General features: G+C 48.2%; 1 protein-coding gene across 2 annotated transcripts; it reads right to left on the reverse strand.

Moving 5' to 3' along the window:
* Positions 1-3,119: 3,119 nt before the first annotated feature.
* Positions 3,120-120,698, reverse strand: LOC144176736 (protein zer-1 homolog). 2 transcript variants are annotated; one of them, XM_077705227.1, is made up of 19 exons: positions 120,480-120,698; positions 109,467-109,700; positions 104,769-105,048; positions 88,575-88,844; positions 77,683-77,832; positions 76,334-76,448; positions 67,300-67,502; positions 65,130-65,192; positions 63,800-63,854; positions 63,258-63,311; positions 53,210-53,371; positions 43,277-43,367; positions 37,023-37,093; positions 35,679-35,726; positions 28,641-28,708; positions 24,248-24,439; positions 16,287-16,384; positions 15,773-15,899; positions 3,120-3,240 (listed from the first exon to the last, which is right to left on the reverse strand). In XM_077705227.1, the coding sequence occupies exons 2-19, from the start codon at positions 109,645-109,647 to the stop codon at positions 3,186-3,188; spliced, it is 2,283 nt and encodes a 760-aa protein (XP_077561353.1). In that variant the 5' UTR covers positions 109,648-109,700; positions 120,480-120,698; the 3' UTR covers positions 3,120-3,185. The 2 variants fall into 2 exon arrangements, with proteins under 2 accessions (XP_077561353.1, XP_077561354.1); XM_077705228.1 differs by lacking the exon at positions 120,480-120,698 and adding an exon at positions 119,796-119,814.
* Positions 120,699-144,179: the final 23,481 nt, after the last annotated feature.

The raw sequence follows: 144,179 nt of genomic DNA on the forward strand, positions 1-144,179 counted from the left end.
TCCTTTAGTTTCGTACCCCATTGGATGTATCAATTTTTTTCCAATTCCCATTATATCCACCTCCCTTAGACACTAAAATTTGCTAAAGCGTAACATGGCGTCTTTGTATCCCTTGTAAATAGAATAAATGAGTGTTACTACCACCACCACCACCACAGCACCTGCTTGCCAGCAGTCGTTTTCGCTTCTCCACTGCTGTGCAGTGGGCGAGAACATGGTCCTCTGCGTTGCAAAGATGTTAATTAGCAGTCCCGCAGGTAGAGATTGGGCGCCGAGAGTCGTCGCCATTGCTGGACTGATGAGTAGAAGTGAGGACTGCGTCTCTCCTGGACACAGCATGTGAATGGCGCAGGACGATCTGATCAATTCGTGTCTGTAATTTCAACCTGGGTGCACAGGAAGTCAAGGATCGCTTTGATTTCCTGGGACCTGGTGGAAGGAGACCTGGAGACCACAAATGTGTCCTGTTGAGACCCTTTCAGCTTTTGCCGGTACAGGAGGCCCAGATGGTGTGGCAAGGTCCACAGTAGGACGCAATGGAGCACAATGGAGTATTGGTCTGGGGATATCCCCAGGCCCTCCAACGTGTTGATGTGAAACATGACTGTCTCATAGAGAACCCACTCTTTGTCGGCATTGGCTGAACTTTGTATTGGCTCCAGGGCAAGCATTTGTCCAGGTGGTTATCCACAACATCTTTATGCCCAAATCAGTTGGTGATTGCGTTGACGGTGAAGTCATCAGCCAGTCCGATGCCATTGATGGCGTCCTTTGTGGGACCGGTAGGGTACGTGAGCAAATACTGAAACTTCTCAAGGTGTGGCAAGGTTGGGTTCAAGTGCATGCTCGCGTCGCACTGGGCACAGAACCCTTGTCAGTGGCATTGGTCACCCGAGGATGTCGGTATTTGGAGCTTCGGAAGTGCGGCAAAGGGGGTTCCTTGCGTTGCCCGAGAGATGCCCGGTTGAGGCTATGAAAATGCGCTCTTGGAAGGCCTACCGTAGTCAGTTGCAATGGCGCCGGCATAACAGGCCGGGTTCGTGATGGAGCGCACGTGCGTTTGAAGGGCGCAGATACGCTCGTATGGTGGCCAGAACGTTGGTGTCGAATTTGTCTGTGAGACATCTAAAGCGCCGCGAGACATATGCATGACTACAGCATGCGATTGGCAAGCGACTGATCGTTATGACTGTCGCCACGACTAGTTGTACGCGTGAATTTGAGACACATGGTTTGATGCGCGCGTGCGATGCATCGTCGGCGCCGCCCCACACGCTGTTTTTGCTCCATCGTTGCCTCCCTGTTTAGGCGCACTCTGGCTGATTTGGATATGTGCACAAGAAAACCGAGGAGGAAAAGAAAACATTTATAAACTTGAAGTGAAAAGGAATAGTGCTATTACGTTATACTTTGCATTTTCATACGTTCAGTACAGCGGTGTGGAAACATTTAGCACCCATGATTCCGCTCGTCCGCTCATAGGTACCGCTGGCAACGTGTCTACCAGGCAGGGAGCGCACATTGCCGGCGGCAGGGGCGGAAAGCTGCTCCCCACAAAATACTCAATTGACACTGGCGCCTCCTCGGGGCTTTGATAGAAACTTCCTCAGCAATGACACCTTCAGGCTCTCATTGGCTGTGGCCGCACGACAGTCGCAACGATGGCACGACTGCATCTGGCTTGCCCGTTGCACATCATGAGCCTCCACCGACCAGCGAACGACGCCAAAACCGGTCCTAACAATCCATCGTAATGATCAGTCGCATGCGAATCGCATGCACCAGTCGTCCATGTGTCTCGCGCTTAAATCTGGCTGTCCAGCCCATGCAAGGCTTGCTGTTTGTCAAGGACGACTTCGAGATGTGTCTGCATATAAAGGGCCAATGCTGCCAGGTTCTGCAACAGAGCATCGAGTGCCGTCATCTGCTTCATGATGGTAGTACACAGGACACTTCGGCGGCGACGTATGAAATGAATCCATGGCGCGAGTCGGCGAAATCGGACGGCTGAGGGCTTCGGCCCCAGAAATTGTGTCGCGAAAGGAATGATATGGCCAGGCACCCGGCTACTGTGATGTTTTTATTGGGCCATTTTTCCACAGGGCATAAGACACACAAAGAGACTATATCGTGGCAAGTCGCCACTGCCTGTATCGTCATTCCATTGCAAGAGTTATTCCAAATGTTGCTGATCTCCCTTTGTGATATTCCCTTCCAAGATAGGTACAAGCCAGGTAATCCCGGTGTGATGCAGAAATTGAAAATGTCGCACCCCATCTCTAAACCAACCTAAAAGATACCAAACCACCATTGTTTATCAAAATACACAGAACTTTCCCAAAAGAACATTTTACAGTGAAAAATATCACCGGTCTTGAACCCATGTTGTTTGCAGCAGCACCCACGAATTCTATTCCTCAGCTATACTGAGGCCTAACAGCGGGGCTCTCTTAGCAGTTGCTCGGAACAAGAGGAGTGTTTGAAGCTAAGCAGCTGATGGCACTGGGTGCGTACAGGAAGTGGTGGCCCTGTACTCACTACAGAGGAACGGAACCTCGCCTCCCTCCTTGCTACAGGCCGGTGCAACATCGCATTCACGCCCTTCTTCACAGGTGTCGCAACTACAGGAATTTTCCGTGCGGCTGCACTGCCGCCACTTGGAAGGTGAGGGTGCATATTAAGACTTGTAGAAGGAATAAGCGAGCTCAATAAAAGTTGGTAAAAACAGCGTCGCTGCTCCCCTATTGCCAGCTCGTGCAGAGAAGGATTCTTAACATTGCTGTGATTTTTTCTTGTTTGCAGCTGCTGTGGCATCACTTCCACGCCCTTCTTGACTGGTATTCTAATCGACTGAATTCCTTTATTCGTGGGCCACACTGGCGAAACTTGTAAGACTAGACCGCATACCAAGCTTCATAGAACTGCAGCAGAGAATAAAAGTTTTAGGCAGTGTGAGCGCTGAAACTATCTGCGCCAAGAATGACCCCGAAAATTGCGGCACTCTTTCGGGACTCAGTGCAACCACAGCACTCACTGAAGGGAGTAGCGGGACCATGTTCGCTTGAACTAAAATGTGCTTTCATTTTCTGCCAGTGGAAAAACCCAGACAGGCATCCAAGAACAGAGCAGTGTACGGCAAGGCCGCAGTGTTTTATTGCAAACCGTTGTCAAACCAGGCAGCGCTGTCACGCTGTCTCTTCCTCCAGGCACGTGAGGGCATCACCTTGCTCAGTCCCGTGCCTGCACATAAACACACACACATCTCAGTGCTGCTGGAGACACTCTTGTCACTCCCAGCTTGTGCAGTTACGTTCACCTGTCCTGTTTCGCCGCTGGCAACAAGCAGAGCTAGCTCTTACCCTGGAGACAATTCCCGTATGCACCCAAACGTTTTTTATTAATTCTTCACAGCGGTGGCCCTTTCCCATTTCTAAGAGAATGAATCAATCAATGGCTTGAGCTTGAGAACTCATCCAAGACTCATCTAGTTAAAATAAGCACAGGGTTACCATGATGAGACACCCTGCAATGTGTCTTATCATGTACGTATCTGGAAAGTGCGCATTCTTTCTGGTTCATTAGCTGAGCACTCAGTCAAGACATGCACGACCACAAGGTGTTCTGCACATCTGGTGCAGAACACACCACTGAGGAGGAGGTAAGAAAGCATGCCCAGTGTAAGGCCAATTTTTAGGGCCCTTTTACAGTTCCTCCTACTAGCCTTCTGATTCTGGGTTGTTGATAACCTCCATGTTGCTTTTGAATGTGATCAAGGGAGTCAGCCGACAACAGCTTGCCATCCTAGAAGCTAGATCGATTCACGAACCTGCAGCGCTCCACAAGGCCCACTGCTGGCACTAAATAACGCTATACCAAAATGCCGACAAATGGATTCCTTTCCATTTCTGCCATAAGATGAAACTTCACATTTGGTGCTGCTATACTGAGAAAGTTATCGAACAGTGTGGACCCTAACAATAGTGACCTGCGACTTTAGGGTGGCTGCTACTGATTTCAGTGATAAGGGCCATAGTCACATGTTAAAGGATCAGATTGCATCAATGAGTACAAGATTAAAAACCGACGGTGTCTTCTATTGACGTGGAATGCCATAGGCTGTTCGCTGGCCAGTTGGTTTATCTTGAACAGCCCTGCTAGGACACTAGGACAAAGGGCGGCCAAAAGATTGTAACTGACATACGGAGTCATGATGCATAACCAGATGTGTGTAGCTTCTCCCAGATAAACTTCCGTTGATAGTCCTGCTCTCCTTCCTGTGCCCCTGTCTTGTTAGCGCTGTTCGAAGTGAAACCTTAGGAACTAGCTTACCTTTCCATACTTCTGTGGTTTGTTTTTGATGGCGAGGGATCAATTAACTGTGTGAGTAATTTTAGAGGTCTAGGGATGTTTAGTAGCAAAAACACACAGCACTACCGCACAGCTACGGAGATGTCTTTGTTGAGTAAAGGCTACATCACAAAAGCTTGCCCATCTTAATTCTTGGATGTCTGCACGTGACTAGTAATCAGGTGTGAACACATTAGAATGTAACCACCACAAGCGAGAAGGCAGCACTGCACCGTTAGATAATATCTAACAGCACACAACTCGCAAGGCGACCCCACAGAGTAACCCTGACATCAAGAGTGAAGCCCAAAGCAACATCGCAACTACTACTACTATGTATGTTTCATTGACACAAGGGTGTCTGAGGCCAAAGAGTGCCAAGACAATGTTTGTTTTGTCACATTTGTTGTTAAAATGACATGCGATGATTGTGATGTACTGGATAAAAAAAAAATTCCCATGCCTTCCCGCGAGGGAAACACGAGTAAATGCAGAGCATTGGGGGGTCGTTAACGCCGCGTAAAGTCGCATTAGGGTGGGTAGTTGGGTCGTAGTTGCGTTGGTGTTGGTTTGGGATAGAGAGAGGAGAGTAAAGTCGCGTTAGGGTGGAGCGAGCGTCAACCCAACCAAGGAAGGAAGGAGTAACGCAGTGACTGAAGCACGAGCGACCGCTAGCCGCTTTATATTTGCAGCGCGCGCAGTAGAGGGAGAGCAGTACGGGGAGGGGGGGGGAGAAAGCGCGCATGCGCAAGCAGCACGCGTCCTTCCACGCCCCACCGTGCTGCTATCACGCACCTGTTACGCCGAGACCGCGACGGAGCGAACGGGCTGACTATGACGCATGTGCGCGCCAGCTGCTGTTGAGAGAGAGGAGGGAAGGAGGAGAGGCGCACCTGCTGCGGACGCGGAGCTGTGGACGCCGTCCGACGCAGGAAGAGGCGAGGCTAACAAATGCTCTGCATTTAATAGTGTAAAGGGCCCTTACTCTAAAAAGCGAAGATGAATAAGATGAGAGGTAACAATGATGATGTTTAGGCGTGTGCTGGGAGCGCCATAACATAACAGGGATGGCAGTGACGTCCCTGGCATGTTAAGAAAATGCTCAGAACCACCCTCACTATTTGCATTGGGTGGCTCTGATGTCACACATGGTATGAGATGAGTGCTAAAAATACAATGTCAGCGAGGTAGGCTAAAAGGCGTTCACTTCTGATGGGGGGTTGATCAGATAAAAACAGTGACGGGTGTAAGGGTATCGTGTAGGTGTATAGTTCGGGGAAGTGTCGTTTCCTTGTGTCATAGTATGCCAAGCATTCAATAAATACGCGGAGGACTAAGTCTTCGTCCGCACTTCTCACAAGCTGGTGGTGGGGTTCCGTTTAAAAGATATGAGTGTGTAGCGTGTGTGTGACACATTCTTAATCTGCATATTGATGTTTCTGTGAACCTGTTCCGTTTCTGTGTTGTATTTCCCTATATGTGGTTTTATAATGTGCAGTTTGTTTTCGATTTCTGTGTCCCACTGTACCTGCCAGTGCCTCCAAAGCATGCTCTGAACTAGTGGCTTCATGTCAATGTAGGAACATGTGGGATATCTACAACACTGCGGAGAGCAGCCACAGCGGCATTCTGGTCAGCGATTTCATTGCCCAAAATTCCGCTGTGCCCAGGTATCCAGCACACTACTACAGTCAATTTTAGAGCATAGGCAGACCTTATGGATTTTATAAGACGGTTTAAAATGAAGTTTCGCATTGGTTTTCCTGAATGAAGAGCTAGTACTACACCCACGGAGTCCGTAAAAATAATGAAACTGTGTATTCTGGTTTCTGTAATGTGTTCCACAGTGGTTAAAATGCGGTGTACCTCTGCTGTAAAAATACTGGTACTTTTGTTCATTGTCTTTGTGGCAGCAAAGTTTGGGCCATGTGCAGCGCATGACACAGAATGGGCGGACTTGGAGGCATCTGTGTAAAACGTTGTGTAAGGATACCGTACTTACCCGATTCTAACGTGCAGCTTTTTTCCGGAAAAATAGGCTGAAAAATCGCATGCGCGTTAGAATCGGATATGAAACCGAAACTGGCAAAACAGCTGAAGTTTCGTTCCACCCATCGCCATCTCAAGATGGCGCCAAAGCTTTTAGCAACAATTTTTTAAATCTAGGCGCCTAGGCTTTTCTATCGGCGTTCACACAAATCGTCAAATTATTCCACTTGCGCACTTGATAACAGCAATGGCAGCAGTGGCAACGAAGGTGCGCCGCTTCCACGGCTTACGAGCGGTTCTCACGCGTTCACAACGAGCGGTTGGCTGAAGCGTACGCCTCTGGAGAAGCTCGCTGGATGGGCGTGCGAGGCGTGGGCCACGATCCCATCGAACATGGTTGAACGTTTGTTCAGAAGTGTGGCATCGCAAACGCGCTTGACGGCACCGATGACGAGATGTTGCGGTCAGCGGAAGGCGACAAGGAGCTCTCGGAGAGGGACGAGGAGTGAGATGAGTGAGATTACTTCGGGAAATAAATTGCCCGTTTCTCTTGCACTCATTTTTCTTGCTCGCAAAGTTTTTTGCGCGTTACAATCGGAGGTGCAAGTTTTTTCGGTTTTTGTCTGAAAAATCGGGTGCGCGTTAGAATCGGGGGCGCGTTAGAATCGGGTAATTACGGTATTTGTGTCGTAGATGTAGGAAGTGCTGCAAGATGAGTTCTCTTGGTGCAGTGCTTTTGTTACTGGTTCTAAAAGATAAATCACAAGAAATTGGGGACATTTCCCAAGGAGCAACAAGGTCTGCGATACAAGTTTTGTAAATCTCGCTAAAAGAAATCCCAAGCTCCCCAGCTTGCACTTTTCACTCTCAACGAAAAAGGCGCAAGTATAGAGGGCCAACTGAGAAACGAGTGCATGGCAGCGGTGTCGTTGACAATAAACGAAGAAGGGTGATTTTTTATGGATGTTGCCTTCATGGCATACAATAGATCTGTGTATAAGCGCTGGTCTTCCAGGCACCACTGGTCACATTCCACATATAGGCTTTGTGCAGGACTCATTTGGAAGGCTCCTGACGAAAGGTGAAACCCAAGGGGCAGAACAGGGTCAAGCATTTTTAAAGCGGTTTTTGAAGCTGACCCATATACTACGCTCCCATAGTCCAACCGCGACTTCACTAAGCTGTTGTAGAGACGCAGCAGGCACATCTTATCTGCGCTGTAGGAGAAAGCTGTTTTACAGCTTTCTTGATAGGACTTTTAGGATATTCAATGCCTCTATACATTTCATTTTGAGTAGCTTTATGTGTGGAATAAATGAGAGGTTTTCATATAGCACAATGCCTAAAAACTTGTGCTCCTTCTGCACAGGCACAGCTATTCCACTGAGCTGGACGGTGGGCTCAGAATGAATGCCACGCCTCTTGGAAAATAAGACACATGAGCACTTTTGAGGATTTTGCTTAAAGCCATTTTTGTGCGCCCATTTTACGAGCCTGTTTGTGGCAAGTTGTATCTGCCATTCACAGATAGACAGGTTACATGGAGGGAAACTGATATGAACATCATCCACATAAATGGAGTAAAAAATGGTGCCGGGCAGAGCTTTTCCAAGTGTGTCCATCTTAGCTATAAAAAGTGTGCAATTAAGCACTCCACCCTGAGGAACATCATTGTCTTGCACATACAGTGCGGATACTGCATGTTCGCTCTGAATGTTCGTTAAGACAGATAGCTTTCAAGAGTGTTAAGGGGGGAGGTGGGTCTTTAGACAATTTTTTTTACTATTAGTGCCAGCTAGATGAAAATTGGCAGTCTTGAGCAGTTGTTTATGCTGATTTCAAATATGTAATTGGTTTTAACATAGCTGTATTTGTTCCAGAAATGCAAAACTTTGATATTTATTTTTGAGGCATTTCTTATGGGGGTTGAGCAATTTCGCTTTAGCAAACTCAATAATGATTTATACGGACATAATGCCAAAGGTCTACTCTGGGGGGCTATGCTATTTTTATTCATTTCGAAGACTTTTGCAAAACATGAAAAAGGTGAACATTTATTATCAACAATTTGTATAAAATTGCCTCATTTTTATTAATTTTTGCAATTGGGTAAACAATGACAGAGCAATAAAAATAGCATCACCCCCTAGATCAATTCAATACGAATACAATGGTACCAGTCTTGTCATCCTAGCTTAAGAGCAACATTACAAAACCCCCTGTAAGGCAGAGCATGGTCTTGCAAAAATAGAAACTGAGAAAAATGCATCTGAAATTTCAGATCATGGTAGCTTTTGCTACAGCATAGCCAAAACAATATACAGTCGAACCCCGCTACAACGAACTCCACTTCAACGAAATATTTCCAATTTCTCGTCAGCTAGCCATTGAAGTCAATGCAACAAAATCCTCGCCACAACAAACCATTTATAAGGCTTGCTTTCGCTTCAACGAAATTTTCGATGATTTGGGCAGTGTTTGAACAATTATTTTACAATGAAATAAGCATAGCGCCAGCTATCTGTAACGTTTTATACATTCAGGACGCTTAGTTTCACCGAAGACATGCGTGGTGCGCCCACACCGCCACCCCCCCCCCCCCCCCCCAAAAAAAAAAAAAAAAACTCATAGGCGGACGCCATTGTTTGATGGTGATAATGATGTGGCTGGCCATCTTTACGTGAGGCAGCGGGCCGGTTCGCCAAGCCAGAGCTACATCCAATCCGCAAGGTCAATCCATATCCAGTTGAAATCGCACAAATGTGCTCCGCTGCTGGTGCGGCGCCGTCATGCATGCGTTGTGAGCAGCTGTCCTTGCCGTTTTCCTTCTACCATTCTTCATAGCCAAGAGCAAAAATCATGTTTGCGCGTTTGGTCTTGAAGCCTAGTCATCCTATCTTAGTCGCGAGCGCGCGGTCCTGTTAAATGCAAGCACGCGCGTCTTGCCTGCCAAGGTCAGTAGCTGCCGTGCCCTGTCAGAGGATAAGATAACGGCACTGCTCCTGCCACAAGCGAGAGGGGGGCTTCCGACAGTCTAGCAGCTATCTGCAAGTAATCAGCTCGGTGGACACGCCTTGTTGTACAGCAATATGTTTTGTGCTTGCATTTCTTCACCCCCTCCATAACGCATTCTTTGTGTGCAGTGAAAAACATAACCATTGCTATGTTTGTTATCTGAATAAACATGACATTATTGCGTGTCACTCCTTTATCTAAACATTTTATTATGCTGCCAATGATGTGGAAACATACAGCGCTATTAAATGCAGAGCATTTCAGTAACTCACGATGTCACCCGCGTTGGCGTCCGTAGTCCGCACCGTCGTCGTCCCTACTATATATAAAAAAAAAAAAAAACACCATCCGGCGCCAGGTTTCGATCCCTCGACCCTGCGGGTGGAACGCAATGAACCCGGTGCCGTACCGACTGCGCCACAAAGCCGACACAGAATTGGACGTTACGGACGCGCCTTATATCGTTGACTCATTCACATTACTGCTGACGAGCGCTCTCTCGTCAGCAGTTGCCACAAGTGCAACTACATTAACGTAACGCAAACTACTTAACGTCGTGCGCCCCCGGAAATGCTCTGCATTTGATCGTGCCCCTCGCGAGGGGGATGTTTAAAGTTATGTCGAATGCGTTCATTGCTGCAACTGAAGGAAAATTGGCCATTAGCCTGTAATGGGGTAATTCCAGCGGACGAAGAACGTCAAGACCGAGAAGAGGGAAAAATCCTTTGATTGATTGATTGATTGATTGATTGATTGTAGGGTTTAACGCGCCGATGTAACGCAGGCGATGAGGCGCGCCGCAGTGGAGGGATCCGGATTAATTTTTATAAATTATTTGCACAATGTGCCTAAATAAATGTGACTGAGAAATAACTGTCGTTCGTAAATATAAATATTGTTTTATTGTTGAATAATACTTGGTTTTTTTGTTATTAGTGTTTGTTCCCTCCTCACCTAGTCGCGCTTCAATCGCCGCTCCCATAATTCTTCATGTTGATGTCGCTGGCAATAGGTTCTGAACCGCTTTTCGTCCGAAGCTTCGCTAGCATTTGTCTGTTTGGGCATATTTCGCCTCAACGAATTTTTCGCACGTCCCGTCAATTTTGTTGTAGCGGGATTCGACTGTAAACAGCATCATTTTGTAGCTGTGTTCTTCACGAAGAAAAGCACACCAAGTATGTGACTGTAATATAACAATAACTCTGCAAAGATTGACGTAAATTCACACGAATACCATAAAAATTGGCAAGGAAACTTAAATTTTCTACTGTTACATTTCAGAAACTGTATATCCTCATTCACCTTTTCTCTCTGTCTTTTCAGAATACAGAAAGGCACAAATACCATGTGCTGCTGTTATTTTTGTGCTACTAATGAGACTAAAGCACAGCAGCCACCCAGTACTAGAGATTGTCCTGCAACGCATCTCAAACCTACAGCAAGGCTGTAGGTGAAATGCACTTTGGTTGTCAATGCTTCAGTGGTACAAATAACACCACCTGCTAGACCCATTAAATACAAATGAAATTATACCAGTCTTGTTATCCTGGCTCAAGAGTAAGACAAGGAAACACTCCGCAAGGAAGAGCATGACCTCACAAAATAAACTCTAGAGCTGCAGGTGGACTCCAATTTGGCAATTGATACCAGTGATACAAACAGCATCACCTGCTAGATATATTTATTGCAAATTAAATGATATCAGTCTTATTATCCTAGGTCAAAAGCCTGGTAGTGAGACACTCCGCAACGCAGAGCATGACGTCGCAAACAAGAGAAAAATGCATGTTTAGTTTCTAACTCTTGCTACAGCTTAGCCACAATATAAAAAGCATCGTGTCACTCTGCTCCTCAAGAAAAAAAACCAAGTATGCGACCGTACCACAAGAATAACCCGGAAAGCTCTATGCAAGTAATGAACTTTTGTAAACAGCGCTAGAAAACTGCACTTTTTGCTGAACTTGACGTACGGTAGTTCCTACTTTGCATTTCCTTCAACGCCGATGCAAACTAAAAAAAGCACAAACATATTGTGCTGTAGACTTTTTTTTTTTCACAAATAAAACCAAAGCACAACAGCGAACTAAATCTGGACGTTTCCACGCGGCGCTTCTCGGACCTGGTTCGTACATGACTGGCGATCTCGGCACCGTCGCCTACGGCGTCTTCCATTATGCTTTCGTACGCTTGCAGTGCGTAGTTCCTTGAGGTAAAGGTCTCCAGGCATTGCGGCATGAGACATAAAGACGTTGACAGAATTGCAGAACGGCAGAGAAAACGCACCCAAATTGAAAATACTGCGGCGGCGAATGCGCGCCTGCAAAAACAAAACGAAAAAAAAAAAAAAAAAGGCGGCTCAACCGCGCCGGCCAGTCAGAGACGTGGAACGGGGGGGCTCGACTCGAGCGCGCATGCTCCTGCCAATCAGCGGCTCGCAAACGACCTTCGGTAAATCGGCGGTAACGCTCGTTCTCCTCATGCGACGCCATTTTAAGATAGCGCAAAATACGCACAAAGAAATCAGCTACAAAACGAGCCCAAGATGGCCGCCGCTGGCAGTCTGCTTCGAGTGTGGCGTGCACGCGAAGTTCAAGCTTTTTTAGCCCGGTTTTCGGTGTTTTGCGGCTTTCGCTGCATTTTCAAATTCGTTTTTGAGATGCTTCCTGATCAAATTCAGTGGTGAAACTTTTAGAGTAGGTGCTTGAAGGTGTAAAGATTTCAAAAATCTGTTTTTCGCAAAATGCGTATTTTCGCGATTTTGGACCATTCTAAGACCCGCATTCCCCCTTAAGGGGGGACGTGGCTTTCAAAATCAACTTTTTTATTTCTTTGTGGATTTTGATGAAAATTGGCACAGCAACTGGAAATGCTTCTGTGATAACACCATAAAAATTTGAAGTTAATATTTTGATAACTTTTTTATGTATGAAATTTTCTTTCTGTTCCGCTTGTACCGAGCTTGAGCGGCTTATAACACACGATAGAAAACTTGTTCGAAGTGCTTTGCATTCTCAAATGAATGGACGAGGTCGTGACAGTTTTAGAATTTTTTTTTTACAACACAATGTTTTTTAGTTTTCATTTTTTTAGAGGTTAATGTGCAACAGGCATGTCAACTGTGAACGATTATTTGAATAAAAAAATCACAAAAAACAAATCTGGAAAACTAAAAGTGTCACGACCTGAACAGTTCATCAAGGAATGTAATGCAAGAAACGGAATCAAAATAGACCCAGCAGTCACGAAGAAATCCCTGGGACAAGCGACACAGGTGGCAAAAAAAAATGTTTTGAGAAAACGGCTTCCGAAGTTGCAACATAGGTTTCACATATCAAAAGTCGTCACGGTTGTAGCCTTTCATGTCCTTTTGAACATGGGGCTTCTGGAAGGCCTTGCCTTGAAATTAAAGTGCCTTTTCAGCCTTTCTCTTTCCAGAAAACATCATTTTCAGCTCCTCCGTGAAGAGTACATACCCCCCTTTGCAAACCAAACGGAGGGGAGATGGGTTTCAATGGGCTTTCAATGCAAAGTAGGTTAGTTGGTTGGCTGTATCGCACTGGACAACCTCCTTTTGCAGTGTTGTCACCATGGCAACAAGTTAAGCATTTTTTTAACTTAAATTTGAACATTTTTGGCTTTTTTTTCATGTTTTATCTTGCCTGGCACAGCAACTTAGTACTCATAGTGCAGGTGTTCATTGCCAAAAGTTTGCATACCACAAGGTTGAAAATGAGCTACTTTGAAGCTTGGTAGAGTATTCTGCATAACTCCCAACTTCAATGCAAGAGCATATTTTTTTTTTACCACTTTTGACATTCAAGGCATCCAATATTCCTCGCAGCACAGCCAGTATGCCCTGAGCAATGGTATCAATAATTTCCCTAAAAAAATCACTGTTAAATGCTGCCACAGTAACGTACATTTTTAACGCAGAGAGCATATTTTATTCCTATATTACTAACTCAAACCTGTTTGCATGAAAATTACAAGTGCACGGGAAACATTGCGCAAGAAAGGCGATATGGCTCGCGCGCATCGCAGCGCACGCTTACCGCGACATATCGAGCTTTGATTATACCTGATATGGCTGGTCAGGTCGCTTTTAAGATTAAAACTAACGTCGCAGGCATTAATTACAACTACTGGCGTTCAATCGTAACCGGTTGCCCAGTCATGTGATGCTCCAATGCGCGTCGGCTATGCCGTGCGCGCCGCAGCGTTTGACGCGTCGACCGTTTCTTTCTCAAGGCTAGCGAGCCCACAGTCAAAACACAGCACTAACTAAGCGTGTAAACATCGCAAATCCGACTAAAAGTTCACTTCACGAACCGCTATCGCAAGCGCGCACACCGCGTCACCCTCCGGGGTCTGGCGACGGTAGAGTCACGCGCACCACGAAGCGTTCGATGACCTCCGCCTTTCGAGCCACACAACTTCCCGTAATCTGGCTCGTTATCTCTGGCATTCCCATCGCGATAACGTCCGTGTTGAATACCACAGATTGAACAGAAACTCGGCCGAGCGAAGCGGCGAAAATGAACTCAATCCGCTCGCTACGCAGCTCAGGCGGCCGCCATCTTGCGTTGCGCCCGCGACATCCAATCAGGAGGGTCGACGTTCTGCGCCCCGACCGGAGGACCAATAGCGCTTCAGCATTTATTTCTAGCTTCGTTTGTGCGTCGTTTCTTTTCTGCCGTTTGTGCGTTTGTGAATGAACGAAGATAAAAGAGACGAGCGGAACCGGAAAAACGATCGCTCGGCCGATCTAACCATATCAAAATGGCCGCGCCCGGTGGCACCGTTGCGGAGATAGAGCGCTCCGAAAATTGCCGTTTTTTCGCCCTTTTGCGCTGATAGTTTGTCACCGCGCCTGACAAAAGTATTTTTTTATGCCACTTTGCGACGCTTTTCAGCGTAAAAACTTTGCAGACGCACAGAATAGGAAACATAGAAGCCGAATATGCGGGTTTCAAAAAAACGATGTTTTGGTCATTTTTCCGAAGTTGAAAGCCGCGTCCCCCCTTAAGCATGTTCCCACAAATACCTAAAGATTTTAGGTCCCGCAGGGTACCGTAGCGCCAGGCAGTGTCATATGCTTTTTCTAGATAAAAAAATATGGACATACGATACTGCTTGTTAACAAAGGCACTTTTTGCATAGGATTCAAAAGGGACAAGTTGGTCCGTTAGGGATCTGCCCAACTGAAAACCTGCCTGGCAGCTGTCAAGAATACCTTTGTATTCCAGGAAACACAGTAACCTTCTGTTGATAATTTTTTCGAACAGCCTGCACAAGCAGCTGGTCAGAGCAATCGGACGATAGCTTGAAACTCAGGAGGCATCCTTTCCCTGTTTCAGCAGTGGCACAACAATAGCCTGTTTCTATGCCTTAAGAAAGTGCCCAGCACACCATATTCTGTTAATTACGCAAAAGGAGGAAAGTATGGACTGTGCCTGTATGAAGGTGTTTGATCATGCTGTACGTAATGTTATCTGCACCTGGCGCCTAAGGCTTGCAAGCAGCCAACGCAGTCATGAGCTCGTGAAGAGAGAATGGAGTGTTATAGAAGTCATTTGATTGCTTTTGGTCACGTATGGACTTTCGCTCAGCTGACTTTTTGTAGTGTAGAAATGTGCTTGTGTAATGTGAAGAGCTTGAGACGGGTTCGAATTGTTGTGCCAACGCATTTGCCTGGTCCTCTGGGGTGCCACCAGTGGTGTTAAGAAGGGGTAAGCCATATGTCCCTTGTCCATTAAGTTTTCTTATCCTTTTCCAAACCTTTTGTATATTGGTGAAAGATTTTATTGAAGTTAAGAAGGACCTCCAGCTGATGTTTTTGGCCTGACGCCGAATGTGCCTTCTTATGGCTTTGGTGCGCTTGCACACTACAAGGTTAGGTTACTTGTGTTACCAGAAGACTGAGGAATGAAGTTCTCTGCAGCGTCAAAGATATGTGCTGTGAAAAAGCTACAAGCTTCATCAATACCCAAGTGTTCAATGGAAGTGTGCGAGTTGAGATTTCTGCTTAAATTTCTCAGTCTGCAGCGGTTTCTTTAAACCTTCTAATTATAAAAACCCACTTGCAATTTGAATTATTGCTTTGAAGCAGAAATTTCATTGAAGCAGACTGTTGTAGCAGGGTTCGACGGTATTAACTTAAAATTCAAGTTGAAATTTCTTTATCAGAACCACATGGGAAGCACCTTCATATGCAGACCAGCCAGAAACGTGTGATAACATTTTTTTGTACACAACAAAAATTTTTAAGGAAGAATTACAGAACTTTTTTTGTTATCATTTCCAACAAAAATTAATTCTGGCCCGTTCTTTGTGTGTACTGCAGCATGTTGTAGAGAATTGTTTTGCAGCTTTCTTGGGGTCCTAGGAGCAGGGCAGCAGCCCCAGTCGTCGTGGCACTTGCCTGTTGCAGCGCTGAGTGATGAGCTGGGCGAGCTCGTGGATGCGTGGATAAGGCCCAGGGTTCTGCACCAACTCTTCCAGCATCTCCAGGCCGCCTTCTTCCCGCACCAGCGGGCAGTACTTGTCCGCTGCATGCAAAAATCCACTCCATTGGAACGGCACTCGCTGCCCCATTCCGTTGGCACTCATGTTTAGAACACAGAACACGACAATAAAAGTTGGCTCTGCCACGGAGCACGCCTACTTTTAAGCTTTATCGCACAGCATGCCAGCTCGGCTCAGCTTTCCCGTGCAACACCGAAGCTGTGCAAGAGAGCCTGACGTGCACAGGTGTTGTGCGAAACAATAGCACAATGCTAACTCTGGTGGGTGTTAGGTGAAGACAAGTTTCACTCAGTTTACTTGAAAAATGAAAGAAATTCTGCCACCCCAACGAATGCATACCCACACTGCCGACTCCAAGAATCGCTGATGGCATGAATAGATGGCTGTAAAAAGCCTTTGGCCAAACTTACGGTAGACGTGAGTGAGATTGGCCAGGGCCCAGACGGCCCAATGTTGAGCCTCTGGCGTGTGTTCACATCGCAGTAGCCTCAGGATGGGCTCAAAGGACCTGCACACAAGTGGCCGCCCAGGCAACTGTCACTGGGGGGTGTGTGGGATACTGGGGTGTACGCTCTGCGATAAATCTCAGGGGAATTTCTTATTTCGGTACTGTGGGTCAAGCAATCATCTTTAAAGGGGCACCGACACAAAAATTTTGCATCTTGTTTTTTTTTGTTGCGATAAGTTGCTAGTGACCTACTTATCACCTGTAGAAACCTCATTTGCTTCAGCGTGCGATGGTTGTTTAATCAGAGGCATTTTCAATGCGGCCAGTCGCAGTTTCGGTTTCAGTGGGTGCCGCGAACCGATGGCTTTTATGTGAACAAAGCTTACCACGTGACCGTCGGAGGGATATCACAGAGCAGAGCTGCCGTAGCACTGTCGAATCCGCATCACCGGCAGTTTCTGCGAATGCCCCCACGTACTGATCTCGTGAGCCGCTTAATTAAAAAGCGAGTGCAAATGCTACCGCGGTTAAAGAACGACGCGCGATGCTCGAGACCGTGGGTGGCAAGACGCGCACTGGAAGCCGCCGGCCGGTCTGCCTACAGGTCCGCCTACAGATGTATTCGGCTTAGCACTGCGGCGGATATTCGATTGCCGCTCTCGTAAGCGGTGAAGATGACAATTTTTAATGCAACCCGCCATCGCATCATAAACTCCTTTCTCATAAGCTGCCACTTGGGTACAATTTCGTGCAGCGGTAGCAAGCTAACACTCGAGCTACCTGCGCCGGCCTGGGCCAATTCGCGGCCATGGCCGCCACCTGCACAGCAACCGTGCGGCTCACTCAGTGAGCTTTTCGTGTCTCCGGCGCATTTTCGCGTCCAATGTAAATAACAAGTAATAGAAACAGAGTGCCTGGAATCGCTGTAGAACTTTGGTCGCGGCCAGCTGCCCGATGAGCTGACGAAATCACAGCGCCTCCGCCGCCAACGATCGGGTCGTTTGTTCTCGAGAGCAGAAGCTCCGCCGTCCGGCCCTCTGATTGGAGCGGCGAGCCGGGCGAGCCGGCGAAAAACGCCGGCAGTGCAGAAGCGGCAAACACAAATTCGCGACGTGTTTGGATGTTTTTTTATTTACAAAATATCCGCGGGATGTAGATTGTGCGTGGTCCTCTGCTGGCTTCTCGGTTGCGTTTCGCGCACTTTAAAATTGACTTTAAATATGTTCTAGGCTGTATTCGCCGTTGATACTTTGCAGGTGATGTATATGTGTTCGCACCAATCTACCTCCGAAGTTATCTTGCCTTCAAAATTTTGTGTCAGTGCTACTTTAACAATACAGCACAACAGAACTTGACAGAACGCAACAGAAGTGCGAGGGGGGTAGTAATCAATTTGGATTTTGTTTTCAACCTCGTGTCTTTTGGTACAGTTGCTATCAATTAATTATTGGGTACACTGTTTTTATTGTAAGCGTGTGTATGCGTGTTTATAAATATGTTTCGGTAATAAAGGTTTAGTTGGAAGTCTGCGATCGTCCTGTGTGCCTCTGGGTAGGTGTGCCTCTGTGTGCCTCTGTAGCGTTTTATTGTTAAGATGAATCCCCAACTCACCCAAACAACAGGGTGTCTAGCAAATTGCCTAATTCAATTTCCCTGACTTTTCCAGGTTTTCCATGACCATTTTAGTTGAAATTCCCTGACCAATACAACACGCGCCATTTTGTGGAAACGGTCCGTGAAGCATATAAAAAGCGTAGAGAAAACACATTCTATCATACGGAAAAACACATTTGTTGCAAGTGCCCTAATTCTCAAAATGCACTTTGATAATTTCAGTTTGTTCAGTTTGAGGTTTGCTTGCCTTCAGTTACGGCTTCAGAGAGTTTATTTCATCTTGCGGGATAGAAGCCTCAAGTTGCGCTTCAGCAAGCACCTTTTGCTTTTTTTCTTGATTGTCCTGGCTTGACATGCAACGTGAACCGCATGGTGCGTTGCGCGTGCGCGTTGCGCGTGCGATTTTTTGACGCCCGCGTCGACGATTCGCGAGCGCGGCAGCTACTGCCTCGCTCAGAAAATAATGCGCGTCGCGCGCGGCAGTGGGAGGAGCCTGATGACTTGCGCCAATGGGGAGCCGTGCGCCTCATGGAGGCAGTTTCGAAGCTCTCGAAGCAGCCGGTTGGCTCCGCCAGACATGTTAAGGCTTACCACCCCGGCAGGTATTGCATGGACCCTTTCAGTAGCGGCGCGGATGATGTTTTATTGTACCGTTTTCGCTCACATTATAAGCTCCTTTACCTCACAAGCAACTTCGTGCGCGCCATGTGCGGCATTTTAGAAAGCGCTTAGAAGCGGTCGCTCGGGCTCCCGTCACCACTTCGTGGTCGAAGCCGCCGCCATGTTGCCGCCGCCGGCAGCACCACGCGCAGCGTGCGGGTAGTTCCACGGCAGCGTCAGCGCGCCTGTGACGTGCGTGGCGCGTTTTCGCGAGAGAAAACACCCCATGCGGTTCACTGGGTTCGCGCTAAACCATGTTCCTTTTTGGTTATGTAATTCTGGCTCCTGATGTCAAAAGGAAGTTCTTTCAAGATTAGCTTTCAAGTTTTTCAAGATTAACCGCACGGCGAGTTTCTGCACGCGATTCACGCGCGGTATTTTCACGGCCGCGTTGACAATTTCGTGCCTGCGGTGGCTCCTTTCGTGTACAAGCAAGTGCGTTTGTGCCTTGAGTAGCATTTTAAAGCGCGGTTAGAAGCGGCCGTTGGAGCTACCGCACTACTCCGCGGCCGGTGCTGCCGCCATGTTGCCACCACCTACCGCTAGGCATGCACCGTACGGGTGGTTTCCGCGACGGCGTCAGTGCGCCTCGGGCGTACGTGCCGCGTTTTCCCTTGCAGAAAAAGCAGAAAACGTTTCATGCGGTTCACGCTTTCGGTTGCGTTCGGTAACTTCTTGGGGGCCTCCAACACTGGTTTCCCCTATTCTAAAACTGTGTGGGCAGGCCCCAAAGTGGTTTTCCCTGACTGGTACTACTTGATTAAAAAATTCCCTGATAATTTCCTGACTTTTCCCGGTTTTCCCGGTCGCTAGACACCCTGAAACAAACCTGCCAAACAAACAATCTGACACACTGTGCGCCTGAAAGGCACGAGCGGAAAAATTGTTGAAAGGTGATTCATATGTCAGCAAAGTTTCATTATTCGTTACCGCTCTTGTGTTTATATGCCCTTCTGCGATCAGTCTAGCATTCATCCTGCCTGCCTCCCTCTTCCATCTTGTCTACCCCACAGTGTTTCATACTCATACGACCATTTATAACGTAACCGCTTATAGTGCGGGACCGGATATAACGCGGGTTTTTGTGACCACCGGTTCACCTCCCATAGAACTCAATGCATAAGCATACCGCTTAGAATGCGGTTGGCCGAAGCACAATACCATTTATAGTGCGGTTTTCTGGCGGGGCTGCTGATCGACCGGCGCAGCTGGGACATCGTTTTAGGGTAGCAAAAAAAAAAAAAAGAAGGGATGAAATTGGTTATCTGACACAGTGCGCACCCCTTGCTCGCACCCTTTAGTTCACGCGTACGTGATAACCACAACTGACCTTGCTTGACGCACCTCGGAAGACAGCAACCCCTGTCCCCGTCCGCGCGCGGCAAGTTGTTTCTATTAAACGTTAACCGCATGGCCTGTTTTCGCACACGATTCGTGCACGTCGGCGTTGCGCGTGCGTTTTTTTCACACTCGTGTAGACGATTTTGCGCTCGCGGTGGCTTCTTCGCATGGCAGTGCATGGCAGTGGGAGGAGCCTGACGACTTGCACCAATGGGGAGACCAACGGCGGGAGATCCAAAACGGTCCGACCAGTTGGCTGGCCGCGCCAGAGACGTTTAGGCCTACCACCGCGGTGTTTTTTGATGGGCGCTTTCACAAGCAACGTGGATGGCAGTTTATATTCCTCTTTTCACCCGTATTACCAGCTCTTTTCTTGCGTGAGCATCCTCGCTTGCGGCTCGTGCGGCATTTCAGCGAGCAGTTAGAAGCGGCCGCTGGAGCTGCCCGGCGTCGCCGCGCCTGCGGTGTGCACTGCATGTTTTCGCGAGAAGAAATCGCTCCATGCGGTTCACGCTTTAGAACGTTGTGCAGATAAGCCACCGCTCTTTCCCTTTCCGAACAAGCAATCCGCGCGAAGCCGAAGATTTCCACCACCAGTACGTTGCGCTGATAAGCAGTCGCCTTCGGCATCGTGAACACAAGGTGGGGTAATAATAATAATATTAATAAAAACCTTCTGTTGGCGTTGTTATCACGTTCCGCGGCATCTGTTCATAGACGCTAAAAACGCGGCCACGATCCTCCAAAACACAAACAACGGAAGTTGGAGCCAACGTTTTAGCCGTGCTCGCTGTTTGTAAAACCACGCTTGCAATGTGTAAGCTGATGTGATAAAAAAATACGATATAAACACCAGGCCTTCGCTTTTAAGTGCCGCGCGTATGAGTGATGATAAAGAAAGGTCGACTTCAGAGGTAGGTTGCGATGTGGTTGGATTCGAGCATGTTCTGGTTATAGTGCGGTACCGCTTATAGTGCGGATTTTTGAGGCTCCCGCCACATACGTTATAAGCGGTCTACACTGTATAACACATACATGAGAGGAAAAACTGTTGTTGCAGATGTGTACCATCATGGGAACCACCTTCAAATGGCCACCGAGACAAAGTACACCTTCATTCAATTTCAAAAAATTACCCTTTAGTAAATCACTCAGCTCCATTTCAAAACAGGTTTTTAACCGAAAAACCTTCAAATTTCATGCTACAGTGGGCAGAAGCAATGTGGTATGGGTCAGCAATAAAAACGGTAATCAGTGAGTCAACGGTAATCATGGTAGCCATTCAAGTGATCCAATCAAATGAAACCAGAGGTCCCACTACAAGCGCCCAGCCATTTTTCTTGGCAGCGGTTTAGGTCGGTGGCCGCACAAACAAGATTCTGTGACAACCCCGAGAGACCTCCCTAAAGTGTCTGAGGAGTCGCCACTACTTTATCTGTTTCCCTTTTCCCTTTGCGACACGGCGTGTAAAATCAGGGTGTCTAGAAAATTGCCTAATTCAATTTCCCTGACTTTTCCAGGTTTTCCATGACCATTTTAGTTGAAATTCCCCGACCTATACCATTTTGTGGAAATGGTCCGTGAAGCATATAAAAAGCGCAGAGAAAACACAATCTATCGTAGGGAAAAACACATTTGTTGCAACTGCCCTCATTCTCAAAATGCACATTGATTAACTTCAGTTTGTTTGTTCTGTTTGAGGTTTGCTTGCTTTCAGTTATGGCTTGAGGGAGTTTATTTCATCTAACAGAACAGAAACTTCAAGTTGCACTTCAGAGAGCACCTTTTGCTTTTTTTCTTGCTATCTTTCTTGATTGTCCTGGCTCGACTTGCAATGTGACCCTGAGGCATGTCCAAGACATGGCAATGCCTCAACCATGTCATGTTCCTTTTTGATTATGTAATGCTGGCTCCTGATGTCATAAGAAAGAAGTGCTTTCAAGATTAGCTCCCAAAAAGCACTGCCTTTTAAAATTTACTGAAAAAAAAAAAAAAAAGGCCGCATTGTGCGTGCGATTTGGGCGCCATCTACATCGCCCCTCTGCGCAAGTGCAACCAGCAACCTAAGCCAGCTGCGATCTGCGTGAACCGCACGGCGAGTTTTTGCACGTGATCCGTGCGCGATATTTTCATGGCCGCGTCGACGATTTCGTGCCTGCGGTGCCCTCTGCTGCACAAGCAAATACGTCTGCACAAGCAAATGCCTTGAGTAGCATTTTAAAGAGCAGTTAGAAGCGGTCGTTGCAGCTACCACTACTCCGTGGCTGGTGCCACCGCCATGTTGATGGCACCTGCCGCTCGGCACGCACTGTGCGGGTGGTTTCGTCGGCGGCGCCAGCACACCTCTGGCATGCACGGCGCGTTTTCGCTTGCAAAAAAAAAAAAAAAAAGAAACACCACAACGTTTTATCCGGTTCATGCTTACGTCGCGCGCAAACATGTTACGTTCGGTAACTTCTTCTGGGCTTCCAACACTGGTTTCCCCTATTTCAAAACTGTGTGGGCAGGCCCCAAGGTGGTTTTTCTTGACTGGTACTAGTACTTGATTGAAAAATTCCCTGACAATTTCCTGTTTTTCCCGGTCGCTAGACACCCTGACAATTGTGCACGCGACTTTTAAGACCATTTTTGTAAGTTACAATCGTCGTCATCCCCACTTGAACCGTTCAGCCAGCATTCGAATTTCCCGCTCTACAGCAGGAAATGTGAATGCTGGCTGAGCAGTTCAAGTAAGGTTCAAGAACACCTACTGAGCGGTTCAAGAAACCTTACTTGACACTGCAAATGGTCAGTGCATCAAGTAGGTGTTTTGGTTTGCCGTTTTCTATCTAGTTAAAACGTTTATTAAAGCAAAACAAACTGTTACCTTATATATAAGGTCTACAGATCACAATAATGCATATGGGTTTTCCATTGTAGCAATGGTTAGGAAACGGTGGTCCCATTTACGATGGCGTGTTTACGATTAGGACACGACCTAATTTATTAAGTACTTATGTGGTCGAGTTATGGTTTTTAAGTGAAATTTTTGTTATCAACATACACAGGCAGTTTCAATTTTTTGTGATGGCTACATCCTAAGCCCCGTTTACATTGACCAGATGAGGGCGTGTTGAGTCGAAATAAACAGGTTTTTTGGACTCAACCCCCTCCATGTATAAGCGAACGGGTTGGGTCGGAGAGCCGGCGCAGAGAGTCCAGTCGACCCGGAGGCAGGGGGGTGGGTTGGCTCATTCGTCAGGCTGAGTCGGCGGGCCGCGGGGAGAAGAATACTGTATTTGCGCGGTTCTAACGCGCCCCCAATCGTCACGCGCAGTTAAGTTCATGCAGGAAAATTCGAAAAAAAAGTAATAATTTGACACTGACGGTACTGCGCAGATAGAAAAGACATGACACCACGTACCTGGAAGAGGGAGATTTTATTTGGCATATGCAGCTGTGGAAGCCAAAAATGATTGTGCTTCATAAGATTGCTTATCCAGCTCTTGCTGGAAATAAAGTTATAGCGGGAAACCTGGAAGCTGTTCACGATATCAAGTGCCTTGATTTTCATAATTCTATAGCGCTACGGGCCAATTGCAGCAGCACAAAAAAAGATGTGCAACAGCTGACCAAGGTATGTGGCATGCCGTTGAAGAATCAGTGCGCTGAAATCCACTCACGTGGTGTTGACGGATTGCTTTTATTGGATTGAGTTGGATTTTGCAGGGACTTCGTGTCCGTTTCACATGGCAATGCTGCTGGCCGCTTTAAGGCCTATTTCAGTTTTGAGCCCGATTGTAACGGGCACACAAATATTAAGGCTACCTTTTAGCAAAGGAGGGTGTGCGTTAGAATCGTGAAAATACGGTGAATCCCTTTCCGGGAACCCCGCCGCTCCCCTCACCTCGATTCTTTTTAAACAGGGTTCATATAAATGCAGAAGGGGTCGAGGTAGCTGAACCCGCCAGTCAACTAGACCCTTTCTCGTCGAGTCCATGTATCCGGGGCTTTAATGCGTGTCGCAAAGGCTTATATCGCAATTATTTGTTCGAAGTTTGAGTAAAAAATGGCGTCAGTCTTATTCTGACAAGGCAATATTTCGAACGAACCAAACTTGTATTTTGTCTTCATGGCGCCTGACAGTGTCCCATTTTTGCTTTGCCTGGATAGCAATGCGACAACAAATGCAACAATGAGGGCAACACTTTTTTTTTGCTCGTGTTGCATGCTCCCACAAAATGAAGCCTTTCATCAGCTATACTTGTTAGCCCTTTTGCCGCCCCAGGAGAACCTGGAGTGGGCGACCCACGGAGGAGCCACACTGACCGGTAGTTGATGTTGCGCTTGGTGGCCAGGGGCCAGCGGTCGATGGCGCGGCGCATGCGCACCAGCGTGCCCTCGCGGCAAATCGCCCGGATGCCATCCCAGCAGGCCTCCCCGTCCGACAGGATGTGCGCCAGGATGCCCGCCGCATTGTAGCTCACCTCGATGCCGTCACTCTCGCTGTCCAGCAGCTCGCTACAGGAGGGCAGACAAAACAAATATACTACCCTCCTCTTCACAGAGCACTTTGGCAGAGAGCCCCGGCCCGAGCTCAGGGCATCCTGCAATGAAGCCTTTCCTCGTCATTAAAGCCTCCCAACTTGGTTTGCATGCCCAATCTATCCAAACATGAACTGAAATCGGACACTTGAAGTAAAAGTAACATGAAGGCTGGTGTGTTAGCCCAAGTTAGGATTGTGCACAATATAGTAAAAGCTCGTTCATTTGAACTGCAAGGGGACGCCATCTCTGAATTAATGAAAGTTCGAACTAATGAACGTGAACAATAACAACACTACACTGTAAATGGGAAGCCGTGAGGCGTATCAACACTTTGATGCTTGAAAAAGGCAGTGATTGTGGCCTGAATTTTGACCATAAAGGTGACAGTCCGCACTTTTTGTTCTAACAAATGAATGCAGTGAAAAACCTCATCGGTGGCTTCTTGAAAATTGAAGAAAAAAACGGGTGGCATTTGACCTTCTGAGTCGACAACCACACTGCGCTTAGTCCTTATCGTCATTGGCAGCATCATGTTCTGTGCTTCTGACCTGTGATGATGCTCTCATGCGTCCGTGCACCACATACAACATTGTACTCATGTCCTCACCAACCAAATCTGGAAAGAATGCGTCTTCCATAACAGATTGGTTTTACCCTATTTTGCCTTCTCCGTTTTATAAAACCCTGTGTGCAGGCCAAGATGCATCTCTATTGCAGTGTGCCAAGGCGGCTAAGGGCCAAGGCGCCAGTGCGGTGGAGCGTAGTTCGAAATATCCGTGGCAGAGTCTACTCGGGTTCGTAATAACGGGCTTTTTTATACATAGACTTCTATGCAGATTGGCTGGACCCAACTCAAACAATTCGAATTATCCATAAATTCGATTTATTGAAGTTTGAATTAATGTGCTTTTATTGTGTTAAACTAATGAGCTGTAAAAACTAACCTTTGATATATAGCACTTTAAACATGCTAAAGATGAATCTTCAGCTAAGAAGAAGAATGGGTGCAATGGAATATATTGTCTACAGAGCTCTGTGAAGTGTCTGTATCGTTTTTTGTCGAATGCCTTACCTTTGATGACTACTGGTTTTTGTGGCAAAAGGCCAACGAGGGCACAGAGCGCCAGGAAAAGTTGTTGAAAGGCAAATACCAAAGTATGTCAGCAAGAGTACAAGTTCAATGTATGAAGACACAATGAAGATGGTTGGTGTAGAGGGCCAGTTTTTGATTATGTACAAAATCCGCTGTAAAAAGTGATTCTCTGTCAAGTACTCGAAAACATGCTTACTAGATAGTCAAACTCAGTTATATTGAACTCGCAAAAAAACACCATCAGTTTGATATACGCAAGCTAAGGAATTGGACGTCGTAAAAACCCTTTATTAGTGAAACTGCCTTCATCATCATCATTAGCCTATCTATGCCCACTGCAGGGCAAAGGCCTCTCCCATAGAACTCATTGTCATTCCAGGAGGAATGACATCCCAGCTGCAACCCCTAGACGTCTGCATCAACAACCCTTTCAAAGACTGCGTCGGGTCCTGCTACCAAGAATGGATGAGGTCAGGAGACCCGTAAGTGACAGCTACCGAATGGCTGACACGGGCTTCTCCAGCGGTGCTTTGTGGCTGGATCGCGGATGCATGGACCAGCAATCCAGAGAAGCTCGTCAGTTGCTCTTTTAAGAAATGCGGCATCTCGAACGCCCTTGATGGCACTGAGGACCACTTTCTGTGGGAAGACATTTCCAACAAGGCGACTTCAGGAGACAGCGGCAGCGAACCTGACGATGACTGAACAGACGTCGGAAGACAGTGCCAGCGAAAACTGACAATAACTGAAGGGTAACCGCAGTGCAAATAAATGTTCTCTGTGCTCTTTACCTCGCATTATATGCGGATGAAAACTTTTTTTCTGATTTTGCTGTCCCCGAATTACACCTCGTATTATACGCAGGTCCGTATTATAAGCGGGTTTTTACGGTACTCTCCACCAACATTTGTATTTTGCAATCAGGGCGTGAATCGTGAACCAGCAAACGATTTTCAATCGTCAGGTTCGCACCCTGACAGTAATAATCCCAGAAATCGGCTGAAAATGTCAAGCAGTGCCTGTTTGCAAAGCTACTTTATGATTTTAGGCAGTTTTATTGCCTCTGCGCACGTTCTAAGTGGTGTGGTAGTTCTATTTACCCCAGGACCATTCGCGAACAGTTTACATCAGTTTCGGTTTTGTTTCTGCATTGCGAAATTCATATTTAGTGCTACAACGCAGTTACCCAACTTCAAGGCTACCTGCCATGGCACCTTGAGCGTCCGCGACAGATCCTCAAACAAAACACGCCGCTCCTGATCCCCCCCCCCTAACCCGATTTCTGCGATAAGAACTTCAGATGCAAGTCAAAAGTTACACCCTGTCGCCAGATATCTGCTCCTCCGAGGACAGCGCTTCAAACCAGCCTTACACTGCCAGCTGTTCGCCTTCCAGTTTCGTTTCCATATGAGGGTATCTCCGGGTGTCTAGTGTTGCTGCTTAGTTGAACTGTCTATTCGGACGGAGACTCTGATAAGTTTCTGTACTGTTTCATTTGAAAAATGTTAGGTGGCGCTGCAATGAAGGAGGCTCGTTGCGCTGATCTTTTTCATCGCGCAACTGATACTTGGTCAAAGATCGCAGGGCACGATTCTAGCGCATCGTACCTCATTTTTGCAAGCAAGGCTACAATTGCAAGTAAGAAGATGATAATAAAGCTCAGCTTTATGTTTTGAGAGATAACTGACCGTGGACATCAACAAGCATCAACCACAGCGTTATGTTTTCAACTTCATGCATGTTTTTTTTTCCGCATTGCGTGCTTGTCCCAAATATTGTGCTCGCTGTAAATGCAAAGTCAGTCATTGGTAAGATGTTTTTACATTATGTGGGGGCAAATTGGTGCCTCTGATAATGTCAAATCGCCAGATTTATTCCAGGGAACCACCTGAAATTGCACGTTTTGAATTGGAGGTTGGGCTTTACCGCATGACACGAGCACCGTGCGTGCTAGCATTTATCTCACAAACTGTTCTGCGCAAGTTGACATTTTTTCTAGGGCGTGTTTTTGAAATGTTTCCCTACAAAATGTATATTCTAATTTTTTTCTACTACCGGTGGTTTGATATACACAACTCCTTTTTTATCATTTTTTTCTACAACTTGACAAAAAATTTTGATTGATATTTTTTTTCACAACTATGATATATAAAAACCTTTAAAAAATGGTGTTATTGGAAAGACCGTTAAATAATCTGCATTTTGTGTTCCTGTAATTAGTGCCTAACCGATTTTTTTTAGCAGGAAAATGTTTTCTTGGACCCCTTGAAATCGGTCAATTTTCCAGCGATAGCGAAAGAGTTAACAGACTGTACGAAGAAAGGGCTAGCATCAAGGCAACTAAATGTACTATGCATCACACGTACAAATCTTTGGAATGCAGCAAAAATGTTGAATACAAGATTCCGTTCACATGTGGGCAGCAGTATGTCGGTCAAACGAGTAAATGCGTAAATGTAAGGCTTGGAGAACACATGTCCAGCCTTAAAGGTCGGCCTTGCATGCATTTGGCTGCGCATAGTGCGCAGTGCACAACAACAAGCTGGGAGCCGTTGTTTGACCTAACGACGACGGAGTTCCACCACCAAGACAGGACTACAAGAGAGATAGTGGAATCCTGGCAGATGTCGAAATTAAAGCGAACGTGCATAGGTAAGCCGTCAGTAGCCCTGTCCGATAAGGAAAGTAAATTGTTAGACGACGTGAGCTAATGCAAAGGTTACAGTGTTTTTTCTTGTGTTTGTGGGTATGAAGTGATACGTACACATTTGATCATGCGCAAGTGTTGTCAAAGAGGGTATATATGTGCTGTGTGATGAATAAAAATTCAGTTGCTAGTCTGCGCTGGTCTTCGTGTCTTTCGTTCAGTCCTCGTTTTTTGTGCGCTCAAGTTGCAGTCACGAATTGTCACCAACTAGCCGCGTTTCAGTGTTATTGGTGCAAACACCCACTGTCTCTGGTAGGGACAGGAAAGAGAGATAGCACATGATCCCAGAGCGTACTCAGTGCCCAGGCGACGAGTGCCTTCCATTGGACGCGTGTTCTGCCCCGCACTGCCGACCGACTGCCCCTGGGACTCACCTGAACACCTTCAGGTACTCGTCTCGCATCAGGCGTGGCCGAAGGTCCCGCACCTCAGCCACGTTGCCCTGCACAACAGGGACGCAGGGAGCGATGCACAAGAGAAAACCCATTTTCAGCCATGATGAGCTCCCATTTGCTATTCCAGAGAAGCAGAGCAAAACACACTCCACAAGCAGTGATGGGCATATGTTGAAACGGCCATGCTGCTGCCGTTAGTGGAACCTCAATTATACGTCCCCTGGTTTTAACCCTTTCACTGCCAAGTTTTTTTTTGTCTGGTCCTCACTCCCTGCCGGGTATTTTTTCATGTTCGTTCTATGCAAGTTCATGTTTGTTTTGTGCGAACATGCGTTCCAGCTGTTGTCTAAAATTTATCCAACACAGTCTGTGCATTTATGTGATTTTTCACACAAGTTGACTCGGGAGTGGCAGGGAGTTAGGTAAAGAGGCAACACGAGTATACTCGGGTGTGGCAGGGGGTGGACGCGTGTGCATGCACGAGTTATCTGGGGCGGTGAAAGCGTTAAACGGACCCAGAAAAGCCTTTTGTAAAAGTTACAAAAGGCCTGTATTGTCGTGCAGCACCGATATAGCGATGCAGTGGAATTATTGATCTACATTCAGTATTAGCTGCGCCAGAAGCAATTAAGTGCCCCTCTCCCCCCTTGCCGATCGATTCCTCCTCCCTTTCTGCTTCTTTCAAAGCAGCTGGAAACACTGGGAATAGCCATGTGACATCGCGACGCTCGACTTCCGTTCTGCACTAGCTACATTCCTGCGCCTAGGCACGCTGCAGACCCACCTTTCCCTTGCACTGTCTGCAATCATCCGTATCTTGCCTAATTTTGACGCTCGCATCGAAACGTCGCTGCACAAATCCGGTACTCTACGCCTACTCGGGATCGCGCAGGAAGCAGGAAGAGCAGCCGGAAGCCAATGGCAGTGACGTCGCCGGCGGCCGACCTCGCCGGCGATTTGGCGAATCAGGGGGCGCCTTGCCGTTGCGTCAGCAGCGATCGCCTCGCTGCGGCGTCGCGCTAATTGGCTGAGAAAGGCTATCTTCAAAAATTGTTTACAAATTATCCATACAACGTATGGGGCTCACACTTGGCTCCAAAATCCCCCGTTATGTGTTTGATTGCCACTTTCTGAATGCATTTGAATGACTGAATGCATTGATTTTGATGATTGCCTGAATGACTGAATGACTGAATTTGATTGCCACATTCTGAATGACTGAATGCATTTGATTGCCACTGTCACAAAGCTTTTCTGGGTCCCTTTAAGACGGATTACAGCAGTCCCGGAAAACTCCCCATACAAACAATGCATTAACTCTTTCGTTATGGCGGAAAAACGGCCGATTTTGAGTGCTTCCACAAAACGTTTTTTTCTCTTGAGCTACTGGACACACTTGGCCTTGCTATGCATGAAATTATAGCTTATAGATTGCTCTTCGAAACACAAAGCAACAGTTTTGTTAAAGGTACAATTGCTTACAGTTTATTCGTCAAGTAATCAGAAAAAAGCCTCCAAGCAAAGTATACGAAAAACACAAATCGGCAATTTTACTGAGACTAAAAATAATTTCAGGAATTTTAAGATATACAAATTGTTCCTACGTTCCTTGGCTATGATTCAATATATAAATCAACAGTGTACACCATGTTTTCGATTTTTGAGGGCCCGTCAACCTAGCGGAACTGACGGCTGTACCACGCCGCGAAGGCACTCAAGGGTGAGTGAGCCTCTGTAAAATGCGCATCCAAGTATATACTCATTTGTGTTCTCGCAAAAAATCCTTATCAGTTCGGTGGTAAAAAACAAGAAAAAAAATCCAGTGCTCTCGAGAAGCATCGCACCTGAACCCTGCAGCGCTAATCTGACACGAGCGCCAGGTTATCTTGAAGGTAATACAGTCGAATCCCGCTACAACGAAATTAACGGGACGTGCAAAAAATTTCGTTCAAGCGAAAATTCGTTGAGGCGAAATCTGCCCCAACACACCACGGAAAGGCCAGAAAAATAGCCCCGTGCGTTTCCGCAACATTGGCAGCATAATACAATGTTTAGAAAAAGGAGTGACGCGCAATAACTCATGTTTATTCGGATAACAAACATACCAATGGTTATCTGCTTTTTCACCACCCAAAGAACGCGTTACTGAGGGGGGTGAAGATATGCAGGCCCAAAACGTATCGCTGTACAACAAGGCGTGTCCACCGAGCTGATTACTTGCAGATAGCTGGTAGGCCGTGGGAAGCCCCCCTCTCGCTTGTGGCAGGAGCAGTGCCGTTATCTTATCCTCTGACAGGGCACGGCAGCTACTGACCTTGGCAGGCAAGACGCGCGTGCTTGCATTTAACAGGACCGCGCGCTCGCGACTAAGATAGGATGACTAGGCTTCAAGACCAAACGCGCAAACATGATTTTCGCTCTTGGCTATGAAGAATGGTAGAAGGAAAACGGCAAGGACAGCTGCTCACAACGCATACATGACGGCACCGCGCCAGCAGCGGAGCACATTCATGCAATTTCAACTGGATACGGATTGGCTGTAGCTCTGGGGCTCCGCCTTGACGAAGCGGGCCTGCGCCTCGTGTAAAGACGGCCAGCCACATCGTTATCACCATCAAGCAATGGCGTGCGCCTATGAGTTATTTTTTGTTTTGTTTTGGGTGGCGGTGTGGTCGCAACGCGCATTTTCGGTGAAACTAAGCGTCCTGAATGTATGAAAAGTTACAGATAGCTGGCGCTATGCTTATTTTATTGTAAAATAATTGTTCGAACCCAGCCCAAATCATCGAAAATTTCGTTGAAGCGAAAGCAAGCCTGACAAATGGTTCGTTGTGGTGAGGACTTTGTTGCATTGACTTCTATGGCTAGCTGACGGGGAATTGGAAATATTTCGTTGAAGCGGCGTTCGTTGTAGCGGGGTTCGACTGTAGCGCGATATGGCGCGGTGCATTTGGCAAAATATCCTGGCTGTACGTTGTCGAGACCCTAAACACAAAATCAAAACCGCAGTCGTCAGATAAGAAGCACGTTTTGTTTATAAATACAGCGCGGAGTTACAACGAAATTACCTGCCAGCGCTTGTTGAAGTGCGAGGCACCTGAACCGGAGCTTCGTCGTCCGAACTGAAATCTGAAGATCCCACATCATTGCTTGGCCCCTCACTGCTGCTAAAATCAGAAAAATCGACAGCAGGAGCTGCCGAAGTGCTTGCTACAGCAGTCCGATTGTGCGGAGCACGGCGCGAACCCGACGCTATTTTTTCTCCTGCTCCCCTCTACCTTCGGTTCAAACTTCTCTTGCTGCACCGCCACCACACGAGACACATAAACAAACGAAACCGAAACTGAAAGAGAAGTTGCAAATGAACACACCAGGTGGCGATAGTTTGCTGTGGAGCACGGGTTTCAGATTTTGCGGGAGATTTGAAATCATCGGACGCCGGCTTCCGATTGCCTATGGTGCCGTTGTGAAAGAGTTAAGGGGGGACGCGGCTTTCAACTTCGGAAAAATGACCAAAACATCGTTTTTTTGAAACCCGCATATTCGGCTTCTATGTTTCCTATTCTGTGCGTCTGCAAAGTTTTTACGCTGAAAAGCGTCGCAAAGTGGCATAAAAAAATACTTTTGTCAGGCGCAGTGACAAACTATCAGCGCAAAAGGGCGAAAAAACGGCAATTTTCGGAGCGCTCTATCTCCGCAACGGTGCCACCGGGCGCGGCCATTTTGATATGGTTAGATCGGCCGAGCGATCGTTTTTCCGGTTCCGCTCGTCTCTTTTATCTTCGTTCATTCACAAACGCACAAACGGCAGAAAAGAAACGACGCACAAACGAAGCTAGAAATAAATGCTGAAGCGCTATTGGTCCTCCGGTCGGGGCGCAGAACGTCGACCCTCCTGATTGGATGTCGCGGGCGCAACGCAAGATGGCGGCCGCCTGAGCTGCGTAGCGAGCGGATTGAGTTCATTTTCGCCGCTTCGCTCGGCCGAGTTTGTTCAATCTGTGGTATTCAACACGGACGTTATCGCGATGGGAATGCCAGAGATAACGAGCCAGATTACGGGAAGTTGTGTGGCTCGAAAGGCGGAGGTCATCGAACGCTTCGTGGTGCGCGTGACTCTACCGTCGCCAGACCCCGGAGGGTGACGCGGTGTGCGCGCTTGCGATAGCGGTTCGTGAAGTGAACTTTTAGTCGGATTTGCGATGTTTACACGCTTAGTTAGTGCTGTGTTTTGACTGTGGGCTCGCTAGCCTTGAGAAAGAAACGGTCGACGCGTCAAACGCTGCGGCGCGCACGGCATAGCCGACGCGCATTGGAGCATCACATGACTGGGCAACCGGTTACGATTGAACGCCAGTAGTTGTAATTAATGCCTGCGACGTTAGTTTTAATCTTAAAAGCGACCTGACCAGCCATATCAGGTATAATCAAAGCTCGATATGTCGCGGTAAGCGTGCGCTGCGATGCGCGCGAGCCATATCGCCTTTCTTGCGCAATGTTTCCCGTGCACTTGTAATTTTCATGCAAACAGGTTTGAGTTAGTAATATAGGAATAAAATATGCTCTCTGCGTTAAAAATGTACGTTACTGTGGCAGCATTTAACAGTGATTTTTTTAGGGAAATTATTGATACCATTGCTCAGGGCATACTGGCTGTGCTGCGAGAAATATTGGATGCCTTGAATGTCAAAAGTGGTAAAAAAAAATATGCTCTTGCATTGAAGTTGGGAGTTATGCAGAATACTCTACCAAGCTTCAAAGTAGCTCATTTTCAACCTTGTGGTATGCAAACTTTTGGCAATGAACACCTGCACTATGAGTACTAACTTGCTGTGCCAGGCAAGATAAAACATGAAAAAAAAGCCAAAAATGTTCAAATTTAAGTTAAAAAAATGCTTAACTTGTTGCCATGGTGACAACACTGCAAAAGGAGGTTGTCCAGTGCGATACAGCCAACCAACTAACCTACTTTGCATTGAAAGCCCATTGAAACCCATCTCCCCTCCGTTTGGTTTGCAAAGGGGGGTATGTACTCTTCACGGAGGAGCTGAAAATGATGTTTTCTGGAAAGAGAAAGGCTGAAGAGGCACTCCAATTTCAAGGCAAGGCCTTCCAGAAGCCCCATGTTCAAAAGGACATGAAAGGCTACAACCGTGACGACTTTTGATATGTGAAACCTATGTTGCAACTTCGGAAGCCGTTTTCTCAAAACATTTTTTTTGGCCACCTGTGTCGCTTGTCCCAGGGATTTCTTCGTGACTGCTGGGTCTATTTTGATTCCGTTTCTTGCATTACATTCCTTGATGAACTGTTCAGGTCGTGACACTTTTAGTTTTCCAGATTTGTTTTTTGTGATTTTTTTATTCAAATAATCGTTCACAGTTGACATGCCTGTTGCACATTAACCTCTAAAAAAATGAAAACTAAAAAACATTGTGTTGTAAAAAAAAAATTCTAAAACTGTCACGACCTCGTCCATTCATTTGAGAATGCAAAGCACTTCGAACAAGTTTTCTATCGTGTGTTATAAGCCGCTCAAGCTCGGTACAAGCGGAACAGAAAGAAAATTTCGTACATAAAAAAGTTATCAAAATATTAACTTCAAATTTTTATGGTGTTATCACAGAAGCATTTCCAGTTGCTGTGCCAATTTTCATCAAAATCCACAAAGAAATAAAAAAGTTGATTTTGAAAGCCACGTCCCCCCTTAAGCGTATGAAGCGGACAGCGTGCACCCGAGCGTTGTATGATATAATGCTCAAGTGCACACCGTCCGCCTCATACGATGGACCCTGGCGAGGATAAACCAACGCTCTCCCAACTTTTTATGTCACCTCATCCCAAACTTTGAAACTTTATTTCCTAACCCCTGCATGGCGCTGCTTGATGTGCAGAGTTAAACTGTCCGAGATGTGCCTGACTTCTCGCTGAACAGGTATGCAGGTGGGTACTGGCGGGCGGGAGCCTTCGAGGGCCCCACACGACAGCTGAGAACCAACGCACCAACCGCACAGCGCCATTTTCTTTTGTATCTGACAAATTGTACCGCGTAACTCAATTTTTTTTTCGAGGATGGGCTTTTGAAATGTTTACCTACAAAATGTATATTCTAAATTTTTTCTGCTACCGGTGCTTTATTATAGACAACTTGCTTTTTTAATTTTTTCCGACGCCTGGACAAAAATTTCGAATTCAATCATTTTTTTGCAGCCATTATTTATGAAAACATTATTAAAATCATCTGCATTTTATGTTACTGCAATGTGTGCCTAACCAATATGCACAGCACTGACAAAATGTTTTGTTAGACCCCTCAAAATTGGTCAATTTCCCACGGTAACGAAAGAGTTAATTGCTTAAATCCAGTCCAATGCACCACCTCAGCAAGCGCACGACTGCTCCTCCCACTGGCACTTCCCCGGCCCTTCAAGCGCATGCCGTTCGGCAAGAGAAAGACTTACAATCTTCGAATACACTTATGCATTGCATTGCATGCTTCGCCCCTCCCCAGGTTTCACGATAGTGGAGATGGCCCCGGATGTTTGCTAGTTGTTTCCACTGCTCTTAGGTTACGCCTACCTATTCCCGCAACTGAGCGCTCCTTCTGAAAGCTGTCACTAATAAAAACTGCCATTGCTCCACTCTTGGTGAGGGGAAGTTCAGTGCCATCAGGTCTATCTAAAGGCAAAAAGAAGGGCATCAAAATCTTTATGCTGGAGCAAGAAAACAAGGGCATGGAAATTCACGCGGCCAATGCAAGAGGTTTGTAAATATGGCACATAGCCCAGACAGCCCATCCGGCCATGCCATTAGTACACCATCTATGTTGCCAAGCCAGTCCGCTGCACTGACGGTAGCCCCAAGTGCATGGGGCTTGGTCTGGGCAGACTCAGCAGCAGCTGGCTCAGAATGGCTGGGCCCAAGCCATCGTCAGTACCCCAACACAGAATGCTTAAAGAATGGCCTCCCTTTTTGCGACGATCACAAGAAACGACAAGTGGCCAGTGTGGCACTCACCAGCAGTCCCATCATGTTCCGTAAGAGTTCAGGCTTGTCCGGGAAGCTCTGCAAGAAAGGAGAGGGCTGCTCTACTTTCGGGGGAACTCAAGCCACAGCCCCAAGGCTAACCATGTGGTTGCGGCTTGCGATTTACACAGCTCTTGACATTGTCCAACACCATAGACCAGCCTTGCCAGTGTCTTGTACTGGCAAACCACAGCCAGGAGTGCACGAGAATTTCATTTGGGGGCAGACACCTCGGCTACACCTCTCGAGATGTCTGTTGTTTCCTAGTGACCACCCCCGCTAGTACCTGTACTTGTCCCGTACTCCCATGGTCCCGTACTTGTATAGCACGCAGCTTGGAGTTGCTGACCCCCGTCCAAAGGAGTCCCGGGTTGAGATAAAAGGGGCATGCCCAGTGCAACTTTCGCCCACGTATGTCCCACAGCACAACAGTACGGTTTACCCTTTTGCTGGATAAATGAAAGGATGCATGCAAACGACAGTCTGCCCGGGCTCACGCTTTCATTTACTTAAATTCTGAAATTCAAAACAGCGCAAAAAGACGGGACAAGGAAACGACAACACAGCGCCTTGTGTCGTCGTCATTTCGAATTTCAGTATGCACCAACTAGCCCAAACCACTGTTCTAACACAGTTCATTTAATTCTGCTACTCAAAAGGCTCCTAGTAGGCAGATGCATTGTGTGTACTGCGTTAAACGGAAGCTGCAGTAAAAAATTACTTTGAAACACACAAAAAGACACATGGTTTTCAATCTGACAAACATTGGGAAATGAAAAAAATCTTTACATTGCGGATTTGTTACTTTGAGGTTCACTATATTGTATGGTGGCCACCAGTCAACTGGCCCTGCACTGAACATGTGCGGTGGCACACCAATTACATTTGCCCAATCGGTGCGGCTGCACCCATCCTGAAAGTCTTCGTGACCCGCCTGCGCAGCGCAGCTCACAACTGGTGCCGGGGAGTGCCACAAGATCCCCCGTCTGAGCGCTGAAATGAGGACGACTTTCTCTGGTTTCCTACTTTGGGGCTCACTTGGTGTGCCCCTCTCATCTGAAACCTTTCCTTCAATTATGGCCGTCCTGGATTGTTTATCTGCCTTCACATCCCCCCTGCCACCAGTCCCCTTCACCTGCCGCATGCACTGCCTCGTAATGCACTGTTGGCCCCTGGCACTAAGTCGACTCTCGACCTGGAAACACGTCCCAACCATCGGGCATACCCCAGGGCCTGAGCTTTGCCCCCCAAGGAGAGTGCAGGTCTTGTGGGAACTGCTCAAATGAGATGACTGATGCAGCCTATGTTGCAGAAGAGAAAAGAAAAAACCCTCACCCGCAGACACTCGAGGAACAGGGCCATGCCCCCGCCATCCAAGAACCTGGCACAGTTGACGGGTGTCTCGTCTGGAAAACAAGCGCAGCAGCATGAGTGCCATTAAAGAACACACAGACTCCCCACTGAATTTTGCCCCCAGGGTGGGGCACAGAATAGCAATCGATTAACACAAGTGGCCCCCACAGAACTGCGCAGTCTGCAGGCACACACCCACTCCTTTGCCCCCATGTGAAGGCCAGCACCTTTGTGGTCAGAGGGAGGGAGGCCATGCCGACATCACTGCACCACAGTTCTGCACGCGTGCACTCACATCAGTGTCCGACAACACTTCCATCTTGTGCTGCACACAGACCGTACTTTAACGAGACTATCAACCTAAATAGCAGTATTTTTATGACAGCCTTTTTCTTGTTGTCAATCACATTGTTCAACATCAGATTACCAAGTCCATCACCTGCACTACCAAGTCCACACCTTGAGTGTGGTGTGTGCACAATGTTATCCGCAGAGTCATCCAAAAAGCACTTCATGAATCTCATTTTTAACGCCATTATGTCCACTTAAGGGGAGACACTGCTCTTAAAACAGCTTCCTCTAATTGTTTAAGTAAACTCTGTGAAACCATGCTGCTTTTTCCGCTATTTCAAATATGTGACTATTTTTTTCAGTTGGTCAATTAGTTCTCATGAAAATGAGAGATAATTAGCCATTTTTGGAGGAACAATAGACAAAACAGTGTTAGTCACATAACTGTAATCTTTATATTTTCCAATGCTATGGACCCTGGTGAATGCAATAAAAGAATCGCTTTTTTTTGATGCACCACATAGAACAAGTTTTACAGCTCATTAAACTTTGGTGGCACCAGTGGCAAGGAACGATTTTGAGTGCCCATTTCAAACACCAAGGTTTCATGAGCTGTAACATTAGTTCCAAACGGTGCATCAAAAAACCAATTCTCTTATTGCACTCACCAGGGTTCATAGTATTGGAAAATATAAAGATTACAGTTTTATGGGCAACACTTTTTGTCTTGTTCCTCCAAAAATGACTAATTATCTCTACTCATCTTGGTAACTAATTGACTTACTTAAAAAATGACATATTTGAAATCAGTGGAAAAAAAGCAGCAAGGCTGGCAAGTTTTACAAAGTTTATTTAACAATTGAAGGAAGCTGTTTTAAGAGCAGTGTCACCCCTTAAAGGAGTACTAACACGAAAATTTTGTTTCATTTTTATAGCTTTTATCGATGCTTAATGGTCTGGCGAACCCGAAACAGCACTTTAAATACTCCAGCGCACGATAATTAATTACATTGAACAGCCTGAAAATCGTTTGGTTCAATTTCCCACGCTTTCAGCCCGAAAGGCGCATATGACAGAATCCCGGCACGACCTCACTGCCTTGTGCGGGCATCAAAACACTGCGGAGGCCAGTGGGGGCGTTGTTTTGACCGTGCCACCGCCGGAGCTAAACGGCTGAGAGCTGCCTGAAGGTGCTAGGCCTACCACTGCGGCGGAAATTTGATGACCGACTTCTATAGCGATTCCGGGCTATATTATCGCTTCCTTTCCCGTGTGTGGAACTTTTGCCAACAGTGCCTTTGTGGGCAGCGGTTATGCCTATAGCTCTGGCTACGTGCACCCGTTTGTGAATGGCCAGCGCTCAGTCGCCGCTCGTGAGGCCGCGCCGTGACGTCACGAGTTTTTGACGAGTGCTGGCCGCGTCACTTTATTTGGCTACCACGAGATGATGTCATGCTGATGTCCGTTTGCTGAGTGCCACTCCGTGTGCTTTTAAAACCGTCGGCGCGATAAATGAGATCCAATTAAAAGTATGTTCTTCGCGTCACAGGCTCCTCATATTTCAGCCAGGGTATTCTGTTGAGTGAAGGAAGCGAACTGTGCAATAATATTAACGCCGAAAATTGGTGTCATTACTCCTTTAATCCTCAAATCTTGAGCTGCGCGCTGGCTTCCCAGCCACTGCAGAATCGCAGGAAACGAGAAATGGGCTGCCATGGCTGCTTTAAAGGTACACTGAAATGAATGTGTCTAACTTCTGTTTTCATTTAAAACAAGCATTGCACAGACTGGCTCAAATAGACACACTTTTCATCGTTTGTCCGGTCAATAAAGCAGTATTGAATTTGTAAAGCCTGAAAGCAGAAAAATTAACAAGTAACATTTTCGACAGCCGCAACAACTCAGCAGTGACATGCATTCGAGTTGCAATGTAATTGGACGATGTCAGAGATTGCAGTTCAAACCAGCTTCAGTTTCAATTTGGTCCAACCACATGCTTGGCATCCGATGTTATCGTTGGCTGGGCATTCTCGATACCTCAGTAATCGGAATACCGTGCTTTTGCCATGTTGTCGGCTATAGAATGCGTCAAATAAGCCTGCCAGCACCGCTTAGAATAGTAACATTCAATAGCTGAGGCTTACGCACTGGCTGAATGCCTTTCACGTCAACAGAGACGCTCAATTGCGAGGGGCTTCACCCCCACCTTACGAGCTAGCCTGCCTGCCTTCCCCTGTGTCGCAAAAGGCGTGGTCGCACCAGGCTGAGTGTCGGCTGACTCGGCACTGTGCCCGCAAGCGGTCAATGTCAACGAGAACCCATCAAGCGCTTCATTCCCAGCCTACGAACTCCCTCATAGAGCAATGAAGGTTGCAGAGCAAAATGGTGAATTCAGCATAGAAAACATCACATTCAGTACAAAAAAATCAACACCGGAAAAAAATAATAAAACAAGCCCTATCGGGGATTCCAACTTACTAATGGCGAAACAATGCACACACCGTTTCAACACATTCAGCCATAGCCACAGCACTGCCGGGGACGGAAATACAGTAGTATAAAATATATATTGTACCGTCTGCTTTTTCTTTTATTTTTGCATTCCCAGCAGCTTAGACGACTCTTTCTTGAATAACACTTGTGCAGTAAGCGTCCCCCAAATTGCAACGAATATCTTATCTCTAGCGACTGCATTTCTTAGGCAGTTAAAGCAATCACAAATGTGCGGTCGTGCTGCTGACCACTGTGCTAGTTCACCCAGCGCAAAAAGTGCTTCCGGCACTTTTGTTTTACACCTTACAAAAACAGTTTCGGTTTATTTTAATTCCTTAGTACCTATATTAACTTTGCTGAATCCTATTGCACCTTTAATTAGACTTGGATTCTATACTAGTGTACCACTCATCGAAGCGTCGCATGTGTGCTTGTGTGGAGATCCTTATACCTTATAGACTGTACTAAGCTTGATACAGTTTACAAACTAACAAACTGAAGGCCCGCCCATTCATCCAGGCACAAATTGTGTCGCGGCTTAATTTCAATTGAGCAAACAAACTGCGACAACAAGTACCAGTTGGGCAACACTGTGTCAAAATGCAAACACACGCGTAGCAATGCTGGTGCACAGTTCGTGGCCAGTCTTGCACCCAGGCGAGTTGGACTGTTCGTAGAAGGCGAGAAAGTCTTGCAACAAAACTAGAAGCTGAATTGGCAGCCCCATTCACATGGGTGAGCTGAAAGAGTGCTTTCAGTGGTAAGATGCTGGCAAGGGACATGCAGAGGGAAGTTTCCCACCGCACCACTCAAGACCACGCAGGCCTCGGAAAGGGTGAACCCCACACCCCCAGGGACTGAGCGACCCGCAAACCACGACACAGGCCTGTTGCGAGCCAGCCAGGCCAGCCCAGGAAAAAAAAATGAGCACCAATCCACCCTGTGAATGTGGCTCGAAAGCAAAGCTGTAAACGGCCCCCGCAAGGATTACCCATGCGACATCACTTAAATTCACTCACGTCACTCTACCAATAGTGAAACAAGAGAGAAGTGTTAACCACACCTTCTATTACTTCAAAGAGATATTCTTGGTAAGGTTAAATTATTGCATGATGCATGAAGGGTGGTTGGTTGAGTTCTGTTGGTGTAGCACATTAGTGGAAACTTTTTTTGTAAAATTAAAGCTCAAACCCGGTGATAAACGATCTTACTTCCCCGTCTCTGCCGTCACGGACGGAGGCGACGAGATCGCCGGCAGAGACGGCGGACGAGGAGAAGGTAATACTTCTATTCATATTTATGAACGGCCCACAGTGCGGCCCAGGGGAGTGGTTCCTTCTTCACTGTAGCCCGTATTCAGTATGCGCCACCTGTGCTCTGTCCACCAGCTGAAGCTGGGTAGGCAGAGAGGGGCTGGACAGCAGCATCTCCCATTGCTCTTGTTTGGTAGTTCACGGAAAGAGAGGATGGTAATCAGGGCTAAAGTCGCACACCCCGATTATGTGGCAGAGTGTTCCTACTTCTGAGCAAAATTTGCATTCAGCGTCGTAGCAATTCAGGTGCTTTAACTGAAGACGCGTCGGGTGTGGGAAGGAGCCGGATTGTATGAGCCGTAGGGTAGTTTCTTGTTCTCTGGAAAGGTCCGGGTAAGGCGAAGGTAGGGTCTGTCTCAGAAGGCGATATGCTGGGTTATGACCCTGAACGAGACAAGCGCGTGGCTGTCCTCGTGCAGCTCCATAGCAAGGGGGGTAACAGCGCTGTCTTGGTGGACGTGTTCGTTGCCCTCCATGGAAGCGCGAGTGGGTGTCCAAATGAGCTGAATGGAACCATTTGGGTTTCATTAGCCCACGCAGAGCAGGTCCAGACACCAAACCATACTTGTAATTCCGGTAGGCTTGTTGGGAATCGGTGACTACCTTACGAACCCCTGGTTGAGTGAGAGCCAAGGCGATGGCTGCTTCTGCTGCTGCTGTCAGGTCTTCGGTCTTGAGTGAGGCACGAGCAAGGACGTTGGTTCTGGAGGTAGCCACGATGATGGCGTACTGCTGTCCTCGATGTTGGGAGGCATCTGTGTAGATAACTGCATGATCCCCACCGAGGCTGGTGTTGAGCGCTTGAGCCCGTGCTTTTCGGCGACCCTCGTCGTGTGAGGGGTTCATATTTCTAAGCAAAGGGAGCATCTTTAGTTCTTGTCACCAAAAGTCCAGGAGTACATCAAGCGGAGTGGCATTCTGTGCTGCCCAGCCAATCTGGTGAAGGATGCGGCCACTCGCACACAGTTGTGCTCATTCGGAGCTTCTGGATAGAAAGATGGCCCTCTATCAGCTCCTCCACCGGGTTGTAGAGCCCCGTGCTAAGCAGCCTCTCTGTGGACGCACTCATAAGAAGAATAATGGCTTGCTCAAGCGCCAAGCTATCGGATTCCTTGAGGCCTGGCTTCTTGGTGGCAACTCGGCTGATCATGTGTATGATTTTATTGATGCTGTATTTGAGGCACTGCAAGGTTACGTCACTCTTGGTGATGGCCTGGCCATCAAAAAGTATTTGAATGTGTTCCTTGATGTGTCATCTGGCGTGAGGGCGGACGACAAGGAGTTGAGATTTTTTACGTGAACACTGGAAGCCACGGGCTTTAGCACATGGGCATACTAGAAGTGAGATGCCATGGGTTGGTGTGAGAGTCCTTTAATCGCTATCGTGCGATATTCAGCGAGACTGCAGGGGTTAAATCCGATGATGTGCTTGATGAGTGCACCACTTGTCTTCCCTGTTTCCGTGTGGGCTTGTTGCTAAATCAGTAAGACAACGAGCTCTGGCTTTGCTACTCCATTAGTTCCAGGTTCAATTCTTGGCGGTTCCAGTAAATTCTTTTATTTGTTTGTGGGAGTTTTCTGTTGACACCAACGGTCGTGAAAGAGCCCTTGGGGGGTAGAGGTAAAAAGCTTTGCTCTAAAAATGAGAGCCCAGCTGTTTATGCCATCAAACAGCACCCCCCGCTGCCTGACCAGCATGCAAGCTGACCAGCTGGCCACGCCACCGCCCCATGTGAGCAACAAGAGCCACTGTCAACACTTAGGAGTTCTGCATCAGAAATTTCCATCCCAGAATGGACCCCCGTAGCGGCCTCGGGTGACACAGTCCACTATAGCCTAAGTCCTGTCGTCCCAGGCCCACCTACTAGCAGCTCGTGGTGCAGCCAGCAGCAACCCTGGCAATCACCCCATCTCTTGACAATGAAGCGTAGAAAACCGTCCCTGACGAGACAGCAAAATCCAGGCCAATCGATGGGTAGTCAGCTGTCCCCCCTAAGGGTGCGCCACCCTTCTGAGAGGCCCACCCGTCCCACCTTGGTCAAGCACCCGAAGGAGTGGCCCGACTCGGCTGCCCCCACCGAGGCCTGCCGTGCGCAGACTGAGGACACCAGGCGAATCCCCATCCAGGCCTATACGTACCGGTGACATTCCACATGGTGCTCCAGGCCGTCTCCATCACCTCATCCGACGTGCTGGTCCTCAGGCGGCCCTCGATCAGTTGCAGCATAATCTGCGACACAAAGCCCGCTTGCTAGCGCACTCGCTCCTTCGGGACACAAGGCTTGCACGAAGCAAAGACTACGATTATGCTGCTTCAGAGTAATTAGTTCCAGTGCCTACTTCAAAGCCACACCATCCTTCGAGCACCTTCCAGTAATGTGAAAGCATTATCTGTCCACCCATCCTTTCTCGTTTTATTAAAAGGGCGCTAAAGGGGGCAAGGCGGCCCCTATCAGTAGACTACAGTGCCACGCATAGAACTACACCTCTCCGGGCAGCAGCAGCTGCTTAAAGGGACGGACAACCGATTTTTGTCGCGTATATGTTCTGTAGCTCATATGAAAGCCAGCATTTTATATAGCCCGCTAACCACCAGCAATTTAGAAACAAATTGGCGGAAATAATTTTAACTTGGCAGCAAACTCTCCAAAATCGGAAGGGTGGCGGTTCGTAGTGTCGAAACTTGACACTACAATATGTGTCCCGGTCCCGTGACCTCCAAACCTCGAAGCTACTGTCACTGCTGAAACGTTTATTTACGCATTGAAAACCTCTTAAAACAAGTATTTGTACTAGGTTGAATTGTATATGTGTTTTTAAACATAATTTTGAAATGTTTTAAGACACGCCGCCCGCCGTCGCTGGGTTGCTCTCAGTGTGGCTAACTGAGCCTCCATGCCCAGAATCAACGGCAGCGTTCAGTACACAGACCCAGCGAAGGAGCCTTGACGATTCTGCCTGAGTCAGGGGCGTTTGTTCTGCCAAAATATTCGATTTCAGTTTCCAAACACGCCAATGGCAGCATATAAAAAAAAAGATCGCGCCCAAGAAGAATCGAACTTCCAACCTGCACAACGTGAAGCCAGATTCTACCTATCGTTCATCTCAACAGATGGCGCCTTTGTGCAAAATAAACTGCACACACAAAGAATAAGAAAGCCTGCGATTGACACTTTTTTCAGCTGGGTACAAGTTTTTAAATATTGCTTTTCATTTCACAAACAGACAAAAGTATGTTGCCGTGCTACTGTGAGTCATGGTTGCCAGCATTGATTGATTGTAGGGTTTAACGCGCCAATGCAACGCAGGCGATGAGGCGCGCCGTAGTGGAGGGCTCCGGATTGATTTTGACCACCTGGGGATCTTTAACGTGCGCCGAAATCTCGTACACACGGGCGTTCTTGCTTTTCGCCTCCATCAGAAAAGCGGCCGCCGCAGCCGGGAATCGAACCCACGACCTCGTGCTCAGCAGCACAACGCCTTAGCCACTGAGCCACCGCGGCGGGTCTGGTTGCCAGCATTATTTTTGGAAGGACACATACGGCTTGTAGATCTGAAAATTTTGATTTAAGAAGTTCTAGGGCACTGTCAGCAAAACCAATTCTCGTTAAGGTGCTTCAAGTGATGCCTTTTAATTTGGGATAAAGAACATATACTCAAGAAAAATCAGTTGTCTGTCCCTTTAAAAACCCACGCAACAACAAAAGTGTGAAAAAAATAACCCACTGACCAGTACACCTGCACTGTTTTGAAAAGCAATGTACGCGAACTTGTCAATACAGTCTTCAATACAACTAAGAAGCAAGTAGTGAGGCAGTGAATAGTACAGGTCCTTTACATCAAAGGAAAAGGAATACATGCTTTGATGAGAATGCGGGGAAACAAAATCCAGAACGTCATGTGAATTTTTCACAAACAGATCATTCACAGTCTAAAGGCCAAGCTTAATTTGCAAAAACAATGCTATGCACTTGTGCCAAGTGCCGTTTCTGAAACAATCACCCGAAAGGGTTTTTTCAGACTTGTGGGTTTTTGCACTCCAGAATCCTTATCTTTTCATCAACCTTTTCAATTCAAGAACAAGCAAAGCCATTTCTTCAGTATTCAAATGTCATAAGAATGTTGTCAGTTTGCAAGTTAGATCTGAGGTGAAAAAACTGTACGAAAAACTTAACCTCCCTAGGGTGGCTAGCGGTATGGCTGACTCTAAAAAAATACTTTCTAGAGTATTCTTCAGGGCAAAAACCCACAAGCCTGAAAAACCCTTTTGAGCGACTATTTCACAAATCGGCCCTTGGCAGAGGTGCGTATGACAATGGATGATCCGTTTCTTGTTAGAAATTCACACGAGGTTCCCAAATGGACCTTTGAGGCTCACGGAGGGGTACTCCTCGCCAGAGCCTCACGTGAGCCAGCCTTGCAAGCTTGCTAGCCCCAGCTATCTCAACGAGGCTCGCAGACTGCCCGACAGGCTTGGTGCAAATGCAGGGACTGCCTGCACCTCCCCATGCCCAAACCATTTTCCCCAGCAGATTACCGCACCGCTAAGGAGCCAACGGGCAGTGATGCCTTGGGATATGCCCGTCGCTCTCCAGGGTGCCGGCTGGCATCGCCTTGGACACCCGCTTGCGGATCAAGTTCCTGCCCCCAGGTTACACCGCTGGAGGATACAGGCCCCGGTGGACACATTCCGTCTTGGCAAGGGCTTCACAATCAGGCTGATCCAAATGCCTCGAATGCCCAAAAGGTGTTCCCATCAGTTGAAACCGATTCCCCTGGGACACTTCGCGCACACAATCTGAATCCCGATAGCAAGTACCTGCTCAAACTTAAGTGCATTGGCAAAAGCCGCAATGCTGGCAGAGCGGCCATACACCACTGCCCAGCCCTCCCATATACGGTCCTGCAATGCGAGGGCCTCTTCTACCACTGGAAAATGCGAGAACAAGGCCTACAAATCAGAAAATGACGACGCAGAAGAAGGACGGTTGGCCAAGAGTCGTCATTCCTGTGTGTTACTCGCGCTTCACTTCTTATAACCAAGTTGGCACAAGTTGGTGCAAGTTGGCAAGCTGGTGCATATTTCTTATACAGTTAAACCTCGATGTAACGAAGTCGGTAAAATTCGTAATTTACTTCGTTACATTGAAATTTCGCTACATTGATATTCGCGGTTTTAATGAAGTGTTCATCCCATGAAGCATTTCCTGCAGAAGAAAACGTGGTGCGCATACACGGCTGGCGCACTCTTTCTGTTTCTATCGAAGCTTAATCGTCTATGCGGGCATCAGAGTGCACCGCATGGAGCGTTTTCTCCCCGTAAAAGCACGCCCCGCAAGCCACATGCGCGCTGACGCAGCCGCGGAGACAACCCGCGCGATGTGAGTAGCTCCAGCGACCGCTTCCGCTCGCTGAAACGTAACTCGAGTGGCAAACGAGAGGGGCATGCAAGAATAAAAGCGGATAACGTGGACGAAATTTTCACTTTGTAAAGCGTCATACGCGCCGCTTACGAAAGCGCCCATCAAATATCTTCGGCATGCCCGAGCACTTCGAAGCTCCCGCCATAGGGTGCGCGCAGAAGCCGCCGGCGGCGCAAAATCGCGGACGCGGATCCGAAAAAAACGCGCGCACAAGGCACTTAAAGATTCACAAATGCTTGCTGCAGCGATGAAACCCAACAAGCCTGAGCGAACGAAGGGCAAAACGGCGGCATGCGGCGGCGGCGGCCCCGCAAGAGGCGATTAGGCTTACCACCGCGGAGGATGTTTGATGGGCGCTTTCGTAAGCGGCGCGCATGACGTTTTACCAGTTTTACTGTGAAAATTTCGCCAACGTTATACGCTCTTTTTTTTCTCGCGTGCCCCTCTCATTTGCCCCTTGAGTTGCGTTTCAGCGAGCGGTTGGAAGCGGTCGCTGTAGCTACTCGCATCGCGCGGGTTGTCTCCGCGGCTGCGTCAGCGCGCCTGTGGCTTGCGGGACGCGTTTTGAGTTTTTGCGGGGAGAAAGCGCTTCTTGCGGTTCACGCTGATGCCCGCGTAGGCCCGCGTAGACGATTAAGCTTCGACAGAAAGAGAAACAGTGCGCCAGGCGTGTATGCACGCCACGCAGTTTGTAGGCAAAGGGCTCGCTGCATCCGCGGCATTGGCCAGCCCGTGTTGCCGTTCGCGTTTTATTGAGACCCATTTCGGCGCTTGCGTCTCCCAAAATATACCTCTACAACTTAAATTTCGTGCCTAGTTCTCCATGAAACTTCGTTACATTGAAATCCCCACAAACAGGACTTCGTTACACAGAGGGTGAAAATACATGGTGTGCATACACTTGAAGTTACGAAAAATTCCGTGGTTCGTTACATCGAGGTTTTCGTTACATTGAAGTTCGTTACATCGAGGTTTAACTGTAGCACATATGCCCCAACTTGCCCCACAAGGTGTTCTACTGAAGAACAAGGCAATCACGCAGAACTGAACAGTGCCCACCAGCCGCTGTTTTAGGAGTGCTACGAGACAGCTGCAAATCCTCCTGCCTAGTGACGGTTTCGTGAACCTAGGGTCATGCAGTACACAAAGCAAGACTTCACTGCCTCCCGCAGCAAAACTACAACGTGCGCATTCATCAAGAGCTGCTTGGCCAAAGAGCAGAACTTTTATGGTTACTTCATGTTGGTTGCATGTGTTGTCTGTGCACAGCTTAAAAACATGCTGCATGGGACCAGTTAAAGGCCAACTGCAACGAAAATTTACCTGCCCCAAATTTCGCTTCACCATGTAGTATACACCACTAAGTCTCTCGTGACCTAATTTTAGACCCCCCGTGTGTGCATTAGATTTATTAAAACCACTCAAAAACACGCCGCTGCAGCCAATAGCCCCTAGCGGAGTCTCGCCACAACTGCCTGCGGTGAATTTCTGGATGTGATGTTAGAGCCAGGGCGCCCGTGCTGCCATCGTCCATCCTGTCTTAGTAGCCCTTTTACGTGTGGCCTCAAGCGAGTGAGCAGCGCAATTCATGCCCTTTGCATGAATAATTGCTTTCACGCGTTCCCGAAATGCGAGAAGCTGAAGGAGCTGTGGGTTGCCGAGACAAAGAGCAAACTCGAAGAGAGCCGAGGCTGGTCAACATGAGGCGATGCACCGTCAGCGAGCAAGGATGGCAGCTGCACACAGGCTGATTTCAGGGTCGTGACGGTGGCAGAAGGTTTTCAGTCTACTCTACGAGAACGTAAGACGAGAGTATGACTGAAGAAAGATGATACACTGTTGTGGCCGGTTGGGGCGCAAACAAGTACGACAGCTGTGCAGCGCACTGCACGATCGCAACCAGTTGACTCTACGAGGGCACAATACGCGAGCACGGCTGACACGAGGCAGTGTCACTGCCTCGTGTCACTGCCTCGTGTCAGCCGTGCTCGCGTATTGTGCTACTGTCGCGGCAGGTTGGGGCAGCTACGCAGCGCACTGCACGGAATTGATTCAGTCCAAACAACTTTGTCAAATAATAAATAAAACCTTGCTGTTGGCAACATTTCGCTTGCTGGTAAACACACACACAAAAAAAAGAGCTACACTTGGAAGAATGGGTAAAAACAAGGTTGGCAAGTTAGGCCTCGGGTAGGGTGGATAATATCATGACGCCAGCAAAGACATAGTGTTTTCGTCGCTGCGTAGGTTTTTATAGAGGCGGGCATCATTAATTATCTAAAAATTTGGTGCAGGCATCCTGCTAGCAGGAACAAAACTTCCTGTGTAAAAAAATAATATAACTCTGGATTTGAACTTTGATAATTTGCGCTGAAACCAAATCCGTTCACGCTAGCCAATGTTTCAGCGCTTTCCTCCCGCAGCAGCTTTTCTTTGTTTCCTTCTCTCACAAACACAAGGTCGTTCAATCAGCACAGCCAATATGCCCTGTGCGAGTGCCCCATCTAGCACTCAACACTGCTGTTTGTGAACCTATTTCCTAGCTCTCAGCTTCCCCACGAAGCCTCACAATGCCCGCATTAACCTTTTACCAGACGACTATAGGCGGAGACGCCGCTCACAAGTGAAGCAATAATGGTTACTGACTTCCCAAGCCCTTTTCGCGCGTTCTTGAGTTTTTGAAGAAAGGGACGACCCCAAACACCTGGAATGCGCGCTGTCTTCTTGCAGGCCACCACGAGCAAATCCGCCGGCTGCGCCCACTCGATTGCCGAGTCTAACGTCCCTTCCGGCTGGCTGCAATGGCCACCCTTTTTTCCAGTTTTGTTTTGGAAAACAGCGATTTTTTATCTTTGTTAGCAAAACAGGGACGCATAATTGGGCCTCCAGATTTTGCACTTAGCATCTTGTAAAGAATAATACCATTAAAGCTTCCTGACGGGCTAGTTGGTCTGACTTAATGGAAATAAACTCTGCGCTACAAGGGCGGGACGGCAGAAGAGGACACACCCCACAGCCCACTAACAAACTGTTGATTCCACGCGCGTGTGTACTACTATCACGTAAACCAAGAAAAGTTTAAAATACACAAATAAAATTTAAAAAAAACCCGCACACCTTCACCATGACACATGCCGCCTTAACCAGATTATACACCATCAAGAAACGCGATTTCCTTGCCCAACAGCGATATTGAAGCAACACTAATGCAACTATTCCGCGCGCGCACAATTTCCCGCGCCTCCATTATCTCCCGCGTGAGCACGTCACGGCTCCTAGCGAGCACCTTTGTTTTTTAAAAAAATGGAACGCACCTGCAGTCACGGCAATGAGTGGCAAGATGCCTGCTTATTGCGTTGCTAACATTATTTTTGTGCTCATGGAGCCTATCATTAATACATCTGCCAGTAACGCAATAAGCAGGCATCTTGCCACTCATTGCTGCGACTGCAGGTGCGTTCCATTTTTTTAAAAAACAAAGGTGCTCGCTAGGAGCCGTGACGCGCTCACGCGGGAGATAATGGAGGCGCGGGAAATTGTGCGCGCGCGGAATAGTTGCATTAGTGTTGCTTCAATATCGCTGTTGGGCAAGGAAATCGCGTTTCTTGATGGTGTATAATCTGGTTAAGGGGGCTCACGGGTCTTTGGAGCCGAAAAATCGCGAAAAAACCCATTTTTCAATTTAGCGATATTCGCGTTCGCGAAGTCATTTTCTACCTTTTGGTAAAGTTTTGATGCCCAAATCCACGTAGTTATTTAGAAAATGACGAATAACGGTACGTTTCTAGCTGTAAAATGACGCGAAGCGGCGTCGAAAACGTCGATTTCGAGCGGCGCGCCGTCCTTGAACGACGCGGCGTAGAGCCGCCATGTTGGTAGCGTTCGAAAGCGCCTTCTTTCTTCTTTTTTTTCTACTCGGGCGGCGCGCTAGACTCCGCTTTGTTAGCCGGGAAAATGAACAAAACAAAACGTCAAATGCGCCTTTACTATTGGTCCATGCTCGTCACATGGTGAAACGGGCGCTCCTCATTGGCCCTAGTCATCAGGCGCGGCCATCTTTTTCAAACTGAACGCGGCCATTTTGGAAAAGCCGTCGGACGGGAAGCATGGCAAAACCGTACCGAAAGTCCCGCAGCGCTCACAAATTCGGCAAAAAACGCAAAAAGGTACGCTGCAAGCAAGCTGAACGCCTTCGGGAACCTTCAACAGGCGTCGCAACCGACCATCAACCCGCTGCAGATGAAGCGGCGGCTCTCAACGCGACCGTCAGCGGAGCGGCGGCCCTCGGCGCGACCGCCGGCTGTTCGAGTGATTCTGGTAAAAGCGGCCGGCAGCAGCGAACGCAGCTTGACACGGCGTTTATGACTCCTGACGATCGTCAACGACTTCATGAGCGAGCCGAGGCGATAACAGCCGGCTTATCGTCTGTATCGGGCACAGAGCGCAAGCTGTGGACTCTCCGTAGCAGTGATAACACCGAGCCGTCGGCATCGGCGCCGACTTACACGATAGTTGACTTGTCGGCTATCAACAAACTTCTGGAGTTTGTTGATCAACAACAAAAATTACTCCCCAGGAGCATTTTGATGCTTTTGGCTGCATTCCTTGATGTGTATGTATGTAAATAAAGTATTCACAACATTGCATTTCGTTTTTTGCGATTTTCTCAGTTCGACTTTTTTTGCCTTGGAGCAGTCGTTTGACAACCTTATCTCCACTAATACTGATCAGATTTTGGTCATTCTTGTATTTTTTAGTGACTGAATAGCTGGGGAGTGCAACTAGACCATTAGATAATGCCCTATGCATCAAGATATTTTTTATTATCAAAAGTAATTAGACTAAAAAAATGGTAGTTTTTGAACACTAACTTTTCACATTCATAACTTTTGAACTAGCAGAGAGAGGAACATGCGGCTGCTTTTATTGCACTCACGAGTTCTTCCTCAATTCACCGGCATGATATTTATAGCCACCAAGAAAACTATTTTTTCTAAAAACTTGACAAAAGCTGTAAACAATAAAAGTAGCCTAAAATTAAAACATTGCACTTTGTGCAAAAACTGGTGTCAGATTTGAAATCAGCATAGTATAATACACAAACCTACAAATTTTCATGGCAATAGCTCAAATAATAAAAATTTTAGCTCTAAGACCCATGTGCCCCCTTAAAAGGGGCGGCATGTGTTATGGTGAAGGTGTGCGGGGTTTTTTTTTTATTTTATTTGTGTATTTTAAACTTTTCTTGGTTTACGTGATAGTAGTACACACGCGCGTGGAATCAACAGTTTGTTAGTGGGCTGTGGGGTGTGTCCTCTTCTGTTGTCCCGTCCTTATTGCGCAAAGTTTATTTCCATTATGAATACTACCAGAAAATGGTGCATTTAAGGGCCCAAAAATTTTGTTGCAGTTGGCCATTAATTAAAATCAAAGATTACTGTGCAGAGCTATTTTGCTGAAAACTAGTGTAGGTCAGTGGGCATGCCCTTGAGCAATTTTCGAATTGGTATTAATTTCATGATAAATAGTTCTCCAAAATGAATTTGTCACTGCAAGAAACGAGGAACCTGGGGTGCCTGAGCCACCCCCTGTCAGACAGGGGTCCTGTAACAAACTGTGCCGTGTGCAGTGGTATGCGGTGTGTGAACAGTTCTAAGAAGAGCTCCTGTCTGTCTTTACCTGGTTAAGGTGGCAAGCCAGTGTTCATATCAAGCACACTTTGGTCACTGTGTGCCGTTCAAAAGGCGAGAATGTGTCCTATGCGTGTCTTTTATCCTCAGCCTGTTCTGTTCTGCTGCACTGTAGCTGCCCACTGTTTTGGCTTGAACTGCATGGAGTTTGTTGCCAGCTTGTGCATCTTAATCGTGCCGCCATATCTCACAAAGTTATTTCCTGATACTAACGGATTTCAGGCTTTCATACGGTACCAAAGTTACACCTATGAACTTGCAAAGAGCAGGAGCAGCTACATTGCTACATGCTACTGCATTACCTACGATATGACAATGGCCAGGAACCCAGCAGATGATGCTTTCAACTCCCAATGCATATTTGAACACGATCGATTTGATGCTTGCCTCCTCAAGGCAATGCTGTCACGCCACTCCAGGAATCCGTGCACATGCCTGACCTGGGTATTATCTTTTGTACAGCATATTCAGAAGACAACATGATAGCATCCCTTCACTCACTGAAAATAGCCTTGCTGAAAATAGCCCAAGCACTGCCCTGCCAGCTGGCCACAAATGAGCCCGTCAGTCAGGACTGTTTTTTTTTTTTTTTTCTCTCCCCACGGCTCCTGACCATTGACTGGGTCACAGTGCCACAACAATCGAACAGTCTGCGAGACTTCCCCGTCTTCAGGACGTCTTTGGAGCACAGCAAACAAGTCCGCTCAACTACCTTGGATTGTGGGGCACTACTTGTGGTGTTCACGACCTTCAACCACAGGCAAAAAGGCTCGTGCACCAACTCTCTACTGCACACGGAGTTCAAACTGCAGACCTGCTATTCCATTGTAGCCAAATGCTACAACAGGAAAGGCGCAAACAGGCCGCTGGCACCCCAACCACAACTATTAATTAACGACTGCCAACAACAACCCTGACTTGGGCAAGCTTCCAGTTGCCCTGTCTGCCGACGTACGCACCCGGATAGCACCTTTGTCGCCCACGAGCAGCTTCTGGTGGCCGTCCACCTGGCAGGCGAGCGAGTTGAGCAGGTAGATGCCGATGCGCTGCACAAACTCATCCTGATCCTCCTGGGACACGATGTACAGCAGCACGTCCACCAGCCGCTCATAGTCGAACAGCTGCACAGGGAAAGAGGGCGGGAAGGGCCACCATCTTCGCATTTCTCGCACTCGGCTCACACCCGTCACGTACTATCCCGCTTCAAATTTACACTCAAGTTGAGCAGCGGGGACTCGCAACTTTGCCCATTTATGCTCACGAAAAAGGGGGTTGCGAAACAAGTTGAGTGCATACATCGCCAACTGTGGTCAAGGCGAAGCAATTCAGACGAAATACGTGACCCTTAACCAGAGGTCGGCGAACTCACTCATGAGTCCACTCACTCATACTCATTTGGACTCAAACTCACGCGTGAGTTTGAGTTTGAGTGAGCGCGAGGCTAGTGTGGCATGGTGAGTTTGAGCTTAAGTGAGTTTCAGCCGAGTGATCCCGACTGAGTTTGAGTCTGATTGAGTTTGAGTACGCCTGAGACCTAGTGAATTCTGAGTCCATTTTGAGTTCTGAGTACATTTTGAGTTTGAGTCCATTTTGAGTTCTGAGTACATTTTGAGTTTGAGTCCATTTTGAGTTCTGAATACATTTTGAGTTTGAGTCCATTTTGAGTTTGAGTACAATTTGAGTTTGAGTCTATTTTGAGTTCTGAGTACATTTTGAGTTTGAGTCCATTTTGAGTTCTAGTACATTTTGAGTTTGAGTCCATTTTGAGTTCTGAGTACATTTTGAGTTCTGAGTACATTTTGAGTTTGAGTACATATGAGTAGCCTAGCAGGCAGCTATGGTTGGCTGTTGAGATTCATGCGTCACTGTGGGCTCGGAATTCGGGTTACCTGCGGGTACGGCACCAATCGCGATCTGCATGATCGGTTGGGAGAGAGGAGGTGTCTGGTTTTTTTTAGTTTCTTGTTCAATTTTCATGGCCATAAGCACTTGCTGTATACCTAATTTTCGCGGCTGAGCGCGTGAGTGATAATTGACTGGTGAGGTCATAAAAAAAGGTTGTCTTAACTTTTCCTCCTGATGGATCCACTAAGAGCGTGGGAAAGGGTGGTGGGAAAGCACACGGTGGCGCTGGCGTGCTGGTTGTTCGCCTGCTACTGTTAACGGCTTGATATACTAGGCGTCACAAAGGAAGAGGTGAGAGCCGGGGGGAAATGGGGGCGGGGGCGGTCCTTTCTGCTGTTTCAAATGAATTAGCTGAATTGACTGGGCAGCGCCCCTTAAGACAGAATAATAACCACATTAGATTGGGTGAAAAGTGAAACTGATGAGGCTAAGGCGTGTAAGGTATCAAATGAAAGGTCCGGATTAACGGAATCAAGCGGGGTAAATAAAAAAAATGCTTCCTGATTGTAGTCATCAGGCAGTCATGAGTCATAGATTGGGTGAAAATTCAAAATGATGCTTCGAGGGCATGTGGGGAATCAAATTCAAGGTCTCGATGTGGGGAATCATTCGGGACGAAAATGAGTTATGGATATATCATGACGTAGTTATGGTAAGTCATAGATTCGGTTAAAATTCAAGTTCATGACGCTAGGGCAGTGTGGCATATCAAATTAAAGGTCTCCATGAGGGTAATCACGTGCTTCCTGATTATTATCATGACATAGTGAAAATGGGTCATAAATTAGGTTAAAATTCACAATGATACCACGGGGTGTCCGGGGCATAAAATTGAAGGTTCCGATAAGGGAAATCAGGTGGGACAAAAATGTGGTAGGGCTATATCATGAGATAGTCATGGTTAGTCATTGATTGGTTTAACATTGAAATTGATTCCGCTAGGATGTGATGGGTATCAAATTAATGGTCTTGGTAAGCGGAATCACGTGGCAGAACTAAAAAAATGCTTCCTAGTTTTAACCTCACACATTCACACTCACACACTCTCACACTCACTCACACTCTCACTCTCACTCACACTCACGCTCTCACTCTCACTCACAGGCACACTCATACTCTCACTCTCACTGACGCTCTCACTCTCACATTCTCACTCTTACTCTTACTCTCACTCCCACTCATACTCTCACTCTCATTCACACTCAACTCACACTCTCACTCGCAGGCACATTCATACTCTCACTCTCACACTCTCACTCACAGGTACACTCACACTCTCACTCTCACTCACACTCTCACTCACGCTCTCACTCTCACACTCACAGGCACACTCATACTCTCACTCTCACTCACCCACACTCACACTCTCAGTCACACACTCACACTCTCACTCAAACTCACAGTCACACTCTCACTCTCACTCTCACACACTCACTCTCAATCTCACTCTCACACTCTTACTCTCAATCTCACTCTCACACTCTTACTCTCACTCTCACTCTCTCACTGTCTCAATCTCTGTGAGGCCATTTGAGTTCTGAATTCATTTTGAGTTCTCAGCCCATTTTGAGTTCTGAGTCCATTTTGAGTTTTGAGTACATTTTGAGTTTTGAGTCCATTTTGAGTTTTGAGTTCACTTTGAGTTTGAGTACATTTTGAGTTTTGAGTCCATTTTGAGTTTTGAGTCCATTTTGAGTATGAGTACATTCTGAGTTTGAGTCCATTTTGAGTTCTGAGTACACTTTGAGTTTGAGTCCATTTTGAGTTCTGAGTACATTTTGAGTTTGAGTCCATTTTGAGTTCTGAGACATTTTGAGTTTGAGTCCATTTTGAGTTCTGAGTCCGAGTGAGTTCTGAGTTTCGCGCTCAATGCGAGTTTGAGTTTGAGTGAGTGCAGATGTGCTGCTCAGCATTGAGTCTGAGTTTGAGTGAGTGGTGATTCGAAAAAAAAAATTGTGAGTGAGTTTGAGTGAGCCGCGCCAACTTTGCCGAGGTATGCCCTTAACCCTTTGAGGGTTTTTGCCGTACGTGTACTGCGGCGGTTTTCCGTCCCGCAAGGTCTTTGCCGTACGGGTACGATTTCGAGCATCCGTTTGAAATTTCGCGCCATATTAACGATGCATGCTCCCTGGGAGGTGCTGCCACATCCTGGGACTCACAAGAAGTGTTTGAAATTTGATTGCGCTACCTTCTTGCGGTGAAAAACAGAACTCTCTGGCTTCGGCGCGTTACGACGTCTGTACGTGTCAACGCATTTCGTGGTTTCAGTTTCGCCACGTGATCGCATCGGAGGCGCGCGAAACTTAATCAGCGCTCGCTATCAGGGGCGGCGAAGTTGATTTCGATCTATATTGGCGCTGCTCTTATCTTGTTTATTACCCACGCTCACTAGGTATTCTTGCCCTCCTTGCTTCGAACTGAAGTAACCTAATCGGAGACTCCGTTGCGGGGGCGGCTGAAGTTGATTTCTATCTATACTGGCGCTGCTATTAGCTTGTTTATCACGGGCGCGCATGAGTTATTCTCGCTCTCCTCGTTTCTGGGTCGCCTTCGAGTTCTTCAGATGCACGGCAAAGCGGCGATATGGCCCAACGAACTGCCCGCTCTGATGACACCGACCGCGATGACTCTTCTGACTCTGAGTTTGCTCCTTTCACCGAGTCTGAATCGGAAGACAGTCTTTCTTCGGAAGAAGACAGCTCATTTTCGGACATGCGCTTTATGCGTGCAGACTGCGATAAGGCACTGTGCGTAGACTCGTGTTTCAAGGAATACCACACTCTGAAATACTATTGAACATTTTTCAGTTCTAAGTGATGCTGACCCAAAAATACTGTTCCTGATAATTTTTTACCATTTAATCCTGACTTTAGACATTTTGTACATTCCAAATCTGCAATAAACTAATTTGACCACCAGGGAAAGTTTTTTTTTTTTAAATTCGACCCTCAAAGGGTTAAACATGTTGGTCAGTACTTTTGCAGTGCACCTTACCTACAATAACATAAATGACTCGTTTATTTTCATTCATTCTGAAAAATTCCAAGTTGGCTAAACCATTAAGCAGTGTACCCTTCCCCATAACATAATAATCAGAAAGCTCCTACGTGTAGCAAATTGCTATTATTCGAACCTTAAAAATAAGCCAATATTCGCTGTCCAGCATAAGAACCATCCATAACTGCACTTCTTACTGCACTGCTATTCCCACTTTGGGCTTCAACATGAGGCAGTTTACATAAAAAGGGGGCCCCACAGCTAACTGTAGCCAGCATTTCCCAGATATGCTGGACTAAATTGCAACTCGCTGCTTGAGGGAATTGAAGATGCCTTTCACATAAAAAACTGTCCTGTCAAAGTACTCCACCTACACGCTACTATGATTCGAATGACGCTAGAACTAATAATAACAAACACACAGTGCAAACACAGACAACTGAGCATTGCTTAATATAGTACAACCTTGATACAGTACAAAGAGTGGAGCACAAGAAAAAAAATGTTTTTTGCAATGCCTGTGTGGCCAACCTACGTTTCGAGGAACTGCTTTGCACAGTGGCATGAAACCCACTACTGCTAACATTTTTTTTTGTAAGTCAAGAAATTTTACAGTTAGGTGTTCGATATTTGCAGGACTTTTGCAATGATAGCATATGAACAAAATGTATATCTCAATTTTTTTGTTTTTTCCTTGTGGAGCAACACCGATGCGTTTCCTCTTTTTTTGTGCATGTGTTTACGCCAAAGCATTTCCTTGCAGCTTTTTTCTTTCTTCTTTTTCCTTTTCAAATAAATACTCAAGCTTGTTTGAAACAATTATTACTGCAGAGGAAATATACTCATCTCTAATTTTATACTATACATAAGTTGCATATTTTTTGTGACCGAGAAAAAGTGCTGGACTACCAAAAATCACTGCTTTTCCCATGGGTAGGAAAGCATTAGGTGGCATTGTTCTTCAACTTAAAGGGGCCATGAAGACAAAACGCAAGTTTGGTTCATACAAAAGACTGCCTCGTTAGAATAACACCGGCACCACTTTTGACGCAAACTTCCCTCAAATGAGGAAAACAGAGAATGGGCATGCGACTCCAAAGCTGCTTTCTCGCTTTGAACTTATGACATATTATGGGCAGTTTGTTACGATTGGCTAAGGCCTACAACATCCCATGCAAATTAAACTGGGATTTAGAGCAAATTTATAGCATATTATTTTTTATAGAAGTAAAAGTGGTGGGATAAACAATGGCAGTTACAAACAAACATGCAAACATAGAAGCAGTTAGTGAGGCACTGTGCCCACCAACACCGCTTAACATAGCCGTCGGGTGTGTTGGGCTTCTCTGACACGGCCCTGGCCACCTGACATAAGCGACACTGCCCCTTACGGGAGCCTGTTCATCAATTCATGCCCAATGTTTCACGAAATAATTATTACAAACCGCAATAAAAACACAGCAGGTTGGTCAGAAGCTGAATGCAAACAGTGATCCTTGAGCAGTATCGCTGCACCATCTAGACAGGCCGACGGTAACAAAAGGGGTGTTTTGCTGTCAGCAGTAGTTTCAGTCAACCTACGAACTTTTTTTTTAAGTACCTGCCCACGTGACATCACGAAACATGCAATGCACAAGGAGAATTAAAATTTCGGCTCAAATTGTTCAGTCTTTCAGTGAATAAAGCATAATATGCTGCCAGACAAACACTGCAGGTGCTATAAAACAGCAAATCTTTAGGAAAAAAAAAAACTTGTATTTCGCTTTTATGACCCCTTCAAGCCCAAAATGAAGCCACTATTGAAAAAATTAGCCCAGCTTGACTGATTTAGCGCCGCCAATGCTGATGTTAACAGCAAAGCTGCCTGGCATTCTCTAATCACAAGGCCAAGCTTCATTGAACTTCTCAAAGCCAGCAGATCGACTCCCGTTCGTGCCATTTCATTTTTGCCACGTTGCACTGCTCACACCATCTACTGGAACCTTTTGTTACTTTTGAACTTGGAACACTGGCATGAGGGGGCGCCGCGAGTGCTTTGTCTGTTCACGACGTCTTTGTTATTTGCTATTGCAAAAAAACAACCAGCCATGTATTTTTAATTAACAGAACAATGCAAATATCACATGCGTACAGATGTTCTTCCCTCAAATATGCTTAAAGGGGCCATGCTGACAAAATACAAGTTTGTTTTATTCAAAAGATTTGGTCTTTTATAGTGCCCTCAGCGCTTGTCCAGCACAAAACAATGCTTTATTCACTGAGAAATTAAACAATTCAAGCCCAATTATGATTATCCCGCTGAATCATGTATTTCGTGACGTCTATGATCACAGACCTCGGCCAAGTACTGAAGGGAACGTACCGTATTTACACGATTGTAAGTCGACTCGAATGTAGGTCGACCCCAAAAAATTGCATCTCTCAAAAAAAAAAAGCGAGCGCTGCCTAGATAATTGTACCACAAAGAGAAGCGCTTCCGTCAATCCACACGGCGGCTCTACGCTCTACCATGATCGATGCTCCCACAAGAGCCGTGCACTCGCGGTATGCGCGGTGGATGTTAAAAAAGAACAGCTTTTCTCTAAGCACAAGGAATAACCATGCGCGTGGGTTGAGCGGGAAGAACACATTCGCTGTGAGATGACAACCATCGAAGCAATTGGCAGCGGCCACTGCCGCGCGATACCAAAACAAACAACATGGCGGCTGACAGAAGCGGCCGCACGCGATTTACTTTTGAGCAACCATCGGTTTCGGAAATGTACTGAACAATGTGATATGATTTGGGCTACATTAGCGCCGCGCATTGAATCAAGGGATTCGCTAATACTTATTTTGTTTATTAGAGACGAATAAAACGCTTCTTGAGCGTTTTTGCACGCGATTCGTGCGCATCGGCGTTGCGCGGGCGACTTTTGCTTCTACTGCTTTTAAGCGTTTTACGTTCTACCTCGGTATGACGCGTGACGAGCGCGGCAGTGGGAAGAGCCTGACGACTTGCCCTAATGAAAAGGCGCGCTCTTCATGACGAAAGCGCTCGGGGCAGCCGGCTGGTGCCGGCGGAGATGTTTAGGCTTACCGCAGTGGCGGATATATGATTGGCGCTTTCCCTAGCGGCGCGGATGATGCTTTATAGTGTCGTTTTCGACCACATCATCAGCTCCTTTCCTGCACAAACGTCTTCGTTTGTGCCTTCAGTGATATCTTAAAGAGCGGTTAGAAGCGGTCGCTGGAGCTACGTGCACCTCTTCGCGGGAGGTGACCCCGCCATGTTGCCGCCGCCGATCACGTAGCACGCAGCATGCGGGTGGTATTCGCGGCAGCGACAGCGCGGCGCATTTTCGCAAGCAGAAAACGCCCCGTGCGGTACACACTTTAGACCATAACCACAGAAACGAGGATGCAAAGCTGTCCCCACTTCATAGCACCCCCGATTTCTCGTTTCTCTTGCCGTTACTAGCAGTAGACGGTTCGATTTCGATTCTAAGTCGACCCCCCAACATTGGATTGTCAAATTTGAAAAAAAGGGTCGACCTACAATCGTGTAAATACGGTAAGCGCACGGACTAGGGCTGCAGCAAACATCAGAACGCCTTGTTTTCTGTCAGCCCTCCTAAATGGCGTCCCCACGCTGCTCGAAACCACTGTTCGTCCTCGCTTTGTTTTCGACCGCATTTGTGCCTGGATAATATTTGTTACGTGAAACATTGGCTACGCTCGTAAACCGAGTCACAGATGACAATGTCGCTTATGACAGCTGGCCAGTGTAAGCTCATCGCGCTGGACGGCTGTGCAGCTATAACCAGCATAGTGCACGCAGTGCGCACTGGTGTTTCGATGTTTACATGTGCGCGTTCATAGGTTCCATTGTTCACCCCACCACTCTTACTGCTATAAAAAGAATGTGCATTAAATGTAAGCACAAATAGCTCGTTCTGCAAACTTATAAGCCCTGCCTAACTTGCGTTTGCTTTCGCCGGCCGTAGCCAACAAGGCAATCTTTCAATTGAACCAAACTTGCATTTTGTCTGCATGGACCCTATAGTTTCTTTTCGCACAAAAACTTTGACAAATACAGTCGAACCATGCTACAACAACTATGCTTCAACGAAATTTTCGCTTCAACGAAATATTTCCGATTCCCCATCAGTTAGCCATAGAAGTCAATGAAACTAAGTCCTCGCCACAACGAACCATTTGACTGGCTTTCTCGCTTCAATGAAATATACGCCCATTGGGGCTGAGTTTGCACATTTGTTTTACAATAAAATAAGCATAACGCCAGCTGTCTGTAACTTTCTATACGTTCAGGACACTTTGTTTCACCGAAAACGGGCGCCGCGTGCGCACACCGCCACCCAAAACAAAACAAACTCATAGGCGGGCACCATTTTTTGCTGGTGATAATGATGTGGCTGGCCATCTTTACATGAGGCGCAGGACCTATTCGCCAAGCCGGAGCTACAGCCAATCTGTATCCAGTTGAAATCGCGCGAATGTGCTCCGCTGCTGGCGCGGCGCCGTCATGTACGCGTTGTGAGCAGCTGTCCTTGCCTATTCCTTCTACAGTAAAACCCCGTTGCAAGAGACACTCAAGGGACCCAGGTAACGTGTCTCTTGTAACCAAGGTGTCTTGTATGCAATGTCGCTAACATGGCGAACATAGGCAAGCCAACCAAACCGCTTTCCCTCAAGTGTCTCTTATAACCAAGTGTCTCTTGTAACGAGGTTTTACTGTATCATTCTTCATAGCCAAGAGCAAAAATCATGTTTGAGTGTTTGGTCTTGAAGTGAAGTCCTCCAATCTTAGTTGCGAGCGTGCGGTCACATTAAATCATCGCCTCCTGTATTTTTACAATGCCAAACGCATCAGCCCGGACTGGCCAACCAAGCCTTCTCCTTCTACTCTGGCCACTCTCCCCCCAATCAGTAGCCTGCCCAGTGCTCCAATCATGTGACCAGTTCAGCTTGGGGCGACGTGTGGTGGAGAGCGGCAACGTTGACAAAACATGCTCCAATGCGGTGCTGAGCTGTCTAGCGCTGGCGCGAGCGCCATTTCTTTGACAATCTCAAACATCAGTTGCCTTGGAAACCAGGAACAACCCACTCGCAGTTAGTTACGGTTGCGTGATACCGGTTCAGCTCGGGGCCCCACCTCGCAACATGTGGGCACTGCAGGCGTACCACTCACTCCCATTGGGAAGCGCGCGATGCGTTTGGCATTGCAAAAACACAGGAGGTTATGGTTAAATGCAAGTGCGCGTGTCTTGCCTGCCAAGGTCAGTAGCTGCCGTGCCCTGTGAGAGGATAAGATAACGGCACTGTTCCTGCCACAAGCGAGAGGGGAGCTTCGGATGGCCTAGCCACTATCTGCAAGTAATCAGCTTGGTGGACACGCCTTGTTGCCCAGCAATACGTTTTGCGCCTGCAGTTCTTCACCCCCCCCTTTGCTTGCAGGTAAAAAACAGATAACCACTGGTATGTCTGTTATCTGAATAAACATGACGTTATTGCGTGTCACTCCTTTTTCTAAACATTGTATTATGCTGCCAATGATGCAGAAATATCCGGGGCTATTTTTCTTGTCCTTCCGTGCTGTGTTGGGGCAGATTTCGCCTTAACGAATTTTCGCTTCAACGAAATTTTTCGCACGTCCCGTCAATTTCGTTGTGGCGGGGTATAAACATTTACCATTTGCCACCAGATTCAGTAGTTTAGAAAAGCTTTGCCTATATATATAAGTGGCTAATTCAAGCCTTCTTTTAACCTGTTGCATGTGTGCTTGGCACTTGCTCTCCCCCTCACTGGGCTATGTCCTCTCCACATAACTGCAAACGAGTTACCCCATTTCATACCATAAAAGCCTCGACCAAGAACAGCTTCGCTATTAAAAACACACACTAGACAGTGCCCCCCACTTTGCAGAGTGACCACCGTACAGAGGTGGGGTGTCTGGGGTCCCGCACAAATGACACGAGTGAGCGGGTCGCTCGGACCTGCCCCCACCAAAGCAGAAGCAGCAGCAGCACTGCAGTAACAAGCTGCCTCCAGCCCTTTAAATGCCCACTGATGGCCAGTACTTTTGCGACCACAAGAGGCACTCACCACATCTTGGGGAATTTTGAAGTGGATCATGGTCAGGCAGCCGTTGCGCAGCATCTGCACAAAGGAGACATCATGTCGCCTCCATTGCAGGGACTCTTGGGAGAAACTAAGAACACCCGCGACGGACAATCGAGACACAATGCCACATGCAGACGTAATCAGCCAACTTAGCTCCTTTTAGCGCAGGATGGCCGCAGAGAGGGCGAAAGAAAGGTTCATCAGCTGCCTGGATGGCTGCAGGGTACTGCATGTATACTGATCAGTCCCTAGGGATGACGCGCACATCAGGGGAGTAGTCATGCCCTTCCAACTCTCACCCATTACCAACTGGCCCTGGTCCTTTGCGGCACACTGCCTTTCACTGCGGTGCAAGCAAGCCGCCCAACCAGGGACGTCAATGACTTAGCACTGATTGGCCTATGCAAAATGCTCAAATTGCTGGAGGGGGAAAACTTGGCGTAAATGGCTGTCGATGCAAATGCGCCACCACTGGCACCCCCTCCTGGTGTCATTGAGGCTGGCCGAAGAGCAGCAGCACTGACCGTGGTGTCGCTCCGGTGGTACCCCATGGCGTCCAGCAGGCACTTGATGATTTTCCTGCAGGCAGGGGCAACAGAGCACTGCTCACACCCACCATGTGCTTTCTGCTGCCTCCTCTGCGTTGAACATCTGAAGTCCGGCTTTCAGAGGGTCAGGAGTACCCACCCAAAATTTGTACAACCAGAACCAAACCAGCCCTGAAGCCCACTGACCCTTCATTATGAAAGGTGTGTTACGACATCTCGCTCTCCCCTCGTACTTGTGATCTCCACACGTTTTAAAGGGGTTGATGCTATCTTATTAAAGCGAATCCGTCTGGAACTGAGCCAGGAATAGCTGCAGCTGCTCTGCGATACTAAGCATAAAGGTTAGCTTTGCAGGCAGCAGAGGATTACGGATGGCTGTTTCAACTACACCGTAACTGGAGCTAGGCGGTCGCGTGTTATTGTTTCGATGCGAGAGTCAACGTACACCTTTAGGTACGGTAGAACCCCAAAAGCCCTTGAAATTACGCACCCGTTTTGAGATGTCGCTCTTGGTGATGCATCCGTATTCAGCGCATCGTGTGGGTACGCATTTGAACAAATTGTACATGGCCTGGAGGCATTCTACAAGTTTCCACCTTGTTGTCGCATGTCCGGTCTTGAACGCGCCGATCACAACACGAAGGCCACAGCTTCCAACTTTGAGAATCTGTCGGCCGTCATTGGAATCGCAGAGTTCTTGCTTGATCTCAGAAAGAAACTTCACGTTAACTTTTCGTCCGTTCATTGATAACTGAAGAATTTCGGACTGTGGGAGTCTATCTGTGGCCCTTTTAAATGCAGACAACAATTCTTCGACCAACGTGCAACCAAGAAAGCATGTAGCCATGATTCTCCAGAAAGGACTGCTCGGGGGCATGGGGGTTAAGAAAAAGCAGAAAAACGTCACAGACTTCTTCATACGAAAGTAAGAAAAGAAATAAACAAAAGCTTTTTCTTTTTTGGTGCTCAATTCTCTGTCTTTGTTGAGTCATACAAATTTAGAATGATACGAATATTTTCCGTGGTCCCACGAAATTCGTATCATCGAGATTCCACTGTAAATTAACATCATTTATTTGTATGGCAAGGTCGTCATTAAAGCTATTATTTGTATCTATATAATGCAGTGACCAGAAAAAAGTTGTATGCCCGATGAAATGTTGACGGGCGAGTCATTAATGAGCATAAAGAATAGCGATTGGCTGAGAAAACTATGAATTCTATAATAATTACACAGCGTAAAATTTCAAAAGAACATTTCTAGGGATGCAATCATATGTAGATTGGCCCACTTCTCACCACTCACCTTCGGATGCTGACGCTGAAGTTAGGCCTTTCATCCCCCTTGACCAGGTAGAAGAGAGAAGCACTGGTTGGAAAGAGAAAAAACGCGGGCCAGACCGAGAAATTCGCATACCATATTTAATTTACACTTTGCACCTTCACGTTTGCGCACCCTTCCAGTGCGCTGAACCACAATCACCCCGCATGCAAGCATATTGGCATCTTCTACCCCCCCCCCTTCATTTGTTTGTACACACAAGCCAGCGCTTTGACCGGAGAACTCGGACCGATCGTGGACTATACCGTCCACCTCTGTATCGTTCAGCAGTGAAGTGAATTTTGTCAGCGCTGCAGTTTTGACGGCATGCACCGATTTCTAAACTCTTCTGGAGCTCAAAACTGGACAGCACCACCGACCTGTGCAGCGTACTCGCATAGCGCGGGTGCAGCATACCAAAAGAGCAGCACACATGCACACTTACGCGCACGCTTGCTTACGACGGCACACTGGCTAACCGAACGGATTGCGCAAACGATGGAGAGTCCCCGTTGCATCAGTCTCACTTGGGCATACACTTCGCAAACCACTTGCTTCGTTGTTTCAACAGCGTTTGCTTCTCAAGCTTTCTACAAATCCTATGCATAGAATGAAGTGGTGAGCTGCCGAAGGCCGTCAACGAGGACGCCATGTTTTCTATGGAAGAGAACCATTGCGACGCCAGGGGCGACAGCCGTAGCCAAATATATCCAAAAATCTAAAAAATATTGCTCTTTGTTTCATATATTCTGGCTAGTAACTTAGTGGCATTATCACTTCGAAGCTAAAATGTAAGAACTATATATTTTCGAATAGGTTGGGTTACAGCCAGCCAATTATTTTTTGTTGACCCATTTCCAGAGGCCCAGTTAAATGGCATGGTTCGGCTTTGTAGCCTAGACTGCATTGCCACAGAAAGTTGTCCTAGAGTATAGGTGAAATACTTATACAGTTGAACCCCTTTATAAGAGACACGTACCGGGGAGCAGTTTCTGTCTCTTATACGAGATTCCAGAGGCCCAGTTAAATGGCATGGTTCGGCTTTGTAGCCTAGACTGCATTGCCACAGAAAGTTGTCCTAGAGTATAGGTGAAATACTTATACAGTTGAACCCCTTTATAAGAGACACGTACCGGGGAGCAGTTTCTGTCTCTTATACGAGATGTCTCTTATAAGCAGGGTACCATGTTTTCACTTACTATCAGACCCTAGTTCAATGTGGCCACCGTATAACTAAAATAAGCTCAAAAGAATGCTACAGCATGTTTCAAAAGATTCATTCTAATTATTGTTTGGTCCCAGAATTTATGAAACTTTGTTTGCTTCATGGCTGTATTTACACTGTTTTTTACAACCTATTCTGCAAGCTTTTTTTCCTTTCCTTGTTTGTGGAAGATGAATCGTAGATGTTGAGTTCACAAGCCTGATGAATAGCCAGAGCGCAGAGCTTCTTCCGCTGTGTGCTCAGGCTATTCATTACGCTTGCAGGACTCAATGTCTGCAGTGCTTCTTGATTGGGAGCTACGCGAGTAGGAGAGCCCGCATGTGTGATCGCGCTCCATACAATGAACGGCAGTAAGCTTCAACTACTTCTGTCAGTTGCATTTCCATTGGCAGGGCTTCTCATTGTCATTTCATAGCTGACTGAACCACTTTGTGTTTGCTGAAGTTATAATAGATAGCGACTGCACCTGCCTGTCGTCCACCTGTGTTTCCACAATGGAAGCAACTGCAATTAGTGACTGGTGGCACTGCATCTGAAGTTAGAATGTCTGTTAGAAGCGAGATTATTGATTAAACTTCAAGGATGACTTGTCCCTTATAACCAATCTTCTACATCCAATGTCTGTTATAAAAGAGGTCGATTTAATGGGAAAGATAGGGCAGCCAACCATGTGGGTGAATAGTGTCTCTTATACCCATTTGTCTCTTACATCAGTGTCTCTTATAACGAGGTTCAGCTGTAGATGCTCTTGAAAAAGATGTGCACCAGCTTCGTGTGCAGCAAACAAAGCTGACCACTAAGTAGTACTATGACTTTGCTTGCATGCGAATAAAAGGTTTTGATCTCTCTTTTGTCTTTCCTTTTTTTTTTTTTGCGCAACCCACTTATAACAATTATCGGCCATAACGATGGGATTTCCTTGGCAGTTACCTGCCGGCGATCTGGATGTGCTTGTGGCAGGGGTGGCGGGCCATGGCGGCAAGCACAACGTCGAGGGCGAGCCGAGCGTGCGTGCAGGCTTCGTAGCGGAACACGTGGAACAGGTCGTTGAGCACACGCTGCAGCAGGGCCGGCCGTGCCTGGTACATTTGCGCTGCCACCAGCACCTGCTCCTCTGTCGCATCCCCCGACACCTGCGATGAGCGCACCAGCCGCTTGAAGAGGCAAACTACTTTCAAGCCCTCTTACCTTCGGAAACAGTTGCTACCATGCGAAAGCAAGTTTCCCAACTAGGACGTTTCCTAGTGCAAAAAAGACGGGAACATAGAGAAGAATACGGACACGACAAATGCTCCGTATTAGAGAAGAATACGACAGGAATACGGACGGGACAAACACTCCACAATAGAGAAGAATATGACGGGACAAACGTCCGTATTCTTCTCTAAGTTCCCGTCTTTTTTGCGCTATAAAGCATGTCCCGTTATCCCAACACCAAATTGCCCAACTTTCTGCACTAATTCCCAACTAAACAGAAAGCTTGACCATTTAAAAACCACAAAAATATGATGTCCCATCTGTAGAACACGTGCAACGGTTTGGCAGAAAAAGCGAGACTCGGTGACAGCCTGCAATTGAAAAGGTCTTCCCTCAATACTTGGAGGAAAGTGCATCAAACTGCAGGAACTACTACTCAGTACCGCAGCAGCAGCAGCAGCTGGGCACACCTATACCGAAGAGATTTCCTGTACACAGCGCCCAATGGACTGAGGGTGCCACGGAAAACTGTACGCAGCACAGGCACTTGTACTGTCCTCCCTACTGTATCTTAATGGGCCTTAAACACAACTGATAAACTACCAGAACCACAATTGGACTTGGAATGCCACCACAAGGTCAAGCACTAGCCCTCTTTATATTTTTAGTTAAAACACTCTTTTTTTCTTTGCTATCGAAAAACCAAGTAGCAATTGTGGGGACCCTTGTTTCCCTACGCCTCATCTGCACATGTTTTAGCGAGCTGGGAGCCGCCATTTTGGGGAGCCGGCGCGTCACGTGGGTCATGACCTCTTCGTGACCCCATGCGACGCGCCGAACCGGCTCGCTATGAACGTATGCGCGAGGGCGCAGGGGATGGAGGACCAGCTTGTAGCCTTCCTTCGCGCCACCCTCTCCCTGACCAGGGGAAGACCTCCTCCTCCCCCTCTTCTCCTACCCTTTCCCCCCTCCTCCTCCTCCTCCTCCTCCTCCTCCTCCTCCTCCTCCTCCTCCTCCCCCCCCCCTGCCAGGAGACAACCTGCGGGACGAACAAGCGCTCCGCTGGGAGTGGACTAGGCGATGCGGCCGGTGTCGGTTGGTTTGAGCAGTGTCTACTCCCAATGCCCCGATTACCGAGAACGTTGGCTCCACGGGACTCGATTCTGTCCTGACCGGTTGCAAGGGATGCCTCCCTCGCTCCCGCAACTGTGATGACGAATATTGAGGTGCGAGTCCCGCGGCTTGAGCGAGCGAATGGAGCCACTGTCTCGCCGCAAGCGATAGTCGTGTTGTCTGGTATATGCCTTGTATCTGCCAGGCAATAAAGCCTCACTTTGGATTGCCGGAGTCTCTACCGCGTGTGAGCTCCCGAACCCGTGCATGAGTATTCGGATTCCACAGGGGCTAGCGTACGGCGCATAGCACTTTCTCTAGCGAAGCTAGCCGGGATCCTCTGCTATCTTGTACGTTAGCCCACACCATGTATTTTTAATTAAAAGAACACTGATGCCTAACATTTTCTTTTTTGCTAAACAATGCTGACAAGTATGAAGTATTGTACCAGATTCAGTGGTTTGAGATGGTTCCGCAATATGGTCTACGCTTGTTACAGCGGATCCAGCAACAACGGACTTCCAGTTACAACAGATTTCTGTTGGTTTGTTTGGTTCCCATGCATTTTAAATGGAGTCCACTCCACTCATAACGGACCCGGCTAGAGCAGACTATCAGCTACAACAGACTAAATTTAGGTGAAAATTTTTTCAACTGAATGTTTATAGCGGACTTCCATGGGGCCGGCACCTGATATGCCTTTTCTTTGTTTAGTTTGGCAAGAAAACTGCTATGTCTGGCAACATTGTTGGGAGCCGAGTCGTTGGCACAGCCAAGTCACGCCAGTGACTTTTTTTTTTGTGCGGCCAGCGGCATGAGCAGCAGGGTAGCTGATTTCACTGTCGGATAAATTAAGCATAACTAACACAGTCGAACATGGGGAAAAACAGGCCGACATCGCCAGAAGTACAGGCCTGTCTAAGCAGACAGTCCACGTGTTGTCAAGAACAAGGCCACTGCTGATAAACGCGACTCCGGTGAGATTGAACAACAGCGCTATCGAATATGAAAAGTGGTCTTCCCAGAGTGGAGTCTGTCCTCGTCAGTTTTTTTTTTTTTAACAGGGAAGTGTTTTATGCCCGGCTACACCAAGACCTCCGTCACGTCATACCCATCACGGAAGTGATCCGCCAGAAAGAAGTGCTAATGACGCTGCGGCGCCCGGTTTCGAGCCCAGGCCCTCTCACTGCAACGGGAGGTACGTGGCGCTCTACCGACTGCGCTATGAGCAGTGATGTGAGCAGCTCTACGAACGTGCCTTATGTCCTTCCCTGTGACTCATTCAGATGGTGCTGCCATCTTGGACAGGCAAAGTGAAGGAGCGCACCATTATGCTAATGAGCGCCGACAGTTGGCGTCTCGATGCCAGCACCAGGGCACGGGAGTGAATTGAGGCAAGGCCCCGCTGTGGCGTTGTTCCCATGACCGCTAAGTTTCAAGTTGCTGTTTCTGTGCATGTCATGTTTGGCTTTGTTGTCCTGGAGTAAACCAGTTATTTTGTGTTTCTTATGTGTTGGCGTCCCTTCGTCTGGCGAGGTCAGGCTCGCGAACCCTTCGCACATGAAGGAGGTTCCTTTTAACATTCAACTGCTCCTGTGAAGGCACCTTTTACTTTTGTGTTTTACCGATTCTTATGACAGAGAGATCAACCACAATTTTTTTTATGTAATAAAGAACTCGGGTTCAGTGAAGTTCAATCTTTATTATTCCTACGCATGCACCGTTCCCATTCGGTTTGGTGAAAAAACTAATTGCCTCAAGTAGGGGGGGGGGGTTGGTTCCAATACGTTGTGTGCAATCTGCCGGTAACAGTGTGCAGTCCAGCTGGTCTAACTTTCAATTTCACAGCTGTCCAACAGATTATTTCATATCAGCTGTTTCAATGACCAGACTAAAATATAAAAAAAATGTGGCAGCTATCTTGGGGGAATGTCAGGCAGTGATCCGATTTGTTTGATGAACGGTTTCGGGGAATTCTGCCTCGTCACGAAGGGATTTAAAAGAGCCTAGCTAATTCTGATGGCCACGACTGATGTTTTATAGCTGGTTAATAATTGCTCATAGTTATATTCTTGCTTTATTTGCTCAGCTTATGTGTCTTTACAAACTTCACCACATGCGCTAGGCCTTTTCCAAGTGCCGGTGCTAAGCTTTAAAAACGGTCTTTAGACGATTCTTTGCCCTCGCGTGAACACTGTACAGAGGTGCTGCAGGCGTGTATAAAGAACAGTGTCTACAGTCTACAGTGCCTACCCACTTTTGCGCTCATAACCCCCCCACACTTCCCCCCTTGTTCGGATACTGCATACTTCGGATACAGCGGACGTTTTTTTTTTGTTTAAGAGGGTCTGTTGTAATGGGCGTAGACTGTACTACAGGTTTTTTCCCTAAATTTAATCCAATCGCCAGCCAATTTAACAGGAGTGTTTTGTGCAAAATTAGGCACACCTTTGTGGACTTTGTCGCGCGTGGTGTGGTGAAAACGTGGTGTTTCTTGAGCCATTATGAGCAAAATATTTTATGCGAACAGCTAAATGTATATTTACTAAAATGTGCGGACCATTGATGCCGCGTGCTTTGAGCTGATCGTCTGCGAGAGCACCTTTGATAACACATGTCAGAAGTATCATCTGCTCTTTGCGTAACGATGCCTTCAGAAGCTCCTTTATAAAAACATTACTTAAAGTGCCCTTTGCATTCTGATTTTCAATTAATGAATGCTTTTCCGCAGCATTAAGCATTATTTTCAAATTATAATATTGCCTGCGAGATTGTCAGAAACATCGCCTGCTCGCGACAGAAGTGTCGTATGCTCACGTAACAGACGCTGGTAAATCTGCTGCCGTAACAATACACAAGCAGATGATATTTCTGATGATCTCACAGACGATCAGCACACGGCACCAACGGATCAAACGAGACCACTCTCCTTGTCTACCGGTGTTAGTAAATGTCCATTAAGCTGCACGCATATGATATGCACGCCTTGCATATGATATTTTGCACAAAAGGGATCAAGGAACACCACATTTTCACCACAGCATGCCATCAAAGTCTGCAAAGCTGCACCTCATTTCGCACAAAACACTCCTAAATATCCTTTTGATAGCTGGATTAATCCAGCTATTAAAAGGATGTTCAGCAATCCAGCTATTTAGTTGGCAAAGGGATTAAAATGGTTGGCATGGATTAAAATCGCTGGCATCTGGATTAAATTACATGGCATCTGGATTAAATTACATGGCATCTGGATTAAATTAGATGGTGCTTAAATTAAAATCACCGGCACCTGTATTAAACTGTACGGCGATTGGATTAAACTGAGTGGGAAAACCTGTAGTATAAACCTCTCAAAGTATTTTTTAACTTGTGGCCGGGTGGCTGAACTGAAGGTCAGACATACAGACAGACCAAAATTTTTCACTAAAAGTCAGTATTAACCCTTGTAAACCTAGTCACCACAAGCGAAAAGTCTGTTTCGCTTTGTTTTGCAAAGACTATGCACACAGTGTTTCCTAAAAGTTAAGCTACTGGATGACTGGACTCGGCCTGTCACTTGCACTGAAACACATGCACAGACGGCCCAGCCGGCATGGCATTCACGGCAGAGGATGGTGACCAAGCACTGGCAAAAGCGGCCATTGAACCCTCACCTAGTCAAGTGGCACCACAGCGGCGGATCACGTGGCATGACGTTACACTGGCATCCAAGGCCATTGTGGCACAACCTTGCAAGGCACAGCGTAGTAGAGCAACTTTCATGCTAAACTTTAACAAAAAATTGGCCGCGTATCTGCTCCTTTCGTTGCAAATGTCGACAAAAGACGATAGTCTTTGCCGACATTTTCCAAGTAAATGCCTCCCTTCGCTTTCCCGCTCACCTCTCATGCTGTTCCTATTCCATCGCGCTTCTCTCAAGGTAAACTCGCTAAAGTTTTGCTCAAGTCGATTTAAATTTACCGCGTTCCACTTCTCCAGGCCGGGTGCCTCGATGTCAGTGCTGCCATACGGCGGAGAAGCCTCCCGTGATGGGATAAAAGGCCACTGAACATTGCAAGCAGTGCCCAATGAAATCCAGGGTGGTAGAACCGTGCCCGTAAAAACAGTCCTCGTTCCGCTGCCCTCCACAATGCCTGTACATGGTATTATGGCGCTATTCTACAGTTCTACTTGGACACCACAACTGCTCGTTCCGACGAGCACACGTGCATGCAGAAAGGTGGTCGTGCTTGGCACCAGTTTTCTCGGCAGTGTCAAACGGGGCTTGCATTTCACTTCTGACAAAGAGGTTTTTCTATGTGTTTTTCATATATTGATGATCTTAAACTTGTTTTAAAGAAACCAGTTTTGCAACTACCCAGACACCGCCGATGTAATAATTTCAGACACTTTTAATCACCATGAGAAGGACCTTGCATTTACACATGAATTTCCCAGTAATAACACCCTGCAGTTTCCAGATTTCATTAGGTTTTTATCCGACCACGTTTTTGTGTGCTTGCAAATTGCCGTCTGTGTCTGCCCACTGCAAGATTTGAGTCAAAATTTGCTCCTGAACAGCTCAGCTTGAGACTTCCGGTTGGTTGGCCACACGAGTTCTGTCTTGGTGGGTGTGGGGAAAGCCTCGATGCAGAAAGCCAAAGGCCATGTACACTCAAAGCCGCCCGAATGTGCCAACACGGAGGTAGTGTGCACAACTAGAAGAAGGGCCCCACAAAAGCTTGGTCGCCTGCAAGCAGTGCCTGTTCCCAGGGCAGGAGAGTGAGCTAGCCCAAGAGAAACTGTGCTAGCTGGTTTCAGCTGGTCCCAGCTAGAATTGAGCTGGTCCCAGCTGGGACCACCTAGATGGCTTCCAGCTGGCAGCTGGTCCCAGCTGGGACCCGCACCTGAATAGCTGGTTCCAGCTAAGGCCAGCTTAGTTGCTGTCCAGTTAGCAGCCGGCACAAGCGGAGACCACCATAGGCGAGTTGGTTTCAGCTGGTTTCAGCCCAGCTAGATTTATTGCCTAATTGTGGGGTTTAACGCGCCGACGCTTCACAGGCGATGAGGCGCGCCGTAGTGGAGGGCTCTGGATTCATTTTGATCACCTGGGGACCTTTAACGTGCACCGAAATCTCGAACACACGTGCGTTTTTTTCTTTTCGCCTGCATCAGAAAAGCGGCCGCCACCACCACCGGGAAACGAACCCGCGTCCTCGCGCTCAGCAGCACACCTTAGCCACTGAGCCACCGCGGCGGGTCGGCCCAGCTGGAGCCAGACTAGCCTGTTATAGTTTGTTCTAGCTTGTTCTACTCATCAGGCCATAGCGACAACAGTGGTGTATCAAAGCCAACTGTGCTTGCATAACACTACGCGAAGTAAACGGATACGCCGCATTCAGTAGAAATCCCATTTGCATTATGTCCGTTCTCTTAACAGCCTCCTCCTCGTGGAGTACGGAATATCATCAACACTGCCTACAGTGTCAAGGTAGCGCTGACGATGACACATTGTTTTAATTTTTATGCACACTGCAACGAAAGAGATGCAAAAACGGGCCGATAACAACACAACAAAACACGTAGAATCAAGGACAGCCAATAGCCGACAGGAGCCAAGCCAATAGAAGCCAAACGTGTAAAACAAAGTAGAAATTATAACGAGACACTTTAAAGCTCTCAAAAATTGTTCAAGTAATTGCAATATTAAAACAATTTTTGTTAAGACTGGTGCTGCAGTTGTTGCGTAAGTATTCTGAAAAAGGAGAGGTTTATTTGCCCGTCGCTCTAACTACAAGGTGGTTATTGGCACGTCAGCATGCTTGTTGACACGCTCGCCGCGGAACTTTGGCCCTGTGCCGTGCATGCGCACGTGCACGTGCACGCGTGCGTGCGTGCGAATATGCTTGCGCTTGCGCCATTTCTGCATGATGACGGTGTGCCGGCAGTCGACAGAGAAGATTTAGACCCGGCAACGTACAAAACTTCGATCGCACGATTACGAGGACACAAAGGGAAATGGCGAGAGCACCATTTTCCACGACGCACGCGTTTTACTGCTTGCCGGTAAGTTACTTATCATAACCATATAACTCGGTGGTATTTATGAGGTTAGATGCTATAAATAAATGTTTTAGCAAGTTGTTTAATAATTTGCAGCCTTAAGTGATGGAAGCATTTAATTTGTTACCTGCGATAGCTCCCATTATTCCACTCTTAGAATCTGTACAGACTAACCACAGATCTGCCTGCACAGATCATATGACTTCATAGCATGCACAATATATGCAAATTCGTTGTGGTTTCTTTGCAGCCACAATCAACTTCTGGGGAAGACCGCGGCAAGTTGACGTCGCACCCACTATTGCTGCAATGGCTTGTTTGTTGACGGAAAAAATTCAAGATATGCTGAGGTCACAAAAAATGCTGCAATGTTCGCAGCTGTAACGCTTATATAGCGAAAAATAAACACCTTGTTCGTTAGCTGTAATGCTTTTATGATGAAAAATAAACACCCTGTTCGTTTTGTTCATCTTATTATTGTGCATATTTTCCTTGGAGCAGTTTTTACTGAATAAAGTCATATCAGGTAGATGCTGCCAATTCCCAGCTGTGACCAGCTAAGCGTAGCTGGTCTCCTAGCTAAGACCAGCTACTCCTAGCTGGTCCCACCTAGGAGTAGCTTGTCCCAGCTAAGACCAGCTAACACCAGCTGGTCCCAGCTGGTACTAGCTTCTAGCTGGTCCCAGCTGGGAATTTAACCATAAACCATCTCAGCTGGGACCAGCTGAAACCAGCTAGGACATTTTCCCCTGAAAGGCGATGCCACTTTCGAGACTTTTGAGGCGGCCCAGACGCATAAGTGACTGCAAGTACAGCGCGTCCCTAACCGTGCACTGTGGTCAGTGTAAGGAGCAGGAGAGACTTCATCCCCCAGGAAAAAGGATGAACAGTATACGACACCCTCCTTCATGGCAATGAGATGGACTGTTCAGAAACTTCACTCATTCAGGAATGGCCTGTGTGATCCTCTCATCTGGGTTGTTCGACTGCATGTGCCCCCCTGTGATAAGAGAGAGTATTTATACAAGACCATGCCTCAAATAAATCCTGCTAGGAGTGAGCGCTTGTCTCACTGTCCTATTTCCTTGTTCTGTTCTTCGCGTGCTAAATTTTTTTACAGCAGTATACACCAACGTGCCCAACAATGTGTCTCACTGAAGTACATTCTTGCACTTATTACGGCTGTGAGAGTTTTTAAATTACTGCTGTACTGAAAATACACTGAAAAATACATCATTACTTTGCATCACAGCTCTCACCCGAAGGGTACGCCACTAACGTAACTGCCCGTGGGACATTCCCACTTTGTAGAATAAGGAACCAGGAACACCATGTTTGGGATAACTCACTGAAGCAAGGGTAATGTAGCCAACAATGGCCCCTGCATCCGTTTGGTCACATCAACGGTTCCAAAAGGCACTACTACTGGTTTTCCTTCCGATCAGCTCATCTGGTTACTGAAACAGCATCGGAATTCTGTGTGTGTGAGTGGGCCACTTGCACACACGTTCTTTTGCACAGGTATGGGTGCGTCCTCCGCTCCCCCAGTGTTCAGGGCTGGGGACACAAGTGTCGGTAGAAAAGACAGCCCCCTCCCTCATGCACCACTCACCCGGGCGGCCGGGAGGTTGGAGCGGTAACAAGCATCGAACGGGGATCCATAGAGGCCCAGGAACTCCAGGGGCCGATTGGTGCGGCTCCAGAGGCCCAGAATCGCCTTCCCATGGCTGCAAGGGGTGAGGGAAGGAGAGTCATCCCAACAGAACATTGGCCCAGTTAGCTGGCCATAGGCACAGGTGCCCTCTACGCTGAGCACCAGACAAAGAAACTGCCCCTCCAAGGCCCACCGGGGGGGCCTGCAAGTGCCCACTCAGCAATGCCTGGCCTGGCCACCAGTCTTCCCAGTTGCAAGCTTCTTTTGATGGGGACCCCAGGTGCCAACAAGGCTGCTGCACCATTCAGACACCACGCCAGCACACTGGCTGACAAACCCTGTTCATACATCGCTACAGCTCGACATCGAACCCCATTTCATGAAAGCACGACAGAACTTTGGCAGAGTACAGACCAGCTTGAAAAAGAAGCTCCCTTAATTAAGAGCCTTCCGTTCTTCCAATGACGCTTTCAGGTGCCCATGCAGCATCTTGGCATAGTGAGCAGGACATTTTTCAAGTCAGTTCCCCCCAAAATCTTTTTTTTTTTTTTTTTCAAATAAATACTTTCAGAGCTATTTTTTTTTAAAGTAAGTGAAGTACCTGGTCCCATTAGTGCATATTATTGCCATAATATCAATCTACACTACCAGTGATAGCCAAAATTGTCCAGGATGTGTTGCACAAACTTGCATTTTCCCTTCCTCGCCTCACAACAATGGCCATCCAAATCGCATGAAGCGAGATATCGCAATTCCACTTTCACTGTGTCATCCAATTAGCTGAACACACGTCATGGTTGTCAATACACTGCGTGCCACAACAACGCTCATCTGCCACAGTGCAAGGTTCGCGGCCACGAAAGTGCTAAAGGTGATTACCCCCATGGCAACCACTTCAAAGCTAGGGAGTAGCCCTACTCTGAGGGTGGTGCCAATGAGCACCGAGTGAGGGCGCTACTCGACAACACGATCATCTCCAATGGGAGTGAGAGAAGAGGAGGAGGAGGTGAGGACTGTGAGGGAGGTTACGGCTGGAGCGAAAAAGGGTTAGTGGGCCCGACACTGCCTGCGCCTGTTGAGTACTGGGAGCTGAATCAATGCACAACAATCCGAAAACTTTTGTATGACTACTGCTACTCTATCAGTGCAGTGAGCACAATTTAGGTCATTGAATTGGACAAGAGCCTCGCTGGAAACAGCGAGGCAAACACACACTATTAAGGGTGCTTCAAGAGGCGACACGCACAGAGCCCCTCGATCAGACAAATGCACGGGGACAACGCAGCAGTGCTGGAGGAGGTGCTCACTCGTAGTCACCCGTGTCCTCGCCGGCCAGGTTGGTGCCGGAGAGGTCAAGCGAAACAAGGTTCGGCAGCGACTCCACCAAGGTGGCCAGCCACCGGTCAGGGTCCTTGTACCAGCCCTCCTTGTCGCTGCTTTGAGACACGTCCAGGTGCCTGCACAAAAACGATGCTCACACACTGGGGAGAACACTGCACGAGCTCTGGCAGCAGCAAGCAAGCTGGAGCCCTGCCACAAATCAAGGGGGATTGCACTAGCCTCACAGCCCCGGCGAGTGGGCATGCTCGGTTGCTTCTCCTACAGTCGCTCCCCACACGCCCAGCTGGGAGGCACCGCGTGGTCACTGGAGCAGCACTGGTTCGGAGCTATGCAGTCTCACCAGGGACACTTGTAGCTGCCCTTTTAAACTTTGGCTGAGACTCAAAGCGCCACAGGCGTGGTTGAATTTGTGTTGAAAAAAAGGCGTTTTTTTTCTACATGCACTACCATTTATTGCAGCGTTTCCCTAGTGAGAAATCAACATAACGTTTGTACTGAAAATGATTGAGACTTTGGTTATTGCTCTGAATGTGCTGCAGGAAAAATAACCGCCCTTTCTGACCGCGGTGGCGGCATTCTGTGGTTGTTCCTCCCCGTGATCCCCCTCCATCTCAGGGAGCACGCTCGCCCACGTATTTTCTCTGCTCGCGTGTCTCTGCGCAGCTTGTAGACACATATTTATAGTTGACACTTATAAAACGTCAAAAAAGAAGTAATCGTGGCACAATGGCCAAAAAACCGGCCGATGACGGCCGGTTTTAAATACGGACTGGCAGCCGGCCCGCTGTCTAAAAAACCAATCGGGCCGGTCCAAAATTGGGCAGGTGGCAATCCTACACATACTTCCAGCTAGTCTCCCACGTGAAAGTGAAATTGAAATTCTAGCAATGCAGATTTCCAGCTTGACTTCTGGCTGGACTGACAAATCCTAGATAGGAATGACAGCTTCTAGCGGGAACAAGTCTACATCCAGCTGGTAAGGATAATTCCCGGTTAGCAACATCAGACAGTTTTAGTTTCACGAATGTAGAAGCAGGGCCACCTTCTCTTGTCTGCGTAAGAGCATATGCACCTCTATCTACTTTTCCCAGCTCTTATTTTTTTTGCTATTCACCTGCGCTTATTGACTGCGATTTCATTCCTTTGAAACTACCGTTTTTTTCAGCTCTAGGCGTCCTCAGGAAAACTCTCCGTGTAGCATTCTCCCAAGGAGAGTAGGCAAGTTCTCGCAACTTGCCTACTCAAGTGCTGTCTGATAACACAAGTGCTGTCTGATGCAACTATTAACCTAGCAGATCACGACATCGAGCGCACCCATCGCGTAGTGCTTACAAAGAAAACAAATCCCGACCTATTATAGTTAAGTTTTCAAACTACAAAACAAAAGACAAAATTATTTCGGCTCGTACAAAATTAAAAGAACTAAGCGTCGCCGTAACCGAAGATTTTTCACCAGCTACGCGTCAGGCTCGGGGAAAGCTCGTGGCCTTTGCCAAAAGCAAACCCGGATCACCGCAATTCAAGCTGCACCATACCAAGCTAATAATAGACAAAAAGCACTACACGTACGACCCTTTCACTGATAGCATAAACAAACTAAAGCTGCAGCAAAAAGATAACCAAGTACTCTCCCATCCAACACCAACATGTGCTTTAACATAGCGACGCGCGAGGGGCAGTGGAACTAAGTCGTGTAATGTATCCGTGCTTTTCGCGAATGTTCGGAGTATTATTAACAAACGGGATGCTTTAACATCTGTCATTGACACTTGTAACGCTGACATCGTACTAACTGAAACGTGGTTGCACTCAAACATTCAAGATCACGAAATTCCACACCATAGTCGATTTTTGTTCTACCGATGTGACCAAACGATACGGCGAGGCGGTGGCGTTTTGTTGGGTATCTCGAAAGATTTGTCATCCCAGCGCATCCATGTTAGCACTAACCTCGAAGTTGTATGCGCCCTTGTTGAAATAGGGTCCCGAAAGTTGTCATTTTGCGCCTGTTATCGCCCCCCTACTGACTCGTCTAGTTTTGTAAGTGAGCTACACGATGTGTTAAACATACTTGTTTCTCGTTATCCTACGTCCCCCCTGTTTTTGTTGGGTGATTTTAATATGCCGAATATAGAATGGGCTGATATACATCCTACTATTTTTCCCTTCTCTACGTTTGCTCAAGAATTCCTAGACCTATGCTCTCTTTTTTTGCTAACTCAGTTAGTCAAAGAAGTGACAAGAATAATGAACGGTACAGCTAACACTCTTGATCTAGTACTTACCATGCCTGATTTTGTTTCTAACCTCGTACATCTACCAGGTCTGAGCGATCATTCTTTACTCACATTTAGTCTTATTGCGTCCAAAAACAATAAAACTAAGTAAACCTGTCCACAACTATAACCGTGCTAATTCCGAAGCAATTAACAACGAGCTAGGCGAATTTCTTGACCCTTTTTTTAACGATTTTGATAATCGAACTGTGGAAAATAACTGGAACATGTTTACTAAAAAAGTTAGCGATCTCACGGAGAAATACATTCCTGTTCACTCTATCTCTTCCAGCTGTAATACTCCATGGTATACAAGTAACCTTAAACGCTTATCTAACAAGAAAAAACGCTTGTACCGATCAGCAAAACTTTCTAGTAATGATGCGCGTTGGTCCTGTTCACTCTATCTCTTCCAGCTGTAATGCTCCATGGTATACAAGTAACCTTAAACGCTTATCTAACAAGACAAAACGCTGGTACCGATCAGCAAAACTTTCTAGTAATGATGCGCGTTGGACGGCTTACAAACTGGCTAATGATAACTATGTTGCGGCACTAAGGTCAGCCAAAGAGAACTTTTTTCGTACCATATTACCCACTATGCTAGTTACTGACACTAAAAAGTTTCGGCGCACCATCAATCCTCGTGATAACAATATCATTCATCTAACCGACACCGATGGTGCTGCAATTCCTTCGGAGGAGTGCGCTAATTCTTTTAATGAAACCTTTGTGCGTAATTTTTCTTTTTCCGAAAACGTCTGCTTGCCACCTCTTGAAATATTTAACTACATTGATATGTTTCCAATAATTATTGAACCAAGCGGAGTTGCTAAAGTAATTAAAACACTCAAAGTTTCTTCCACTCCCGGTTGTGACGACATCAGCCCTAAATTCTTGCAGAGCACTTGCGCCTATTCATCCATCATTTTAACAAAGATTTTTCAGCAATCACTTGACGACGGTTGTTTGCCTGCCGACTGGACGGTGGGGAAGGTGATTCCGATTCATAAATCAGGAAACAAAAACTCGCCGCTTAATTACCGACCCATTTCACTTACTAGCATCCCTTGTAAAATACTCGAACATGTTCTTTTTTCACACCTTGTTAATTTCTTAGAATCAAATTCATTTTTTACGTGATCACAGCATGGTTTTCGCAAAAGTTACTCATGTGAAACACAGTTGGTATCTTTCACACATAAGCTTCATGCCATACTTGATCGATCATCATCTGCTGATTGCATATATCTAGACTTTTCAAAAGCATTTGACAAGGTGTGCCATAAACTACTACTACACAAGTTACGTCAGCTTAGTATTGAACCGAAACTTCTTGCATGGCTTGAGATTTTTCTAACTACTCGCTCGCACTTTGTTTCGATTAACAAGCAAAATTCTAATAATACCTTCGTTCAATCCGGTGTGCCACAAGGTTCTGTTCTCGGCCCTCTGCTTTTCCTAATATATATTAATGATTTAACGTCGTGCGTCTCATCTAATATAAATTTATTTGCTGACGATTGCGTAGTGTTCCGAGAAATAATCTGTGACGATGACCTTACCACCCTTCAAACTGACCTGAATTCTATAACGGTTTGGTGCTTAAAGTGGCGCATGGAACTCAATGTTAGCAAGTGTAAATTTATGCGTGTATCTAGAAAAAATAACCCATTACCTGTTTACTACCTTGATAGCATCGCCCTAGACTCTGTTTCTTCCTATAAATATCTCGGTGCTAACATTACAAGCAACCTCACCTGGAACGTTCACATTGAACATATTATTAACAATGCAAATCGCATGCTGGGTTACCTGAGGCGTAATTTTGCAAAGGCACCATCTTCCCTTAAACTACTGTTGTACAAAATACTTATTCGGTCTAAATTAGAATACGCCCCGTGTATTTGGGATCCTTCTTGTAACAATCTCATAAACTCACTTGAAATGGTACAAAACAATTCTGCCCGTTTCATCCTGTCTAACTATAACCGAACCGCCAGCGTAACAACAATGAAATCTACCCTTAACCTTCAATCCCTAGCAGTTCGACGTAAAATTTCCCGACTTTCGTTGTTCCACAAAATATTTCATCACCAACATCTGCATGAAGAACTCATTTTGCCTCCATTGTACGTTTCTTCTCGCCTTGATCATGCTCACAAAGTCGGTATTGCACCAACCCGAACGACCGCTTTTTCTCAGTCGTTTATTCCTCGTACGTCATTAGAACGGAATCGCCTTCCCTCTCCTACAGCAACCATTGTAAATCACACGCTTTTCAAAACTGCCATAGTCAACATTGTGTAATTCTTGCTTGTTGTGTACAGTTATGCTTGCTTGCTGCGTTTCTTTTTGTTTTGCCTAATTTTGTATAAGATGTTTGTTTGATATGTATTTCTCTTGCTGCTTTTTTTTGTTATTCTTATGAATGTACCCACTCCCCTCTATAATGCCATTGGCCCTGAGGGTATTACTAATAAATAATAAATAAATAAATAACTTGTTCCAGTCAGCATGCCCTATTTTCCCCCGTGGTGAGCTGTTCTGAGCATGTGCAAGTGTTCCCTTTACGTTCAAACTAACTGGAAAGCAGACACTCCCGTAAGGGTTTTCCCGCACCTGGCAGCCTAATGTGGAAAGAGTCTTCTGGAGAGAACGTTTCGTGCATGGGCTCCATTTTCGGTGTACAGCAAGAACTGTTCAATCACTCGGCTCTTCCATCGTCACTCCTGAAGCACCAGAGAGGATGGTGAGCGATGTGGTCACCTGCTGTTTTTTATTGCTCTGGGAGCTGGCCCATTAGTTTCAAGCCCGGTTTTCTGTGGTCGCTTGTGAGGGGGAATGAAAATCAAGAGTATTGTTACTACATTGGAACTTTGATACAATTCTGGGCGATACGAATATTGGGATGATACGAATTTCTGTGAAGACCTGGCGAAATTGCATTGTTTGCAATGGGAAAAATTTCGGTGGTTATGAACGGACCTGCGCGGCCCAGCGGATGATACGAACGAGCCGGCGAGGCATCCGACTGCTGAGAGAGCAAGCGACGGTGACGTACGGGCTCTCTCTCCCCTCCTATCACTCTTTCTTCATGAACAGCTGGACTGTTTTCTGCTCGTGAAAACGCGCTGCACATGCCACAGGTGCACTGACCCGCCACGAAACCACCCGCATGCTGAGCACGGCACGGCTGCGCGCAGAGTGCTTGCTGCTATAGGGCCAAGCTCGTTAACTGCCACAGCCTTTTCCAGGAGCCTTAGGGAGCTCCTGTGAGCTTGTACGCTGCAGTGGTTTGCAAGTTCGTAGAGTTTGCTTTCCTTGCCTCCGCCATCTCAAAGGAAGAAAATAAAGGCCCACGGGCGTGCTTGATGCTGAGCGTGGCTCCCTTGCATCTATAGCCTCCTCAGAAGGCTTTTCTGTTGGGAGATTGGGACCTGAGAACTTAGGAGACCTCAGGTTCTCCTTTGAAGGAGCATTTCTCCCGGCAGCTGACACACTACTGGCTGTTTTCAGGTCGTCATTTGGTTGAGCAGCAGCAGCTGGCACTGTGCGCCCCTGGGGAGCCACAGCTGCCTCCAAGTTTTTTTCAAGGAGGTCCCAGATAAGACAGCTACTGTATGCGATGCCACCCCCTCACACGTCACATTGGCATACACTACCTTGTGCGTCATAGCTAGATGCCTGCATGCTCTGGGCACATGAAGGTTTCCCTTACATTCACTGCAATTGTTTTTTTTTATTTTTTCCATTGCTGGTATTAGCACGAGTATGCAGCACGGCTACACACACAGTGGACACAGTGGGGAGGTGCAGAACAAGTTTCTAAGGCATGGTCAGCTCTGCTGAAGAATCTCACACGTCTGCTTACCCCTACGGCTCTGTGATCCATGGCCAGATTTCTGACAGGTGTAGCCCCAATGCAAGTTGGGGATATGGTTGGACTCTCACTTTTACGCATCCGGCTTTAACGGTTTCTGGAAGAATTGTCGTGCCCAGGTCTGGACGATATGCTTTGTTGATGTCTCCTCATTTTACCAGCAGGTGGTTGTTTGCTGTACTTCGACGACATTTTGCTCATAAAAGCCATTTTCAGAAAGGAGCCCATTTTCAGAAAAGTCAAGAAAGTCTGCCTCACTGATGACATTACTGACGACAAACACCGTGCCTAATGATTAGGCGCGGTGTTTGTGGAGTGGTGAGTAATCAGTTACAGGAACGCCGCACATTTGCCTAGCTTGGAGTAGTTTGTTGCCCTCTGCTTTGTCTTCAACTTTGATCAGCGGGTATTATTTGGCATTTTCGATGCCTTGCAGCCAACCTTGATTAGAATCAAGAGGCATTTAGAGACATTAAAAGGTGACATTTTTCTCGTTGTGAGGTTTTTGTTACCAGACTGCATAATATGAAAATGTGGAAGCGTCTTTTCAGTGCGCCCTCTTTTCACACAGTGATTGACAAAAAAGGGTTGGAGGTTGCCAAGCAATATGTATGTATGTTGCTCATATAAAGGACTCATGAATGAACAAGCTCAGAATTGTTAACGACCAGAGAGAAAGTGATAAGTTTCTAGCAGTACTTTACAAGATCTCTTGAGCCAATTGAAAATGTGTGTATATCGGCAAAATGGGACAATTTTGGCGAGGAAGAGCACTGTGATGTAGCCAAAGAAAATGAACAGCCAATGCACTAGCTGAGCATGCCTGCCAGCAAAATCACCGCATCCGTTGGCATGATGCTGCTATTGTAACACAATAACGAAATTTGGCTCCGTCTTTTCCTTGGATCACTGATAATTCAGGGCAGACCACATACTGTCAACCACATTTTGTCAACTGGACTGATGGCAACTTCCCTGCCATCTACTTGACATCACTGCACCACATCTCGTGAATATAAATTGCCAAAGGCCCCGTATCATTGTAAACAAAGAACCCGTATGGGTTCTGAAACATCAAGCATTTCAAGTGAAGAGTACTTTAGGGGCTCGCCCTGTCGTAGCTCGCTCGCTGGACCCAAGTAGAGCCACGCGGCATTCCGTCGTAGTGGCTGTCATCACGGCATAACGCAGAGGCTTTGAAAGACACAAGGTTTATACAGTCGAGTCCCGCTACAACGAAATTTACGTGACACGCAAAAAATTTCGTTGTGGTGGAACTTCGTTAACACAAATTACTGTTATATGTATGCGCAACGGCAAAGCCGCGAACGAAACAATCGTCCGTGAAATCTCCGCGATGGCGGGAGGGGGAAACCAAAGCTTGTGACAATCCTAAGGCGGTCAATAAACTGTCTAACTTCACCAAGCAATCAGCGTCGCTGTTACACCATTTCCTTACATTGCGGCCAACCACGAACTCAACACTCGTGCCTGGGCGATCGCGAAACACACATTTTACCGCACATGCACCGTCGCAGTGAAGTGGTTTAAATTATCCAAATTTAACTGTATATGAATGACAGTCAGCAAGTTTGGCAAGCTTACGCTTACCGGAACTTTATTCCCAGAAGTCGGTGAGCTTGGATTGCTTACGGTTCACAGCAAGCAACGGCGTTACGCGAGCCTCACAGTCCGTTAGAGGAGCCATCGCAATGTCATCGTCGTGTGTTCCGATTACTTTTCTGATAAGATCAAAAGCATCCATTACTTTGGAAGCAGTCGCTGAAGTCAGCGTGCCTTGGGGATCATCTTCCCAAGACGAGACGACACCATGTTTTTGCGCGCTCTGGACGATCTCGGCATCGGCGAACTCTTCGTAAACCTCTACGTTGGCGTCGACGTTAACGGAGTCGTCGTGCTGAACATCGGCAGCCATAAATCCCTTGTCCTCAAGGGCCGTCCACTGTGAAGCGATTAGCACGTCTTCAGCCTGTTCTGACGCGAGCTCATCTTCGGCTTCGGTTGAGCTGGCCGCCGTTTGGGCGTTCCCAAAACACGGAGTGTTTGAAGCAGTTGGATATCGTTTCGCTTTTCAACGTGCTCCACGCAGCAGCCATCATTTGAAGCGCCATATACAGGTCGATCTTCGTGTCTCGGCCAGTTTCAATATTGAGCAGAAGGCGCTGCATTAACCTGCTGCAGTACGCTCGTTTCAGGCACACAATCACCCCTTGGTCCAACGGCTGTATTAGAGACGTGCAATTCGGAGGAGAGTACTTTACCTCTGTGTTCGTCAGAACAACGTCGTCAATTCGATCGGCTGAGCAGTTGCCTAACAGTAAACAAACTATGTGGCCTTGCCTCTTCATGTCGCGGTCGAAGGCGACAACCCACTCTGTGAAAATTGAGCGCGTAATCCATGCCTTTTTGTTCACCATATACTTTACTGGAAGGCCTCGATTGCCTTTAAAACACCGCGGCTTAGCACTTTTGCTGATTACCAGGGGTGGGCGCTTATCTCAACCTTCCATGTTGGCACACAGCAGCACCGTAACTCTCTTTTCGCTGTGCTTCCCACCGTGGCAATGCTTTCCTCTAAAATCAAGCGTCGTTGAAGGTAGCATCTCGTAAAACAAGCCAGTCTCATCAGCGTTATAAATGTCCGACGGGCCGTACTGCGCAAGCATGTCCGCAGCATTATCAAAAATCCACTCCGATGCAGCTTCCCCATCAGCGGCCGCCGACTCGCCAGACAAGCACCTTGCCAGCAATGCAGTGGCGGGTTTTGAAGCGGCTAAGCCACCCCGTGCTGGCCTTGAATCGTTGAAGCCAAGCAAGCAGGCGTACTGAAGGGCCTTCTGCTACACAGCTGCTTTGCTCACTGGAACGTTCCTTGCTCGTGCGTCCACAAACCACGTGTAGACAGCCTTGTAAAGATCGTCATGTTTGGGCAGTGTCACTTTCTTGTGCTGTGAAGACGTACCCGAAGCAAGAGCCTTGTGAATGGAGTCTGTTTTTCAGCACCGTCGACAGCGAGCTCGGTGAAATGCCGAAATCATGGGCGGTGTCCCCTTCCTTCATACCGCCTTCTTCCTCAGCAATAATCTTTGCCTTCTTCTCGAGAGAAAGAAATTTGCACTGCTTCGTTGTGAGGCTTCGTAGCCATACTTTTCTGACTCGGCTACCGCTGTCAAAACGACCACAGTTGTTGCTATAGTCGTTGCTACAGAAGGTGAAGGGCAGGGCCGCATACACGACGGACACCCCTAAGCGCAAGAAACCGGTGGTTGTACCCTATGTTCACAGGGTGGCACACAACCTAAAAAATGTAGCCAACAGGCACAGAGTGCCAGTAGTCTTCTCTGCCCCCCGGAAGTTGGCTAGTTTGTGCCCCAAAATCCTGAGAGGACCGGACAACAAAAAAGACTGCCTGAAGGGACATACCACACCGTATGTGGGTTGCGCAACTGGGGTTGTATACATGATTCCGCTTGTATGCGGGAAGGTTTACATTGGCCAAACTGGCCGATGTGTGAACGACCGGCTAAGAGAGCACCAGTTGTCAATAAAGAATGGAACTGGCTCGCACCTTCCGCACCACTGCAAGAACTGTGAAAACAAGTCCTGCAAGCCGCAACTGGAAAAAACCACAGTGCTGGGCCGGAGCAAGGAAAAGGTGGCAAGGGAACTAATAGAGGCCTTTCATATACGAAAAAATGGTGATAACTGCGTTAGCGAAGCGTCACTATCTTTGTATTGTAGTGAGTATGAATTTTTAAACGCGTCCTTGTGATTAAACGCATGCGACTGTGCGCATGTGCACGGAAGGGTATATAGGTGCGTAGGCTATTTCTGAATAAATTTAGTTGTGAGTCTGCGCCTGGTTTGTTGTCCTCTTCTTCCGTCCCGTCCTTTTGCGCAGTTTTATTGTTATCCTGAAGAACTACTTTTCGGCACGGACTCGCTCAGAAAAGTATGGCTACGAGCGCTGCACCCCAAACTGACTAGGCAACAACAGACGATCCTGCGTCGAGCGCAGGCGGGATCACTTGCGCATCTCGTACTGATGAACCGCATGTACCCTGCGGAACACGATACGCTCTGTCCGTTTTGCAAAAGAGAGAGGGGCACCCTGCCGCACATCTTGGCAAAGTGTACAGAACTCAAGACCCCCCCCTCCTTCCCTTCCCCACAACACCCCCAATCCCCGACCCCTTGAGCGATGGGAGACCTTGTTGACCAGCCCCGCCCTGCCGACTCAGCTCGCACTGACAGATGGGCCTGGAGCTGCTGGGAACATATGGGTCCCGTAACTAGGGAACCACCCCGTCTGGTGCCAGCGTGCACCACCGATTTCTTTTTCGGCTCAGTAAAAGTTTGATTCCTCCTTCTCCTCCGAGCACTGCCTGCAGGTGCAAGGCGGTCGGCCGCGACGTCACGTTGATAGAGTGACACCATTGGCTGGAAGGGGGGTACTGGAAGGGAGAATTGGGCTACGCTCCTTTTTTCTTGACTTGTATCTGAGTATAGGTCAATGACTACAATTTTACACTGGAAAAAGCATGCATTTATGTTTAGAGCCACACTAGCCAGCCACCATAAAGCCGTACTTGGGAACGCGAAACCTTGTACTAGTCCCACTTGGAAGCCATGGGTATGCCCGAGGGAAAAGAGGGAGAAGGGAAGAGAGGCATCCCACCTGAGGGCCTTGAGGCAACAAAGGGCATCCAGGGCCAGGTCGAGGTGCGGCACGTCAGACAGGGAGAGCCAGGTCAGCGAGGGGGCGAGGGGTGCGAGGCACGCCAAGTATCGTGCCAGGGGCCCCTGGCACTGGGACAGGTCGAGCTGGCGCAGGCAACTCAGCTGCGCCCAGCGCCCGTGCCGCGACAGCAGCTGCCCCGCCGCCCCGCACAGCCGCAGCCGCTCCAGTGACCGCTGCTCCCACACCCACCACAGGCCCCGGGCCCAGCTGCAATGTGGGCGGGGCCAAGGAAGGTGCAATCGTCGCAATCATTGCAAGCTGCACTCATCCTGCTAGCTCTGCAGCTGACCTGACACGGTTTTCAGAAATCTTTCCTCCATGCTTGGTGCAAATTTGAAGCGGAAACACCGCCGACAAAGGCAAACAAGGGCGACAAAGGCAAACAGCATCATGGCAATGGTGGAATGAGATGAGAAGGATTTCCAATCAAGAAACTAGTTCAAGAAACTTTACTAAGGGAGTCTGTGTATAGGGCCATAACTAAAACATAGTGAGTATAGACACCTAAGTTGCAAAGCTTCAGGTTCCACCACTGTTTTGCAACAGGTAATGAACACAGGTGGGGTTATGGGCTGCACGATATGCACTTCAAAAAGTCAACATCTGCTAGGCAACAAAAACTTTCTTTGTAAGAGAACATGGGATGGTCTGATAGGAATAATGAAGAGTGCAAGAGAATGTTTTATGCGTAAGCTTCATTAAAGTGACGTCTCCTTTCAATGTAATACATCTCGCATTCAATAAGTACTATATGAAGGACTGATAGCTACCCCCCACATCGATGACACTGAGGCTTGTTTGTGTTGCATGATGAATAAAGCCACCTCTATGGATCTGGCATGTTGCTCAGTAGGAAGCTTTTCTACTTTGGGTTTAATGGCATGTAATATATAATCTATTCCTTTATCCCACTGTAGTTGCCAGTGGTCTCGAAGCTTCCTTCTTACACAAGGTTTGAGGTCTTGATACGGAACCAGCTTAATGTCTATGTTGTCACGAAGTGCAGCACCTGCAGCACTTTCGTCAGCGGCTTCATTTCCAGCAATGCCACAGTGACCCAGAACACAGCACACTGTGACAGCAAGCTTGAGACTATAAGCCGAGTACAGGGCTCTTAAAACATCATTAAAAGTTGGGTTCCTACTAGCCTTCAGAAATGAAAGCTTTAATTAAAACAACACCCTGAGAGTCTGTGTATATGAATGAGCTCTCAATTTTGTGTCGGAGAATGTGGTTCAAAGCTAGCAGGATACCGCATGCCTCTGCAGTAAATATACTAGTGCTCCTGTTCATTGTTTTGGACAATGTGAATAGGGGACCAGACCATTTGCAGCACAAGATCTGACTGCAGAAGCCTTTGAGGCATCAGTGTGGAATTCAGCTGCTTTGTATTTGCCCCTGAGGGACAGAAAGTGCTGAATAATAACAAAGTTTGGTCCATTTTTCTTTTGTATTTCTCTGCAGGACATGTCACAATTAGGCTTGTGCAAATATTGGGGGGCTTCGAATATTCGAACGAATATTACAGTATTAGAATTCGCTTCGAATTCGCTTAGAATTCGAATTTAAAATTTCCAATATTTCGAAGTATTCGGGGTGAACGAATATCAAAAGTGCGTTAGTTTCGGTTTCGTTAGGCAAGCCGCAGTGCCATTGACATCAGGCCTACATCTCGACTACGAGTGGAGCCAAGACAAGCTAATTCACATTCAGAACATTGTCGTAGCCTTATTCAGCGTGAACCGCATGGCGCATTTTTGCACGCGATTCATGCGCGTCGGCGTCATGCGTGCGATTTTTCGACGCTCGCGTCGACAATTCCGCGCGCGTGGCAGCACCTGCCTCGCTCAGAAAATGACACGCGTCGCGCGCGGAAGTGGGAGGAGCCTGACGACTAGCGCCAATGGGGAGGCGCGCCTCATGGCGGCAGTTTCGAAGCGCTCGAGACAGCCGGCTGGCTTCGCCAGAGATGTTTAGGCTTACCACCCTGGCAGATATTGCATGGCCGGTTTCAGTAGCGGTGCGGATGATGATTTATTGTACCGCTTTCACCCACGTTATCAGCTCCTTTACCGCACAAGCAACTTCGTGCGTGTGTTGAGCAGCATTTTAGAGAGCGCTTAGAAGCGGTCACTCGAGTTCCCAACACCACTTCGCGGCCGACGCTGCCGCCATGTTGCCGCCACAGAACCACTTCGCGGCCGCCGCCATGTTGCCGCCGCCGGCCGCACACCGCAGCAGCGTCAGTGCGCCTGTGACGTGCGCGGCGCGTTTTTGTGAGAAGAAAACAGCAGCTCGGCCGTCCCTGGAGAAAGAGCGGCAAAGCGGGGAGGAGAGCCCGTGCGTCGCCGTCGCTTGCTCGCTCGGCGGTCGGGCGCCTCGCCGGCTCAGGCGTATCATCCGCCGGGCCGCGCAGGTCCATTCGTTTCGTACAGTTAAACGTCGTTATAACGAAATTGAAGGGGCACCGCGATTTGCTCGTTATAGCCAATATTTCGTTATAGCCGTAACCGACATTTACTGCAAATATTATGCATTGTAGTTACCTAAAACAAAAAGCGGGCGAAATAGCATCTTGCTGCACGGCGATAGTCAGTAAAATAAACACATTCCGGAGGTAAAAAGGAAAAGTCACGAACCTACTTTATTGCAGTTCAACACTCGCATTTCAAACAGACTTGGCTACGAAGTCCGTAATTAGACATTGATGCACCTTCCTGATGCGAGCGATGGCTCCCTCAGCTGCGGCCAGTACGTTCACGCCATCTTCACCGCCCTCGTGCGCGCCGAAGTAGCGACGCAGCACGTCCACCGCATCTAGTCCCTCCGACGCCGTCCTTAGCGCTTCTTTTCAAGCCATGTGCAACAGCGCTGACGATGGACTCTCGGTTGCTCACGATGGTGGACAGCGTACTCGTCCACACATCAAAGTCTCTTGCCACCTTAACACGGAGTGCACCTTACCTTTCTACGCGCCCGATGCGACGGCTTTTATCATAGCCGTCTTCTGTTCAAGCGTGATAGTCTTTCGGATTCCCGCCTGTCGCACTCGCGCTGTTGGAATCACGCCGGCAGTACGATAAGATAAGGCTGAAGACTGCCAAAACCCACGCACACACAACTACGCAGCAACGTCGGCGATACGAGGGGTGGAGGAGGAAGGCGACGCAACCGCGCGCGCCGTGTGCATTGGGGTTCTTCTCGGGCTCACCGCGGATAGTCCGCGGATTCCCCGAAGCCATAGGGATACGTGGGAAAATCGAACGTCGGACTACAGTGAACTAGAATATTCTAGTTCACTCTAGTCGGACTGCTTCTCGGGGAGCACGCGGTGAGGAGGGGAGGGGAGGGGGGCTTCGCGGGCGCAGCGTCCGCATGGCGCGCCAGCCAGCTTCGCGCGCGTGGCGGGATTTTTGAGCTGCTAATACAGTTGCCGCGTCACGCACTGTCTCAAATCCGCGTTGCGCACTGTTGTAAAATTAGCTCAAAATTTGACTTCTCAACGAAATTTGTTCGTTATATCCCGTAACGGGGAAATTTTACCTCGTTAAAACGAGGTTTTAAATACATTGGTTTCTATGGGGACTTTCAAGGGGAATTACGATTTGCTCGTTATATCCATTATTTCGTTATAGCCCGTCTCGTTATAACGAGGTTTAACTGTAATTGCCAAAATTTTTCCCAATGCAAACAATCCAATTTCGCCGGGACGTACCGTATTTACACGATTGTAGGTCGACCCTTTTTTTCAAATTTGACAATCCAATGTTGGGGGGTCGATTTAGAATCGAAGTCGAACCGTCTACCGCTAGTAGCGGCAAGAGAAACGAGAAATCGGGGGTGCTACGAGGTGGGGACAGCTTTGCACCCTCGTTCCCGTGGTTATGGTCTACAGTGTGAACCGCATGGGGCGTTTTCTGCTCGCGGAAATGTGCCGCGCTGACGCTGCCGCGAATTTCACCCGCATGCTGCGCGCTACGCGATCGGCGGCGGCAACATGGCGGCGCCACCAGCCGCGAAGAGGTGCGCGTAGCTCCAGCGACCGCTTTTAACCGCTCTTTAAGATATCACTGAAGGCACAAACGAAGACGTTTGTGCATGAAAGGAGCTGATAATGTGGTCCAAAACGGCGTTAGGGACAGCGCCAATCAAATATCCGCCACCGTGGTAAGCCTAAACATCGGCGGCGCCAGCCGGCTAAGGCAAGTCGTCAGGCTGCTCCCACTGCCGCGCTTGTCACGCGTCATACCGAGGTAGAACGGTAGAACTTCAAAGCAGCAGAAGCTGCCGCGCGCGCGGAAGCGTCGACGCTGGCGTGAGAAAGTTGCCCGCGCAATGCCGACGCGATGGTGGGAGGTTAGTAAATCGCGCGCGGCCGCTTCCATCAGTCGCCATGTTGTTTGTTTTGTTATCGCGTGGCTGTGGCCGCTGCCGCTTGCTTCGATGGTTGACATCTCACCGCGGGTGTGCTCTTCCCGGGTGTGCTCTTCCGGGTGCTTTTACAAAAGCTTTTCTTTTTTAACATCTACCACGCATACCGCGAGCGCACGGCTCTTGTGGGAGCATCGATCATTGATGGTAGGGTAGAAACGCCGTGTGGGTTGACGGTAGAGCTTCTCTTTGTGATACGATTTTCTAGGCGGCGCTTGCATTTTTTTTTTTTTTGAGAGATGCAATTTTGTGGGGGTCGACCTACATTCGAGTCGACTTACAATCGTGTAAATACGGTATCAGAAATTCGTATTATCCCGAAATTCGTATCACCCAGAAACGTATCATCAAGATTCCACTGTATAGAACTTGTTTATGAAGGTCCCGCCAGGCCCGGAAGCTCAGTGTCTCAGTGACAGGAAGATCAGTGACACCTGGCAGCTATTCGAATTCGCTTCGAAAGTATTCGACCCCAAGGACTATTTGCTTCGAATTCGCTTCCAACTAAAATATTACTATTCGCACAAGCCTTGCCACAATGAATCGGGCAAATGTAGAGGTAAGTAAACACCGGTAAGAGGAATTTACCCTTTATGAAGTGCGACACTGCCAAAGGAACCGGTGGTTCTATGGATGGTCGATTTTCGAAGAGTTGAATACTAGAGTTATTTTTCATAGTAACGTTCAAAGGGTGTTCCTCCTTAGAAGTGATCTTTTCAGCAAACATTAAAGCTGCGTAAATGCACTGGTACTCTGAAACTCGTTCTACATGGTGTTTTTCACCAGCGAATTCGGTGGAATGAGCATTCAAACTTGCGAAATTTGCAATGCCAGGAAATGTCGTCTAAATGGCCTGCGAACATCGCGAATTTCACATTTCAGAGGCACATTGTTTTCAGAGCGAATTAAGGGTGCCACGAGCAAAGCTTGTTGTAATTTTTTTTAAATTGGTTTTATTTTATTTTCTGGGCAAGTTGTTTCAGACTGTTTTGCAGTAAATACGAATTTATTGGTGCTTTAATATAACAATTGCCAATTATTTATCGATATAAGTACACATAAGCGAAGACAAACACAGCAAGCAACCCTGGGTTCACTTGTGCGTGCCTAGTACACCTCTGTTAGTGTACTACAGCTTTTCCCGCTCAATTTAATCCAATCGCCAACTAATTTAATCCAGGCGCCAGCCAGTTTAATTCTAGTGCCAACCAACTTAATCCAAACGCCATCTGATTTAATCCAGGTGCCAGCAAATTCAAGTGCTCACCAATTTAATCTGGGTGCCAACCAAATTAATCCAGCTGTCAGAAGGTTGTCCAGGGGTGTTTTTTGCAATATTAGGCGCAGCTTTGCGAACTTTGTTGCGCGTGGTGTGGTGAAACGTGGTGTTTCTTGATGTATTGTGTGCAAAATCTCTTATGCGCAGAGCTTAAAGGAGCCATAAAGAGAAAATACAACTTCGTTTAATTTGAAAGAACTAGGATTCAGTATCTCACTCAGCTTCATTATAGCCACAAAAGATGTTTTTTAACGAAAAAAAAGCAAAAAGTATTTAAAAACTTTCAAATTTTGTGCCACAGTGACGTGTTATGAGCAAGAATGACGTCATACGGGCCAACAATAAAACATAATTTTCAGTGCGTTAACTGCACATTAGCATTCAAGTGATGCGGTCAAATGGAACTAGAGGCCCCATTACAGAAGTCCAGTCATGTGTCGTCGCGACAGGTCAGTTAGGCGGCCGCCAATCGCGCAAACAAGGTTTCGTGACGTCATAGAGAAGTTGTGGGAAATTGGCTAGGGGGTGCCACGGCTTCACACGTTTTCTTTAATAGTATCTCCGTTAATTTTTCAAAGATTGCGATAATATTGGTATCATTGTTATCGGGACTAAGCAGTCTTTCTAATAAACCCAACTTGTATTTTGTCTTCATGGCTCCTTTAATGGACTGACGCGCAGACCAAGAGAGCGGCCTTTTCTGGTCCGTTGGTGCTGCGTGCTGTGAGCTTCATTACAGCCTGCCAGCCATTTCAAACTTGCAAACTTCTTCCCGGTGAACATTGGAGGGTTTGCGAGCACAAGCCCGCAGAATATGCGTGGGACTACCACGATGTACCTCTACTATGGGCACAATTGCCGAGGCACGTGTGTTTCCAATGGACGCACTTCTTTTGTGCGAACTCCTTCGAGTCTACCTTAGTTACTTCACAAGGCACGAACACCATCCATTATCGGCTCTTCCTACAACGTGCTCGAGAAGTAGTTTTGCGGCAGCCATTTTGCGACATCAACATAGAATTCCATCAGGTTTCGCCCCAATGGTGGTTTCCCAGAATCCTCTGTGGGTACTATCAAAACCATCAATCTACCTTTCCATCCCGGGAATTGGGAAGAAGTCCTCTTTGCCATCAATAGCCCTCAAACAGTTGACTCTAGCGTTGTTCCCAGGCAAGTACGCCGGAACTGTGCATGTATACACTGATGGCTCTGTGACTGCATCCAGGTCCACCGCGGCTGTGGTAATTCCAAGCCTATGCATTACCCGAGGATTCACACTAGACCACAAGACAACTTCTACTGCTACTGAGTTGGTTGCCATACGGGAGGCAATTCGTTTAGTCTACCGTGGATCACCTCAAGCTTGGACCCTGTATTGTGACTCCGAGCCAGCACTCCAAGTCCTCAACGGGGTTATGATGCAAGGACCTTATTATTCCCTTGCTGCGGAAGTACTCCAATTATGCTCCTTGGCACTGCAACAAGGACATGTCCTCACCATTCAGTGGGTACCAGGCCATTGCAGGCTGGCTAGTAACGATTGGGCTGACGAGGAGGCAAAGGTTTCTGAAAATGCAGATGTTGTACGTCTGCCTTTTGCAAGGACGGACACGACCGCCCTTCTGTCTACCGTTCTCCGCCTTGCCTCGGCGAGTCACTGGTCCCACTTTGACAATTGTCACAAAATACTACACCGTCTGGACCCTGACTGCAAGTTTTGGTTACCACCTGGTATTCAGCAAAACCACTCTACACTGTTTCACCGACTACGGCATGGCGTAGCCTTTCCCCGTCGCTACAAGCACCTCATTGGCGTTACGAGTGACCCCGATTGTGAAACATGCCATGTACCAGAGACTGTTTCGCATGTTCTCTGCCACTGTCCACGCTATGCGCATCCTCGAGAACAATTAGCGGGAACATTGGCCTGTTTGGACTGTCATGTGGTGTCGGAGGAAGTACTGCTGGGACCTCGTTCCCACAAGGCATTTAAAGCTGTGCTGGCATTTCTGCGCGGCAGCGTCCTCTCAGCGATATTGTAGTTGAGGCCCGTCTGGCTGAACTTTAACACATGCACAGTACAAGTATAGGCATCTTCTGTACATAGCCATTTATTCATTTTTCTGCCATCTTCATCTCTCTCGACCTCTATCCACGCTCTTTTCTCCCCTTTTCCTTCCCACACATAACAGCTGGCCAGATATACTACCATCAGGCCGACCTTTCTGTGTTTTTTAATTTCAGTAAAATTCTCTCTCTCTCTCTCTCTCTCTCTCTCTCTCTCTCTCTCTCTCTCTCTCTCTCTCTCTCTCTCTCTCTCTCTCTCTCTCTCTCTCTCTCTCTCTCTCTCTCTGTGTGTGCGCGCGTGCGTGCGTGCGTGTGTGTGTGTGTGTGTGTGCTGATAGTCTGCGAGAGCGCTTTCAATAACTCACGTCAGAAGTTTCGTCTGCTCCTCGCTTTGCAATGCCTTCAGAAGTTCCTTTGAGAACAACACATTACTTAATGCACCCGCCGCGGTGGCTCAGTGGCTAAGGCGTTGCGCTGCTGAGCACGAGGTCGCGGGTTCGATTCCCGGCCGCGGCGGCCGCTTTTCTGATGGAGGCGAAAAGCAAAAACGCCCGTGTGTACGAGATTTCGGCGCACGATAAAGATCCCCAGGTGGTCAAAATTAATCCGGAGCCCTCCACTACGGCGCGCCTCATCGCCTGCGTTGCGTCGGCGCGTTAAACCCCACAATCAATCAAATCAATCAACATTACTTAATGCTGTTTGCATTCTGATTTTCATTCAATGAATGCTTTTCTTCAGTGTCAAGTATCATTTCCAAATTAAAATATCGTCTGCATGCATCAGAAATATCACCTGCTCACGTCAGCAGTGTCGTCTGCCCGCGCAACAATGTGCTAGAATGTCTTCTGGCGTAAAAACACGCGAGCAGACGACACTTATGATGATCTCGCAGACAATCAGCACACGGCACCAACGGATCTAACAAGACCGCTCTCCTGGTCTGCGCGTATTAGTGAATGTCCCTTACTTAAACTGTGCGCATAAGATATTTTACACATAACGGATCAAGAAACACCACGTTTTCACCACACCACACGCAACAAAGTCCACAAAGCTGCGCCTAAGTTCACACAAAACACCCCTGAAGAACGTTGTGACAGCTGGGTTTTAAATTGGGTGGCATTTGGATTAAATTCACTGGCACCTGGATTAAATCATATAGCGTTTGGATTAAAATGGTTGGCATTTAGATTAAATTACTTGGCACCTGAATAGAATTGTACGTCAATTGGATTAAATTGAGCGGGGAAGCCTGTAAAAGAGGGAGGTGTGTTGTTGAGGGCCGACCAGCGGGGTGCCTTTTGCAATGAAAATTTCTGCTGAGAAACTCCGGTTGTAAAGCGGTGCCCCTGGCAACCGCTGCTTAGCAGTTGGCTTCAGAAATTTCGTTTGTAAAATTAATCCTTATTGGTTGCGCTAAATAGGTCTTGTTTCTTTATTTCATGTTATAAAGTTCTATAAAACCCATCGAATAACTGTTCATTTTGATTTAAAAACTTATTGGTGGCACTTGCTGCAACAGGAGTTCTCTGGGGAACGCCTGCTCTCCAAGGGACCCGTGCTCTCCATTGGTTTTTCCTCCGAACGACACACCTCTGCCTTGAAAAACATCCCCCTCGCGAGGGGCACGATCAAATGCAGAGCATTTCCGCGGGGGGCGTGCCTGCAAGTCTTATGGATTACTTATTGGTTGTTGTTGTAATTGTTGTCTTCCAGCGTAGACATTGTCGATGAAGTCGATGAAGAAACGTGCCGTGAACCCCCTGCCGCGCCTATTACGCAACGTGGAGAGGCTACGACGCAACGTGGCGCGGCTATGACGCAACACAATCCACTTTAACTCTTTCGGGACCGCCCGAAAAAGTGATGAAAAAGTGAGGTCTCGCTACAAATTTTTTATTACATAAAGCAAAGGCACCATCCTACCTTAGCATATACCAAAATGCAGCTAATTATATGTTCTTTGACATACAATACCAAGTTTTACTTCAACACTGACGATAGAACCATGAAAAAATCTTAAAGTAAGAACTTTGTAAAAAAACTACAGAAAAAGATAGAAAAAAGCGTAAATATAAAAATATTAAAAAAGAATAAAATTATTTCAGGATATACAAAATCTAACACAATGCTTTGTTTCTTCATCGCGAAAGTTTGATGTGGCTAGGTGTAACTGGTTTTTTGTTTTGTGCGTGATCTCTTTGGCACTAGGGCCATGGCTACGTCGTCGCCCAGGTACACGCCGGGCTTTCGTCTCGGCGAAAACTTGATCCCTTTCTGAGATGGTGGCAGGAGATCACCACCATAGGTAGTTAACACCCTAGCGAACATATATAAACCAGCCAGAACATATTTCAAGCGCACATACCTACTCCAGAGACAATTGAAACCGAAACCAACACCCACCTTTGAGTGCGATTTGATGTTCCAGGCTGATCGACACCTGAATCCTCACTCGAGCTGAAATCCGATCTCTAAAGCCTGTGGGAATCGTGGAGAACCGCGACCTGCGATCCCGAGCCAGCGCGCGCTTCGGGAGAGACGCTTGTGCGCTGGAACCGGTCCGGCGCTCCGCTGGTTCGTCGGCGTCCCCCGAGAGATGGCGCCACCGATGTGTGCGGGGATAGGCGCGCGGGCGCGGGCGGCGCGAGCGTGCGCGCACGGGAGAAGGGAAGTCTCGTCGGAGACCCGGTCGGGGCGAGATCGGCGGAACGCGGCGGTGATGGATACTTGTGTCTCAGGTGGGAGCTTTGTTTGTCGCGCGCCGTGAGTGCCTGCCTCCCGTTCGCGGTCACGACCCGGACGGCGTGATTCGTGAACGCCGTCGAGCCCTGTGCTCGCATGCTTTGGGATTCCCCAAATAAACGGCTGTGCTTCGGCACTACTGTCTACTGTGTTCTCGTATCGGCGAACCTCGCTGGGCTGCCGTAGCCATGGGAGCCCGCGTGGTTGACACGCCGGGAGCTAGCGTGGTGGCTTACGCCAGGACTGGCTAAGGCCCCCGAGGAACCCCGCATATATCCCACATGGCGCCCGAACGTGGGTCTCGTATTCGGACGAATTCGAGGTTGCTAGCTCTCCGAGAAATGCGTTGCTGCAGTCGTAGCCCGCTACCCTTTGTCCGGAAGACTTCGGACGAAACGCCTCGCGCCAGTCGGTTGCAGGCAGACAGTTAGGATGCCCGATACAGCCGTGACGGCAAATGCCTAAACCTTCCTACACGCACCAGGCGGTGAGTCAGTAGGATACCTCCGAGCACCGCAGTCGCGGCCCGCTTGCGAGACGGGAGGTGCGTAGGCCTTGTTCCAACATGGCGGCGGGTCGCCTTCCTCGTAGCGCCGTCCCCGCGCAGTCGCACCGGCGGCGCCGGTTGAAGTTTCCCCCAGGCGCGGCGGACACTACCGAGCGAGGGTGCGGTGTTTGGGAGTTCGCAAGCCGCACGATGAGCCCGCCGCTACTGCGCTTCGAGTCCGAGGCGGAGTGTTTGCCGATTTGACGCCTGACAAAGAGCGAGGGGGATCGCTGAAGAATCAGTCTCCTCTCGCTGCGGGGGGAAGCGGGAGCAATGGCACCGTTGTCTCCGCGCTTCCGGAGTGCGTGCCTGTCGATGCCGTGAAGACTCCGCTCGAGATTGCGTTTAGGCAGTAAGAGCTTCGCGCGGCTCGGCAGCGGGCTCGTTGGTCGCGAGAGATCGCCAGTCTTAGTAAGAGACGGACTCTCAGGCGACCTATACCGGTGATTTGCGCCCGTAAGCCGCTGGTATTGCGGTTGGCGCTGGCTCTACGGCAGCTTGTATTGCTGCGAGTGAGTTGCAGGAGCCCGCCTGCTTGATGCTGACGCTGCTTTGCCGACCAACGCACCAGGCCGAAATAGCTCGGACGGGCGTTTCGATGCCGACAACCCGTAATAGTCAGGCGAGCTGCCTCCAGGCGGGGGTGGCGGCTGGAGCACAGTTGCCGGACTCGTGATTCCGCGAGCAAGCGAACGTGCAAGGGGGAGTCCCCTCGGGCATCTTTGTTACCCTATTTGGCGAGATCGTCGATAAGGTTTCCGGCCAGTCACAGGAGATTGCGGAGTCCCGCTGCTCCCCACTTCAAGTTCGGGAATCGTTTAAACTGGACGGTGAGAGCGAGACCTGCAGCATACGGATACCACCGGGAGCCACGCCAGTCACCACTGCCACGGACAGCGAGGATGGCCTGCTGAACCACCGGCGGGGCCGAGCGCGGTTCGTGGAGCTGCTACTCCAGTTGCTGCTCCGGCCTGCCGGGCGGCAGCCAACCGTTCGGGAGGCCCTGCGGCCGAAGCGGCCACGGAACCCAGGAGGCGGCGGTATCTGGCGCCTACGCGAGCGGCGCGATCCCTTCGGGCAGCCGCAGTGGGCGCGGCCGTTCCTGTTGCTGCCTCGAGCTGGGAGTTGGGGTCGCATCATGGCGCGACCCCGGCGTTCGTCGGCTGCGGCTGCAGCTACCCCTGGGCCTGCCAACCTGCTGTGCTGCCCAACCGCGAGAGACTTGGAACCATTGCAATGTGTTTGCGGGTTTGTGAGGCGAGCATCGCGACGGCGGCATCGTGTGGCGAACTTTGGTGTGGAGTGGCGTTCGGTGGCTGTTTTGCTGACTTGAGACGTGACGAGTGTGGTGCACCGTGGCGTCACTCGAGCTCAAGTGGCGTCCAGTTTTAGGGGGGAGGAGTGTGGGAATCGTGGATAACCGCGACCTGCGATCCCGAGCCAGCGCGCGCTTCGGGAGAGACGCTTGTGCGCTGGAACCGGTCCGGCGCTCCGCTGGTTCGTCGGCGTCCCCCGAGAGATGGCGCCACCGATGTGTGCGGGGATAGGCGCGCGGGCGCGGGCGGCGCGAGCGTGGGCGCACGGGAGAAGGAGAGTCTCGTCGGAGACCCGGTCGGGACGAGATCGGCGGAACATGGCGGCGGTGATGGATACTTGTGTCTCAGGTGGGAGCTTTGTTTGTCGCGCGCCGTGAGTGCCTGCCTCCCGTTCGCGGTCACGACCCGGACGGCGTGATTCGTGAACGCCGTCGAGCCCTGTGCTCGCATGCTTTGGGATTCCCCAAATAAACGGCTGTGCTTCGGCACTACTGTCTACTGTGTTCTCGTATCGGCGAACCTCGCTGGGCTGCCGTAGCCATGGGAGCCCGCGTGGTTGACACGCCGGGAGCTAGCGTGGTGGCTTACGCCAGGACTGGCTAAGGCCCCCGAGGAACCCCGCATATATCCCACAAGCCGTATTCCGACTCTTCATTGCCACTCTCATCGTTAAAATCCACAGTAGAAGGCGAAGATATGCGAGATGAGATGAGGCGGATTTCTTATCGCGCTCGCCCGAGTATGACACCATGTTTGTTTACATTCGAAACCACTGCCCGTCAGAATAAAATATCTGATGCAGTGCCGCCTGGCGATAAAAAAAGAAACTTCACAAAAGAGAAAACTATAGTTTTCAAACTATCTCCTAGATGTCGCTAGGTGTTCCATCGAGCGAAAATTTTTATTCTGCAGGCTCGTGAAACCATCGATCATATGTGATCGATGGCCTATGGAGCGGTCCCGAAAGAGATAATCCAACCCAATCCAAATCCAATCCAAGCCAATCCAATCCAATCCAATCCAATGCCCTTCGCGAGAGAGTGTTATAGCGCCGAAATCGCGCCACCACATGAACGCGAACCGAACGCGGCGAGAGAGGGTGTTGCGAGCGGAGAGAAGGCGAGGAGGACGCGGGGGAGAGGGCGCACCTGTGGCCGACGGTTGAATGAGTCAAGGATATAAGGTGCGTGCGTAACCTTCCATTCTGTGTCGGCTCCGTGGAGCAGTCGGCAAAGTGCCGTGTACCTTGCGTTCCGCCCGCAGAGTCGTGGGATCGAAACCTGGCGCCGGAAGGTATTATTTCTTTATATAGTGTAGGGTGCGGACTACGTAGTGATGCGGACTACGGACGCCAACGCGGGTGACATCGTGAGTTACTGAAATGCTCTGCATTTAAAACATCCCCCTCGCGAGGGGCACGATCAAATGCAGAGCATTTCCGCGGGGGGCGTGCCTGCAAGTCTTATGGATTACTTATTGGTTGTTGTTGTTGTAATTGTTGTCTTCCAGCGTAGACATTGTCGATGAAGTCGATGGTGAAACGTGAAACGTGCCGTGAACCCCCTGCCGCGGCTATTACGCAACGTGGAGAGGCTACGACGCAACGTGGCGCGGCTATGACGCAACACAATCCAACACAATCCACTTTAATCCAATCCAAATCCAATCCAAGCCAATCCAATCCAATCCAATGCCCTTCGCGAGAGAGTGTTATAGCGCCGAAATCGCGCCACCACATGAACGCGAACCGAACGCGGCGAGAGAGGGTGTTGCGAGCGGAGAGAAGGCGAGGAGGACGCGGGGGAGAGGGCGCACCTGTGGCCGACGGTTGAATGAGTCAAGGATATAAGGCGCGTGCGTAACCTTCCATTCTGTGTCGGCTCCGTGGAGCAGTCGGTAAAGTGCCGTGTACCTTGCGTTCCGCCCGCAGGGTCGTGGGATCGAAACCTGGCGCCGGAAGGTATTATTTCTTTATATAGTGTAGGGTGCGGACTACGTAGTGATGTGGACTACGGACGCCAACGCGGGTGACATCGTGAGTTACTAAAATGCTCTGCATTTAAAACACTGTACCTCGGTACACCTCGGACGGTTCTTGTTGGGTTATTCTGTACTTGGGTTCTTCCGTATTCCATAGATAGGGCCTTTTTCCCACTTCCCCTATTAAGCTTTCGCTGAAAACAGCACGCGGCATCGTGTTGCGAATGCTGTGTTTCAGTGCGCCCACGCTTCTGCCGCATTTACATAAGCAGCACCATGTGGTTGCCAAGCGTGCAGATGGTGTTCACCTAGCTTGTTTCTACTGGCTGCAGGTCCGGCCCCTCTAGGCCGCACGAGCAGCGTTCATGAGGGATGCTCGACCGTTCCAAGCTTTTGTTGCCACAGCAACGAAAAAAGGTCGTTTTGCCGCACGAGTGGCGGTGCATCTGTGAATTCACAGGAAAAATCGTGCCACGTAGACCAGGCTTACAGACAGACCACTGATAGGATTCAACGTGAACGGATGGAATGGGGCTTGTTCGATATGCACCTGTGGCCAAGCGAAGCACTAGGTCCGATATTTTCAGACCTGTTTTTGCTGCAGACTGGTATACAATACATCCATAGTTCATCCTTGACCCTACTAGGCTATTTGCAAGTGCGAGCAGACACTTTGTGTTGCTCCCCAAAAGTGATGGACTAGTAGCTTTAAAATGCTTATCATTTCTGGGCATTTCACTTTTAGTTATTCAGTAATGCACGGTATGAATGTGAGTTTGTGGTCAAGTAAAATACCCAGAAACTTGCGCTCATTTTTCCCTGGTATGGGCTGACCTTGTAACATAATACAGGGAAGGGGATGGACGGTGCGTTGCCTGGAAAATACCTCAGCAGCAGCATTAAACGTAAACCCATTTTGCTCAGCCCAAGCAACCAGTTTGTTGACCCTTAATTGGATTTGGTGTTCACACATAGATGAGTTACAGGACTTAAAACTAACTTGAATGTCGTCAACGTAAGTGGAGAACGAGACAGTTCGAGGTAGAACATTTTTTAGTAACTTATTTTAGTAATGAAAAGTGCACAGCTCCCCATTCCTCCTGGGGTACACCATTTTCTTGGAACAAAGGTTTTAGACAGCACATTACCCCCACAAACATGACATGAGCTATCAGACAGATAGTCCTTAACATTGAGCTAAAGTTTGGGTTTGGGCTAGTTGGTTCATAATTAAACTGTGAAACAGCGCTTTAAACGAGGACAGCGAGAGAATTGTGTCTGTGTCTTGTCTGTGTCTAGTGTCTGTGTCTTCTTCTCTCGCTGTCCTCGTTTAAAGCGCTGTTTCACAGTTTGATTAACATTGAGCATAACGCCATTAAGGCCAAACAACCGCAAATCTAGCAATATACCGTATCACCATTTTCTATCATAAGCCTTCTCCATGTCAAAGAACACAGAGAAGCAGTGTTGTTTATGCACGAAGGCGTCTTTCCTGTACGATTCAAAAGCAACCAGACTATCTGCAGTTGATCTTCCACACCTGAAGCCCGTCTGATTTCTGTCTAACACACCATTAAACTCGAGAAAGTAAAAATGTCGCCAATTTATCACTGTTCCAAGGAGCTTACATAAACAGCCAGTCGAGGCGATAGGCCTGCAACTAGCGGAGAGAAAAACCTGATTCAGCCATGGCTGCTGCGCATCCAGATGACCCCTGAAACAATGGCAGCCGAAAAGAGCTCTTCCAGGCCGGAGGACCGCACCTGGCGTCGTCCTGCAGGTGGTGCATGAGGTGCATGGGCAGGGCGAGCGCACGCAGCTGCTTCCCGGCGATGGCGGGACCGCTGGCCAGCAGAGGCAGCACGTGGGGCGTCAGGATCGTGCAGTTGGACACGTCCAGCTCTGTCAAGGGCTGAGCCCCAACCAGGTCGACCAGCTGGGCATCCTCCAGCGAGGGCGCCCCCACGGGCACCCGCAGCCGCTCCAGCCGCGTCCAGCCGGGGGTGCCCCCCGCAGACAGCAGCGAAACCGCCGCCCGCCACGCTGGACAACAAACACAAGGGGCCTCCTCCATCACAACCTGGCAGCAGGGCGTCCCCCTGGAGGACTCAAACGGCCCTCCTCTGCTGCCACTCCACCCTTACTGGGCGGCAGTTTTGCCGCTGGCTATTGTGTGCGCTGGCAGCCAGCAGGCACGGCAGATTGCGCCTGGCACTTCTTGCACGCCAGGCAAAACAGGGCACCTACAACGGAACGTGCCTAAGGACACCTTGAGCCACCCGTACTTAATCTTCAAAAATGTACTCAAGATGTCGCAGCGATACACACACTCCTTTGGCCTATTCGGCACCCATAAACTACTGCAAGTGCTACAGTATTCACAGCACTTGCAAGATATCGGCAAACTTGCCTTTAACTGCAGCTTTCTGCGGGGCATACTTAAAATAGCACTGCTCCAGCGCTCGGGAAATCTCAGTTAACTCTATCGTTGGCATGCCTATTCATAATCATTTTGTGCCTGTTGCACTGCTCATAATTACTCTGCATCAGCGATTGGTTTTTGAGATGAGAGCACAAATGATGAATCATAAGACAATTTCCAATCGCTGGGTTTGCACCCTGCCTAATAATCAGTGAAGCCGGCTGAAAATATCAAGTATAGTCGAACATCGACGTAATGAACTTCAATGTAACGAAATTCCCGATGTAACAAACCACTTAATTTTTTCAAAGTTCAAGCATATGCACACTATGTATTTTTAACCTCTGTGTAACAAAGTCCTGTTTGCCAAAATTTCCATGTAACGAAGTTTCATAGACAACTAGGCACAAAATTTTGCTTGTACAAGTATATTTGGGAGACGCAAGCGCCGAAATGCAGTCTCAATAAACCATGAAGGGCGACACGGGCTGCCCAATGCCGCGAGTCATGGAGTCCATGAGCGAGCGTAGTGCCTATAAACTGTGTAAGGCGCCGCCACCGCATGCTGCCGCTTTGTCCTTCGTTTGTGTTCGTTCGCACTTGTTGGGTTTCATCGTTCCAGCAAGTACACAGCGAAGCATTTATGGGCCGCTATGAGTCTAGTGGGGGTGTTTGTTTCATGCCCGTGACCGCAATTGCGCGCTGGCGGCAGCTTCTGCCTCGGCCGAAAAAACTACTTGTGCCGTGCGCAGCAGCGGGAGGAGCAAGACTTGCACCAATGGGGAGGTGCGCACCACATGGCTCGCGCATGGGCGGCTAGGGGATACAAACAGGCCCTGCCAGAAACTATTAATCCTAGCACTGTGGAGGATATTTGAAGGGCACTTTCCTAAGCGGCGCGTATGACATTTTACAGTGCAGTTTTCGCCCACATTAACAGCTTCTTTCCCGCATGAACAACTTCGTTTGCCCTTTTATTGTGTTTTGGCGAGCGGTTAGAAGTAGTCGCTAGAGATACCCACACAGTGCGGGTAGTTTCCACGGCTGCGTCAGCACGCCTGTGGCTTGCGCGGCGCGTTTTTGCGTGCAGAAAATGCTGCATGCGGTTCATGCTGATGCCCGCGTAGACGATTAAGTTCCAACTGCACATTGCCGTTAATTTTTTCAGCGAAGAGTTCCTTTCTGGCAATCCTTAGTAGTTTGAGCTACCTGCTTCGCTTTACGGCTGCCGCATTGAGCGGGTGGTACCTGCCACGATGTCAGTACACCAGCCGTGTATGTGTACCACGTTCAGGGGTGAGACAGATGCATCAGATTTGGGAGCAGTTTTCGGAGCAGCGAAATCTCGATTTTGGAGCAGAAGAACCTTGATTTGGAGCAGAAGAACGACATTTATTATGTCACCTTAGGAGCTTAAAAAATCAAATTTTTGGCTACTCACGGGAGAAAAGTGCACTTTTTAATTGGTTTTGAACGTACATAACACTGAAACCGCCCTTCAATAAAGTTTTTTCTACCAGAGTATCACAAGGTACGAACTGCACAACCTTTTTACAAACCATTTTTTAAAATTCTTAGGCTCTATGCATAGATAGGGTAGAGTTCTGTTGAACATATCAAATTGAAAAACAAAGCAATCCGTAAGGCAGTTTATTATCATCTGAATGCCGAAATGATTGTTTTTGTAATCCCAGACTCGACTTTATGCACGTGTAGAGCCATGGCAAAAGTTGCGCGACGCAAGGTGACCTAGTTGTAGCCCCCACCAGCCCTCCCATTTCAATCCCCACGGTGCACGTTCACTACGATTGTAATTTGAGTAACATTGGTATGTTTAGCCACCTCCTTTTTGGCCTTAAATTTCACTTCCGATAAATGAGCCATTATTACTACAGTGCAATAATAACCCGTCCCGCTATCGGACGCTGCTTGAACATTTTACGGCGATGTAGCCTGCGCCGCCACTTCTGCGGTGTCCATTATCCCATTCCCAATGCTCGCAAGCTAGCTGTGAAAGGAAGCAATACCTCAGAGTTTTATGACACCGCAATGAGTCCGAAATTTCCATTTAAGTGCGCACTGCTCCCCAGACTCAAGGCCGAAACACGCCGAATTTGGGGGCACCACATTTTTTTTGATGAACTCCCGTCTTTCGAGTTGCGCAACTTCCTGCAACAGATCAAACGACTAAATGTACACCCAGCCACTCCCATAACCAAAACCAAGGTAGAAATCGGCGAAGAGCACTCTGCCTGAACCACAGGCAACTGCTTCATCCGGTGGCCTTGTTTTCCAAGCTTCACCGCAACAAGATGGCGGCACCCAGTAATGTTGTTCTGGAGATACGGCGCTCCAAAAATTGCCGTTTTTTCATCAACTTGCACAAGTAGTTTGACGCCTAATAAGTATTTTTTCTACAAGACTTTGCAATGGTTTTCGATGGGAAAACTTTAAAAACGCACAGACTATAACATGTGCAACCAGACATTATGACTTTCGAAAGGACTATCTCGGGGACAATTTTATTCAGGTTGTTTATTGAACGATCAATCAATTAAACCTCTACAAACAGCATCAGCTTGGGGGTGCTGGAAAATTATGCCGTCAGTAAGCATTTTTCCCCACTGAAACTGACGAGAGCGTTAAAATCCTGGGCTCTCAAACTGTTTTGGAGCAGTTTGGTGCAATTTTTGCAATTTTCAAGCTTTCCGAGCAGCCTGGCACAAGAAAACAAATTTGTATCAAATCTGCACAATATGCGCAGCTGTCTCACCCCAGCACGTTTTCGCTTGCAGGTACCGCTTCACGCGATTAATCCTTCATTTTAACCACGAATTTCAATGTGAAATTTCAACGTAATGAAGTAAATTACGAATTTTACAGAGTTTGTTACATTGAGGTTTAATTGTAGAGACTGTAATGTTAGTTTATGATTCTAGGCAGTTTTATTGCTGTTGAGCTTGTTGTTGTAGGTCCTGTTTTACAGTAAAACCTCGTCACAAGAGACACTGTTACAAGAGACACTTGGTTATAAGAGACACTTGTGGGAAAGCGGTTTGGTTCGTTTTCCCATGTCGCCATGTTAGCAACATTGCATACAAGAGACACGTTTTTTGGCTCCATTGAGTGTTTCTTGCAACGAGGTTTTACTGTAGTTCTAAATACCACAGGTCCGCTTGCAAAGTTCACAGCAGTTTTGGTTTTGTTTCTGCATTGTGAAATTCCTACTTGGCGCTACTATGCAGTCATCCAACTTCAAGCCGATATGTCATTGCGCTTTCGCCACCTGGTACTGTTGCTCAAAATAAAACATGCCACTCATGCTTTCACTGCCCCTACACCTGATTTCTGCAATAAAAGCTCCAGCTGCAAGCCAAAAGATAACACCTGGCCGGCAAATATCACTTCAGGCAAGGACAGCGCTTGGTAAGTCTTGCATGCCACCAGCCCTGTACCAGTCAGTTTCAGTATTTACATGGGTATTGCTAGAGGTATAGTGTTGCTTCTAAGTAAAACTGTCTGTTCTGGCAAAGTTTGCAACCGTTTCAGCATTGTTTCTTCGCACAACCGTGTTACCAAGAGTGCTCTGTCATCGACTCAAAGTAACTCCGGCTGGGCATCCCAGACTACCTGCCACAGGTGGAGGGTTCGCCCTCCTGCGGGTACACCCCAACAGGCGACAATCTCCATTCGCACAGCCACCTCCAACATGCAGCCAGGTTCCCCGAACCAGGGCTGTAGTCATCACTGCCAACTTTTCCTGTCCCCTCTTGTGCCAAGTGAAATGGTCCCACGTCCCGAAATTCCCAATCCTGGTGGAACTGTTACGTATGAACCAGGGTCTCCCAAAGCATACCCTTGGGCCCCACCAATTGCTGCCCTCAGACGACATCACTTCCAGGTCGACACACATCCCGCCTATACGGGGAACGATTGCACGAAGCAGACGATACGCGCCAGTGAGCAATCAGCAACCTACAGCTCCTCCTGCACAGCCAGCTGCCGCTCCTTGGCACTCGGCACAGTAGCCACGGCTCACCTGCGGGGCCCTCCTCGGCAGCAAGGACCAGGAGGCGCTCACACAGGGGTGCTGGGATGGGGAGATTCGGCTCAGCCAGCCGGGACAGGTAGTGCAGGCAACGCCGGGCGGCCAGGTCCACCAGGGGCTCGGCCGTGTACGGCTCCCACACCGTCGGGAAGCCCGGCAGCCGGGGTTCCATGCCTCCTCCCGTTGTCACCGCTCACCACACCATCATCACAGCAGGGAACAACCCTGGGGGGGTGCAACACCATAGCACTGCTCACCTTCTCCCTGCGTACTATGCCATACAAGCAAATAAACCACGCTCTTTTCGTCGCAAGCCTTGCCTGCCTATTTGCATCAGTCCCGTATTTTAACGTGGAAAAACTGACTGCATTCGATCACACGTCTCTTTCCCAGCTCATTTCCTTATTGACTGCTCTCCGATTAGATCGCTTTTAGCATATGATAGCTTGACTACCTCCTGTCATTTCACCAAAATTCACAGCCATTCATAATTATTCAATTTGCTAGCCAACCTTCGATGCTCTCGAAGGCCGCATGCTAAGTCCTCTGCTTTTCCACATTTTTTTTTAACGTGCCCAACAACACTTCATTCTGCATTGAACTTTATGGAAAAGACTGCATTGCCCCATGAACAGTCACAAAGGTTCACCAACTTCATTACCACGTGTCAAGTGAAGACTTGAAAACTGACAGTTATGAGAAGCGCTCTATTGGTTCAAGAGGATGGAAAGTTGGGTGGGTTTGTACAAATTCATTTTTGATTCAACAGTGCCTGTAGATGAGGCCTCACCCCATGCTGCTCTACAAACCATGTACTTCAATTTTTTTAGTGCAGTACCAATACCGAGCACCCAAGGAAAATTTCACAGCTCAGAAAAATTTGTTCACGAAAAACGAAAAATTAGCTATTACTACAACTGCTCCTGTGCAACAAGCTCTTGGAAACTCCTGGTTTTGGTCATGTTGCCGTCATGTCACGGCTCCTTGTTGCCACAATTACCTGCTTCTGACACTAACCATTATTTTGTACTGAGTTTGAATACACATATACGTCACTTTCTTGGCATAAGCTTATTTTTAAAAATGCTTTCCCAATTCTCTGGCAGCTTCACAGTTATAAAAAATAAATCTTGAACCAAAGTGAGACAAGTTATCGTGTTGCATAAAGTTAGCACATGGTGACACTATCACCACCCAAAACACCCTTTAGCCCCTTTCATGTTCCCCGACACCTGTGTCTACACCGTGCGTGTCCGTGCCCGAGCATCCTGATGTCACAAAAGTGAGCGACTGCTACCTCCTCCTGCCTCCCGGCTTCCCATGGGCCTTCCCCCCTTGAAGAGATACCATCATAAAAGCTTGTTAATTCAAACCACAAGGGGAAGCTATCGCAGTTAGAATTCGTGAAAGTTCGAAATAATGAAAGTGTAGAATAACAACAGTACACTGCGATTGGGAAGCAGAAGGACACGTCAACAGGTTAATGCTTAATGGAGTGCGTTATTGCACCCCGACTTTCATCCCTGAAGGAGACAGCCAGCACTGTTTGCTCAAACGAACGAATATAGGGGAAGGCCCCATCTTGGCCTTCTTCAAAACAGGAGGATGGACAGGAGGATGGACATAACTTCCGAGCAGACATCTGCACTGGTACTACGTCCTCCTCTGTCATCCCTGGCAGCGGCAGGTTCTGCACTTCCTACTCGAGAAATTATGTCCTCACCTGTCAGCGCACCACGTACCACTGAACAAGCGCACACAGTAAGGCAGCCCACAAAGATTACATCTTCTGTAACATACGCCACAGGGATTTCAGATTGGTTTTACCAGATTGTACCTGCCGTCTCCATTCTTCTCTCCATTCCCGAGCTGACGCACCCTCGCATGTAGTCCACTGGGGCATTTCTCTGGCCGTTTGGCAGGCACCAAGCAGCAAGCGCTGTGGCTAATAGTTCGAATTATCCATGACAGAACCTACTCGCATTCCAATTAAAGGGCTTTTTATAAAGACTTCTACGGAAACGTGCAGGACCAAATCGCACAGTTCAAATTATCTATGAATTTGAATTATTGAAGTTGGAATTAACATGCTTTCACTCTACATGCGATGTAGCGGGCCCACTTTACGTACTTCTGCAGAGACACCAAAGGACTGTGATGGTTTTTCCACTGCCGAGTTCAGTTGCCTCCACAGTGTGTAAGTGCTTCATCATACACGCACGGGATAGTGCAATTAGACTTGGTTGCTGGCTAGTTGGTTCACGATCTTTGACAAAACAAATGCTGTGCGAACAGAGGAGGCCAGAGACAAGAGGGTAACATCTTTTGTTCACACAGCAGTTGTTTTTTTCAAGATATTTTTACAATGCTACGCGAGTGTCCTCCAGTTTGCCCCCCCCACCTCGAAGTGCCAAGACATTTTACCTACTTTAATGTGGTCAGGAAATGGTCTTGTGGGCTTGTAACGGCATCCCATTGTAAAGATGGAAGGCAGGGGTGTGCGAATATTCGGAATTTAGAATACGAATAGAATATTCTCCTTATTCGAAGTGTACTCAATTTGAGAAATGCATATTCGAAAGCTCCCGAACATTCGGCCACATCCAAGTATTCTGAAAAAATTGGGCATGTACTGTATTATATGCGTGACATGCATTCTCCTAATCATATCCGAAACTTATTCCAACACGCTTTTTTGTCTCCAGGAAAACGCACCCCAAAATCGCGTGCGCAATAGAACTAAGTACAGCTGAGACAGCGCTAGCACTTGCTAATCATTATTGACGTCACGGCGCAACCATGATCCCCCGTTTGCGCGAGCAAAGCGCCAAAGAATGCGCGGCCAGCGGGAGCACCAAACTTTAAAAAATGTCACCAATGTTTATTTTTCAACACTCAATGTCAAACGAACATAGGCACCGCACACCCATGCATGTCTGCAGACACCAACGAAAACAGATGTGCAACGAAAGATCTTTCCAGTGGGTGCAGGCATGTTATCTCCAAGGCGCAATTTAGGTCGTGTGCAGTCGGTGTGAAAGTGCGGAGGGGGGGAGGGGCTCCCCAGCACCTCGCCAAAGCTACTTGTGTCAGTAAAAGGTAAAGTCAGCTTGCTGATAGCAGAGCCCCTGCTTCATCCAGACAAAGGACATAAGGGCAGCTAAGGTAGTACCGTGCATGTGCCTTTTTGCCGTTCTGCGACAGCGAATTGTGTTTGGAAGGGCAGCCCCAAACTGCGGTTTGCCATTGACCACATTTACATATCTGCACTGCACAAAAGTGCATCCCAGAAGCGAGCTAGCACAGCGGTGAGGTAACGTGTGCAAGCCTGCGAACAGCGTGACTTTGGTGCCACTTCTGAATGCAGCGTGCTCTCAACATGACTTGGATGTGTTTGAAACTCTGCTCGCTGCTGATCTGCTGCAAACATTTAAACATGGCTGTACCATATGTCATAGTCAAAGTCATAGTTTTTTTTGCGCAAAGAGAGTGCCCATCCAGTGGTGTGCACGGCTAGACAGAAAGGTGGCTACCCTTTTGCTAGTGTGCCTGTTAACCCGCCACCGGGTGGGGCGAGGAAACGTGACAACACAATAAATAAACAATCACAGATATGGAGGGAAAGAACAGAGAAACAAGCAAAATGTTAACAAGAGCTTGGAATGGGGATAGTTGGTTTTTACTCGAAACATTGCTGGCGCTAAGCGGGACAAGGACGAAGAACTACATGAACACAAGGGGTTACACAAAGTCATGCGCTTCACTCGTCTGCGCCAACGGTGTTTTGAAGCAAAATATTACACAGCAACATGAAAAAAAAAAATTAAAGCCATTCCACTCAACGTGAAAGCTGTCGTAAATGCAGAGCAGTGATTCGCCATAACGGCCTGTCGCACCGTTATCCACTTACTGCTACTACCCATCACGTTCTTCGCCTCCCTGTCTCACTTCTCTCTTGATGAATTGAATGGAGGTTTGTCCAAAGCAGTTCAAATTTCCCGCCTTCGCAGTGCTTGCGTGCCCCCTGCCTGGAACGAACAGCGCGAGCGGTTCTCGCACGTGCCGGCACCTTACTGCGCAGTCCACAACGCGTTGTTTTTGGCGGTCCCATCTCCCCGCGAGAGGGACTCGAGTAAATGCGTCACATAGGGGGTGGGTGTATTGCGTTAACGTTTAGTGTTTGGGGAGTTGGTGGTAGTAAATGCGTTGTATCAACAGCTTCTTGACGTAGTTTGAATGAGTCAAGGATATAAGGCGCGTTCGTAGCCTCCCATTCTGTGTCGGCTTTGTGGTGCAGTGGGTAGAGAACCATGTACATTTCGTTCCGCCCGCAGGGTCGAGGGATCGAAACCAGGCGCCGGATAGTATTTTTTTTTTTATATAGTGTAGGGGGAGGGGTGCGGACCACGACTACGGACGTCAACGCGGGTGACATCGTGAGTTACTGAAATGCTCTGCATTTAAAAAAAACTCAAAGGGACATTGACAAGGACCACAACGAAGGGACACACAAGGTCCTAGGACAAAGAAACAATATGGACACAGACGAGCTACAAAACACACCTAACAATGTCCATGGCTAATTGTGAGGGTAAAACTAGGGGAAGCTAGCCAACAGAAGGCGTGCATGCGGGCGACACAGCTCTCAGGATTCCTCTCTGTCTTGGGGCAGAGGCTTGCACTGGACAGAGAGGAACCCCGCCATGGTAGCAGAAACTGATTGATTGATTGTAGGGTTTAACGCGCCGACGCAACGCACGCGATGAGGCGCACCGTAGTGGAGGGCTCCGGATTAATTTTGACCACCTGGGGATCTTTAACGTGCGCCGAAATCTCGCACACACGGGCGTTTTTGCTTTTCGCTTCCATCAGAAAAGCAGCCGCTGCGGCCGGGAATCGAACCCGCGACCTCGTGCTCAGCAGCGCAACGCCTTAGCCACTGAGCCATGGTAGCAGAAAATAGGAACATGCTATGCCTGGAAGCCCTTGCATGCATTGGTTCAGGCTGTTTTTTTTGTTGATTAGGCATGCTCCCAACGATGTTAACTTTTCTGCAAGGCAATACCAGTCATCTGTGTGGGAAAATCCCCAGAGTGCACTATGGGTCGCCTAGCACCAATGGTTCGGGCAGCTGATCTGTCACAGTATCAAAATTCAAGATTGCCAGATGACCTGGTGGGACATAAAGGAGCCATAGCGTGATCAGCCTATTGAAAATTATTGTACAAATTGCAACACCCTCAAGGATGGTCTGTAATTGCAAGGTGTGACATGCTACAGATTTTTGGAGCAGGGTAGCTAATTGGGCTAGTTGGTGCACTTGCATCTTGAGGAACAGTGCAAAATAATGGGAACACAAAGAAAAGAGGTGAACAGGACAAGCCCAGAAAATGAGGGGAGGGTGCAAAGTAAAACATATGACACCCTTTGTATTGTGCTGCTTGGCTGTTGTGTACAAGATCCCTTCATCTTGCGGAAAAGTATATGTATTGGTGAGACGGGTCACTACGTAAACATTCGACTGATAGAGCACTGCAACACACTCAAAAAAGAATACACACGTCTGGCTGAGCATTGTCACCCACGAGAGTACAACTGCTATCCTCTATTTCGCAACACAGAAACCTTGTACAGACACAAACATCAGACAAGAGAACTGTTACAAAGAATCATTCTTTCCCAGAAAATGGAGGAGCGATAGCATTACCGAAGTGTCAGTAGTTCTGCATGAGAAAGATTATGATTTCTTAGAGCTGTCGTTCCGATGAGGTGCGTTGAGTGGCAAAAAAATTGCTTTGTCAAGTGTGTTGCGGTTCAGTGACGTTAGTATGTCATTGGCTGGCGTGGGCACATAGTGTGGGGGAGGAGGATTGTTTGTGTGTATGTAGTTGATGTTTTCCAATAATAAACAAGTCGAAGGCAGCGCTTGACCTGTTCACTTTTTTTTCTTACTGCCCCCCTGTTTCGCGCTGTCCCTCAAGATACGAAGATATTTGGGCAACAATGGCCACACCTGCAAGAGAGCATGCGCAACCGTCCCAGTCTTTGAGGGGAGAAGGGACAATGCCACTCTTTGGGAAGACACTGGAAGCTTGCAAAGCCGCCTTGTTGAATGCAATGGTTCGGTCATGCCCCCATGGAATAAAGGGGAGTGGATGCTGTCGGCAGGTTACCCTCCATTTGGAGCACTGATGAGCAGCCCCTGAGCACCACACCGGGTTCAGAGGGGGGCTGAAAACAGCGAAGGCACCAGGCAGACTTGGACACTTCCGCAGGGAGGAGGAGGCCACTGCACCCTCAACAGTGCAGTGCACAGTGTCACACACTTGGTGCCATGCTGGGATCACCTTGGGAGAACATTTGCACTCCCTCCCAGTTAGTGCACTGCAAGGCCGGTAATGGCTCCCCGTGTTTAGAGGCTACTAAGGTAGTAAAACGATATTGTGACACACACACGTGCAAAATTTCCCCAGCAGTGGAGAAGTGCAGCACACCCTCAGTTGCCCTTTCGATAAAAGCGAAAAGCTCAGGGCACGGCGATGGTGTGGCTGCACTGCGTCAGTCGTTGTGTCAGCTAATGTTGAGGTTTTGCGGCGGGAAAATCTCCATTTCCTCCCTTTTCATTGCAATAAAAAGGTCGTACCTGTTAGCCAGCACTCGTGTTTGCGCATTCCTTTTACTCATCCACGTGTACGCACTGTTTGTTGTCCCAATGCAAGACAAATGGCATTTACCGGAAAGTTCCAAAAGAACACCCACCCTAACTACAGAGATATCAAGTGAAAAATACAGGATGGGCGAAATTACGGGTCAGGTGCGAAAAGCTACAGAAAATTGGCCACACCAAATGAAAACTGTGGAGATATCGAGTAAAAAAGCCCGACAGGTTGTGTCTCTTCTGTTCAAAATTGAGACATTGGTGGTGTTCACGGCCGCGGGTCATTTTCGCGGATGGGGCTCCCGAGCGTTCGTAGGCGTCGAATGTAGCGCAATTTTAGGGAGTGGGCAGTCCTTGGGATCTCTTAGTGAATTTCACCACCCCTAAAGGGGGTGGGCGATGTTTCGGGGGAGGGCATTCTCTCAGAACTTTACGGTAGGTGTGAGGTTTGGACACATTTCCCTGTGTGAAACATTTCACAAGCGCACATTCTTATGTGGCCGCACCCCCTGGCTGCTTGCTTATTCTTGTTTGGATGCACTTGTTAGGATAAGAAGTACAACTGCAGGCACAAAGAGGCATCAGCTAAATTGGCCACTGGCAATATCACGCAGAGAGTGTGCCACAACTTAAGCTATTCTGAGGCTGTCCCAAGGAACTCATTGGGCCCTGCTCGCTCACAACTGGCAGAGACGTGCCCAGGGAGCACAGGCCTCACACCAATCACCCCATTCAGAAGTACAGCCCCGCCTGCATGCAAGGCAGGCAAAAAATTGCTTCATGAGCTCGACTTAAATACGCCGCACAAAATTCTTTGCAGCACCACCTCAGAGTCGATTTCCACTCCCACCTTTGCGACCATTCAGTCCAGGCACATTTGCTCGTACTACTCAGGCCATCACAATCAGAGAGTGGGATGCAGATGCACAAACCATCTGCGTTACTTACAAATAAGGACCACCTTTTCAATGAAGCCATTTGTGGCTTCCCAAAAAGCCAAATTTTACGGAGGGTCCAGAATTTACAACGACCTTGACTGGGCACTGACTCTTGCAAGCTTTCCTCCCAGGTGGGCCCTGCATACATTACATGTGCAACTTCTTGCTTACAAAGCTGGCATCCTGAGCTACATCGATACCATTAGAAAGGACTTAAAGCAAGCAGAAATGGGCAGTTTTACTGACAGCCTCAGTTGTAAGGCTTTTTGCAATGCCTCACTGAGCACACAAGCTCGTGCCCAGCATCGGTGTCGGTAGCAGCAAAATGGCTCCTACAAAGGCCGATGGGGCTACGATAACACAAGTGAGGCAGCTGGCTTACTAACGCATTAACACCCGCACAAAACCACAGCGCCTGTTTTACCTTAACTAATTACTCTCACTTGTCAAGTGCAACACCTACGAAACTCGCCCTAAACCTACCCAGTAATTCTTTGTGCGGGTAAGTTGGGAAAGTAGCTTAACTAAATCTGTTTCACAAGACCAACTATTCTAACACCATTCAGGGACACAAACTGCCATCTAGTTTGTCATGCATACCACTACGCACCGATCATCCTTACATGGTTAACGTTCTGCATGCCGTACAAATCTATTTATCATTCCTTGATTCTAAAAACATTACACTGGTGGAACTGCCACTATCACCGATGCGCACATCTTGAGCAGCAGCTGAGAGCTATTTTTGTCCCCAGTAACCAGTTTTTTTTCCCTTGCTGTGTACACACGTGCACTGCACATTTCCTGAACATTTTTCTTTTTGGTGGGTGCATTCACTTTGTTTATTCACCTCGTATCGCCTTCTTTTTCTGAGTATGTGCATTTACATGCACTGTATAAATTCTGTAAATTTTGTTTTGGTTTTGTGTAACCCGCATTTTTGTATAACCCAAGTAATCGCCTCAGAGGCAACATTTCCCTTTCGTCATTGCTACTAAAGCCCTCCCTTTCATGACGTTCTCTAGGCATTGAAGGTACTGAAAAGCAATTGAAGAAAAAAAATTAAGAAAATATGAAAGTGCATGGAAATCAGACCCTCTGAAATGCGAATCGAGCGTTCGCCCCATATGCCCCTTTGGCTCCTCAGCTGACGAAGCATGAACCTAGAGAATGTGCTGGGGCCTTAACTTGGGAAAAGCATCTCCAGCCCAGAGCTTGACATTGCTTGTCATTTCGTTCAGCCCAGCGAACGTAGGCTGAACAAAGGCACATCCCACTAAGGTGGGTGTTGCAGTGCATGTGCAGCATCCTGAATTCGCGACTCATGAGAATGCAGAGCTCGGGAGTCGTCGGACAAAGCAGTGTACCCTTGGCACACACACTAGCTCAGACGCACCCCCTAGTGCGTGGATCGAGTTCTGCTGTGCAAGTCTCCAGTGCTGCATGCGGCAGTACCTACCATACTGCTGGGAAGCCCACTTGCAAGCAACGGCACTGAGACGAGGGACAGGATGGCCTCACACTCACGACTAATTCATTGGAACGACCAACATCAATATGTACCCCTTACTAATGATATACCAAGGGTCCCGGTGCAGTATCAACTATGGGACCCTTGTCTGGGTATATCTACCCATGTAACCTCTCCCTTTTACAAGAGTCAATAAACTACTTCTTCTTGTACACATGCACACGACAGCCGGTTCTTTTCCATGCATCATCCTGTTCATGCTCCTTCCTGTACAAAGCAATGGAAGGCTCGCTCACACATCCATTACCCACTGTGTAAACGACCACCTGAGCGTAGATGGCCGTAGATGGCACTAGCTGTCCATAAAAAATAAAACAGGTTGGCACCTTACCCACCACTGCTGTCAGCCGCTCTTGAATGAAACAAACGTGCGGCGCAGCAGCCAGGAGCAAGTCGCTGGTGAGCTGATAATGGTGTCAGTGAGCCTTCTGTTAATTTCTGCGGGAATGAGCATGAATTCTTAAACTGGATGATGCACTGAAAAAACTGGCGCCCTTGTACAAGGAGCCCCATATATTCATGTTGTTTCCAATAAATTTAGTTGCAAGTCTGTGCCCACCCTGCCTCTCGTCTTAGCCCCGTCTGCTACGCAGTTTTTCTTAAATGTTGCAACACCAACTAGCCCCAACATGCACTACGGAGTCAACCCACCCCACCGAGGCCATTGGAAAGGCAATGACTGCACCCGACCTCGACACATCAAACAATGAAGACACTGTGGATGTATACCATGGACAAATTGACTATGGTATGCTGCCATCTTGGCGACAGCGCGAAAAAGAGGGAAACATGAAGCAGACAAGACGAGCGTTCCCAAGATGACACCGCACCAACTTGCCCAGCCTGCCACTCTCTTATGGTATACAGACAACATGCTAATATTGGACCTTCAAAAAGTAACCCACACGAGTTCAACCACAAGGCCCAAAAACATTATGTTCATGCAAAAAGCAAAGCAGCACTAAGCAGTGCTCAGTCGGACATTAATGCCTTGGCATTTACAACTCATACAAAATGCGTAAGTGTCCAATATTTTCGATGAGAAGGTCATTAAATTGGTTAACTCTGGGTCCACCAAGCTGAATTCATCGACAAAATTATGGTACAGCAAAAGGCATTTTCAGCTCAAAGTGGTCTAATCGTAGCCCTTTTACAATGCGTATCTACACTGGAGTTATAAACGAAATACCCACCTCATTTGCATCAATTGTATTTGCCCCATGCACTAGTGCTCTCTCTTGACAACCCAGTAAACATGTCAACGTGTGCAGCTACGAAGCGCCCGTGGACTGGTCTAGCGTCCCCATTCACGCACAACGACCGGCTCCACAGATGAGCCCCCCCCCGAAAACAGTTCGCCACGCTACTTTGCCGCTGACAAGACGAAGATCTGCGCCGACGAATGCGGCTGGTACTGTCACGGTCGCAGCTGGGCACGCTGCACCGCCTGTTCACCGACGGCCCCGTTCAGAACACGCTCAGGTGACACGAAAGGCGAGAAAAGGAATGGGCATCTGGCTCCACGGTGCTTCACTCGTGCCACAAGGCTTTCTGAGACGTGTCACGACCGGGACTTCCCGGGGCCTGCGGGGTCACAACGCCTCCCCGAACGCCGCTAGCAACAGTGCAGGGGCAATGCTACATGTCACACGGTACTGCGATTTCGGGAGCACGTAACGCCGCACCGAAACCGCCGCAGCGATACTGCGCAACGAGCGGTAGTGCATCGCATCACCTCTGCTCCGCTGCCTGCCAGAGGACGAAAAGCTAGGAGCGTTTCACTCGCGCACACCACGGGCAGTGCCTCCGTGCCACAGAACGCGGGTGCCCAGTTCTGGCATGGAGGCGGCTGAGCGTCGCGCAAGGAGGCTACCTACCGGTCCCCGCACCCAGGGGCCGCTGAAACCCTCTGGGACGTCGTTGGCGGCGGCACCCACGGGCTGTCGGGCACCCTGCAAGGCGAAATTTGAGCTCTGTTCCAGATTGCAGTTGCTTCTCGCGCTGCTGGTGAGCCCAGCGCTCGCACTCGTGACGGCTGTCGGCCACCAAAATCGAACACCACACCAGGGTGGCCCGCCGCGCGAAGCAGCGGGCCAAAGGGCCAAAGTTTCTTCGGGACAGCTGCCCACCCACTCAGCCGTGAACGCCGCAATTTTGTCCGCTACTCAATAAGTTCGACCTCGTTCGCACGTAAACTTTCATTCGATTAAACTTTATTTCTCCTATGAGCGACCATAAGAGGCACTCAAGTAAATTTGTCAAACTTCTGTTCGTGACTGCACCGTGGCTCAAATAAACATACATTTCATCGTTTATCTGTCTCAAATACAGTGGTTTAATTCATACAATCGGAAAGAACAGTGATGTGTTAGTAGAACACTGTCGGAAAGAAGAAGAAAAAAAAAAGTCTTCCTACTCGGACGTTTCGTGCGAACAATGTTTTTTTTTTTTTTATTTTGCACACTGTTCAACGCACAAATTTGGCCTGGAGTTGCTGGTGGGGATAAAACTACAGTGTCACTGTAATAAAAAGGTGGCATTATATAAAGCGCTAAATAACGGGGACGCAAAAAAAAAAACACCGCCCACCCTGTTTAGGTGTTCGTTCTGGTGATCGTTTTTCTATTTCATGGTTGTTAATCTCTTAGTTCGCACGCCACGTGCGAACTACTGTTTTTTTTTTATTTCGCATAAAACGGGGAATCATTGCACGGCGATTTTTTTTTTTAATTGTGTCCTGTGCGTTTTCTCCGCTCTTAAATTTCGCCAGAACATCTTCATTCATGGCAAGGACATTCACAGATCGAGCAATGGTCCAAGGGTTCGGCCCGGCTACGTGAGGACCATGTTGCGATGATAATTTTGGAACACTTTCAAATTTTTTTCCTGAGCGAACCGCCGCTCTGTTCGCGCTCAAACTTGCCACGAAGGTCGCATTTTGTGGTCTATTTTGTTTGATACTGGGAACAACGATGTTACTTACCTGTGTATTCTGAAAATAAATAAAAACGATTTTCGCCTATGAGAAGATGGCGGCAGATTTGGACGTGCGAGCCAGCGCAAGTTGATGTTGGAATGACTGAACCACGTGGGGTATGAAGAGCGAAACGCGTGTTTGGGATTCACGGTAGGAAGGAGCCAAATGGTGGAGCAGACGATCAGAAAATGCACCTAGGAATGAGCTAGCAGACGATCAGAAAACCCGGTTTTCGGGCTCGCACGTCCAAATCAGCCGCCATTTTCCCATAGGCGAATATCGTTTTTATTTATTTTCAGTATATAAACAGTAAGTACCGTTATTGTTCCCGGTGTCAAACAAAATAGACCACAAAATGCGACCTTCGTGCGAAGTTTGAGCGCGAACAGAGCGGCGGTTGGCTCAGGAAAATTTTTTATTAAAGTGTTCCAATTATCGTCGCAACACCCTGTAAAAAACACGCGATCGCTCGAGCATGGCGGTTAGCTACCATTCCAGAAATTTTCTTTCTCATCTACGCCGACGGCATTAATGTCTGGTCGGTGCACGATGATTTGAACAGTCAGCAGGCAGGTCTCCAGGCGGCCCTATACAAAACTGAGCATAGGTGTGTCACGGTCGGCTTGACCCTAACAGCTGCAAAGACGACCTTCATGTCGATCACAAATAGATGGGGCCGACGCCGTATTTCGCACACGCCCATCAACTGGACCTTCGGCCATGCCCTCAATCCCGCGTCCTTAATATGCGAGTGCTGGTAGTAGAACTTGACGCTTAATTCTGGGTCCACGGCTCCATGGATCCGTTCCGTGCGCGGTAAAGCTACCAAGACATTGCACCTGTTTCGACGGATTTCCCACAAGACCGGCGGTGCATGTAGTCGCATGGCACGCATCCTATTTCGCAATCTGTATTGCAACCCCAGCTGAAATACCACGCCCTTTCAGCACCTCACTCGAAGGGATCTGGGACCCACTGGAAAGTGTAAACCGAGCGGATATGCGGGCTATTACAGGCGGGGCCGGATTAAGGAAAATGGGGGCCCTGGGCTACTGCGCTAGTGTCGGCCCTCGACTTCCCCCCATCCCCCGCATCCCCTACGAATTTTTATCCGAAATAAAAATTCTCTCTCTCTCTCTCTCTCCGTGGTGATGATGATGATTGCTATTGGTTTTCCCCTTTTAGCGGGGTGATGAAATGTCATCTTACCAAAAAGCACTAATATACCCATGTTTTACACTCTTGGTTTAATACTAGCGCTGCTCAGGGCAGGCACAAAAGCTTATTAGGCCCAAAATACCTTTTTTTTCTGTTACAGGTGGTAACTGTCCTCGGCAATATTCCCCTCTCTGCTTTTCGTCCACCAGCATTCTATTCTTCTTTTCGTCCCCTCGACCGCCTTGAAGTTAACTTTCTCGGTTAAATGCTAGGGCTTCTGCAAGCCCAATATTGCCTTCATGTAGATTTGGATGGATACCCTCACAATCTAACACTATGTGCCGCATATTTTCTGTTTCTTTTCCGCAGACCACGCATACCCCATCATTTTGTGAATACTTCTTCACAAAACTCTTAGTTCGCAGGCAACCTGCTCTAGCCTCAAAAAGCAACGCACTGCTTTGGAAATTATCGTCGAAATTTTCCTTTCTGATGTTCAATTTCTCAGCCCTGTCTCTAATGGCGTTTTAGCTTCCATTTTTTCCCTCCATTTATTCGTTTAAATCTGCCTTGCCTCTTTTTTGGTTACCTTGGCTGTTTTGGATTCTCCACTGTTCTTTCCGAATTTCATCGTTAGCCTTCTAGTCTTTCTTAACCACTGTGTGTCCACGCTTTCCAAGTATAGGTACCTAAAAACCTTAGCTGCCCACTTTCGTTTATCCGTTGCCCTCAACCTCATCTCAAAGCATATTTTACTCTGTGCTTCTCTAACTTCAAACGACGCCCAGCCCATATCTCCCTGAACTGCTTCGTTAGTTGTTTTTCCATGCGCGCCTAAGGCCAAACGTCCTACCGTTCTCTGGTTTACTTCAAGGCCTAATAGAACGTCTGATTTTAAGCAGAGTACAGCATTCGCAAACGTGCGACCCGGAACCATTACTCACATTCCTCTTACTACTTCATATTTGTTATACCCCCACAGAGCTCTATGCTTCATTATAGCTGCGTTTCGGTTTCCCTTAACCTTAAGTTGCTCCTCGTGAGTTCTTACGTAGTTATCCCCTTCGTTTATCCACGCTCCCAAATATTTATATTCTTTCACTCTAGGCAATTCGCCTTGCTGGATAGACACTACGTCAGTGGTAGCGTCATTGAAAACCTTTATTCCTAATTTTTCTGCACTGAAATTTAACCCGAGGTCGGTGGCTTCCTGGCCGCTAATATTTATTAGCCACTGCATATCGGTTTGGTTATCAGCTAAAAGAACAATGTCGTCTGCGTATAACACTCCCGGAATATGCTGCTGTAGCACTTCGCCTTGCAGCATATGGGTTAGGCTAAACCCTACTTGACTTTCTTCCAGTTTCTTTTCCAACCCTGCCATGTTAATAGCATGAACAGTATTGGGTTCAAAGGGCATCCCTGTTTCAGTCCCGGTGGATGTTGACCTGCTGGGCGCATTTCTGTCATTCTCATGTAAGGTGTACTCTATTGTCTTAATAGATCGCCATAAGGAACTGTATCAACTCGTCATCTAATCCCTAGGGTTTCAGCATTCTCCACAGCCGTTCTCTGTTTACGTTGTCACATGCCCCTTTAATGTCCGAGAACGTAATCCATAGTGGTCTTTTCTGTGATTTCGCAATTTCAGTGCATTGCGTTATCACGAACAAATTGTCATCCAGTCGGCTGTCTTGTCTAACTCCATTCTGCAGTCCCCCAAGTGTTTCATTTTCTTCTATCCATGCTTGAATTTCTGATTTAATCGCGTGCACTGCGAATCTATACACCACTGACGTTACGGTCTGTATGAATCAATACTGGCTTTGTCTCGTCTGCCTTTATATGTTAAATTCATCCTACTTTCTAGCCAGTCCTCTGGTATTTGTTTGGTTTCTATCACCTTATTTCTTGCCCTCATAAACAATTCCTTACTTTTAGGTCCAAGCAGGTTTATCAGTTGCATTGGAATATCGTCCGCGCCCACTGCTGTCTTGGGGGAAGCCTTTTGCTCTTCTTTTTCCAATCAAGGTTGCTCAAACTTATTTCCCTTTCCGAAGTCTTCTGTGGCGCTGATGTTATCGGTGCAGGTTTCCCTACCACTTGTGGGAATCGTGGAGAACCGCGACCTGCGATCCCGAGCCAGCGCGCGCTTCGAGAGAGACGCTGGTGCGCTGAAACCAGTCCGGCGCTCCGCTGGTTCGTCGGCGTCCCCCGAGAGATGGCGCCACCGATGTGTGCAGGGATAGGCGCGCGGGCGCGGGCGGCGCGAAGGTGCGCGCACGGGAGTCGTGAGAGTCTCGTCGGAGACCCGGTTGGGGCGAGATCGGCGGAACGCGGCGGTGATGGATACATGCATCTAAGGTGGGAGCTTTGTTTGTCGCGCGCCGTGAGTGCCTGCCTCCCGTTCGCGGTCACGGCCCGGACGGCATGATTCGTGAACGCCGTTGAGCCTTGTGCTCGCATGCTTTGGGATTCCCCAAATAAACGGCTGTGCTTCGGCACTACTGTCTACTGTGTTCTCGTATCGGCGAACCTCGCTGGGCTGCCGTAGGCATGGGAGCCCGCGTGGTTGACACGCCGGGAGCTAGCGTGGGGGCCTACCCCAGAGTGCTGGCAAGGCCCCCGAGGAACCCCTCATATATCCCACACACTATTGCCCTAAACTTCTCATAATCACTCGATGGATATGCGCCAACGCGTGCTCTCCTTCTAAATGTTTCCTCTCCTCATCAATCAGGAACTTTTGATGGTTATCGTTTTTTGAGCTTAGTAATTTTACATGGTTACTAAACTTCTTGGATGCGCTTTTGTCCTTATTCTGTATTTCTGCCATCAATTGTTCGCTTTTCTGCTTGATCTTTGCTTGCACCATTTTCTGCGCTTCTAGTTTTTTTTCCCATGGTAGATATCCAATTTCTAATTCACTACCTCCTGTTCCATACCAGTTCTTTTTGCATCTCTATGTTCGCTCGACGCCTTTCTTCGCTGGTTAAAAGCCTATTTTATTTCCTTATTCCACCAGCTTCTCGGCTTTCTCTTCCCTTTCCATCGGTTTCGTTGCTTTGCTTCATTCATCTTAATCTTTATGAACGCAATCATTTCGTCATAATCTCATTTTTTTGGGGTATTTATTGATTTTATTTTCCAATCTATCAGCGATGACCTTTAACTGCTCATTGTTCAAATTACTTCCTCCTATTGTACCTATTTCTACATTTGTCCGGGTTGCGCCTCCAAAGTGCAAGCTAAGCCGCTTGAGGTCGCTTCCTAAGCTGTCTGATCCATTTTCATCTATCCTCATTTCCTGCAGCCTTCCGTACTGTCTCGGATACAAAACTATAGTCTATGCTGGACTGTCTGTTACCGCTTTCCCACCTTATTTGTCCGTCACACTTGCTTTACGTGTTTACTATTACAAGCCAGTTTTCAAAGTAAACCACTTGTACAGGTGTCGTATTTTAAGTGCATTTGTTTCTGCATCAAACGCACTAAAAAGCGTTTTAATATCACTCTCATCCCTTACAGCAAGGGATGCCGATTCACGCACGCGCAGCACAGAACAATGGATAGTGCCGCGATTCCGCGCTAATTATAAATATCAGTCTCGGCACTTCAGCATTCCCACTATTCTAAATGAACATTCTTGGATAAAACCAGCGCGAATTCAGACGAAGACAGAAGGAAGTAACCACAAGGACAGCCGCTGGTCTAACAACTGAATTTTAAATGCAGAGCATTTCAGTAACTGACGATGTCACCCGCGTTAACGTCCGTTGTCCGCACCGTCGTTGTCCCTACTATATAAAAAAATACTATCCGGCGCCCGGTTTCGATCCCTCGACCCTGCGGGCGGAACGCAATGTACATGGTGCTCTACCCACTGCGCCACAAAGCCGACACAGAATGGGACGCTACGAACGCGCCTTATATCGTTCACTCATTCAAATTACTGCTGACGAGCGCTCTCTCGTCAGCAGTTGCCACAAGTGCAACAACATTAACGTAACGCAAACTACTTAACATCGTGCGCCCCCGGAAATGCTCTGCATTTGATCGTGCCCCTCACGAGGGCGATGTTTCACTGCGTCTTCTCTCGGTCGCGGGACCCGTGGCGCCATCTGGAGGAGGCGCGACACAACTCGTAGCACTTTGAAAAGATGCGGCGCCAGCCAGCTGTGTGTGTGCGTGCCGCACTTGTACAAATGGCGAGTACATTGGCTGTCCACAGAGCAAAGCATTCGTGCAAGTAAGCCGTTGCAGTAAGTCAGTCAGTCAGTCATCCAGTTAACAACTCCGCAAGCATTTGCGTTTCTTGCTTTGTAAACAAAGCGAACCACGAAAGAATGACGAAATTTCCTTGACTCATTCAAACTACGTCAAGAAGCTGCTGATACAACGCATTCACTGCCACCAACTCCCCAAACACTAAACGTTAACGCAATACACCCACCCCCTATGCGACGCATTTACTCGAGTCCCCCTCGCGGGGAGATGGGCCCAATTTGTCGTTCGCGCGCGCTCCGGTCGCTAACATCTGTGGCGTGATCGTGACGCCAACATCACGCGTTCGTGGGGTGCTTGTTCAGTTTTCTTCCATTGCCTGCGTGCGAAAGGTGCCACTGGTCCCTACTAATACCTTGATTGCACTTCGAGTTCTGTATTCTTCTTTCAACTACTTCTTCGGCCGCCAAGGCCAAGGTTTTCTAAGAAATGCATGCGGAGTGTGTCTTTGCGTGCCGACCGACCGGAATAAGCGGCTGTTACGGGGAGCCATCGGCCCAGCTTGGGTTACAGCGCGGGAGCGACGTTCCACACCCCCCGTGGCGTCGGCACTGGCCGGTTTCGGGCTCCGGGCACTCGGTCTAGTTCAAACGACCTTGCTGTCTTTTTTATAGTGTAGGGGGAGGCCGGCTGCTGCGGACGCCGACGCACAGGTGACATCGTGAGTTATACAAATGCTCTGCATTTAAAACAGCGGTGAATAGTGTTCTGATTTTGTGTTGGAAGTTGTGGCGACCGTACATGGTTGGTTTCCAGTACGATCGCCGCTGGCAGCTGCCTGTGTGTCGCCGAGGTGGCCGTCGGCGTCCGCGTGTCTGCCCGTAGCAGACGGGGGGGGGGGGGGGGGTAAAGAGAATTTATTATAGTCCACATATCAGGGCGCAGCGACTAGTGGTAACAGCGCTGCCCTAAGAACAGAAAATTATCCAATTAGGCTGCATGTAACGTGGTCATTATACACACTGCACAAAATGTTTGGCGTGGTCAACAAGCCACTACAAATCAAGTCACACAACCTTCACCAGTGTTCAGAAAAACAGTTCATAAACTAACTCAGCTCAGTACGGCACTAGAGAAACGCTCAGGATGTTACTCCTGACCACTATAAAGCGCGTAGACCAACGCAAGAGGAAGGCTTCTTCCCCTAGAGCTGCCAACTCATGCTCCAAATGACTCATCAGAATCGACCGGACACGCCACAGCAGTGGGAACATTGCCCGTTGCGGCCGGGCTCGAAGACATGCAGCACCACGATTTCTCCACAGAACAAAAGCACCAGCGCACATCAGAAAGTTGACCAACACATCATTTGAACGAGTGTTCATTCGAAGTGCGAGTCCGAACATCCTGCTTAATACAGTCCAGAACGTTGCCGCTACACGACAATGAAACAAGGCATGTTCTGATGTTTCAGTGTGGCCGCAGTGCGGACACCGTGCGGAACGCACAACGCCGAATCTCGCCAGATGATCACACGTCGGGAGAACTTCCCAGCCACGTAACCATCCGAAATCCCGAACATCAGCCGGAAGTGCCGCCGAAGTCAACGGACACCGCGTGACCTTCCTATCTGTTGGTTGTCTAATTGGGTTAATTTATTGCCAATTTTTCGCACACTTCACTTGCCGTACTTTCCGTAAAACTTAGGCTTGGCAAGGAAGACTGGAGATTTCGCAATGCTTTTATAACGTACGCGTAAAATGGCGGCGGCTGCTCAGCTGAAGGACCGGCGATGTGCGCGTCATAAAATAATGACCGGGAAGTTCCCAGAAAGTACTGGAGCAGCGCCTTTCCTGGGTACTCGTCTGAGTCCACAAGGTCGATCACTGCCCGTACCGCTAGCACGCTGCTCATGGTTTGCAAACAAGGCAGACTAAAACCACCCATTGACTTGGGCAGCCTCAGCAGCGCTCGTGACACTGTTTCTGTTTTGCCCGCCCAGAAGAACGATCCAATCTTCGTGGCTAACTGAAGGGTGAAATGGCGCGGCGGTTTTGCTACGCGTGCTACATAAAAAAGCGCCGCAGAGACGGACGAAGCTTCGCTCTGCAAGGGAAAGCCTGAACTTTCCTGCAACTGCAAGACGTTGCTCCGCAGTCTCAAGGAGGCGCTTCCACGTACTACGCGCCACTTCGCCCGAGGCATGAAAAACCACACCTAGTACTCGAACCCCCGTCACCCATTCTACGTCGCCCGCCAAGCCAGACGCAAATGTGCCGAAGCGCACCGCTATACTTTTTCCCCTGTTCAGTCGAGCTCCAGACAGCTCACCGTACTCCTGAAATAGCCGCATAAACGCTCGGTAGCTGTCCTCGTCCCGAATGAACAGGGACACGTCGTCCGCATACGCGGACACTTTAACTTGGCCTATGCCTGGCAACGGAAAGCCGCGGATGGCAGTGCTTGCATCAACACGGCGCAGCAGTGGGTCGAGACAAATGACAATAAGCAAAGGTGACAAAGGGCAGCCCTGCCTTATCCCACGGGTGACAGAGAACGGACTACTTAAAAGCCCGTTGACAAGGATTCGAACGCTGACGCGTCCGAGTACAACAGCTCGACCATAGCGACAAAGTCTGGCGGAAAGCCGAATTGGCGCAAAACTCCCAGCAAGTATCGGTGCTCCACTCTGTCAAAAGCTTTCGCTTGATCGAGAGAGATGAAGCACCCAGAAGCGCTAATCTTTGTCGCGTAACTGAACAAATCGCGCGTCAATGCCAGGGACGAGAAAATTGTGCGACCTGGTACGCTGCACGTTTGCGCTTGGCTTATGATATCGGGCAAAACGGTACTGGTGCGTCTGGCCAAAATGGATGCTACAATCTTGTAGTCACCCGCCGCGGTGGCTCAGTGGCTAAGGCGTTGCGCTGCTGAGCACGAGGTCGCGGGTTCGATTCCCGGCCGCGGCGGCCGCTTTTCTGATGGAGGCGAAAAGCAAAAACGCCCGTGTGTTCGAGATTTCGGCGCACGATAAAGATCCACAGGTGGTCAAAATTAATCCGGAGCCCTCCACTACGGCGCGCCTCATCGCCTCCGTTGCGTTGGCGCGTTAAACCCTACAATCAATCAATCAACAATCTTGTAGTCAGTGTTCAGTAGTGTAATTGGTCGGTACGCCTGGGGCTGCGTAGGATCCCCGCCTGGTTTTCCGATCAAGATGACACGGCCTTCACAGAAGGAGTCAGGTCGCACTCCGCGCTGAAGAAAGCCGTTCACCATGTCGAGGAGCGCACCCCGAATGGCCGGAAAAAACGTCTTGTAAAATCCAGCAGGGATACCGTCAGGCCCAGGCGCCGACGCACCGTTCAATCTTTTAACACACTGACTCAACTCGCCGGCATCCACAGGAGCACACAGCAACTCAACCAGGTGATCTGGCACGCATGGCAGCACCCCACAAAATGCGCTCAGCTTGTCCTCGAATTCCTCTGCAACCCAAGACACGCTCTCGGTCGAGAAAAGGGTGGCAAAATGTCCCACGAATACTTCGGCTATGTCTTCAACCCTCGTGCTAACCGAACCATCGGCGAGTGTAACTTGCGGAACAGCGGCTAACCCAACCTCGTCAAGCGAGCCAGCTCGAATATGCCGGAGAACGGAGGGGTCCGATACAGGCCTGCCCAAGGTCTGCGCACGGCTCGCCGCTTGTGATGACTGCCGTAAGAGGGACTCTTAGCGTATTTTCAGCAGGTTGACATAGTACCGCATCGCGAAGGTTAAGGTGCCCCCTCTCTGTACGATGCGAAGCCTCCTCAACGTGTCGTTAAGCGCGCCCGTGATACGCGCCTTACGCGCACGACCCTCCTTAACTAAAAGCACGCGCCAGTGGTCCTTTAACTCATCCCAAGGGGGAGAACTGTACTCGCACAGAGCAATCAACGAAGCCGTTAGCGCTGCAGAACTGTCCCTATCGGTTAGCAGACGCTCGTCCATCCGCCACATCTGGTGGCAGGGCGTACAGTTGCCAAGGTTAAGCGTTGCTAACACAGGCCGGTGATCGGATACGCGACGAACTCCAGCCGGGAAGGAGAGGACGTCACAGCATTCCACGTAGCAGCTCAGCTCGGGTGGAAAATAGAACTTATCTAGCCGACTACCAGATTGTCCTCTTTCCCAAGTAGCGACAAATCTGTCGCCGTGAAGCTGCACCCGCTCGTCGGAAAGATGGAATTGACCGATAAGGTCCTTCAACGCCCGGGCACCACTATAAGGCCGACCTTGCCCACGTCCCCGCACATCACGCCGAGGGGTCGGTCACACAATTAAAATCGCCCACCAAGAATGTTGGGTAAGGTTCGAGCATGAACGCGTCGAGGGATGCAAAAAAAGAGGAGGAGTCAGAGTGCTGCGCAGGTGCATACACTACAACAGCTCGCACGCGACGTGCGAGCATTCCCAGTGCGAATGCTGCCTTCTCGGTAGACATTATTGACTTATTTTACTCAGTCCCTCATGATGAACTTTTTAAGGCTGTGCGGGACCTAATTGAAGAAACGGGTGCAATTTCCTTTCAGAATAAGTCTGGAATCGCGGTGGATTCTTTCCTTGAACTTTTGAAAGTGTACCTGAATTCCACGATCGTTCAACATAATGATGGGTTCTTTGTTCAACGGCGTGGCGTATGCATTGGATCCTGCGTCGCGCCCGTGCTGTGTGACATATTTCTAGCCCAGTTTGACACAGTGCTACACAGCTCAATCCAAGACTCCCGCATTGTCAGGGTTTTTAGATATGTCGATGATTTTTTAGTCTTCTTGCAGCTAACAGATACGGACGAGCTCACTTGTGTAGCGGACCAGATTTTAAACCTGTTTACTGCCTGTTCCCAGAACTTGGTTTTTACGCATGAAGTTCCTTCTGACAAAACCATCAGGTTTCTAGATTTAGAAATTAACTTCATGCCCGACCAGCACGTGTGTTGGAAGTATTGCCCAAGGTCTAAGAAGGCGATTTTGCCGTACAGCTAGCTCGGCACACTCAAAGTTGGTAAAGCGAGGGATTGCAAACCTGTGTTTTCTGAACGCCCTGAACAAAAGTTGCCCGCATGTCATGCAGGTGAGCCTTGAAGAACAAGTAAAACGCCTGAAAGCGTCTGGTTGTCCCTCTCATATGTTGCTGGCGGTTGGGGAATCTTTGAGTAGGAAATTAAACAAGCCTCCTGGAAAGTCTTGCTGCCCAGAGAAGATTGCGAGAAAAAAGGTGGAAGTGATTCCCTACTTCCACAGGACATCGCATGGACTGAAAAAAGTTGCGCAAAGATTTGGTGTCACGATGGTATTTTCAGCACCACGAAAACTTTCTGGGCTGTGTTCCCAAATTACTGGGGGCCATCGGAAAGGCGACCCTTGCAAGACTAACCACCAAACAAAGTTTACGCCGTGCGCGGTGGTTGTTGTTTACTCCGTCCCACTGTCCTGCGGGAAAATTTATATTGGACAAACGGGCGGGTGCATTAATGAACGATTGAGGCAGCACCGAGCAACTTTGAGTTTGGGCACGGGTAGCAATCTAGCTTTACATACAAAAAGCTGCCAGGATTGTGTTCCAAAATTTCACCATGCCGTAACTGTGGGGAGGGGCCAATCAAGACGTGAGCGTGAGTTACTTGAGGCGTTTTTTATAAGAAAAAACAAGGAGACATGTGTCAGCGTTCCTTCGGTGGTTCTAACAGATAAAGAATTTCACGTCCTAGATGTATAAAGTTGTCTCTTCATGCTGTCAGGGTGTGCGCGTGCGCGTGGTTTTGCATATAAGTGTATCGTATTTTTCCTGATTAAATCAGTTGGTAGTCCAGCGTTGTGTTTGTGTCCCTCCTTGTCTTGTCCTGCGTGTGCTTGCCGCTGGTTTCTTTTTTTGCAACAGTATGAACCAACAAGCCCAGCATTTCACTCTCTTGAAAAAAAAAATCAATGGCAAGAACGCGCCCTCCTATCCCAAAGGTACAATAAGCCTTGCGGCGCAAGCTCTCGCGCAAAAAGACGACGCCTACGCCCTAAGACATCCTGTCTGACAGGGTGAAAAAGGCTTGCACGCAAAAGCGCTCGCGAAACAAAAGAACGTCGCGTGGAGTACAAATAAGTAGCCAGCTGAGTCATTCTCAGCAGAGGAGGTTGACTCGTCACGGTATGGCCGGCGGTAGCAAGGAGCTGTCGGTACTAACTGGCGGTGGAAAAACATCCCCCTCGCGAGGGGCACGATCAAATGCAGAGCATTTCCGCGGGGGCGCGCCTGCAAGTCGTATGGATTACGTATTGGTTGTTGTTGTAATTGTTGTCTTCCAGCGTAGACATTGTCGATGAAGTCGCTGGTGAAACGTGCCGTGAACCCCTTGCCGCGGGTATGACGCAACGTGGCGCGGCTATGACGCAACACAATCCAACACAATCCACTTTAATCCAATCCAAACCAAGCCAAGCCAATCCAAGCCAATCCAATCGAATCCAATCCAATGCCCCTCGCGAGAGAGTGTTATAGCGCCAAAATCGCGCCACCACACGAACGCGTGATGTTGACGTCACGATCACGCCACAGATGTTAGCGACCGGAGCACGCGCGAACGGCGAACCGACCGCGGCGAGAGAGCGCGATGCGAGCGCCCCCACCTGTTCTTGCGCGCGAACCGACTGTTGATCAGCGCGAACCCAACGCGGCGAGAGAGGGTGTTGCGCACTTCCCCACCTGTTGTGCGCCCGAACCGAACGCGGCGAGAGACGGCGTTGCGAGCGCAGAGAAGGCGAGGAGGACGCGGGGGAGAGGGCACACCTGTAGCCGACGGTTGAATGAGTCAAGGATATAAGGCGTGTTCGTAACCTTCCATTCTGTGTCGGCTTTGTGGTGCAGTGGGTAGAGCACCATGTACCTTTCGTTCCGCCCGCAGAGTCGTTGGTTCGAAACCTGGCGCCGGTAAGTATTATTTTTTTATATAGTGTAGGGGGAGCGATGCGGACTACGGACGCCAACGCGGGTGACATCGTGAGTTACTGAAATGCTCTGCATTTAAAATTGCACTCCTGCAAAAAGAGTGTTGCGCAAAACGTGTTGCAAAGAGTGCTGCAAAAACGTGTTGCGCCCGAGCATAGTGCATCACCTCCCTCTGTTTGTCCAAGTCCCGAAAGCCCTGAACATTCAAAGTAAGAAAACGAACCAGCATAAAGGTGATAAGGGCACAACCCACATTAATCTTCCCATCTTCAAAACTCACTGTCGTCGGAAGGCGCGTCGACTTGGACGCAGTTTCTTGTTGTCGACGGCATCATCAGTGTCCGCTGACGACGACGGCAACGCTCGCATGGACGCATCTAGGCGATCCGGTGGAGAGGGTCGGGGGGGGGGGGGGGAAGCAAGTCGTCCATCTGGTTGATCGGGTTGGCGAGGCGAGGGTCGGTAACAACGAGGGAGGGACCAACAGGCTCGTCAGTGCCTCCCACATCACCTGAGTCCGCCGAAGAAGGCTGACTTTGCTTGGTGCACACTGCAAGCCGCTCCAGGAGAGATGGTGAACTCTGCAGATCGGCGACCTGGCTAACAGGATTGACGAGATGGGAGTCCGTAACCTTGGGCGTTGGGGCGGCACTGGTACTGGCCGTACTGTGACCGGCTACAGGTGACTGAGGCGAGACTAGAAGGGCCAACCGCTGCCTACCGTTGTCAGATGGTGGAGGGATTGGCACCAGTGTGCCGCACCCCGGAGCAGCAAAACTAAACCAACCATCATCATTCTACTCCGATAACGCCACTGAGGGTAGGCTTGCGGCTCGTGCCAGTTTTCCTTTTTTTTGGCGGCGGTTGGCGCCGCCGGCAGCCGCTGCTCTGTTTCTTTGCGCAGGATTTCTACGACGAGCCGGCTAATTTCGAGCAGCCATGTTTAGACGGTGACACGATGCCAAGATGCTAAAATTATGCTCCACTGCCCGGTACGACTACAGCGACAACAAGAGAAGAGAAAGCTATTAACGGCCACACAGCAATTTGTTAACTCGTACATTGTAATGGGGATCTGGAATACGTACAGGCCCGCGGAGAAAAAAACGAAGCGCGGGAGCCGTGGCCGAACTGCATCGCTGCGCCGCGTGTGGGTGCCGACGGGAAGCATGGAGTGTGTTCGCACTGCCCCCGCCGCCCTATCTGATATGTGTAATCACCGCTCTGTTGGCGTGCCATGCTGGCGTGACGGTTTTTAAAAGGCAGCCCTGGGCTATAGAGCGGCACTGGTTGCATTGCCGCTAGCTGGCATCAGCGGCGGCCGAATCAGCCGCTGTTGAGCTGGACGAAGCTGCGCGCACACGGAAACGTGGCTTGTTGCGCGCTGTAATGAGCGGCATAAAACTGTAGGCCGCTGCGGTTTTCCATAGCACGTCTTTACGATATAATTTATGGTAAGCCGACACCAAAATTGCTTCGAACAATATAGCAAGCACATTCACAGAATTTTTTCTTGTTTGGAAAAAACAATCTCGCTTTCAACACTGTTTCTTTTTAAAATTTTGGTCTTCTTCCAAGTTACTGCTGCCCCACAGTTCTGGTTTGTTCTGAAGAAAGGAAAATACAAAATGTCCGTGCGATGGAAAATTTATGTGTTGAAGAACGCCGTGAAGAATAGACACAGTCGTTGTCTTCTATCTTAGCGGGCCTCACAAGCGCATGTTTTGTTTTCGCATTAACCCTCTCGCTCCCGCTATCGAGTATAGTCGCCATCGATGGTTCTGGAGCCCTGACGGCGCTTGTTTTGCAAGACACCCAGGCCCTGCGGTGAAGCCACCTTTGAGCAATCCTTTTTTTATACCTTAAAAGATATTAGGGAACGTTATTACATCGAAATATTGGCGCCGTGTGAAGCTATCTGAGGCCAATCTTTCTTACCCTGTTAAAAAAATAAATGAACTTTATTTGATCGCAATAATAGTGTCATTTTATTCAGAACAGACAGCTCTACAAATTGAGAGAAAAACATTTGGTAAACTTGATGCATTTTTATTTTTTTAATATCAGAAAGGGTGAATATATAGTGAACTTGCCCGCTGTGAAGAAGTGCATTGCGAATGATAACGACTAAATGACGTTTAAAAATGTAAGCGGCATACCTGTTCCAGCTTTCTTGGAACTTTTGACTTTTTATTTAAACTGTTTGGTTGTTTGCCGGGACGGTGTAGTGTACACGCAGAACTTGGGAGTATGTATCGGCTCGCGAGTGGCTCCAATTCTAAGCGACATTTTTCTTGCCTAGGTTGATCGCTCTCTTGAGAGCGACCTGAACGGCATGGCCACTAAGGTTTTCCGTTACGTAGACGACTACATGGTTATTTTTGAGGATTCCTCCAGCCTAAGAGCGACTGTGGATATTTTAAAGGTATTTAAAGGGACACTGAAGTGAATTTGTCAAGCTCCCGTTTTTGGTTGCACTGTGTAGACTGGCTCAAATTAACACACTATTCATCGTTTATCCGGTTGACAAATCGGTAATTATTTTACAAAGCGCGAAAGAAGAAAAACTACTATGCGCGGTTTGCGGCGGCCGCACCAACTAAAGGCTGTGACATCAGGAGGGGGGGGGGGGGGGGGGCACCGTGATTGGACGATGCCCAAGGTTAGCAATAAAACAAGTTTCGGTTTTGGTTTCGGTTCTGTAAAACACCATGCTTGACATCTGATGGCGTTGTTGGATGGGCATTCTCGATATCTCAGTTATCGCCATACCGCGCTTCTGCCATGTTGTCGGCTGTCAAATGTCTAAGATAAACCTCCCAGGGCGGCTTGGAATCGTAGAAATCACAAGACGAGGCCTACGCAGTGGATGAACGCCCTCCGCGTCACCGCAGACTCTCAAATGCCATGCGCTTTTCCCGCATATTCGGAGCTTCCCTCACTCATGTCTGTTCGTAAAAAGCTAGTTCGCACCAGGCCAAGGGTGTGCTGATTCAGGCCTGGGCCCACTGCCCGCAAGCAGTCGGTGCTTGCGGCAACAGCACGCCAACGAGAACTCGCTAGCACGTCATTGTCAGTATGCGCGCGTTCTGCGATCTCGCTCGTGGAGCAGTGATCGTTACGGCCCAAAAAATGGTGAACTCAGTTCAGAAAACATCGTCCGCATACGAAAAAATCAACTTACAAAAAAAAAAAAAACAACATGTGCCCTCGGGGATTCGAACTTGCGACTTTCAAAACAGAAATTCCAGCGCCTCAGACCACTAGGCCACGAGCCTTTTTTTTTTCTTTATTTCCTTTTTTTATTTTAGGCCACGAGCCGGCGCTGGCCGGTTTGGATATATAAGGTTTATAATGTATGACCAGTTTACACTTTCATTTATTTTAAGCATTTTAAGTACTTTATGTGACTATTTGTTGTATATCACTCCTGCAGTAAGTGTCCCCCAAACTTCCACAATATCTCACGTCTAGCAATTGCATTTCTTTGACGGAAAAGCGGTCGCAGATGTGCGGTCGTGCTGCTGACCGCTGTGCTTGTTAACCCAGCGCAAAAAGTGCTTCCTGCTCCCTAGTTTTGCGCTGTACGGTAAAAGTTTCAGTTGATTTTATTTTCTTAGTACCTATATTGACTTCGCTAACTCTTCTCCCGCCTTCAATTGGCCTTAGATTTTCCTACTAGCGTAAAGTCAGCGAAGCGTCGCATGTGCACTTGTGCAGCGCTTGTGTGGAGCGACCCGGACTCTGAGTTTGACACAGTGTACAAACTAACAAAGTAAGGAAAGGCACATTCTTTCATTCACAAAGCTGTTGTGGCTTAGTTTCAATTGAGCGAGCGAATAGCGACGACCCGTCGGCGGCCGGCGGACGAAACGCTGGGCCGACTGACTCGATCGGTAGGTCGGCTGGTCGGCGAACCGTGCAGTAGCGCAGCCATTTTCCAGCTCATCTCCTGCTGACGTCACACGAAAACGCCACAGAAAATGGGCGAGCGTAAAGAGAGGAGGACAGCATTTTCGAATTGATTTTTCTACTAAATAAATTCGCGTAAACGCGGCCAGAGTGGTCGAAACAATGCCTACGGACTCTGAACTGCAATTTGCGCTAGTAATCCCGCAATGTTTACAAATCACTTCAGTGTCCCTTTAAGCAAAGGGGTTTGGGACTCAATAGACCCTATGCAAAATGCGCCCCGCCATCTCACGTCGACTCCGGTAACTAGGTCCGCCATTTTGGTACGGTCGTTTGAAACCGAAACCAATTAGCAAAACATAGAAGGCGGGCATTGACCGCTCTTGGTGATGGACTGCAATGCCGGAGCATTTTTTCGCGCCGCAGAGCACGCAATGCGGAAATACCGGTTCAAATGGAGAAAAGGTACGTGAAGTTCCACGCTTTTGAACGAACTTTGTGACGCGAACTATGCCGGCGCGAGCAACCTTTGTGACACGCTGGGCGCGGTGCGCTTGGAGCGAATATTTGTCGTTGGTTCGCTAAGCGCGGGGTTCCGTAGTCGCTGTCCGTATAAAAAATACAGCTGCGTTGGAGTTCTGTTGTGCAGCCTTTGTATTCTAAATGAAGCCTGAGCGTGCGCCGCCTATTCACGCAACTGACAGCGGCGCTCGACCGGGAAAACAGTACCGCGCGTTGCCAAAATTTGGCTGTTTCTTTACTCGTCCCTGTGGCTCTGCGCCCGCTTCATTTCATTGTTAAATGGTACCGCTTGGCCCCTACACGAGCCTTTATCTTACCTAGGGCTGTAAACAAACTTTTCTTGCCGCACTACGGCGTCACGGCACGGTTGAAAATTTCCTCTGTGGCGGGCGCGCACGGTATATGTGTTGTTGGTTTCTTTACGTTGCATTTAGCCGCGCGTCGTTGCAGAAGTGGCGAACACTGTTTTATGATGATCTAACGGTGGAAAATTCGAGCTTTTGCACTTGGTTCGCTATTTGCCGGGCTGAAAGGTTGTTACGTCAAGTTAACTTGGTGCCCATTGTCATTCCAGCAACGATAAATTTACTGTCGAATATTTTGCGACTAAAATACACACGCACTCCTCTAGTTTGTCACATGCTGCATGCATGCCTCCGACGTAATGATAGTGGCCATTGATGTAGGCAGCTGAGGCTATTTTCAAGTTTTATTCAAAAAGAAAAAAGAAAACGGCCACAGTTGCATCAGGCCGCCGCGCATCAGCTTGAGTGTTTTTGCGTTTTTTGTACCACAGTGAAAATCCCAGTAAATTAAACTACTTCGCTGATTTATAGCGCGTGCAGTATAGCAAACTGTGGATATAAATGGAACAAAAAGAAGCATTCGCGCACCCCTGCATGTCGCGGTCTAGTAAACATGACGTTGCCCAGCCTCTGCGTGCTCGCGAGATGACCACGGCGAAATGTGGCATGATTGCTTGCTGGTAGCTTATAGGTGACCCTTCAGGTGCCATGCCAGTCCTTGTTTCTGTCACTTGGAAGGGGGGGGGGGGGGGGAGGAGGAGCAGGAGGCCAGCACAACTGGGGCAAAAAACTCATTCCCAAGGCTACCAAGTTTTGCAAGCGCCTGCACGGCACTTCGTTGCTGCTCGCATTGCTCCTGTACTCGACGTGCATCGAACAGACGCATTGGCAAGGGAAGGGAGGGGCCATTTTATTGCGGGCTTCTCGAGTCAATGTTTTGGACACTCGCTGGCTTGATGCCCTGCTGTCTCGGACGTCCCCACTGTTGTGGCAGCTCAGTGCACGCAAGCTCCGGTGGCGCCTCTTAAAACCTTCGGCTTGCAAGAGGGCGAGTAGGTGCACAGCAGCCAGGATGTGACTCCATGCTCCACTGCAACCCGCCGGGCACTCGCACGATGCCTCCCCAATCGCCCCACTGTCCGTCTCAAAGGTGAGGCACACAACATAGGGCCGGCCACTTTTCTTCTGGGAGCGAAAGCAGCTGCTGAGCACATGGATGAGGCCCAACCTGCAAGAACAGAGAGAGTATCAGTAAATAACACTCAGGGAATAACAGGACTAGTCCGCTACAGTTTATGGTAAAGGGACAGAGCAGAAAGAAGTGGCCGCAAGGAACAGACTCAAAATGACGAGATTTTGTGTCTTGCTTAACACTGTTGCAAGGGCAATAATCTACACCTCAAACAGCAATGATGCCAAAATTGTTTGTCAAGTTCGAGCGTGCAAGTATCTCTGCATGCTTTGTTAATGCATTTTTCAAGAGAAGAAAGTTTAACATTTAAAAACCTCAGCGTGGGTAATGATACTAGTACCCGCATAATCGTGTTCGTCATAACTTAAGCAAGCAATAATATGATTATCTGGAACTCACTTCCAGAATCTTTCGAGATAAACAGGTAAACATTCGGGCTATACCGATGACCCATCGAATTAAAAAAATCTTCTAGTTCAGTGAGTTCGAGCTAACGAGGTTTTACTGTATTATCTATTCGTGCACACCAAAAACATGCGATTTAGAAACAAACACAACCACCCCACCGCCAAAAAAGGAGAAGAAAGACACACAAACAGATTTGTGCGCAGAACATGCGCAATAAATAATGAAAACACACAAAAAAAGAAAATTCAAGGCGTATGTGCGCTTTTGTAGTTGACTTCGCCGCAAAGCACGATTGCTTTGCGGCAAACGCGCGGGCGGACGACCGTCACGGAAAACGGCCGCAACCTTTCCGTAAACATCTTCGCCAAAAATCATCCCGTAAATTCCATGTACAGTATTTGAAAATACCCAATCCACCCACTAGCGGTACGGCCTGGCGATTGTCGCTCTCCTCTTTCAGGGTTACTGCAACAGGGTCACCGCTACGCATTTGCGTGGTAAACAACGGTGAACAAAGTGCTCTACAAATGCTCATACCGGTTAACTCGCGTCAAGTAAAAACAAAGAAGAATTTACTTACTGCGAGTCGCACGTGTTTGTCCGCACCGATGAAGGCGAGCAATGCGCCTCGGTGGCTAGGCGGCATGCCCTGCTCCGCTGCCGCTCGGATGGGTCTTTGGCGCGGCACCCCGAGTGGTATGAGTCTTCATACACAGTCGGCAGCGCAGGCAAGTCCTTCGTCCAGAATCCGCGGTCGAGAGCCGGAAAACACCGTCCAGTTTGAGCCACACCGCGTTACCGTCACCTACTCTTCCACAGTAAACAATACGAGACTTCCCGATCGGCGCCCGCACCAATATGGCCGACGGTTTCGTTTACATCAGTGTTGCTAGATCACCAAGCAATTTCGCACAGGGTCTATTCCACGCTTGAAACTACAAAACAGAATGTCATCCAGTATCTGGATCTCTATCTTCGATTTGATAAGGAGCATGTCTGCTGGTTGTATGCGCCACGATCGGTCAAGCCTTTGATGAACTACTCATCGGGCCATACCAAGCTTGTAAAAAACCCTATTGCCTTGTCATGTTCTCGCTCAGCCATTTCGAAATCGTGCGAGCACTTGATGACAAACAGCTTCAATGAGCAAGTTAAAAAGTTAAGGGAGACGGGATTTCCACAGCATCTCTTGTCATGGTCGTGTGAAAAACTTGTAAAAATCTTAAAATCAAAGTCCGGCGGCCGGGATGTTGCTGAGGACACACAAAAGACCAAAAAAGTTGCCGTCATTCTATACATTCATACGATAACACACCGCCTAAAAAAAGTGGGCCATCCCTATGGAGTGCAAGTGGCTATCACCGCCCGCAATAAGTTGCGTTCTGTATGTGGCAGGCTTGACAGAAAGATAGAGCAGGGAAGTGAGAAGAAAGGGGTTGGTTGTGGTGTCAACCACAAGAACCGGTATGTCGCATGCGCAACGGGAGTTGTGTGTAGCATTCCTTTTAACCTATGTTGGGCAAACTGGCCGCTGTATCAACGTGCGTTTAAGAGAACATGAATTGTCATTGAAAGGCCCTGTATCATCCCATCTTTCTTCGCATTGCGCTAAGTGCAGCCAATGCGAACCTAATTTTCCTGCCAGTAACATTTTATTCCGGCACCGTAATCAAACAACCCGCGAAATCATGGATGCATTCAACATAGCTGATCACGAGGTGACAAGTGTGTAAGCAAAACAAGCAATTTTAGCATCTTGGCATCGTGTCATCGTCTAAATATGGCTGCTCGAAATTAGCCGACTCGTCATAGAAATCTTCTGAAAATGAGGAGAGCAGCGGATGCCGGCGGCGTCAACCGCCGCCAATGGTCTGCCCACGGGCAGACACGCGGACGCCTACGGCCACTTCGGCGACACACAGGCAGCAGCCAGCGGCGATCGTACTGGAAACCAACCACGTACGGTCGCCACAACTTCCAACACAAAATCAGAACACTATCCACTGCTGTTTTTTTAAGTCCAGAGCCCTAGCTCGTTCGCTGGTAGCTCTTCCGCTGGAACCATGGTAGAGCCTCACGGCGTTCCGTCGTCGCGGCGTAAACTAGAGCCTTCGAAAGCCAAGCGGTTTATGTAGTCATAACAGTTCGAAACTAGTGCATCGCTGGCGCTTGTCATAGATGTCCCCTTTGTTTAGCGCAAACAAAACTGTAGGTACAGGTCCGCGCAGAAGTAAACGGAGCACGGGAGCGGGCGCCGACTAGAACTTGCAAGGAGCGCCGCTCTAATAGTGCGTTCGCACTCGCCCCGCCGCGCATTCTGATATGTCTAATCACCGCTCTGCTGGCGTGTCATGCCGGGCGTGACGGTTTTCAAAAGGGAGCGCTGGGCTATGGAGGGGCGCTGTTTGCATTGCCACTCACAGGCATCAGCCGCGGCCGAATCCGCCGTTGTTGAGCTGGACGAAGCTGCGCGCGCACGGAAACGTGCCTTGTTGCGCGCTGTAAAGAGCGGCATAAAACTGTTGGCCGCTGCGGTTTTCGATAGCACGTCTTTACGATATAATTTATTGTAAGCCGACACCAAGATTGCTTCGAACAATATAGAAAGCACATTCACAGAATTTTTTCTTGTTCGGAAAAAACAATCACATTCACAGAATTTTTTCTTGTTCGGAAAAAAACAATCTCGCTTTCAACACTTTTTTTTTTTAATTTTGCTCTTCTCCCAAGTTACTGCTGTCACACAGTTCCGATTTGTTCTGAAGAAAGGAAAATACAAAATGCCCATGCGATAGAAAATTTGTGTTGAAGAATGCCGTGAAGAATAGATACAATGGTTGTCTTCTATTGCAGCGGTTCTCACAGAGCGCATGTTTTGTTTCCGCCCGTAGGCGCTCCTGAGCGTTGGTAAGGGATGTGTGCTCAAGGGGGATAGCGGCGGCAATGTTCCCTGGCTTCTTGGTACAAGAGCAGTCGACCGCGGGCGACCGAGCACAGAGGTAGGGCGCCTCAGGGGAGCATGATTACTGAAAACAGCTCCAAATTTCGTGTATCGAGTTATCAGTGAAGTTGTAAACGATACAGAATTACTGTCTGCTGGTTCTAAGTGTCCATGTCTGCAGGGAGTTCGATTACAGAAAACGGCGGTTACTGTTCTTTTAGCGGAACTATGGGGAAATGAATTATTAACAATTAGGCGCTAACACGATTCTAATAATCCTCACCACAGCTCGGCTGGTCATCATTCTTCATAAAGTGGAAGGGCACTGAATTTTATTAACTGGGCGTGTCGAACGATCAGCTAATATTTTCTTATACCATCCACATAACAGCGCCATACGGTATGAATGGGGTAACATTTTCTGAATTAATCGAAGGTGGTCGTAAAGATAACAGGGCCGTTTTAAACCCTATCCGTATCGTGAAAAAGAAAGAAAAATGTATCAAATTTACCAAATGTTTTTCTCTCAATTTGTAGAGCTGTCTGTTCTGAATAAAATGACACTATTATTGCGATCAAATAACGTTCCTTTATTTATTTAACAGCGTAAGAAAGATTGGCCTTAGATGGCTTCACACGGCGCCAATATTTCGATGTAATAACGTTCCCTAGTACCTTTTCAGGTATAAAAACGCTGTGTCTAAAGGTACGTCGGACGTACCCGCAAAATTTCTTAAAGCTACGTCGGACGTACCTGCAAGATTTCTTAAAGATACGTCGGACGTAAGATACTTCGGACGTATCCGCGAAACTTTGTTAAGTACGTCGGTGTATTCGGTTTCACTCAGCCCAAACATGCAGCGTACGTTCAGCGTTTTCTCGCGCCGACGTCGCGTCGCCAGAAATGCACGGCGACGCGAGCTGAAACTGGAGCGACGCCGATGTGTACGCTCGCCA

Source organism: Haemaphysalis longicornis, unplaced genomic scaffold (assembly GCF_048455015.1).
Source record: "Haemaphysalis longicornis isolate Haplotype H1 unplaced genomic scaffold, Haemaphysalis longicornis Haplotype H1 scaffold_1, whole genome shotgun sequence".
Taxonomy (NCBI): Eukaryota; Metazoa; Arthropoda; class Arachnida; order Ixodida; family Ixodidae; genus Haemaphysalis; species Haemaphysalis longicornis.

What these genes read in the sequence shown, in the direction of transcription:
- LOC144176736 (XM_077705227.1), bottom strand. Translation starts at nt 109,647, where the DNA reads ATGGAACCCCGGCTGCCGGGCTTCCCGACGGTGTGGGAGCCGTACACG. An exon ending in GCGACAAAGGTGCTATCCGG is followed by an intron (nt 43,368 to 53,209) that starts GTGCGTACGTCG and finishes TTTGTGTCGCAG; the next exon opens with ATTATGCTGCAACTGATCGA. An exon ending in TGTTCCTCGAGTGTCTGCGG is followed by an intron (nt 35,727 to 37,022) that starts GTGAGGGTTTTT and finishes CCTTTCTTGCAG; the next exon opens with AGCTTCCCGGACAAGCCTGA.